General features: G+C 43.2%; 3 protein-coding genes across 5 annotated transcripts; 2 read left to right on the top strand and 1 right to left on the bottom strand.

Annotated features, from left to right (window-relative positions):
* Positions 1 to 1,979: 1,979 nt before the first annotated feature.
* LOC117376053 (myelin and lymphocyte protein-like) lies at positions 1,980 to 19,823 on the top strand. Its single transcript, XM_033972461.2, has 4 exons — positions 1,980 to 2,080; positions 17,962 to 18,129; positions 19,376 to 19,501; positions 19,620 to 19,823. Exons 1-4 carry the CDS (start codon positions 1,991 to 1,993, stop codon positions 19,692 to 19,694), a joined length of 459 nt encoding a protein of 152 aa, XP_033828352.1. The 5' UTR covers positions 1,980 to 1,990; the 3' UTR covers positions 19,695 to 19,823.
* Positions 19,824 to 27,265: 7,442 nt separating this feature from the next.
* On the bottom strand, positions 27,266 to 66,359 carry LOC117377684 (SH3 domain-containing protein 19-like). Of its 3 annotated transcripts, none has more exons than XM_055224528.1 (20): positions 66,277 to 66,345; positions 63,042 to 63,081; positions 61,284 to 61,500; positions 56,352 to 57,300; positions 54,481 to 54,513; positions 54,300 to 54,362; positions 54,164 to 54,217; positions 54,037 to 54,087; positions 49,011 to 49,115; positions 42,622 to 42,779; positions 35,280 to 35,320; positions 34,378 to 34,591; positions 34,237 to 34,305; positions 33,409 to 33,552; positions 33,255 to 33,318; positions 31,733 to 31,863; positions 31,597 to 31,652; positions 30,674 to 30,903; positions 27,706 to 27,743; positions 27,266 to 27,627 (listed from the first exon to the last, which is right to left on the bottom strand). In XM_055224528.1, the coding sequence occupies exons 4-20, from the start codon at positions 56,809 to 56,811 to the stop codon at positions 27,445 to 27,447; spliced, it is 2,094 nt and encodes a 697-aa protein (XP_055080503.1). In that variant the 5' UTR covers positions 56,812 to 57,300; positions 61,284 to 61,500; positions 63,042 to 63,081; positions 66,277 to 66,345; the 3' UTR covers positions 27,266 to 27,444. The 3 variants fall into 3 exon arrangements, with proteins under 3 accessions (XP_055080503.1, XP_033830053.1, XP_055080505.1); XM_033974162.2 differs by having other exon boundaries at positions 27,267 to 27,627; positions 54,451 to 54,513; positions 66,277 to 66,359; XM_055224530.1 differs by lacking the exons at positions 61,284 to 61,500; positions 63,042 to 63,081; positions 66,277 to 66,345 and having other exon boundaries at positions 27,267 to 27,627; positions 54,456 to 54,513; positions 56,352 to 56,432.
* A 3,857-nt stretch (positions 66,360 to 70,216) lies between these two features.
* Positions 70,217 to 110,252, top strand: fhip1aa (FHF complex subunit HOOK interacting protein 1Aa). Its single transcript, XM_033971767.2, has 13 exons — positions 70,217 to 70,413; positions 83,699 to 83,749; positions 87,602 to 87,800; positions 93,180 to 93,839; positions 97,529 to 97,687; positions 101,740 to 101,826; positions 102,118 to 102,285; positions 103,623 to 103,702; positions 105,933 to 106,117; positions 106,283 to 107,182; positions 107,838 to 108,016; positions 108,918 to 109,032; positions 109,685 to 110,252. The coding sequence occupies exons 2-13, from the start codon at positions 83,736 to 83,738 to the stop codon at positions 109,864 to 109,866; spliced, it is 2,928 nt and encodes a 975-aa protein (XP_033827658.2). The 5' UTR covers positions 70,217 to 70,413; positions 83,699 to 83,735; the 3' UTR covers positions 109,867 to 110,252.
* The last annotated feature ends 5,475 nt before the right edge of the window (positions 110,253 to 115,727 follow it).

The raw sequence follows: 115,727 nt of genomic DNA, 5'->3' as shown, positions 1-115,727 counted from the left end.
TGTCCTCCTGTATCTGTGTGTCAGGTGCCCTCCCGTCCACTTGTATATGTATGTCAGGTGCCCTCCCGTCCTCCTGTATCTGTGTGTCAGGTGCCCTCCCGTCCTCCTGTATATGTGTGTCAGGTGCCCTCCTGTCCTCCTGTATCTGTGTGTCAGGTGCCCTCCCGTCCTCCTTTATCTGTGTGTCAGGTGCCCTCCCGTCCTCCTGTATCTGTGTGTCAGGTGCCCTCCCGTCCACTTTCTTCAGCCATTTTGAGTAATGTCGGTGCACCTCAAGGTTGTGTTAGTTCTGCTCTGCTGTTCACAATATACACAGATGACTGCCGAGCAACTTCAAACAATCAATACGTTCTAAAATACTCAGACGACACTGTACTGTTAACCTTATTGCATGATTCGGATAGCCCTGACCTGCACCAACAGGGAGTTAACAGAATAGTCACATGGAGTAAAAACAACTCTCTGGAAATAAACACAAAGAAAACTGAAGAAATTGTGTTTAGTCCAAAACTGACAGTTGCAAATCCCACCATTATCAACAACGAAATTATCAAACGGGTAGAATCGTACAAATATCTTGGTGTTATGATTGATGCCACCTTATCATGGAAACATCATATAGACTACATCTGTAAAAAAACTAAACAAAGACTGTACTTTCTCCGTCGCCTCTGATCTTTTGGAGCCACTCGTCAGATCCTCCTACTGTTCTATACTGCTGTTATCCTCAGTGTGCTGCAGTACTGTAATGCTGTGTGGTACAGCTGCTTGTCCACATCAGTAAAGTCTGGACTTAAACACCTGATCAAGATCATCTGACCTGTTCCAAGACTGTGGGTCAGCCATTAGAAGGTCAGTATGAGGCTGACTATCACAATAACACAATACGACTGGCAAGAAACATCACTTCTGACTCTAACCGTGTTTTGAACTGTGAATATGCACTGCTTCCATCTGGGCGACGGTTCAGTGTTCCACGATTTAATAAGGTTAGGCTGAAGCATTCTTTTGTTTATCAGTCAATCCTTAAAATAAACAAGGAGCTTAATCCATAACTATCAAAGTCGCATGTGTGATGTTAATGTGAAGCAACGGAGCCACTGTTTTATGTGCAAGACAAATTTCAGATCTCTGATCTGACAATAAAGTATTATCTATCTATCTATCTATCTATCTATCTATCTATCTATCTATCTATCTATCCATCTGTGTGTCAGGTGCCCTCCCTTCCCCCCGTATCTGTGTGTCAGGTGCCCTCCCATCCCAGTACAGATATACTATACAAGTCCAGTGTGTGCTGTGTGCATTGAATTATAAAGTTCATTGTTGTACTATCACTTGTACTGTGCGACAATCAGGAAGTGCGCATTGGCATCCACTTTGGTGTCAGAGTTGTGAAAAGTGCTTATAAAGTCATCGTGGTGTGATTAAGATGCTCTGAAGGTCAGTGAGGAGTCGTTCTGTCTTCACACTTTTTAAAAACTTTATATTTGGACATTTTTTGAAAAAACAGAGAATGTTAGTGGCTCCGCTCTGTCTGGTCTCCTTGGTAACGAGACACTTCCACACCAAACAAGTGTAAACAGTAAACGGGGGATTCTGTGGAGCTGTTGTTTTGGTGTCACCTGCTCCTCTGGTGACAGGTGTCATAAGCCCCGCCCCCTTACATCCTCCTGCACATCCCCCTGGAGACTGGCCCTAGTCCTGGTTCAGTCCCGGTTCAGTCCTGGTTCAGTCCCGGTTCAGTCCTGGTTCAGTCCCGGTTCAGTCCTGGTTCAGTCCTGGTTCAGTCCTGGTTCAGTGAGGATCAAGAACGGTACTAGTCCTTGTTTAGAAATAATTTTTTACATTATAATTATTTTTGTGAATCTGTTTGTGGATGTCTGAACCTGGTCAGATTTTGTCTCGTGTTGAACCTGGGTTTAGTTTTGTTTTTGGACGCTCTTTTTATAGTCCTGGTTCAGTCCTGGTTTAGTCCCCCTTCAAGACCATGGCATCGAACACTGCAACTTTGGGAAACCTTCCGAGTGGACTTGGAATCTGCACAACTTTCCCCGACCTGCTGTACTTCCCTGAACTGGTGAGTACTATTACTACTACTACTACTCCTGCTACGAGTACTACTGCTACTACTGCTACTACAGGTGTGTTGTACTTGTGGTTGTGTTTTTATTGAAAATCTACAAAATGTAATATTTCAGATTAAAGATGTGTGAGGAGATGGAGCTGTTGAATACAAAACTACAAAAGAGGAGGTTTTCTGAGCTCTCTCTCATGTTCCAACACTGTTCCGTCATCAAAAACACTGTTTGAGTAATCTAGAGATCTCTCCCGGGCCCTATTCAAACCCTCCTTATGGTTAGCAGTACCAGTACATAGATATAAAGAGAAACATGATACAAAACTGTACACAGCAACTGGACAAACCTGATGTGATGTAGTAGTTTCATTAGTGGGATACAGCTGATTGTGTTATGATAGTGCTCTGAAGGGGAAGGGACTTAGTGCAGAGAGCAAAAGGAGGGGAGACTCAGAGTGTTAAAAACAAAATTGAAACTTATAAAACATGTTACTACTTTGTTTTGGGCAGATATAACATTTTCAAAACAATAAAAGGAAGCATGGAGATGTAAATATGATATGTGTTAGAGTTAATACCCCATAGAAGTAAATACCTCCTCTTTAATACCCCATAGAAGTAAATACCTCCTCTTTAATACCCCATAGAAGTAAATACCTCCTCTTTAATACCCCACAGAAGTAAATACCTCCTCTTTAATACCCCATAGAAGTAAATACCTCCTCTTTAATACTCCATAGAAGTAAATACCTCCTCTTTAATACCCCATAGAAGTAAATACCTCCTCTTTATTACCCCATAGAAGTAAATACCTCCTCTTTAATAATAATAATTTGACACTTTCAGTTTTAACTCTGTACTTAATAAATTAACAGTTTATTTTAAAAACTCGTCTCGGTGTTGATTGACCAAGTTGTTGTGCATGACGTGTATTTAGTTTAGTCCTGGTCCAGTCCTGGTTCAGTCCTGTTCAGTCCTGGTTCAGTCCTGGTTTAGTCCTGTTCAGTCCTGGTTCAGTCCTGGTTCAGTCCTGGTTCAGTCCTGGTTCAGTCCTGGTTCAGTCCTGGTTTAGTCCTGTTCAGTCCTGGTTCAGTCCTGGTTCAGTCCTGATTCAGTCCTGGTTCAGTCCTGGTTTAGTCCTGGTTTAGTCCTGGTTCAGTCCTGGTTCAGTCCTGGTTTAGTCCTGGTTTTCATATCATGTCATGTCATATCTTATTCGTTATCAGTGTTTTGTGCCTGTTTTCCATCTTCTCAACAATATAAAATTAAAATAAAGTGGTATGAGCCAGTGAGGTAAAAGTACTATGGACTACTACGAGTATTATGGAGTACGACAGAGTACTACGAGTACTACGGAGTACTAAGGAGTACTACAGTGTACTTCGAGTTTGGCCATCAGTACTGAAGTATGTATTTGGAACTTTGTATCAGATAAAATACAAAGCTGCCATTGTTGCCACAGCTGCCCGGGGGTCACAGAGATGTGGCCCCTCCAGCCTCAACACCACAAACATATATGAAGTGTCTTTGCCCAAGGACACAACCTCAGTGTGCAGTAGTTGGGGTTAAACTCACAACTTTGTGATTAGTTTTGAGCGTGTCCCAATGTTTTAGAGTTTCACTGTGTGACTTTTCATTCTGTCACCTGCTTGTATGCACCGGCATGTTATGTCACACAGTATGACAATAGAAACTGTATCTCCATGGAAACAGCACCAGGCCAAGTTATATGTAATGTAACATAGAGGTGTTACTACATGGAGTAACATCTCCATGGAGTAATATCTACATGTAGTAACATCTCTATGTAGTAACATTTCCATGAAGTAACATCTCTATGGTGTAACATCTTCAAAGAGTAACATCTCTATGGTGTAACATCTCTATGGTGTAACATCTCTATGGAGTAACATCTCTATGGAGTAACATCTCTATGGAGTAACATCTCCATGGAGTAACATCTTCAAAGAGTAACATCTGTCTATATAGATTGTCTCGGTCTCTATGGAGACTGAGAATCTAAACATACTGGAGAAAAAGTGTACAAAATAAACAACCTGAAGATGAAGAAGAACCTGATTTAACAAAGGCTGAATAAACACAAACCAGGATCAGACTCGGACTAAAACCTGTTTGAGTCCAAATATTAGTCCAAGATCTCAGCTCCAGTGGCACAAAAGAGACAGATGCTCTGTTCACACTGTAAAACTACAGCTGTATGCACAATATCAGTGTAAATGATAAAGATAAGAGCTGTCAGGATCAGATGAGCGTGATGAAGGACTATGGATTTTAAAAACACAGAGGACAGTGGACTTTGAAACCACAGAGGATACTGGATTTTAAAAACACAGAGGACACTGGACTTTAAAAACACAGAAGAGCTTCAGAGACTATAATAACATGATGTTTATCAGTGTGGAGATCTGGAGTGGGAAGAAACACTGCCCGCACCAGTCACAGTATTGTAGTATTTAGAGCCTGCAAACATACCAACAACTCATTTAAACAGGTACTAAACAAGTCCCACTGACAGAAATGAACCTTTCCTGAATATGTTTAGAATGATGTTGAGCTGAACACACACACGGACACACAATGAACCTACTGAACTAAACCAGGATCAAACAGGACCATGGACCACCATGAACCCATTAGACACTGAGGGATTACACAGATACAGGCTACATGGGAACAAAACACAAAGTACAACATTTAATGTGGAACATCGCAGTCTCTTCTTAAGAAAGAGTGTTTTTAACATTAATTTTATCATTGTACGAAACTGGAGACTTTATACCGGTGACCTTAATATGTCATGTTTGCACTGTTGTTCTGATGTTGTTGTATATATTTTTATTATAATACCTACATTTCTACTTTTTATGTTATTATTATTCAGTATTTTTATGTTGCACTTCAGTTTGTGAGTTGTGTTCACTGACATGATCATTGTAGTATCGGTATCGAGTATCGAGTCTGTTCTAGTTTTAATATCATGAAACTATGAAATATGTTAATTTCCTTTTTGGAGTACTTTCACTTGAGTGTCCTTGTACTCTGGGGTTCTATGAGGGAGGATGACTGACAGGTGGATGAGAGACAGCAGCGTTTACACAGGGGTCAGAGGTCACACAGGTAAAAAGGTGGAGCTAGAGGAGGGGGCGAGGCTAAAGGTGACAGGTGACACTCATAAATAAGGCAGGAGCTGTCAGTCATGTGAGGTGTGTGTTACACAGACAGGTTAATGCCTCATTATCCCTGAGCTCTGGTTCAGCAGCAAACACAGACACGAATAAACGCTTTAGCCCTGCTCTACAAACTCTTCAGATGTTCATCCATGTTCTAGTTGTTTCTTCTCATTGAGCCTCTGAAATTGTATTTGAAGTGATTCATGTTTGAGTAATGTTTAATCTCTTATTTTCAAGACGCCATTTTGTCGATCTGCCCCATTTTAACCTCCACTGGTACACGCCCACTGTGACACACCCACTGTGACGTATGGGCCCACTGGTACACGCCCACTGTGACACACCCACTGTGACGTATGGGCCCACTGTGACACACCCACTGTGACGTATGGGCCCACTGGTACACGCCCACTGTGACACACCCACTGTGACGTATGGGCCCACTGGTACACGCCCACTGTGACACACCCACTGTGACGTATGGGCCCACTGGTACACGCCCACTGTGACACACCCACTGTGACGTATGGGCCCACTGGTACACGCCCACTGTGACACACCCACTGTGACGTATGGGCCCACTGTGTACGCACTTCCTTCTCCAGTTTTATTTTCTTAATCAGTGACACTTTTTGGATTCAGCAGTGTCGTGTCGTCATTTTGGTACAAATGAAAAAAAACGTGCTGCTCTAGTGTGATGTGCAGCTGTCCATAGGGGGCGCTGACAGGGCGCTCTGTTGTGATGACATGTTTCTTTTATTAAAGTGTTGTAGATCAATATTGTGTTAAATATGGTTCTACTTGGTGCTGTTTTCTTCTTTCCATTGTTGGTGTGTTTCTCTGTTGTAATCTAAAAATGCCTCATGTTTCTATAGCAACCGCTTTGGGTTCTACAGTATCTTTGCTGTTCCTGTACTGCACTTTTCTGGACTGAGGTGTCTGATGTTTTTTTTCCTGGGATTGGCTGTAGCCACTCCTCCAGTTTGGGGGTCACTGCCCTCAGTGCTCCAATGACCACGGGCACCACTGATGCCTCCACCTTTCAGGCCTTCCCCAGCTCTTCCCCAGCTCTTCCCCAGCTCTTCCCCAGCTCTTCCCCAGCTCTTCCCCAGCTCTTCTCCAGCTCTTCCCCAGCTCTTCCCCAGCCCCTGGTATTTCTCTAGTTTCTCATGTTGCTTGACAGGGCTGGGAATACGTTTTCCCAAAAATAAATAAGAAAAATATGTGAAATGTGCATTAAGTGAACTGGATATGTGCTCATTAATCTGCTCGATAAATAAAAGTAAAATGAAATGATCCCGATACCACGATGATAAAAAAGACTCTTTTATAAAGACAATACACTGTGCTGTTCCACATTAAATGCTGTACTTTGTGTTCTATTCTCATGTGTCTTATATCTGTGTAAGCTCTCAGTAGAACAGGGAGGTTCCATAGTGGTCCATGAGTGTATACTTGTCTATGGCCGTGTCTCAACTCGACGGTTGCACACTTCTAAGTATCACTTGAAGGATCCAGCCGATGCTCCTCCGTGTCCCCTCAGTCGACTGTCGATACTTGTGAAAGATTCAGCTCAACATCATATTCAGGAAAGGTTCATTTCTATCAGTGTGACTTTTTTAGTATCGACGAGAAAAATGAGTATCTTCTTTCGATACTAGTCTGATTTGTATCAGAGTTTTGATACTTTTGACGGCCCTGCCGCCACACAGTTTTCAAAATTAGAAAAGTAGAAGTAAAAGTAACAGCTCGACCCCATTTCCTCTTGTTACACAGCTGTAACTGGCATTACACAGGAAGTTCAGATGTAGCAATCATAAACTTACACCAGAGGATGCTACCATGTGTTGCTACAGCGCCTCACAGCAAGAAGGTCCTGGGTTTGACTCCTGGGCCTTTCTGTGTGGAGTCTGCATGTTCTCTTTATGTCTGTGTGGAGTTTGCATGTTCTCTTTGTGTCTGTGTGGAGTTTGCATGTTCTCTTTGTGTCTGTGTGGAGTTTGCATGTTCTCTTTGTGTCTGTGTGGAGTTTGCATGTTCTCTCTTTGTCCACTTTCCTCCATCAAAACAAAACCTGCACAACACATTAAATTCTCCAGCTAAAGTCTTCACCAAGACTAGACCAAGATCTTGAGATGGATTCCTGTGAAGGACAGGTCAAATGCAGAGGACACATTTCATGGGAAAATAATGTTTACATACAGTCCTGGTCCAGTCCTGATTTAGCCATGGTCTAGTCCTGATTTAGCTATGGTCTAGTCCTGATTTAGCTATGGTCTAGTCCTGATTTAGCCATGGTCCAGTCCTGACTCACTCCTGGTTCAGTCCTGGTTCAGTCCTGGTTCAGTCCTGGTTCAGTCCTGGTTCAGTCCTGTGTATATATAAAAGGTTAAAAAAAAGGTAAAAAAGGGGGGGATTGTCCAAATTTTGGACTAGCAGTGTGTATCTGTGTATATATATGTGTGTGTATGTATATGTATGTGTGTGTATGAAAATGTGTACAGTATATGTAAATTAAATAAGTGAGTTTGATGTTCAGGTCAAATTTCCATCTACATTCAGATCGAGTTCTTACGATTCTAACATCCACCTGGCCTGTGGCATCGTGTAGTAACTAGTTACAACAAAAAATTGAGTAATTAGATTAGTTACTTGCCCTAGTAGTAACTTTTGATTACTTTTTTCCTGCTAAAAACGTGTTTACTGGAGTGTGTGAATGTTGTTGTTAATGCTGTCTCTGTTGTGTGGTCTCAGCTGTATGTAGTGTTGTTGTTGTTAATGCTGTTTCTGGTGTGTGTTCTCAGCTGTATGTAGTGTTGTTGTTAACGCTGTTTCTGGTGTGTGTTCTCAGCTGTATGTAGAGTTGTTGTTGTTAACGCTGTCTCTGGTGTGTGTTCTCAGCTGTATCTGTTGTTGTTGTTAATGCTGTCTCTGGTGTGTGTTCTCAGCTGTATAATACATTTTAAATACATTTTATTTATATAGCGCTTTTCAGGACACTCAAAGTCGCTTCACAGTGGATACAATAATAAAATATCACAAAAATTTACAACATAAAATCAAGCATTAAAAGCGATTTACAACGTATGTGTTGTTGTTGTTGTTAATGCAGTCTCTGGTGTGTGATCTCAGCTGTATGTAGTGTTGTTGTTGTTGTTAACGCTGTCTCTGGTGTGTGTTCTCAGCTGTATGTAGTGTTGTTGTTGTTGTTAATGCTGTCTCTGGTGTGTGTTGTCAGCTGTATGTAGTGTTGTTGTTGTTGTTGTTGTTGTTACTGCTGTCTCTGGTGTGTGTTCTCAGCTGTATGTAGTGTTGTTGTTAGCGCTGTTTCTGGTGTGTGTTCTCAGCTGTATGTAGTGTTATTGTTGTTGTTGTTAACGCTGTCTCTGGTGTGTGTTCTCAGCTGTATGTAGTGTTGTTGTTGTTGTTAATGCTGTCTCTGGTGTGTGTTCTCAGCTGTATGTAGTGTTGTTGTTGTTAACGCTGTCTCTGGCGTGTGTTCTCAGCTGTATGTAGTGTTGTTGTTCTTGTTAATGCTGTCTCTGGTGTGTGTTCTCAACTGTATGTAGTGTTGTTGTTGTTAATGCTGTCTCTGGTGTGTGTTCTCAGCTGTATGTAGTGTTGTTGTTGTTGTTGTTAACGCTGTCTCTGTTGTGTGTTCTCAGCTGTATGTAGTGTTGTTGTTGTTAATGCTGTCTCTGGTGTGTGTTCTCAGCTGTATGTAGTGTTGTTGTTGTTAACGCTGTACCTGGTGTGTGTTCTCAGCTGTATGTAGTGTTGTTGTTGTTAACGTTGTCTCTGGTGTGTGTTTTCAGCTGTATTTAGTGTTGTTGTTGTTGTTGTTAATGCTGTCTCTGGTGTGTGTTCATAGCTGTATGTAGTGTTGTTGTTGTTGTTACTGCTGTCTCTGGTGTGTGTTCTCAGCTGTATGTAGTGTTGTTGTTGTTGTAAATGCTGTCTCTGATGTGTGTTCTCAGCTGTATGTAGTGTTGTTGTTGTTAACGCTGTCTCTGGTGTATGTTCTCAGCTGTATGTAGTGTTGTTGTTGTTTTTAACGCTGTCTCTGGTGTATGTTCTCAGCTGTATGTAGTGTTGTTGTTGCTGTTTTTAACGCTGTCTCTGTTGTGTGTTTTCAGCTGTATGTAGTGTTGTTGTTGTTGTTGTTAACGCTGTCTCTGGTGTATGTTCTCAGCTGTATGTAGTGTTGTTGTTGTTTTTAACGCTGTCTCTGGTGTATGTTCTCAGCTGTATGTAGTGTTGTTGTTTTTAACGCTGTCTCTGGTGTATGTTCTCAGCTGTATGTAGTGTTGTTGTTGTTAACGCTGTCTCTGGTGTGTGTTTTCAGCTGTATGTAGTGTTGTTGTTGTTGTTAACGCTGTCTGTGGTGTGTGTTCTCAGCTGTATGTAGTGTTGTTGTTGTTATTGTTAATGCTGTCTGTGGTGTGTGTTCTCAGCTGAATGTAGTGTTGTTGTTGTTGTTGTTGTTAATGCTGTCTCTGGTGTGTGTTCTCAGCTGTATGTAGTGTTGTTGTTGTTGTTAATGCTGTCTCTGGTGTGTGTTCTCAGCTGTATGTAGTGTTGTTGTTGTTAACGCTGTCTCTGGCGTGTGTTCTCAGCTGTATGTAGTGTTGTTGTTCTTGTTAATGCTGTCTCTGGTGTGTGTTCTCAACTGTATGTAGTGTTGTTGTTGTTAATGCTGTCTCTGGTGTGTGTTCTCAGCTGTATGTAGTGTTGTTGTTGTTGTTGTTAACGCTGTCTCTGTTGTGTGTTCTCAGCTGTATGTAGTGTTGTTGTTGTTGTTAATGCTGTCTCTGGTGTGTGTTCTCAGCTGTATGTAGTGTTGTTGTTGTTAACGCTGTACCTGGTGTGTGTTCTCAGCTGTATGTAGTGTTGTTGTTGTTAACGTTGTCTCTGGTGTGTGTTTTCAGCTGTATTTAGTGTTGTTGTTGTTGTTGTTAATGCTGTCTCTGGTGTGTGTTCATAGCTGTATGTAGTGTTGTTGTTGTTGTTACTGCTGTCTCTGGTGTGTGTTCTCAGCTGTATGTAGTGTTGTTGTTGTTGTAAATGCTGTCTCTGATGTGTGTTCTCAGCTGTATGTAGTGTTGTTGTTGTTAACGCTGTCTCTGGTGTATGTTCTCAGCTGTATGTAGTGTTGTTGTTGTTTTTAACGCTGTCTCTGGTGTATGTTCTCAGCTGTATGTAGTGTTGTTGTTGCTGTTTTTAACGCTGTCTCTGTTGTGTGTTTTCAGCTGTATGTAGTGTTGTTGTTGTTGTTGTTAACGCTGTCTCTGGTGTATGTTCTCAGCTGTATGTAGTGTTGTTGTTGTTTTTAACGCTGTCTCTGGTGTATGTTCTCAGCTGTATGTAGTGTTGTTGTTTTTAACGCTGTCTCTGGTGTATGTTCTCAGCTGTATGTAGTGTTGTTGTTGTTAACGCTGTCTCTGGTGTGTGTTTTCAGCTGTATGTAGTGTTGTTGTTGTTGTTAACGCTGTCTGTGGTGTGTGTTCTCAGCTGTATGTAGTGTTGTTGTTGTTATTGTTAATGCTGTCTGTGGTGTGTGTTCTCAGCTGAATGTAGTGTTGTTGTTGTTGTTGTTGTTAATGCTGTCTCTGGTGTGTGTTCTCAGCTGTATGTAGTGTTGTTGTTGTTGTTAATGCTGTCTCTGGTGTGTGTTCTCAGCTGTATGTAGTGTTGTTGTTGTGGTTAATGCTGTCTCTGGTGTATGTTCTCAGCTGTATGTAGTGTTATTGTTGTTGTTGTTAACGCTGTCTCTGGTGTGTGTTCTCAGCTGTATGTAGTGTTGTTGTTGTTGTTAATGCTGTCTCTGGTGTGTGTTCTCAGCTGTATGTAGTGTTGTTGTTGTTAACGCTGTCTCTGGCGTGTGTTCTCAGCTGTATGTAGTGTTGTTGTTCTTGTTAATGCTGTCTCTGGTGTGTGTTCTCAACTGTATGTAGTGTTGTTGTTGTTAATGCTGTCTCTGGTGTGTGTTCTCAGCTGTATGTAGTGTTGTTGTTGTTGTTGTTGTTAACGCTGTCTCTGTTGTGTGTTCTCAGCTGTATGTAGTGTTGTTGTTGTTGTTGTTGTTGTTAATGCTGTCTCTGGTGTGTGTTCTCAGCTGTATGTAGTGTTGTTGTTGTTAACGCTGTACCTGGTGTGTGTTCTCAGCTGTATGTAGTGTTGTTGTTGTTAACGTTGTCTCTGGTGTGTGTTTTCAGCTGTATTTAGTGTTGTTGTTGTTGTTGTTAATGCTGTCTCTGGTGTGTGTTCATAGCTGTATGTAGTGTTGTTGTTGTTGTTACTGCTGTCTCTGGTGTGTGTTCTCAGCTGTATGTAGTGTTGTTGTTGTTGTAAATGCTGTCTCTGATGTGTGTTCTCAGCTGTATGTAGTGTTGTTGTTGTTAACGCTGTCTCTGGTGTATGTTCTCAGCTGTATGTAGTGTTGTTGTTGTTTTTAACGCTGTCTCTGGTGTATGTTCTCAGCTGTATGTAGTGTTGTTGTTGTTAACGCTGTCTCTGGTGTGTTCTCAGCTGTATGTAGTGTTGTTGTTGCTGTTTTTAACGCTGTCTCTGTTGTGTGTTTTCAGCTGTATGTAGTGTTGTTGTTGTTGTTGTTAACGCTGTCTCTGGTGTATGTTCTCAGCTGTATGTAGTGTTGTTGTTGTTTTTAACGCTGTCTCTGGTGTATGTTCTCAGCTGTATGTAGTGTTGTTGTTTTTAACGCTGTCTCTGGTGTGTGTTCTCAGCTGTATGTAGTGTTGTTGTTGTTGTTAATGCTGTCTCTGGTGTATGTTCTCAGCTGTATGTAGTGTTGTTGTTGTGAACGCTGTCTCTGGTGTGTGTTTTCAGCTGTATGTAGTGTTGTTGTTGTTGTTAACGCTGTCTGTGGTGTGTGTTCTCAGCTGAATGTAGTGTTGTTGTTGTTGTTAATGCTGTCTCTGGTGTGTGTTCTCAGCTGTATGTAGTGTTGTTGTTGTTGTTAATGCTGTCTCTGGTGTGTGTTCTCAGCTGTATGTAGTGTTGTTGTTGTTGTTGTTAACAACGCTGTTTCTGGTGTGTGTTCTCAGCTGTATGTAGTGTTGTTGTTGTGGTTAATGCTGTCTCTGGTGTATGTTCTCAGCTGTATGTAGTAGTGTTGTTGTTGTTAACGCTGTCTCTGGTGTGTGTTCTCAGCTGTATGTAGTGTTGTTGTTGTTGTTGTTAATGCTGTCTCTGGTGTGTGTTCTCAGCTGTATGTAGTGTTGTTGTTGTTGTTAATGCTGTCTCTGGTGTGTGTTCTCTGCTGTATGTAGTGTTGTTGTTGTTGTTGTTGTTAACAACGCTGTTTCTGGTGTGTGTTCTCAGCTGTATGTAGTGTTGTTGTTATTGTTAATGCTGTCTGTGGTGTGTGTTCTCAGCTGTATGTAGTGTTGTTGTTAACGCTGTCTCTGGTGTATGTTCTCAGCTGTATGTAGTGTTGTTGTTTTTAACGCTGTCTCTGGTGTATGTTCTCAGCTGTATGTAGTGTTGTTGTTGTTGTTGTTAATGCTGTCTCTGGTGTGTGTTCTCAGCTGTATGTAGTGTTGTTTTTGTTGTTGTTTTTAACGCTGTCTCTGGTGTGTGTTCTCAGCTGTATGTAGTGTTGTTGTTGTTGTTAATGCTGTCTCTGGTGTGTGTTCTCAGCTGTATGTAGTGTTGTTGTTGTTGTTAACGCTGTCTCTGGTGTGCGTTCTCAGCTGTATGTAGTGTTGTTGTTGTTGTTTTTAACGCTGTCTCTGGTGTATGTTCTCAGCTGTATGTAGTGTTGTTGTTACTATTGTTAATGCTGTCTGTGGTGTGTGTTCTCAGCTGTATGTAGTGTTGTTGTTGTTGTTGTTGTTGTTAATGCTGTCTCTGGTGTGTGTTTTCAGCTGTATGTAGTGTTGTTGTTGTTGTTAATGCTGTCTCTGGTGTGTGTTTTCAGCTGTATGTAGTGTTGTTGTTGTTGTTAGCGCTGTCTCTGGTGTGTGTTTTCAGCTGTATGTAGTGTTATTGTTGTTGTTGTTAACGCTGTCTCTGGTGTGTGTTCTCAGCTGTATGTAGTGTTGTTGTTACTATTGTTAATGCTGTCTGTGGTGTGTGTTCTCAGCTGTATGTAGTGTTGTTGTTGTTGTTGTTGTTGTTAATGCTGTCTCTGGTGTGTGTTCTCAGCTGTATGTAGTGTTGTTGTTGTTGTTGTTAACGCTGTCTGTGGTGTGTGTTCTCAGCTGTATGTAGTGTTGTTGTTGTTAATGCTGTCTGTGGTGTGTGTTCTCAGCTGTATGTAGTGTTGTTGTTGTTAATGCTGTCTCTGGTGTGTGTTCTCAGCTGTATGTAGTGTTGTTGTTGTTATTGTTAATGCTGTCTGTGGTGTGTGTTCTCAGCTATATGTAGTGTTGTTGTTGTTAATGCTGTCTCTGGTGTGTGTTCTCAGCTGTATGTAGTGTTATTGTTGTTGTTGTTAACGCTGTATCTGGTGTGCGTTCTCAGCTGTATGTAGTGTTGTTGTTGTTGTTAACGCTGTCTCTGGTGTGTGTTTTCAGCTGTATGTAGTGTTGTTGTTGTTAACGCTGTCTCTGGTGTATGTTCTCAGCTGTATGTAGTGTTGTTGTTGTTGTTGTTAATGCTGTCTCTGGTGTGTGTTCTCAGCTGTATGTAGTGTTGTTGTTGTTGTTGTTAATGCTGTCTCTGGTGTGTGTTCTCAGCTGTATGTAGTGTTATTGTTGTTGTTGTTAACGCTGTATCTGGTGTGCGTTCTCAGCTGTATGTAGTGTTGTTGTTGTTGTTAACGCTGTCTCTGGTGTGTGTTTTCAGCTGTATTTAGTGTTGCTGTTGTTGTTGTTGTTAATGCTGTCTCTGGTGTGTGTTCTCAGCTGTATGTAGTGTTGTTGTTGTTGTTGTTGTTGTTGTTAATGCTGTCTCTGGTGTGTGTTCTCAGCTGTATGTAGTGTTGTTGTTGTTAACGCTGTCTCTGGTGTATGTTCTCAGCTGTATGTAGTGTTGTTGTTGTTGTTTTTAACGCTGTCTCTGGTGTATGTTCTCAGCTGTATGTAGTGTTGTTGTTTTTAACGCTGTCTCTGGTGTATGTTCTCAGCTGTTTGTAGTGTTGTTGTTGTTAACGCTGTCTCTGGTGTGTGTTCTCAGCTGTATGTAGTGTTGTTGTTGTTAGCGCTGTCTCTGGTGTGTGTTTTCAGCTGTATGTAGTGTTGTTGTTGTTGTTGTTGTTAACGCTGTCTGTGGTGTGTGTTCTCAGCTGTATGTAGTGCTGTTGTTGTTGTTGTTAATGCTGTCTCTGGTGTGTGTTCTCAGCTGTATGTAGTGTTGTTGTTGTTGTTAATGCTGTCTCTGGTGTGTGTTCTCAGCTGTATGTAGTGTTGTTGTTGTTGTTGTTGTTAACAACGCTGTTTCTGGTGTGTGTTCTCAGCTGTATGTAGTGTTGTTGTTGTGGTTAATGCTGTCTCTGGTGTGTGTTCTCAGCTGTATGTAGTGTTGTTGTTGTTAACGCTGTCTCTGGTGTATGTTCTCAGCTGTATGTAGTAGTGTTGTTGTTGTTAACGCTGTCTCTGGTGTGTGTTCTCAGCTGTATGTAGTGTTGTTGTTTTTATCGCTGTCTCTTGTGTATGTTCTCAGCTGTATGTAGTGTTGTTGTTGTTGTTAATGCTGTCTCTGGTGTGTGTTCTCAGCTGTATGTAGTGTTGTTTTTGTTGTTGTTTTTAACGCTGTCTCTGGTGTGTGTTCTCAGCTGTATGTAGTGTTGTTGTTTTTGTTGTTGTTGTTGTTGTTGTTAATGCTGTCTCTGGTGTGTGTTCTCAGCTGTATGTAGTGTTGTTGTTGTTGTTGTTGTTGTTAACGCTGTCTCTGGTGTGTGTTCTCAGCTGTATGTAGTGTTGTTGTTGTTAATGCTGTCTCTGGTGTGTGTTCTCAGCTGTATGTAGTGTTGTTGTTGTTAACGCTGTCTCTGGTGTGTGTTCTCAGCTGTATGTAGTGTTGTTGTTGTTTTTAACGCTGTCTCTGGTGTATGTTCTCAGCTGTATGTAGTGTTGTTGTTGTTGTTTTTAACGCTGTCTCTGGTGTATGTTCTCAGCTGTATGTAGTGTTGTTGTTACCGCTGTCTCTGGTGTGTGTTCTCAGCTGTATGTAGTGTTGTTGTTGTTAATGCTGTCTCTGGTGTGTGTTCTCAGCTGTATGTAGTGTTGTTGTTGTTAATGCTGTCTCTGGTGTGTGTTCTCAGCTGTATGTAGTGTTGTTGTTGTTGTTAATGCTGTCTCTGGTGTATGTTCTCAGCTGTATGTAGTGTTGTTGTTACTATTGTTAATGCTGTCTGTGGTGTGTGTTCTCAGCTGTATGTAGTGTTGTTGTTGTTGTTGTTGTTAATGCTATCTCTGGTGTGTGTTCTCAGCTGTATGTAGTGTTGTTGTTGTTAATGCTGTCTCTGGTGTGTGTTCTCAGCTGTATGTAGTGTTGTTGTTGTTATTGTTAATGCTGTCTGTGGTGTGTGTTCTCAGCTGTATGTAGTGTTGTTGTTGTTAATGCTGTCTCTTGTGTGTGTTCTCAGCTGTATGTAGTGTTGTTGTTGTAAATGCTGTCTCTGGTGTGTGTTCTCAGCTGTATGTAGTGTTGTTGTTGTTGTTGTTAATGCTGTCTCTGGTGTGTGTTCTCAGCTGTATGTAGTGTTGTTGTTGTTGTTAATGCTGTCTCTGGTGTGTGTTCTCAGCTGTATGTAGTGTTATTATTGTAGTGTTGTTGTTGTTATTGTTAACGCTGTCTCTGGTGTGTGTTCTCAGCTGTATGTAGTGTTGTTGTTGTTGTTAACGCTGTCTCTGGTGTGTGTTCTCAGCTGTATGTAGTGTTATTATTGTAGTGTTGTTGTTGTTGTTGTTAACGCTGTCTCTGGTGTGTGTTCTCAGCTGTATGTAGTGTTATTGTTGTTGTTGTTAACGCTGTCTCTGGTGTGTGTTCTCAGCTGTATGTAGTGTTATTATTGTAGTGTTGTTGTTGTTGTTGTTGTTAACGCTGTCTCTGGTGTGTGTTCTCAGCTGTATGTAGTGTTGTTGTTGTTGTTAACGCTGTCTCTGGTGTGTGTTCTCAGCTGTATGTAGTGTTGTTGTTGTTAACGCTGTCTCTGGTGTGTGTTCTCAGCTGTATGTAGTGTTATTATTGTAGTGTTGTTGTTGTTAACGCTGTCTCTGGTGTGTGTTCTCAGCTGTATGTAGTGTTGTTGTTGTTGTTAACGCTGTCTCTGGTGTGTGTTCTCAGCTGTATGTAGTGTTGTTGTTAATGCTGTCTCTGGTGTGTGTTCTCAGCTGTATGTAGTGTTGTTGTTGTTAACGCTGTCTCTGGTGTGTTTTCTCAGCTGTATGTAGTTTTGTTGTTGTTGTTAATGCTGTCTCTGGTGTGTGTTCTCAGCTGTATGTAGTGTTGTTGTTGTTAATACTGTCTCTGGTGTGTGTTCTCAGCTGTATGTAGTGTTGTTGTTGTTGTTAATGCTGTCTCTGGTGTGTGTTCTCAGCTGTATGTAGTGTTGTTCTTGTTGTTGTTGTTGTTGTTAACGCTGTCTCTGGTGTGTGTTCTCAGCTGTATGTAGTGTTGTTGTTGTTAATACTGTCTCTGGTGTGTGTTCTCAGCTGTATGTAGTGTTGTTGTTGTTGTTGTTGTTGTTAATGCTGTCTCTGGTGTGTGTTCTCAGCTGTATGTAATGTTGTTGTTTTTGTTGTTGTTGTTGTTGTTGTTAATGCTGTCTCTGGTGTGTGTTCTCAGCTTTATGTAGTGTTGTTGTTTTTGTTGTTGTTGTTGTTGTTGTTGTTAATGCTGTCTCTGGTGTGTGTTCTCAGCTTTATGTAGTGTTGTTGTTTTTGTTGTTGTTGTTAATGCTGTCTCTGGTGTGTGTTCTCAGCTTTATGTAGTGTTGTTGTTTTTGTTGTTGTTGTTGTTGTTGTTGTTAATGCTGTCTCTGGTGTGTGTTCTCAGCTGTATGTAGTGATGTTGTTGTTAATGCTGTCTCTGGTGTGTGTTCTCAGCTGTATGTAGTGTTGTTGTTGTTGTTAATGCTGTCTCTGGTGTGTGTTCTCAGCTTTATGTAGTGTTGTTGTTTTTGTTGTTGTTGTTGTTGTTAATGCTGTCTCTGGTGTGTGTTCTCAGCTTTATGTAGTGTTGTTGTTTTTGTTTTTGTTGTTGTTGTTGTTGTTAATGCTGTCTCTGGTGTGTGTTCTCAGCTGTATGTAGTGATGTTGTTGTTAATGCTGTCTCTGGTGTGTGTTCTCAGCTGTATGTAGTGTTGTTGTTGTTGTTAATGCTGTCTCTAGTGTGTGTTCTCAGCTGTATGTAGTGTTGTTCTTGTTGTTGTTGTTGTTGTTGTTGTTGTTAACGCTGTCTCTGGTGTGTGTTCTCAGCTGTATGTAGTGTTGTTGTTAATACTGTCTCTGGTGTGTGTTCTCAGCTGTATGTAGTGTTGTTGTTGTTGTTGTTGTTAATGCTGTCTCTGGTGTGTGTTCTCAGCTGTATGTAATGTTGTTGTTTTTGTTGTTGTTGTTGTTAATGCTGTCTCTGGTGTGTGTTCTCAGCTTTATGTAGTGTTGTTGTTTTTGTTTTTGTTGTTGTTGTTGTTAATGCTGTCTCTGGTGTGTGTTCTCAGCTGTATGTAATGTTGTTGTTTTTGTTGTTGTTGTTGTTAATGCTGTCTCTGGTGTGTGTTCTCAGCTGTTCGGGGTCCTGGTGTGGATTCTGGTTGCTTGTACATACGTGGTCCCTCATAATCCTCAGGGCTGGGTTATGTTTGTGTCGGTCTTCTGTTTCGTCCTTACCTTCATCTGGATGTGTGTTTTCGCCTGTGGAGGTCACCGCAACAAGAGCAGCTGGGCTGCCGCCGTGAGTACTCCTAAGTACTACTACTACCACTACTACTATAAATACTCCTACTGTTGCTTCTACTGTATTGCTCAGGGACACAAGAGTCACAAATCAGTCTTCAGCTCACTAACACATACAATACAAGACCAGAGGTGGAGTGCAATGAATTACTAAAATACTGCACTTAAGTACAAATTTTAGGTAGCTGTACTTTACTTAAGTACATTTTACAGTGTGTACTTTTTACTTTTACTTGAGTACATTTGAGAGCAGTATCTATACTTTCTACTCCACTACATTTTTGAACTGCACTGAAAAGTAAAAGTATTTTTATTATTGTGTGAGACCTGCTGAAAAGACAGTTCAGAATTTGAACAAAACAAAAATATACAAATAAAAACAGACAGGAAAAAATAATTCAGTTGTTTCTGTTGAACACAATTCAGCTCAAATCTTTATCAAAATCACAACTGAAGCTTTATTAAATCTCAAAATTTGTGTGAAATCCTATTACTTTTTACTCTTTAAGTACATTTTTAAATGAGTACTTAAATTCTTTTACTTATGTAGATTGTTTCATGTGATACTTTTACATATTTTTTGCTCTTGTATTTATAGATAATTACGGTTATGTATATATACAACAGTGCAGTTATACATATTCAACACTCTTTCACTCCCCCTCACTCGTTCACCCCTTGTTCACTCCCCTTACTCACTCCCATCACTTGCTCACTCCTCTCACTCACTCATTCATTCCCCACACTTACTTACTCAGCCACTCCCCACACTTACTCATTCACTCCCCTCACTTACTCACTCTCTTCACTCCCCTCACTCATTCTCTCCTCAGTTGTTCACTCCCCTCACATACTCACTCTCTTCACCCTCCTTACCCGTTCTCTCGCCTCACCTCATTCTCTCCTCAGTTGTTCACTCCCCTCACTTACTCACTCATTCACTCCCCTTACTTGTTCTCCTGTCACTCATTCTCTCCTCAGTTGTTCACTCCCCTCACATCCTTTACTTTTTCACTCCCCTCACTCTCCCGGTCATTCACTCCCTTCATCATTGTGATGTCATCAGTGTGATGTCATCAGTGTGGGACTCTCTAAATGAGTCTCTCTACTTCTTTTCAACATATATTTATCAACTTTTCTTCACACATTTCTTTTGATTAAGTCAAGAGGAAAGAATCATCAGACCTTGTAACAGACACTTGAATAGTACTTTTGAACAGTACTTTTGTGTATACTTCCTGTAGGATTTCGTGTACCACTTCATTGCGACAGTCTTCTACTTGAGTGCATCTGTGGCTCTGGCCAAGGTCACTCTGGACGTGAAGACCAACGCCACCTTCCAAGTGTACCAGCTGGACATCTCTGCTGTGGTCAGTATTTAATATTTGACTAGTTTAGACCTAGTTTAGTCCTGGTTTATACCTGGTCTAGTCCTGCTTTACTCCTGCTTTAGTCCATGTCCTGTTCAGGGCTGTTCTTGTGTTCCAGGTCTTCTCCTATGTGACGACGCTGTTGTACTTCATCCACACCATCTTGTCGGCTTATCGCTGGAAATCCTTCTGACAAACACAAAATAGACATTTGAATATTTAAACATGAACAGGGCAGGGCTAACAGCTCCTCTGGACCAATCACAGCAGACCTCAGGATCAACGCACCGATCCCAGCACAGTCTGACCACCAGCTGACTGCACGCCGCGATCTGGTTGGTTACCATCACATCACACATTTTATATTTTATAATTTTCATTTCTAGATTTTTCTAAACTGGGTAAAAATGGATCTAACTTTGATGTTTTGTAAGGTTCAAAAATAAGAAAAATTGGACTTGAATTTGATTTTGAACAGAGAATGAAAGAAGATTTTGCAATTTTTGGAATGATTTGAAATGAATAAATTAAACAGTATTGTAATAGATGCTCGTGTGTTTCTTTCACTAACCCGGACTCGCCTAAAGACTCATATAAAGACTCACTTAAAGACTCGCCTAAAGACTCACATAAAGACTCATGTAAGGTCTCACGTAAAGACTTGCCTAAAGACTCATGTAAAGACTCATCTAAAGAGTCATCTAAAGACTCATCTAAAGACTCACATAAGCCTCATTTTCATAGGACCAGTAGGAGCCAGTACAGTGCAGACCCTGAGTGTTTCAACTGTATAAAGCGATCTGTCCCATCCCCTTTTAGATGTCCAAAGCGGGCTGCTGGAGGTACTAACTGCCAAAGGGGTCTGGAGCGCTTGGGACCTGGGGCCGGCTCGAGGGGGGTGGTGTTAGTCATGCCCCCGCTCACTCATTGGACCAGCAGAAACTCCAGTTGCTTTTCCATGCTCTGGGTACGGCTCCGGGGTCAGAGCTCTGCTACGTGAATAACTGACGTCACCTCAACATAACTAATATTAACTTAATAAAATCTAAATCATACCTGAATTATACTCTCATAAGGCTGATCTCAGCCAATCACAACAAGATGTTTGGGACGCTGTGACACAAGGCTACAGCTAAAACAAATTCCAGTTTATTGTCAGTTTTTTGTGTGTATTTCATGTATCTGCTCCTCTACGCCGCATTTTAACCCCTCTTTATTTAACACATTGGGGTTTGCTAGTTGCATTAAACGCAGCAAAGCTTTTTTTTATCTTGACGAGTGGAGCATCAATAAATAGGAAACAGCTGGATAGGTCAGTTTATATTATTATATATATCAGCTCAACATATAAATGACATCACTGGAAACACAGCGGTACGTCACAGGATCAAGTCAGCGTCTGGTGAGACACCATTATTTAATGTTTATATCTGTGTTTTGCAACTTAATGATGACCATTTATCTGAGAAATGTCATGCGCCGCTGCTGGTGTGCTGCTGGTCCAGTGACTGTGGAAGTGTGTCCATTCCAACCCGTGAGCTCATTGTTGTGCCTTCTAGATTCATTCTAGATTCTAACTGAAGGAGAGGTCAATGAGAGGACTGTTACATGAGCCCATTTAAGTCCACAAGGCAAGGCAAGTTTATTTGTACAGCACAATTCGCATACAAAGTAATTCAAAGTGCTTTACAGAATAAGAAAGACATTAAAATCACACAAATCAAAACATAAATAATCACAAATAATCATCATAAAATCAACATTAAAAGAGAAGAGTGCAGAATAAAAACCTGTCAGTCATATGCACAGCTAAACAGAACAGTTTTGAGTCTGGATTTAAACATTGTCAAAGTAGAGGCCTGTCTCACATCTTCAGGAAGATTGTTCTAGGTTTTAGCTGCATAAAACTGAAACACTGATTCCCCATGTTTAGTCCTGACTCTGGGACCAGCAGGAGGCCGGTCCCTAAAGTCCTCAGAGTGTGAGATGGTTCATGTGGCTCATGTGGGGGATGTTCTTTGGTTCTGGTCCATGGAGAGACTTGTACACAAGCAGAGCTGCTTTAGAGTCTATTCTCTGAGCCACAGGAGCCAGAGACCTGAGCACAGGACATATGTGCTCGTACTTCCTGGTTCTAGTCAGCAGTGTTCTGGATGTTCTGTTTTGTCTTAAGGCTCGTTTGGAGAGGCCAGTGAGCAGGCCGTTACAGTAGTCTAACCTACTGGAGACAAATGCATGGATAAGTCTCTCTAAGTCTGGCTTTAACAGTTTACCTTTGGTTTTTGCAATGTTTTTAGGTGGTAAAAAGCTGCAGATGTTATTGATTTGATGTGGCTGTCTCAGTCCATTATTACCCTTAGATTTCTAGCTTGATTTGATGGTTTTAGAGAGACTGGAGGTGACTGCTAACACTTTCTCTATGTTTCTGTGGGCCAAAGATGATGACTTCAGTCTTGTCAGCATGTAGAGACTGAACAACAGGGGTCCCAGGATTGACCCCTCCCTGGGGCAGTTATTTTATCCGAGACACATTTTCCAATTTCAACAAAGTACTCTCTGCTTTGTAGATAGGACTTGAACCAGTTTAGTGCAGTACCAGAGATGCCCTCCCAGTCCTCTAGTCTCTGTAAGAGGATCCCATGATCCACAGTGTCAAAGGAAACACTCAGATCTAACAGGATCAAGACTGAGACTTCGCATCAGTGCTCAGGCAGATGTCATTTGTCACCTTGATAAGAGCAGTCTCAGTGCTGTGGTGGGGTCTAAAACCTGATTGGAAAACATCAAAGGAGTTGTTCATTTGGAGAAAGTTAATAACTTGTAAGTAAACAACTTTTTCGAGGACTTTGCCTAGGAACGGCAGATTTGAGATCGGTCGGTAATTGTTCAATATCGTGGCATCAAGACTGCTCTTCTTTAGGAGAGGCTTCAAAAGTGCTTGGGAATGTTCCAGATTGAAGTGACATATTAACTATGAGAGTGAGTGGTGACAGCAAACTGTTGAGCACAGACTTTAGAAATTTAGTGGGTAACACATCGAGGCAGCATGTAGATGAACTCAGACTGGTGACAATCTCTTGGACAGTTTCGTCAGTTACAGGTGCAAAGTGAGTCAGCTCTAAGTGTCTAGGTGGGTGCTGGGTTGTTATTTGCGTTGTGGAATTTAAAACTCATTGCACTTAGATGTGGAAATTAGTTCTAACGGCAGTGGAGCTGGGGGGTTTGTTAATCTGTTTACTGTTGCAAACAGGACACAAGAGTTGTTACTACAACTTCCAACAATTTAAGAAAATACCTTTGCCTTGTTCTACATAAACTGTGGTTGTACATGTGCATCTTTTCTCTGTAAATTTCATAATGAACCTGGAGCTTTGACTTGCTCCATTCCCGCTCGGCCCTCCTCCCTTTTCTGTGCCCCGACCGAGTCATCATTCCTCCATGGCGCTTTCTGCTTATCTTTAACCATTTTAACCTTCATCGGGGCAATGGTGTCCAGAACATTCAAAACACTCGAAGTCACAGAGTTCAACAAATCATCAACATTAGAACATGAGGCATTTTCAAAGTGTATCATTTCCATGAACAGTGCACCTGTCCTATCATTTATGTGTCTCCTCTGAACAACTGCAGGACCAGCCGCTGGTTTGGGAATAACAGACAGGTCAAAGAAGACACAGAAATGATCAGACAGAGCAACATCCACCACATTGACATTTGAAATATTTACTCCTTTTGTAAAGAGCAGGTCCAGAGTGTGTCCTCTGTTGTGGGTGGGCTCGCTGACATGCTGAGTCAGACCAAAGGTTTCAAGGACAGAACTGAGCTCTTTAGCGTTCCTGTCAAACACATTATCCACATGTACATTAAAATCACCTGTAATGACTAAACCATCAAAGTCTGTGCATATGACTGAAAACATCTCAGTAAAATCATCAATAAAACTCAGACAGTGCTGGGGAGGTTTGTATATGACCAAAAGCTCTTTTCACATTTCAGTTCTAGAGCGGACAGTTTTTAGACAGAGACAATCGTGAGATCTGGGAGTGAATGTTCAAGTGAGATATTGAGTCAGTCTGTACATTCATAAATACATTTTATACACTGTTGTTCTTCGGACAGATGACGATGGCCAACCTTCTTTTCCATAGAGTGAACAGTGATGGGGTTAAAGTTGTTATGAAATGAAGGGCTGAGTGGGAGAGCCCAGAGGTTTAAAGTAGAGGCTGGAGTCTGAGTGTGGATTATACCTACAGAATCTAAGACAGGAACAAATGGACACATGTGGAACGTACCAAACTAAAATTGAACTTAAAACTTCACATTTTTTTAAATAGCTTCTTTGCTTTGGGTCACTTGACATTTCTTGACCCTGACACCGCACACGGCAACCGTTTGCACAACTGTCCACAAAGCAAAGGCTGGAATCATCTAAAATATCAGAAATATATTTAGTCATAATTCCACACATCTCATTTCATTTATTTGTTGTCTTCTGTGTGTGTATAAAAATAAAAATACTCTGAATGAGTCCAGACCTTCGAGTGGCAGTGTGATGTTCTAATTGGAGGTCTAATCCGGCCTTAGCCCACCTGTACCTGTGCGTCTTCATTACCTGAGCGTCGGACAGGTGAGTGTGTATCACCGTGGAGAGCAGCATGGGGGGCGGGGGTCATGAATGTTTAATGAGCTCAGGTTAAACGCTGACAGCTCAAACACACGGCACATTCACAGATGGATTAGACTGGGTTAGAGCTCAACTTAATCTGACTTCAATTATCCTGAACCTGACACTCCTGAAGAGAACGGCCCAGTTCACACTGCAGCTCCTCTACACGCTGTTCATCTCATACTTTTAGTCTCAAGGTTCATCATCTTTTAACTTTTTATCACACAACAATGTTCAAGTGTCTGTGGCAGGTTTGATTCTCTGATTGTGATGTAATGTAGTGAGATAAAACCATAGTCTGTGTAAAGAAGTGACTGAGTGAGTGTGATGGGACCCACAGCGTTCAGCTCCAAATGAAGCTCATCGAGGCTAATAGTTATAGCGGCTAATTTGGAGCCAAGTTCCACATTTGAAATTCTGACCACGAGTATCATAGCAACCAAAGAGCCAATCAAAGAGTGTGTTGGGCTGTGTGTACTACATGGTTGCTAGGGAACAAATATGGAATTCCCCAGTGTGATGTCATGAATTGCAAGCAAGAAGTAAATATTCCCAATTTGGCCATTTAAATATATAAATGGCCAAATTGGTAAAGAAATAGTAAAATGTTAAATCTAATGATTTTCAGTGTGAGGCTGAGGCAGGCTCTCTAACCCCCCAGGCCACGAGACAGTCTTGGTTTAGTCTTGGTATAGTCCCGGTCTTGTCCCAGCCTAGTCCCGGTTTCGTCCTGGTCTTGTCCCAGTCTAGTCCCGGTCTTGTATAGGTCTGAGGTGAAGACAGATTGTGAAGTGTTTTGAATTAAACATGAGGCGAGGTGTTGATCAGGACAAAGATCAGCATCAAGAAACATGAGACGCACCTAAACACAACACACACAGTACACACTGTACTACTGTACACACTGTACTACTGCACACACAGTACTACAGTAACAGTACAATACAAAGTTTAAAGTTACCACTTTTTGCCTGTTGGGAATGTACCATACATATTCAGAATAAGTGCTAATATGAATTCTCTTTCACGTTTTCAACAGAGTGAAAACTAAATGACAGCTAACGTGCCCAGCCCCGACATAAACACTTAATAATAACAACAACAACAACAACAACAACAACAACAACAACAACAACAACAACAACAACAACAACAATAATAATAATAATAATAATAATAATAATAATAATAATAATTAGTAGTACAGTATTTACTATGTTCAGAAACAGATGACAATAATTTTCGCCCTGACTCCTGAGGATTATGAAAACATTATATGACATTACCATCAGCTGCAGTCGCACAAAACACAGCTCCGTGTATGTTTTTGGAGCAACATTATAATTATGTTGTAAAATAGGACCTTAAATTCTAACAGTTTAGTTTCACCCCTGGGCTCCTTCAGAGACGCTCCTCCTCATCTTACGAAGAGCCAGTCTTTCGAACGACTTTTTGAAATGAACGGATCGAAAAAATTCAGATCCCATAAAAAAGCCCACAGTCCCATCTCTTACTTTGGCTCTCACACCTCTGCTCTCTACTGACCCCTACTGACGGCGGGCGGTGTTCTCCCTGCTTAAGGAATTAATTATTTATGAAGAAGCACTTGATCCATTCTATTCCTTAGTATTAAAATCAAGTTTGCAATTTTAGTATCGTGATAACACTAACTAGGGATCTGATACTGGTATTGGTATCGACAGCTGATCTGGGCATGTGCAGAGTATGGGATTAGAGTGGGTGAAGTGTCTTCGACATGTGCATCCTGCAGGTCATGCCCAGAGCGGCTTCAGCGACGACAAACCAGAGCTGAAAGTGTTAAAGTGTTTACATCTATCACAGGTCCAGACAACTCAACAGGTCCAGACGACTCGACTGTAAAGTGTTTACGTCAGTCACAGGTCCAGACGACTCGACTGTAAAGTGTTTACGTCAGTCACAGGTCCAGACGACTCGACTGTAAAGTGTTTACGTCAGTCACAGGTCCAGACGACTCGACTGTAAAGTGTTTACGTCAGTCACAGGTCCAGATGACTCGACTGTAAAGTGTTTACGTCAGTCACAGGTCCAGATGACTCGACTCTCTGATCTGTCTCGCCACAAACAGACCTGGAGTTGTGTTTTGTTTCATTCACACATGTTTAACACACAAACCCTGCATATTTAGGCTGAGTTCTCTCAAACTGAAAACACTCTGTTCCACCTTGTGATGTCATCATGTGGTGATACAGGAGGTGCTCCACTGTGTTTTTAAACTCCATACATCTTAACTAGAATCATTTGGATCATTTCAGACCTGGAATGGCCAATCTCTACTGAACTAAAGGTAAAAGGAGCTGTTAACTTGAAAACTACCACTTCATGACATCACAAGGTGGAACATAGCATTTTGAGCTTTGGAGATGTAGACAGACTAATAATAAGCTTGCAGCGTCAGTTTGTGTGATTCAGGAGCTTTTAGTCGCTGCTTGTCTTCTCTTTTACAGGCCTGAAACATAAACAGACTCACATGTCTGAAGCTGCTGTGGACCAGTTTATCACATCCTGAGGTGATCTTTACGTCGGCCTTTTTATATCTGGTATCTTTTATTCAACTGAGGCCAAATCAACGTGGAATACTACCTTATTATCAGTCGGTATTGGATCAGTATCAGGAATCGGGAATATAAAAAAAGCGATATCGGATCAGGCGAGCCAAAAACCTAAATCAGGACATTCTTAAGACCACTGGTGGAAGGCAACAAAGTACAAGTAGTAAAGTGATGTACTTCCTCAAAATTCCTACCTCAAAATTCTACTTAAGTATATTAAAAGTCTATACTTTTAACTTTTACTTGAGTACATTTGAGCACAGTATCTATACTTTCTACTCCACTACATTTTTTGAATAAGACTGAAAAATAAAAGTACTTTTCATATGATTTGTGGGGTTATTTTTTACCATGTTTGTGGAAACATCCTGACTAAAGTTTTTGAGTTCAAACTTCAGCTTTGAGCAAAACAAAAATAAAACACAAAACTCACACGAAAAATGAAGAAAAGTATTTGTTTTGTTTCTGTGACCAAAATATGTGTCATTTTAATCAATATCGCTACATTTACACTTTAACAAATGAACAACACTTGTGTGAAATACTTTTACTTTTTACTCTTAAAGTACATTTTTAAACAGGTACTTAAATACTTTTACTCAAGTAGATTTTTTCATGTGGTACTTTTCCCTCTGTACCTGTACTTTTACTAAAGTAACACAATGGCATAGTTCATCTAGCACTGCCTAATGCTGTGGGGCTGTGACAAAGGCTCGTGGGAAGATGCCCTCGCGGCCGTGGAGGCGCCCGCAGCTCCAGTCCGAGTCCAGGTGTTGTATAACGAGGATCTGGTCTCCCGTCTCAAAGCTCAAATCTCCCTCCGTGTTCCCAGAGAAGTCGTACAGTGCGACCACCCACTCCAAGCCACACTGTGGAGAAAGTGACATTTACAAGAAGTTCAAAGGTCACAGGTCAGGAGCGTAGAAGGACTTAAGACAGAAGGTTACCTCAGGGGTCACATGATCGTGTGCGGTTTTACACAGGCCTGAAACAGAGAAGCAGACACCACAATATGTTATAAAGGCAATGCAAACACAACAATACTTAAAATCGTCGTCACATTTTTTTATAAAGCATTTTTCCACCTTCACAGCACTGTGGACTTTACATGCATTACTCATTGAGAAAATAAAAGTGAGATTAATCCATATGAAAATAATGGTGAGCTGCAGCCCTACACTGCAGACGCTGAATGTGATTGGACTACAGGATGTGTGATGTCATCCGTGTTAAATATGATAGGCCTGTAGAATGTGGTAGACGCCTTCTAGACCCGGGATTGGCAAACCGCGGCTCATTTATCCTTATACTGTGGCTTTGAGTGGCTCTTTCATCCTAGTTCAAATTGGAAGTTTATTGTGATCTTAAAATATTAAAATACAATTTTTGGTATCTGTTGGTTAATGAAAGAAAATAACATAAATAACTTGAATCTGGCCAATAATAATAATATAATAAAAAATTATAATAAATAAAAATTCTATGAAATTTAACCAATGAAAGTCAGACATTGCTTTTCAACCATGCTTCAACAGAAATATTAAAAAAAAATAAACTCATGAAACAGGCCTGGGCAAAATTGATGGTACCCTTAACTTAATATTTTGTTGCACAACCTTTTGAGGCCATCACTGCAATCAAACGATTCCTGTAACTGTCAATGGGACTTCTGCACCTCTCAGCAGGTATTTTGTCCCACTCCTCATGAACAAACTGCTCCAGTTGTCTCAGGTTTGAAGGGTGCCTTTTCCAGACGGCGTGTTTCAGCTCCTTCCAAAGATGCTCAATAGGATTTAGCTCAGGGCTCATAGAGGCCACTTTAGAATAGTCCGGTGTTTTCCTCTTGTCCATTCTTGGGTGTTTTTAGCTGTGTGTTTTGGGTCATTGTCCTGTTGCAAGACCCATGACCTGTGACTGAGACAAAGCTTTCTGACACTGGTCAGCACATTTCTCTCTAGAATCCCTTGATAGTCTTTAGATTTCATTGTACCCTGCACAGAGTCAAGACACCCTGTGCCAGATGCAGCAAAGCAGCTCCAGAACATAACAGAGCCTCCTCCATGTTTCACAGTAGGGACAGTGTTCTTTTCTTGATATGCTTCATTTTTCTGTCTGTGAACATAGAGCTGATGTGTCTTGGCAAAAAGTTCCATTTTTGTCTCATCTGTCCATAGGACATTCTCCCAGAAGCTTTGTGGCTTGTCAACATGTAGTTTGGCAAATTCCAATCCGTTTTTTTTATGATTTGTTTTGAATGGAGTCCTCCTTGGTCGTCTCCATTAAGTCGACTTTGACTCAAACAACGACAGATGGTGTGATCTGACACTGATGTTCCTTGAGCTTGAAGTTCACCTTTAATCTCTTTAGAGGTTTTTCTGGGCTGTTTTGTTACCTGTCATATTATCCGTCTCTTTGATTTGTCATCAATGTTCCTCCTGTGGTCACGTCCAGGGAGGTTGACTACTGACCCATGGATCTTAAAATTCTGAATAATATGTGCAACTGTAGTCACATGAACATGAAGCTGATTGGAGATGGTCTTATAGCCTTTACCTTTAACATGCTTGTCTACAATTTTCTTTCTAATCTCCTGAGACAACTCTTTCCTTTGCTTCCTCTGGTCCATGTTGAGTGTGGTACACACCATGTCAAACAGCACAGTGACGACCTGTAGCTCCATATATAGGCCCACTGTCATGATCCGCACTGTCCGCTCCTGGTTTTACTCCTGTCCTGCTCTTTCCCTCCCTCACCTGCCAGATCTGGGCTGGGCTCCTGGCTCCTCCTGCGCGCACCTGCAGCCCATCAGTGCAATCAACACACCTGCTGTGCATAAAAGGAGCTGGGAGAAGAGACTCAGCGCGAGATCATTGTCGTGTCACTTCTTTCCTGCCTGCGTTCCTATCGTCCCTGTGTTCTTGTCGAGCTCCGGTCCTGGATGTCTCCTGCCCGCTCTGTCCTACGCCCGTCTGGTCTGCCCGTCGTCCTGGGGTCCCTTTATGCTCACCTGCTCACCTCCGGATCACCCGCTGTTTGTACTTGTCCTATTATTACAATAAATCCTGTAAACATTCCCCGAGTCTGCATCCTTTGGTCCGCTACACTCACCCGTTACGACACCCACTGACTGATTCAAAAAGATTGTAGACACAAGTGATGCTGATTAGTGGACACACCTTGGATGTCCCTTTGGTCACATTATTTTCAGTCTTTTCTAGGGGTATCATCATTTTTGTCCAGGTCTGTTTCATGAGTTTATTTTTTTTTAATAATTCTGTTGAAGCATGGTTGAAAAACAATGTCAGACTTTCATTGGTTAAATTTCATAGAATTTTTTTAATCTATTATTACTTTTGTCAGATTCACGTTATTTCTATAACCACTGTGAGTCTTTCTTTCAATAACTGAAGGGTACCAACAATTTTGTCTATGTGTGTATTTTATTATTTTTCATCGCTCAAAATAAGCGCCACACTCATGAAAGTGGTATACTCGCCAAAACACCGTGCATTCATCGAGATTTTCCCTGACACCAATATAAACATTAAGAAATCTGCATTTGGAGTCATGTCAATCTACAGATCTACATACATATGTGAGCAGTTATTCTTCACCATGAACTATGTTAAGAACAAACAGCGCTCACGCCTCACAGACGCCAGTGCACAGTCCTGCAGAAAGATCAAAGTGATTTGTACAGTTCCGAATGGCAGACGCTGTCGTTCAGAGCAGATCCCATTAACCAGGTCAAATCAATATTTATGCAGATATTTTGCAAATACTATAGTTGTCCATGCAAAGCGTAAGGATAAAAAAAACAAAAAAAACAATATATACAGCGTTGCTTTTCTGTGGAAACCAGGTCCAAATGGCTCTTTGTTAATGCCGACCCCTGATCTAGACACATTCTCTTACCAGGCAGTGCTATCTTGTTGGGTGTAGCTGGCTGTGGGGTTGGTGCTGGTGGTAGATCTTGGACGATCTCTACAAAGTTGAGGGGAAAGATCCCACTGAAGGTCCCAAGAGTTCCCCGAGCCCAGTCCTGTCCCACGTAGGCTTTGAGCTGGATTACATCTCCCTCAGAGAAACTCAGCTCGTCACTGCTCTCGGCCTCAAAGTCAAACCTGGCAACACACCTCGGCCCGCTGCAACGCCAACACAACGTCAACACAACACCCACACAACGCCAACACAACGTCAACACAACACCCACACAATGGCAACACGTAAAGACAGTGTGCTTCCTGATCTCTGTCCTAAGGTCGTTTCCTCGTCACACACAGACTGGAGTTGTGTTTTGTGTCATTCACACATGTTTAACACACAAACCTGCAGATTTAGGCCAAGTTCTTCTCTCATACTGAAAACACTCTGTTCCACCTTGTGATGTCATCAAGTGGTAATATAGGAAGTGCTCCACTGTGTTTTTAAGGCATACTAGAGATAGAGATTTTTAGCATATGGGATATTGGCCTTAAATCTCTAGCACAGGCCGATATTTAGTTTCAGTCGATCTGCTGCATAAAACATCCACACAAAGCTTTATATGAACACTTTAAAATCAATTTATGTGAACACTTTTATATGAATAGGGTGAGGAGCTCGGTCACATGGGAGGAGCTCAGAGTAAAGCCGCTGCTCCTACACGTCGAGAGGAACCACTTCATGACATCACAAGCTGGAACAGAGCGTTTTAAGCTTTAGAGATGTAGACAGATTAATAATAAAGTGTTACATGAGTGAATGAAACAAAACACAACTCCAGTGTGTTTTTGAGGAGGAACAGCGTTAGAACATGGATTCCAGTACGTGTATGTATGTGTCGGTAAAAGCAGTACCTGACTTTTGCTGAGGGCTTCTGGACGTTTCTATCCGACCATTGTGGTGAATTCTCCTAAACAGAGGACACCATTATTGCCATTTATTTGAATTAAAAATGTATTTTACACTATCGTTTGCCTGTGGAGGCCATACCAGGATTCTGACGTAGTTGATGGGGAAGAACCCGGTGGAGCCTGAGCATGTTCCTCGGTACCACTGTGAGTCCACCTGCTCCACCTGTGTCACCACATCGCCCGCCTTCAGACTCAGCTCATCTGGATTCTCTGAGGGAACAGAACTCACTCATCCAAACAGCAAACCATTCCCTGGGATTGTAATGCTAACTGAAGCACTGCTCTGTCTGAAGCTCTGTTACTCATGTTAGACTAAGCTGAGCTTTATTTTAACACATGAGGATACACAAGCGACTTACCTGAACTATAACAGGTGAGCTGATCTGTGCTGTTAAACAAGTCCCTCTCAAATAACATTACAGCCACAAGCTAGCATTAGCATTAGCCAACAGTTTTTCAGTCACTCTCAACTTTGTTTGCACTGTTGTTCTGATGCTGCTGTTCTATATATTTTTTCTACCTTTAAGTATTTGATTTGATTTTTAAGCATATCTCTTTTTAACTTCGTGCATGCCCTTATTTGTATTTGTATTTATTCAGTGTGTTTTATGTTTTATGTTGCACTTTATCACCAAAATAAGTTCCTAGTTTGTGAACTGTGTTCACAAACGATGGCAATAAAAAGATTCTGATTCTGATTATTTTTGTGTAAAATCAAACTCCTAAACAGGAGCATGAACGCTTGGATTGACCACAAGCTCCTGAACATGTGCTCTTTAAATCACTTTGGGATTTTTTCTTGAGTTTAAAGACGATCAAAAAAGTTATTAGACTGTGTCTGCTAACGTGTGGATTGTGTTGCCATGGTAACTGTTAAACATTCCTCTGTAGACAAAGGCCACAAGCACAACGCTTATTCAGTTGAATTAAGTCTGTGTTCATGTTATATTAAGGCTAATAAATGTATAGTTATTGTTAAGTAGTAGCTGCACAGCTATTAAAATAACACTTAGGGGCCTGCTGCTTAGAGCGTCTCGAGTTGGACTAGTGGCCACTCGTTGGTGCTACATCGAAAAAATCCCTTCTGCCCAGAAAGGATTTTTCTCATAGAGCGCAATGTAATCACAAACTGCTCATGTTTGACTGACAGGGACTGACAAGGACTGACAGGAGCTGACAGAGACAGGGCACCTACAGCTTTCACAAAGGTCGACTTTTATGGCAAGTTTTACCTATTTATTCTCAAGAGCTCAAGCTCTGATTGGTTAGAGCGGTCACATGGTACGACATGAATGAACATGTGAGTGATGCGAATGAGCCCAACTGTGAACAAGTCGTAGGTTGAGGTCCTGAAGTACAAACATTATCAGTTATAGATCATAATTTATTTATTATTCCCTTGCCTCCTTCGTGGCCGCTCTACTCGATCTCGTCAAAGTCTCATGGGGGGAATCTCAACTGCACATGGTCCATGGGCAGGACCGGATGCACCTAGCTGCTAAAGGCTAAGCTAGTGACATGTGCCACTGAGCGTGGCCCATTGACTTCAATAAAAGTCCATGTTTAGAACTCGAGGCTTGGTAGTGTCTCATTGTACATACCTGGGCTAAAATCAAACAGGGCCTCCACCGTTAGTCCACTGCCTGAGGCTGTTAGCTCACCGCCCTGGTAAAAACATAGCATTAGCATTAGCGTGTCATAGCTCACATAGCAGCACATGGTGGAGTAGACTCCATATTGATAATCCAGATGTACCTGTGCTGCGGAGGCATCTGAGGCTGTGGTCAGCGGAGTGATGACCTTCATACTGGACCTGTGGACCCTCCCTCTCCTGTCACCCACCTGACACTCGTACGTGCTGGAGTCTATCGGGTTCAGCAACACCAGGACTTCATTTTTCTGTAGCAAATACAAAATGTTACAAAAACATTTATTAAATATGTTAATGTATTTACAACGGATGAACCAATGCCGATACCAGTATCAGGTATTCGATATCAGGTGCCAGTACCCGTACTCAATGTGCTGCCGATACCAAGAGCCGATACCACTGTCACTGCACTGCATCTTATTTGATACGAAGTATGAAAATATTTAGGACTCTTAACAGTTAACAGTTCACAAAGGATATCATCGCAGTGCTTGTGTTTACATAGTAGCATGCTAACAGGCTAATGTGGCTAAGTGGTGCTGGTGATTCTTTGCTTTTGCATTGAGCCTTGTTTGTAACTGGTGGTCTAAGTGTGGCCATGGTAAAACATAACACTCACTCAAAAAGGTACAAAGCTATTAGAGGTACTTGTCTAAATTATATTGGAATTAAACCTAACGACAGGGATTTAGTAGAAATTTAAAACAGCTACTCAAAGTATTCCAGTGAGAAAGAAGGATATTCTTCAAAAAATCCTAAAAATAATGGTATAGTTGCTGCTGTACAAAGGTTTAGGGCTGGGCAGAGTTGTTCTTCCAGATAAAGACAATACACAAAAACAAGTGTCCAGACTATTGCTAATGCATATAGTAATGCGTAGTTTCTGTGTGCACTTAATTCAATGTAAACTAAAGGAAACGACTATAAATCACCTGGAATGAGAGCTCGCCAGTGCTGCTGCCATCGTAGTCTGTGGATGCAACGGCGTGAGGGACTTGAAGCTGAAAATCAAACATTGACAATCTGTAAAAATCTGTGAACATATTGTGTTACAACACTAAAACGTGTTTTACAGTGTATTTGTTGTAGAGGCGGTGTCCTGGATTGGGTCTAGGGGGCAGCACTGGGCCTCTCTTTGTGGGCGCCTGTGGCTGTGGTTTGGGCATCGAGTCCCAGGGGGCGGAGTTAGAGCGACCCGCCGCTTCCATCCACGAAGACGGAGGTCTGCCCGCATCAGACCGCACCAGGGGGGGGCGAGGGGGCAGAGTTTTACTGGCCGTGAGCCTCCTGTGGTAAATAAAAGATGTTCAATTCATACTTTGCAGCTGATGTCATCAATATTCCCTGGGTGTGTGATGCTAACTGTAGGTACTGCTCTGTCTGAGGCTTTGTTAGACTTTAATCTGTGCTTTGTTTTAACACGATCTGAACAAAAAGTACTGACTTATCTAAACTCCAATTAGAATTAGCCAACAGTTTTTCAGTGAGTCACTCTCACCTTTTGTGTAAAATCAAACTCCAAACAGGACCAGGAATGCTCGGACTGACCACAGGCTCCTCAAAATGTGATCTTTAAATCCATTTTGTGGGTGTTCTTGAGTTTTAAAACTTTTTGGACAGTGTTTGCTAATTGATGCTAAATGCTGAAAATTCCACCATTTCTTGGCTCAAGTAAGAGTGCTGTTACACTGTACTATAGATTACTTGAGTAAGAGTGCTGTTACACTGTACTATAGATTACTTGAGTAAGAGTGCTGTTACACTGTACTATAGATTACTTGAGTAAGAGTGCTGTTACACTGTACTATAGATTACTTGAGTAAGAGTGCTGTTACACTGTACTATAGATTACTTGAGTAAGAGTGCTGTTACACTGTACTATAGATTACTTGAGTAAGAGTGCTGTTACTTCAATACAGACATTATATCACCAGTGTAAGTTTTTACCTGTGTTTGTGTCATGAGCTGAACTTACCGCGGTGGAAGTGTTGGCTCTGGTCTGGGACTGTGGGTCACCTACAATGAGACAAAACACTTTCACAAACACATCCACAGTAATGACGTCTACTCTCCTCAAGAGTCACACCAATACAACCCCGAGCATAAAACACAAGCTCAGAGTCACACTAATACAACCCAGAGCATAAAACATGAGCTCAGAGTCACACTAATACAACCCCGAGCATAAAACATGAGCTCAGAGTCACACTAATACAACCCAGAGCATAAAACACGAGCTCAGAGTCACACTAATACAACCCATTATGCTCAATATACTAAAATAAATTTGCTTCACTGAAGAAAGATTGATCATTTAATGAACACAGAAAGGTCAGATTTTGGCGAGACAAAAGTCTTGTCGCCTTGTCATATGATGCACCCAATCCTAGATTACAGCCTCACCTGTGATCAGTTACTGATCAATCAATTAGTAGGTGTGTATAAAAGAACCCCAGCACACCAGACCTTCACATCAACTGCAACTTGACCTCTGACAACATGCCTAAGATCCACCCTGAGACCAAAGCGTTAATTATCAAGAGGCTGAAGACCAATAATAATAATAATAATAATAATACATTTGATTTATATAGCGCTTTTATAGACACTCAAAGTCGCTTCACAATACATACAAGAATAAAATATCACAAAATTTACAACATAAAATCAAACATTAAAAGCAATTTTGAACAGGTGAGTTTTGAGTTCTTTCTTGAAGGTGGGGAGGTCAGAGGTCATGGAGGGGTTTAGGTAGTGAGTTCCAGAGGGGGGGGGGGGGGGGGGGGGGGGGGCAGCGATGGAGAAGGCTCTGTCCCCCCAGGTTCGGAGCTTGGTCCTACAGGGCAGGGATAGGAGGTTGGAGCTGGAGGAGCAGAGGGAGGGAGATGGAGTGTGGAGGTGGAGCAGGTCTGTGAGGAGGGGCCAGGTTGTGGAGAGCTTTGAATGTGATAAGAAGGATTTTGAAGTGGATGCGCTGAGGGACGGGGAGCCAGTGGAGCTTGTGGAGGACAGGAGTGATGTGTCCATGTGAGCGAGTGTGGGTGAGGAGACGGGCAGCGGAGTTCTGAATGTACTGTAGTCTGTTGAGGGTTTTGGGTGGTGTACCGTAGAGGATGCTATTGCAGTAGTGGATTCTGGATGTAATGAATGCGTGGATGAGAGTTTCAGCGGCACAGAAGGTGAGTGATGGGCGGAGACGGGCTATGTTTTTGAGGTGAAAGAATGCAGTCCGGGTTATGTGCTTGACGTGGGGTTCAAATGAAAGAGTGGGGTCGAGGAGCACACCGAGGTTACGGATGAGTGAGGATGGAGAGAGTGTGGTGTTGTCAAAGTGGAGGGTGAAGTGTTGTGAGGATTTGGTGATGTTGTGTGGACCGATGATGATGAAGTCTGTTTTGTCGCTGTTTAGTTTGAGGAAGTTGTGATTCATCCAGTTTTTGATGTCTGTTAGGCAGTGGGTGAGAGTGGAGTGGATTGTGGGGTTGATGGATATTGTGGAGATGTAAAGTTGGATGTCGTCAGCGTAGCAGTGAAAACGGAGACTGTGATGACAAATGATGTTGCCGTGGGGGGAGGATGTAGGGAATGAAGAGGAGAGGACCAAGCACCGAACCTTGGGGGACTCCCTGCTGCAGGGGGGCTATGGAAGAGGGGCAATGGTTGAAGTGAATGAACTGTTGCCGGTTTGTGAGGTTGGACTGGAGCCAGAGGAGAGCAGAGCCGGTGATGCTGAGTGAGTTTTTGAGGCGGGACAGGAGGATGGAGTGGCTGATTGTGTCGAAGGCTGCAGTGAGGTCCAAGAGGATGAGGATGGAGAGGTGGCCAGAGTCGGAGGAGAGGAGGAGGTCATTTGTGACTTTGAGCAGAGCTGTTTCAGTGCTGTGTTTGGGACGGAAGCCGGACTGGAAGGGTTCATAAAGACTGTTGGAGGTGAGGTGGGTTTGGAGTTGGGCGGCGACGACACGTTCGAGGATTTTAGACAGAAAGGGGAGGTTGGATATGGGACGGAAATTTGCACAGTTATCAGGGTCAAGGTTGGGTTTTTTGAGGATGGGAGTGATAGCAGCCAGCTTGAGAGACTGTGGGACAGAACCGGAGGAGAGGGAGGAGTTTATGATTTGGATGATCAGTGGAGAAGACAGGCTTTGGTGAGAGGAGAGGGAATGGGATCCAGGGAGCATGGAGAAGTTTTAATGCCGGAAAAAAGTTTTGTCAGGTGAGCAGAGGAAATGGGTGTGAAGTGAGAGAGCTGTTGATGGGGCGGAGGAGGATCAGGTGGAGCAGTGTGGCAGGAGGAGAGGTCTATTGAACTGTAAATGGAATCTATTTTGGACTGAAAGAAGGTTTGAAATTGATTGCATTTGTCAGTGGTGACGGAAGATGAGGTGTTGTAGTTGGGTTTTAGGAGTGTGTTTATTGTGGAAAAGAGAGCTTTGGGGTTATTGGAGCCGGAGTGGATGAGGTTGGAGTAATATATTGCTGTATGTAGTCTGTGTAGATTTGGAGATGGACAGTTAAACCAGATTTCTTGTACAGTCTCTCAAGCTGGCGCTTACGGGACTTCATTTGATGGAGCTCAGGGGTGCACCAGGGGGCAGTATGGGTGAAGGAGACGGTTTTAGTTTTGGTGGGGGCCAGTTCGTCTAGACAGGTGGAGAGGGTGTTGTTGTAGTGAGAGACAAGTTCAGAAGGGTTTTCAGACAGAGGGGGAGGGGAGGTAGCCAGTTTGGAGGAGAGAAGAACAGAAAGAGCTGGAGGGTCAATGGATTTTAGATTTCTGAAAGTTATTGTGCGTTTTGCTTTATGGGCTGTGAGGGGAATTTGTATGTTGAAGGTTATGGCAAGGTGGTCAGATATGCAGAGGTTATGGCTGGAGAGATTGTTTATTGTTGGACCAGTGGAGCAAACCAGATCAAGAATGTGACCGTGAGTGTGAGTGGGGAAATTGACATATTGAGTGATGTTGAAGCATTGAAGAAGGACCATGAATTCAGCAGCGGGTTTGGAGTTGACATTGTCTATGTGGAAATTAAAGTCACCAAGCAGAAGGATGGAGGATGATATGGCACTTAACTGAGTCAGAAAGTCTGTGAGGTCTGGAAGGAATGAGGGGTTGGGCTTCGGGGGGTGGTAAATAACAGCAGTTACAAGTGGAGATGGACCGGACAGTTTTAAAGCAGTATATTCAAATGTGTGAAAGTTTCAGAGAGAGAGAGGGGTTAGTTTAATGTTTTTTTTTTTTTTAAATAACTGCTGTGCCGCCGCGCCCTTCAGAATTGGAGTTTTCAATGAACGAGAAACCGGGGGGTGTGGTCTGATTGAGGGAGAAATAGTCCATAGGTTTATGCCAGTCTTCAGTCAAACTGAGAAAATCCAGTTTATTGTCAGTGATGTGCTCATTTAAGATGAGTCCCTTGTTGCTGAGGGAGCGTGTGTTGAGGAGGGAGAAGTTCAGGTGATGTGAGTTTGCGGTGTGTTGTGATGCGTGTGGAACAGGGCGGAGGTTGGACCGACTCACGTGTAGGTTGTTGTGATGACACAATGTAGAGGTATCAGAGCGGTGGGACCAGATGTACGAGATGGTGTTTTCAGATGTGAATGTGATTGTGAATATAGCTTCTAGCCCTACTGTAAATAATCTTGGAGTCCTATTTGATCAAAATCTCTCATTCACAGCCCATATAAACCTAGCTTGTAAAACCGCATACTTTCACCTGCGAAATATAACTAAAATTAGAAATATTTTACCTAAAAACGATGCTGAAAAACTCATCCATGCATTTGTTACTTCTAGACTTGATTACTGTAATTCCCTGCTTGCCGCCTGCCCCAAAAGTACTATAAAGTACTATAAAGTACTATAAAGTACTATAAGGAGCCTCCAGTTGGTCCAAAATGCAGCGGCCAGAGTCCTAACAGGAACTAAAAGAAGAGACCACATCAGTCCTGTACTAAAATATCTGCACTGGCTTCCTGTCGAGCTTAGAATCAAATTCAAAGTCGTCCTCCTGACATACAAAGCCCTAAACGGTATGGCCCCATCCTATCTGCAAGATGCTATTGTCCCATACCAGCCAAACAGAGCACTCCGCTCTCAGAATGCAGGACTATTAGTGGTTCCTAGAGTGTCCAAAAGTACAGTGGGAGGGAGAGCATTCAGTTACCAAGCTCCTGTGCTATGGAATCAACTCCCTGCTGATGTTAAACAGGCCCCCACAGTCTCTGTATTTAAGACCAGGCTTAAAACCTTCCTCTTCGGTATAGCGTATGACCAGGTTACTTAGTGAGGGAGTTAGGGTTATTAAAACCTGGGATAAGATAAGCTGCAGTAGGAGTAACTAGCTGGGGGAAGTATGGCAACCTGAGCACTATCCTCTACTTTGCCCTATTTTCTCATCAGCAATGCTATTCACATGTTGTCCCCTGTCCCACTCCCCCTGTGGAGTGTATCTCTTTCAGATGCCCCGATGACAGCTGGACCTCCTCCTTGCCTGGCTCTCCTCCTCCTCGCCCGGCTCTCCTCCTCCTCGTCTGGTCTTCCTCCCCCTCGCCTGGCCGATTTCTTATGTTGTCTGATTTTCCTGTTGTGTCTGATTTTCCTGTTGTGTCTGATTTTTCCTGTTGTGTCTGATTCTTCCTGTTGTTTTGTTTTTTGTGTGTTGGCGGCACGGTGACTGAGTGCCATCACTCATGTCTCACAGCAAGAAGGTTGGTTCGATCCCCGGGTCACCAGGCCTTTCTGTGTGGAGTTTTTCATGTTTCTCCCCGTGTCTGGATGGGTTTCCTCCGGGTACTCCGGTTTCCCCCATCAACCAAAACATGAACGCCCTTCGAGACAACTGTTGTTGTGATTTTGGGCGTTACAAAAATAAATGAATTGAATAGATGAGCTGTGGTAGGAAAAAGCACGTCCCAATCCCCGATGTGGAGGATGGGAGCTGCGGAGGAGTCCAAGCTGTTGAAGAGAAGCAGCGCAGTCCAGAAGGCAGAGGTTGTTGAGCCGGCGGAGGGTAGAGGGGGAGTACTGCAGCAGCGGCAGCATCCTCAGACCAGTGAATGCTAGCAGGAAGCTAGCATCTCGGCGCTGAATACCGGCACGATGTGGCTGCAGTTGTAATCCAAGAAGGCAAATAAAGCTCCCGAGAGTCCACAGGATGTGTACCATCGCCAAGCGAAGAGTCCAGTGGGAGGCCGGAGCCTGGGATCCAGTCCGAGGACGTGCTGTCGGCATATGGGAGTGTGTATCACTGGAGGGCTACGGAGGCAGCCGGGCACTCGTCCCGCCGTATTGAACACACCGGGATCGCAGAATCCAGGGCAGACAATCAGCCGGACTAAGGCCAGAAAGATGACACAGTGAGGGACACTACTCCAGATTTATCTGTGCAGGACAGACACGTCGGAAAGGAGCCGTAGAGTGTAACATCTACAGGACAGGAGCTCTGTGCAGGCCCGGGAAAGGTGGACCAAGTTGGCAGGACAGAAGCTCCGAGTTGGCGGGACAGGGGCGTCTCAGCACAGGTAAGCAAAAATGTTCCAAAAGGTAGCCCTGATGATCAGGTCTTTACTGCTCTGAAGTATTTAAGGCGTATAGGGCAAGATCATAAGCAGGGTAGAGCAGGGTAGAGCAAATCTCACAGAATCATGGACAGAGCGGCAGCTAGTGTGTGCCATATGTGATATGTCTTTAGCATAATGCTAACCAGATCCACTGCTGAGGTGGCTGACACCTTCAATGTGTCTCAGTGTCTAGTACAAAGAATAAGAAAAAGATCTGAAAAGACTGGAGATGTTTTTGACAAGCCCAGGTTCGGCAGACCCCGCAAGACGACTGCTCGGGAGGACCAGCCCCTTTTCCACTGCAGCAGAGCTCCACCAGGCCTGGTCACCTCAAGTCCCTGTGTCAACCAGAACAGTTTGTAGAATTCTGTCTCGAAATGGCCTCCATGGTCGAATCAGTGCACAGAAACCAGCACTAAACAAAAGGCAATTAAAAAAACGTGTGGCATTTGCCAAGGCCCACAGCCTGCTAAATGGATGGACACTGGAAAAGTGGCAGGTGGAAAGGTGGATTTCTCAGATGAATCCGTGCTTGAATTACATCACAGCCACCACAAATATTGCAGGAGACCTACTGTAGCCCGCATGGATCCAAGATTCACCCAGAAAACAGTTAAGTTTGGTGGTGGAAAAATCATGGTCTAGGGTTACATCCAGAATGGGGGTGTGCGAGACATTTGCAGGGTGGAAGGCAATATCAATAGCCTAAAATATCAAGAAGTATTAGCTACCTCTTACATTCCCAACCATAAAAGGGGTCAAATTTTGCAGCAGGATGGTGCTCCATCGCATACTTCTATCTCTACATCAAAGTTCCTCAAGGCGAAGAAGATCAAGGTGCTCAAGGACTGGCCAGTCCAGTCACCAGACATGAACATCATTGAGCATGTCTGCGGTAGAATGAAAGAGGAAGCATGGAAGGCAAAACCAAAGAATCTTGATGAACTCTGGGAGGCATGTAAGACTGCTTTCTTTGCTATTCCTGATGACTTCATCAACAAATTGTATGAATCATTGTCGAACCGCATGGATGCAGTCCTTCAAGCTCATGGAAGTCATACAAGATATTAAATATGGATCTCACAGCACCACTACTTAATTCACTGATGTTATGCAACATATTTTTGTATTTGAAGTAAATTATTTGTTCAATTTTCTATAAGCGACAAAACTTTTGTCTCGCCAAAATCAGACCTTTCTGTGTTCATTAAATGATCAATCTTTCTTCAGTGAAGCAAATTTATTTTAGTATATTGAGCATAATTTGGGAGGGTTTTAGCTTCATATGAGACATTTCTAAGACCAATCGATTAATTTAAAGTCAGGTTATAAGCTTTTGTCTCTACAAAATGGATAAGCGACAAGACTTTTGTCAGGGACTATACAACCCAGAGCATAAAACACAAGCTCAGCCCCACTAATACAACCCAGAGCCTAATACACGAGCTCAGTCACACTAATACAACCCAGATTTGAGATATTTTGAGTTTATTTTTGTTTACCACATTCCACAGTGTCATTCACATTCATTTTGATGCTTCAGAGAGAATCTACAGACACACAGACACGTTAGTAAGAGTGTCCAAACGGTTGACTGGTTGGTGAGTGAACCTGATCTCACAGGAGGCACTGGCCCTTTCCAGTCCAGATAACGATGCTCGTTTACTGAATGAGATTTTTCTTATTACTTCAAAATGTGTCAAACTGTGATGAATTCGTGAACGTCTTTGAGCAAAACCATCTTACATAAGGATTACCTGAGTAGGGAAAGACGAGACTGAATGTCTGTTAGCTGGTGGTGCCTTGAGCACTTGCGCACGCATATGCACAGGCGTCTGCATAGGCGTCTGCACAGGCATCTGCACAGGCATCTGCATGGGGACGGGAGGAGGGCCATCCAGAACACCATCTGAAACTAACAACACAGATAGACACTGAACGACCTCCTCGTATCAAACCTTCAAATCAGGCTAGAAATATAGGGGTAATAATGGACTAGTCCTGGTTTAGTCCTGGTTTAGTCCCAGCCTCCTGCTGGTGCCCAGAGTCAGGACTGAACATAGGGAATCAGTGTTTTAGTTTTCTGCAGCTAAAACCTGGAACCGTCTTCCTGAAGATTTGAGACAGGCCTCTACTTTAAGGCAAGGCAAGGCAAGGCAAGTTTATTTGTATAGCACAATTCGTACACAAGGTAATTCAAAGTGCTTTACAGAATAAGAAAGACATTAAAATCACACAAATCAAACATAAATAATCACAAATAATCATCATAAAATCAACATTAAAAGAGAAGAGTGCAGAATAAAAACCTGTCAGTCATATGCACAGCTAAACAGAACTGTTTTGAGTCTGGATTTAAACATTGTCAAAGTAGAGGCCTGTCTCAAATCTTCAGGAAGACTGTTCCACGTTTTAGCTGCATAAAATTTAAACGCTGATTCCCCATGTTTAGTCCTGACTCTGGGCACCAGCAGGAGGCCGATCCCTGAAGTCCTCAAATTGCGAGATGGTTCATATGGCACTAACATGTCGGAGATATACTTTGGACTTAGGCCATGGAGAGACTTATACACAAGCAGAGCTGCTTTAAAGTCTATTCTTTGAGCTACAGGAAGCCAGTGCAGAGACCTGAGCACAGGACTTATGTGCTCATACTTCCTGGTTCTAGTCAGGACCCGAGCAGCAGTGTTCTGGATGTACTGCAGCTGTGTTAAGGCTCGTTTGGAGAGGCCAGTGAGCAGGCCGTTACAGTAGTCTAACCTACTGGAGACAAATGCATGGATAAGTCTCTCTAAGTCTGGCTTTGACAGTATACCTTTGATTTTTGCAATGTTTTTTAGGTGGTAAAAAGCTGCAGATGTTATTGATTTGATGTGGCTGTTAAAGTTCAAGTCTGAGTCCATTATTACCCCTAGATTTCTAGCCTGATTTGAAGGTTTTAGAGAGAGAGACTGGAGGTGACTGCTGACACTTTCTCTATGTTTCTGTGGGCCAAAGATGATAACTTCAGTCTTGTCTGAGTTTAGCTGGAGAAAGTTGTTTTGCATCCACACACTGTTTAACAATGTTTAAATCCAGCTGCAATAAATACATTAACAGCAGAATGAAACACCTCAGTCGTTAGAGTCTGTAATGAGCCATAGAATTTATTCATTCAAACTTTTACAGCTTAAATCTGATAATATGGTCAAAAAATAACCAAAAATGTCGCAGTAGTGCAAAGAAAAAGAATAGTGTAGTACAGTTTCATCTTTGATAAACCGAACGATGAGTGGACGCAGTGATGATGGTGACAGGGCCTCTGTGGTTAAGGCTCCAGGGCTGGATGAGGTCAGTCCTGTCTTCAGTCTCTGGATGTTGTGGGTCTGACACGTCTCTGCAACATCGTGTGGTGGTCAGAGACAGTACCTCTAGACTGGCAGACCAGGGTGGTCGTCCATCTGTTTAAGAAGGGGGACTGGAGGGTGTGTTTCAACTACAGGTGAATCACACTCCTCAACCTCTCCAGTGAGGTCTAGAGAGGAGAATCCAATCTGTAGTTGAACCTCAGATTCAGGAGGAGCAGTGTGGTTTTTGTCCCAGTCACAGAACACAGGAGCAGCTCCATCAGGTCCTCATGGGAGTATGCCCAACCAGTCCACATGTGTTTTGTGGATCTGGAAAAGGCATTCAACCGTGTCCCTCGTGGTGTCCTTTGTGGGGTGCTCTGGGAGTATGGGGTCCGGGGCTCTTTGCTAAGGGCTGTCTGGTTCCTGTATGACCGGAGCAGGAGCTGTGTTCTCTGCAGTGAGTCAGACCTGTTCAGAGCATGTTGGACCAGGGCTGTCCTTTGTCACCAGTTCTGTTCATTGTTTTTATGGACAGAATTTCTAGTACAGCCAGGGGCCGGAGGGGGTTGGGTTCAGGGGCCAGAGAGGGTCTGGTTCAGGGACTGGAGGGTGGTCCAGTTTGGGAACCACAGGATCTCATTTCTGCTGTTTGCAGATTATGTTGTCCTGATGGCTTCATCGAGCCAGGATCTTCAGAAGACTTCAGAAGACTTTTACTGCCATCGTCTATGAATACAGTTCACAAACTAGGAACTTACTGCCACGACCCATCTTCAATGCTCTAACTGAGGGAAGGAGGTTGTTCCCCAAAATCTCGCAATACATGGCCCCGGTCATCTTCTCCTTAATACAGTGCAGTCGTCCTGTCCCATGTGCAAAAAAACACCCCCAAAGCATGATGTTTCCACCCCCATGCTTCACAGTAGGGATGGTGTTCTTTGGATGGTACTCATCATTCTTCTTCCTCCAAACATGGAAAGTTGAATTAAATCAAAAACTTTTATTTTGGTTTCATCTGACCACATGACTTTCTCCCATGACTCCTCTGGATCATCCAAATGGTCATTGGTCAAACTTAAGACGGGCCTGGACATGTGCTGGTTTAATCAGGGGAACCTTCCGTGCCATGCATGATTTTAAACCATGACGTCTTAGTGTATTACTAACAGTAACCTTGGAAACGGTGGTCCCAGCTCTTTTCAGGTCATTGACCAGCTGCTCCAGTGTAGTTCCCGGTTGATTCCTCACCTTTCTTAGGATCATTGAGACCCCATGAGGTGAGATCTTGCACGGAGCCCCAATTCGAGGGAGATTGACAGTCATGTTTAGCTTCTTCCATTTTCTAATAATTGCTCCAACAGTGGATCTTTTTTCACCAAGCTACTTGGCAATTGCCCCGTAGCCCTTTCCAGCCTTGTGGAGGTCTACAATTTTGTCTCTTGTGCATTTTGACAGTTCGTTGGTCTTGTCCATGTTAGTAGTTGGAGTCTTACTGATTGTATGGGGTGGACAGGTGTCTTTATGCAGCTAACGACCTCAAACAGGAGCTTCTAGTTTAGGATAGTAAGTGGAGTGGAGGTGGACTTTTCAAAGGTGGACTAACAGGTTTTTGAGGGTCAGAATTCTAGCTGATAGACAGGTGTTCAAATACTTATTTGCAGCAGTAACATACAAATAAATAATTTTTAAAAAATCATACAATGTGATTTCCAGATTTTTTTTAGATTATCTTTCTCACAGTGGACATGCACCTAAAATGAAAATTTCATACCCCACCATGATTTGTGGGAGAACTTGCAAAATCACAGGGTGTTCAAATACTTATTTGCCTCACTGTACAACAGCAGCATCAGAACAACAGTGCAAAGTGGCTTATTAAAGTGACCGGTGTTATAAAGTGTCCAGTTTTGTGCAAATATTATAAAGTGTTCATAAGACAAACGGCAGAGGGGCAGAAACTGTTCTTATGACGAGAGGTTTTGGTCCCAATGGACCGTAGCCTCCTGCCAGAGGGAAGTGGCTCAAATAGTCCATGTCCGGGATGAGAAGTGTCAGCTGCTATACGGCCTGCTCGCCCCCGAGTCTTGGAGACGTACAGGTCCTGTATAGATGGAAGGCTGCAGCGCTCTGTCCCTGGCAGTGGCCCCAGTGAACCACACAATGATGGAGGAGGTGAGGATGGACTCAATGATGGCCGTGTAAAACTGCACCATCATCTGGACTGGTGGGGAGGGGTGTGAGACCTCAAACCTCGCATAAAGGCTATTTAACTTTTCTGCTAATTGTTTGTTGTCCACGGTGGGAGGGGCTTTGGGCCTGTAGTTGGTGATTTGCCTAAGCTCTCTCCAGACAGTCATTGGTGGAGAAATGCTACTCCAGACGTGTATTGTACTTTGCTTTAGTGTTCTCCACCTCTTTGCTAAACGCATACTTGCAACGCCCGTAGCCTTCACGATCTTCTGCCCTGTAAGCCATCTCCTTTTCCCTCCTCAGATGTCTCAGTCTGGGTGTGAACCTGTCACGATGTGTGTATTTCTGTTCCTGTTTTGTCTCCCTGGGTGCTCTTTCCCCTCCCTCACCTGTCTGAACACGGAGCTGGGCGGAGCTCTCTGCTCCTCCCACGCGCACCTGCCTTCCATTAGTGCAATCACCATCACCTGCTGCAGTGGATAAGAGGGACTTGCACCAGACACTCAGTGCGAGGTCGTTGTCGTGCCTGCGTTGCTTCACCCTGTTCCATACTGGATTATCTGCGTTTGGTGCCGGATCCTATGTGTGCCTTCAGCCCTGCTTTGACCCTGCTCCGACCCTGCTCCGACCCTGCTTCTACCCTGCTTCTCAGCCCTGGTACTGTCTTGGTTTTTCCCTGCACTCCACGTTCCTGGATCCTGGCCCGCACCTGGCTTCCTGCTCACCATCAGATCAACCCTCAGTTTTGTATGTTGTCTCAATCTGTACAATAAACACTGTAAATATTCCCCGGGTCTGCACTCTTTGGTCCGCTACACCCACCGTTATGACAGAACCAGGGTTTATTGATGTTAAAACTCACCCTGGTGCATGATGGCATGATGCTGTCCTCACAGAACTAAATGTATGACGTCACAGTGTCTGTGTACTCATCCAAACTGTCTGTGGCCTTGATCACATCCCAGTCTGTAGTGTCCAAACACGTGCGAAGCTCCTCCACAGCCTCACTGGTCCACTTCTTAGAAGTCCTCACAGCAGGTTTGGAGAGTTTCAGCCGTTGTTTGTAAGCAGTGATGAGGTGAACCATGAGGAGATCAGAGAATCCTAGAGCAGCACGGGGCACGGCTCTGTAGGTTCTGTAGGCTCCACTGACCATTGTGTAGTAATGATCCAGTCTTCTGCTCTCTTGTCGGGCATTTAATAAACTGTTTGTACTTGGGCAGTTCGTTGCTCAGTTTTCCCTTATTAAAATCCCCCACGATGATTAGTAAAGAGTACGGGAAGGTTCGCTCCACATCCAGAATCTGCTCTGCGAGCACGCGCTGGACCTCATGCGTGTCCGCGCACGGAGGGATGTGAACAGCAGCCAAAATGAATGAAGGGAACTCACGTGGAGAATAGAAAGGCCTACAGTTAATGAACAGATATTCCACGGCGGGAGAGCAGTGTTGGGAGATCACAGTCACATCCGTACACCAGGCGTTGTTGATGTAGAAACAGACACCTCCACCTTTCGTCTTTCCCCCGGAGAGTCCCCGTTGTCTGTCCGCGCGGAGGAGCTGGAATCCCTCCAGATGAAGCACGCAGTCCGATGCTCGTTGAGACATGTCTCCGTGAAGCACAAGATGCAAGAGGAGGAAACTTCCTTGTTTCTCTTCATCAGCAGCGTCAGTTCGTCTGTCTTGTTGCTGAGTGAGTGAACGTTGGAGAGGAAAATCCCAGGTAAGGGCGAGCGCCACGTCTACGAAGGTGCACCAAGGCCCCTGCTCGCTTTCCTCATCTTCGGTGTCTCACTGTTTTGGCCAAAGAGAACAAAATCTACTGCAGGCACTAAAAAAACTGGCAGTAGATCAGCAGGAGTCATTGTTCTGATGGTTAAGAGCTCTTCACGGGTGTAAGAGCACATTGACACAGTACAAACACACAAAAACAAAAAACACAGTGCACAAAATCACCAGGGCAACCGTATGTGACACCGTCTTGGATCTATCTATCTGCAGCAGGCACTGGGGCGGTTTGCAGCCGAGTGTGAAGCTGCTGGGATGAGAATCAGTTCTTCCAAATCCGAGGCCATGATTCTTGATCGGTGGCACCTTCTCCAGGTGGTGGAGAGTCCTTGCCTCCCTAGGGAGGTGTTCATGTCCCATTGGGAGGAGGCCCCAGGGAAGACCCAGGACACGCTGGAGGACATATCTCTCAGCTGGCTTGAGAACGCCTTGGGGTCCCACCAGAGGAGCTGGAGGATATGTCTGGGGTGAGGGAAGTCTGGGAGTCTCTACTTAGCCTGTGGCCCCAGATAAGCGAAAGAAAATGAATGGACTTTGATACTAAGGAATAGGCACGATACTCAATACTGATCCCAATACCACGATGATAAAAACTCTCTTTATTTAGAGAATAGAATAGGATTTTGAACATTAAACTGCACTTGACTAAATGTAAAACCCACCTCTGGGAACAAGAGAGTGAATGTCCCTGTATTATGTCACTTGTGTAACAGTTTACAGTGTCTGTATGATCCCCGTCCAGGTATGATCCATCCATTTTTCTTTTACTGTCATTGTTGTACATTGTGAAAACAATAAAACTTATTTATAATGAAGAAAAGTTAAAAACAGTGATCTCACATGAAGCACTTTTCTTGGGGACGCCAATGATGGTCGGTCTGCGGGTCATACTCTGCCTCGAGGGGGCAGTGCTGCCCACAGAAGGCCTCGGCTGGACAGGAAAACCTGAAATCCAAAGTTTTCACAAGAATTATGATGACTCGAGGTCAGCCGTGCACACAGCTCCAGAGGCTCTTTCCTTGTCTCAACCCGTCTCCAGTCAGTTTAAAGTAGATTTTTCAGTTCTGTTTTCACACATTACTGCCAGGGCAGTCAGTTTAACATTAAATGGCAAATGGTCAGATTTTTATGAAGAGCTTTTCCACCTTCAAGGCTCAAAGCACTTTACATTAAGGAACTACTCCCCCCATTCAAAAAAAGAAGTAGTACCTAGACTGGACACAACTAACCTGCTAGTTACCACACTCCATGTTTAATGTGCGTATTTCCGGCTCCATCAATTCTGGCTCCAATTCACTTTGAAAAACTGCGTCCTCTCTCTGTACCTGCTGCTGTCAGACTCTTCATTTTGATCTTACTATACTATATGGTCAATACCATCAAGACACTATACTACCATCAATACACTATACTACCATCAGGACAGTATACTACCATCAATACACTATACTACCATCAAAACAGTATACTACCAACAAGACACTATACTCTCAACAAGACACTATACTACCATCAATACACTATACTACCATCAATACACTATACTACCATCAAAACAGTATACTACCAAAAAGACACTATACTCTCAACAAGACACTATACTACCATCAAGACACTATGACACTATTCAATTCACTTTGAAAAACTGCGTCCTCTCTCTGTACCTGCTGCTGTCAGACTCTTCATTTTGATCTTACTATACTATATGGTCAATACCATCAAGACAGTATACTACCATCAAGACACTATACTACCATCAAGACACTATACTACCATCAAGACACTATACTACAATCAAGACAGTATACTACCAACAAGACCTATACTACCATCAAGACACTATACTACAATCAAGACAGTATACTACCAACAAGACACTATACTACCATCAAGACACTATACTACCATCAAGACACTATACTACAATCAAGACAGTATACTACCATCAAGACACTATACTACAATCAAGACAGTATACTACCAACAAGACACTATACTACCATCAAGACACTATACTACAATCAAGACAGTATACTACCAACAAGACACTATACTACCATCAAGACACTATACTACCATCAAAACAGTATACTACCGACAAGACACTATACTTTCAACAAGACACTTTACTACCATCAAGACATGTACTACCAATAAGACAGTATACTACCATTAAGACAGTATACTACCAACAAGACAGTATACTACCAACAAGACAGTATACTACCAACAAGACTCTATACTCTCAACAAGACACTATACTACCATCAAAACAGTATACTACCAACAAGACAGTATACTACCATCAAAACAGTATACTACCAACAAGACACTATACTCTCAACAAGACACTATACTACCATCAAGACAGTATACTACCATCAAAACAGTATACTACCAACAAGACACTATACTCTCAACAAGACACTTTACTACCATCAAGACATGGACTACCAACAAGACACTATACTCTCAACAAGACACTATACTACCATCAAGACACTATACTACCATCAAGACAGTATACTGCCATCAACAGTGTACTACCATCAAGACAGTATACTACCAACAAGACAGTATACTACCATCAAGACAGTATACTGCCATCAACAGTGCACTACCATCAAGACAGTATACTACCAACAAGACACTATACTACCATCAAGACACTATACTACCATCAAGATACTATACTACCATCAAGACAGTATACTACCATCAAGACAGTATACTACCATCAATACACTATACTACCATCAATACACTATACTACCATCAGGACAGTATACTACCATCAATACACTATACTACCATCAAAACAGTATACTACCAACAAGACACTATACTCTCAACAAGACACTATACTACCATCAATACACTATACTACCATCAATACACTATACTACCATCAAAACAGTATACTACCAACAAGACACTATACTCTCAACAAGACACTATACTACCATCAAGACACTATACTACAATCAAAACAGTATACTACCAACAAGACACTATACTCTCAACAAGACAGTATACTACCATCAATACACTATACTACCATCAAGACACTATACTACCATCAATACACTATACTACCATCAGGACAGTATACTCTCAACAAGACACTATACTACCATCAAGACACTATACTACAATCAAAACAGTATACTACCAACAAGACACTATACTCTCAACAAGACAGTATACTACCATCAATACACTATACTACCATCAAGACACTATACTACCATCAATACACTATACTACCATCAGGACAGTATACTACCATCAATACACTATACTACCATCAAGACACTATACTACCATCAAAACAGTATACTACCAACAAGACACTATACTCTCAACAAGACACTATACTACCATCAAGACATTACTACCAACAAGACAGTATACTACCAACAAGACTCTATACTCTCAACAAGACACTATACTACCATCAAAACAGTATACTACCAACAAGACAGTATACTACCAACAAGACTCTATACTCTCAACAAGACACTATACTACCATCAAAACAGTATACTACCAACAAGACAGTATACTACCATCAAAACAGTATACTACCAACAAGACAGTATACTACCATCAAAACAGTATACTACCAACAAGACACTATACTCTCAACAAGACACTTTACTACCATCAAGACATGTACTACCAACAAGACACTATACTCTCAACAAGACACTATACTACCATCAAGACACTATACTACCATCAAGACAGTATACTGCCATCAACAGTGTACTACCATCAAGACAGTATACTACCAACAAGACAGTATACTACCAACAAAACAGTATACTACCATCAAGACACTATACTACCATCAAGACAGTATACTGCCATCAACAGTGCACTACCATCAAGACAGTATACTACCAACAAGACACTATACTACCATCAAGACACTATACTACCATCAAGATACTATACTACCATCAAGACAGTATACTACCATCAAGACAGTATACTACCATCAATACACTATACTACCATCAGGACAGTATACTACCATCAATACACTATACTACCATCAAAACAGTATACTACCAACAAGACACTATACTCTCAACAAGACACTATACTACCATCAATACACTATACTACCATCAATACACTATACTACCATCAAAACAGTATACTACCAACAAGACACTATAGTCTCAACAAGACAGTATACTACCATCAATACACTATACTACCATCAAGACACTATACTACCATCAATACACTATACTACCATCAGGACAGTATACTACCATCAATACACTATACTACCATCAAGACACTATACTACCATCAAAACAGTATACTACCAACAAGACACTATACTCTCAACAAGACACTATACTACCATCAAGACATTACTACCAACAAGACAGTATACTACCAACAAGACTCTATACTCTCAACAAGACACTATACTACCATCAAAACAGTATACTACCAACAAGACAGTATACTACCAACAAGACTCTATACTCTCAACAAGACACTATACTACCATCAAAACAGTATACTACCAACAAGACAGTATACTACCATCAAAACAGTATACTACCAACAAGACAGTATACTACCATCAAAACAGTATACTACCAACAAGACACTATACTCTCAACAAGACACTTTACTACCATCAAGACATGTACTACCAACAAGACACTATACTCTCAACAAGACACTTTACTACCATCAAGACACTATACTACCATCAAGACAGTATACTGCCATCAACAGTGTACTACCATCAAGACAGTATACTACCAACAAGACAGTATACTACCATCAAGACAGTATACTACCATCAAGACAGTATACTACCAACAAGACACTATACTACCATCAAGACACTTTACTACCATCAAGACAATGTACTACCATCAAGACAGTATACTACCATCAAGACAGTATACTACCATCAAGACATATGCTAACAACAAAACTGGTTCATAACACATCAAACATGTGTGCATTAACATTACTAATGACTCCCTCCTGACTAACCAAACACTTGTGTTTTCTCTTGAGTTGGATGTTGAATGGCTGTGGACTGTCTGTATGATGAATGTGTTTTGTTTGTCCTTTCTGAACACTTTTGTTTACAGTGTTTGTTATATCTGTTTTTAATGTTTTTTTTCTATAGTATATTGTAATTTTCACTTTATAATATTTTACTCTTGTTTTTAGGGAGATAGGTTTGCCATCTGTCCAGGGACAACAGATGAAAAATAGCCTTTTGGCTAATTCTGGTGCATTTGCAGCAATGCTATTAATGTACACTGTCCCTGTCAAATAAACCAATAAATAAAATTTAAAAAAAGCCTGCATATTAGACCTTTAGAGGTGAACTTCTGTTGAAATGTTAATGCTCAGGCTGGAATATTCCACAGTATAGCATTAAACCCATCTGTGTTTCCCTTATTGATTTACAGTTGTTTTATTGCTAAAAATTATCTTGGAAAAACTGTCACTTCTCCACAGATCTGACCCAGAAGTAAACTTTCTCTGTGAACTTCACCTGCTTGTTTGGATGGGGATGTATATATTTGTTTTAATGTCGTATTATAGGATATTCAAGGCAAAGCAATAACATCTCCATGGAGACAAGCAGGTAGCGGACCCTCCTGTGGAAATGTGACAGAGTGAGTCTTTAGATCTGAGTTGTTTTGCCCCCATGCTCTCTCTTGTTTCTATGTTTATATGTGAACAGGACTCACCTGGCGCTTTGACCTCATATGTTTCTATGTTTATAGTTATTGACCTCATATGTTTCTATGTTTATAGTTATTGACCTCATATGTTTCTATGTTTATAGTTATATGTGAACAGGACTCACCTGGTGCTTTGGCCTCGTATGTTTTGGGCTCAGAATCATAGTCAGAATTTTCTGTGGTTATAACAAAACATCACCTTGTAAATATTGAGTTATATGAATAGAATTTGTAGTAGATATTCAAACTCACTACTTTGCGTATACTCCACATATTCATAATTGGAGCCTGCTGCTTCCCAACTCTCTGAGATCACAAAATATACACATTTGACAAACTGGTTTAAATTTGAGCTATTATAAAAATATAAAAACTATAGTGAACTCACGTGATGCGTCATCGTCCCACGAGTCCCACGTGTCCCCGATGTCATACGCACTTTCTGAAGCCACTACAAAGTTGAAAAAGTTTGGTTTTATAATGTATTTATTTCAACGTGATAATATTAATAACATTTTGCGTGTTTGAAGAGGACTCACGTGACCTTGTGTCCACATAGTCGTACTCACTGAATGCAGGCTCCTCACTGTCCACTGGGGGCACTGTAACATGCACAAGTGCGGTCAGCTTTAAATTCATTTGAACTAATAATGAATTATTTTTTTTAAACATATGCAACCAACAATTTGAACTGTGGGCTACACGATATGAGTCAAACAACAACAGTAAAAGGAGTAAAGCATAAATACCTCAAATTTGTACTTAAGTAAATTTGTCAGTGTGTACTTTTTACTTTTACTTGAGTCATTTTGAGAGCAGTATCTGTACTTTCTACTCCACTACATTTTTGAACAGGACTGAAAAGTAAATAAAGTATTTTTATTATTGTGTGAGACCTGCTGAAAAGGCTAAGGGTTTATTTTTAACACATTCAGAATATGAGCAAAATAAAAATATACAAATAAAATAAGAAAAAAGCTATTGATTCAATTGGCTCTGTTGAACAAAATTCAGCTCAAATCTTTCTCAAAATCACCACATTTGAAAAATGTGTGAAAAATACTTTTACTTTTTACTCCATAAGTACATTAATAAACAGGTACTGTAATACTTTTACCTTAAGTAGATTTTTTCCTGTGATACTTTAACTATTCTTTGCTCTGGTATCTGTACTTTTACTTAAGTAACAGATCTGAGCACTTGTTCCTTCACAGACTTTAATATTGTGATAAAATCTGTGTAGAGTGTCTTTTGGGATCGTGGGCCACTCCTGAATCAACGAGGATTTATTAAAGTGATAAATGAAGTTCTTTTGCAAAAACAGATCAGTTCCATTTGAAAAAGTCATCGGAGGCTTCCACGTTACTGTTTGTATGGAAATACTTTCAAAAGTGTCTGCAAAGTGTTATACTGCAGTCTGAGCATTACTCCTCCCTCCTCGTTAAAACTACTGCACATTATTGTCTTCTAACTGTAGACGATGGAGACATCTGTTTTTGGTGTTGACTGACTAAATGGCTTCTATAGTACTGTATTTTCTGGACTAGAAGTTGCACTTTTTTCATAGTTTGGCCTGGGTTACAACTTATATTTCACATATAAGTTGCATCTGAGTATATGTTCTTTTCTTCATTATCATGAATTTTTTGGCTGGTGCAACTTATACTCTGGAGCAACTTACAATCTGGAAAATACTGACAAAAAAAATCTAACTGTGCCGTGATTAATCCACAGAGTAAAGTGTAAAGTGTAAAGAGTTGAGAGTGAGTGTGGCGTCACCTACAGCAATCAGCTCCAAATGAAACTGATTGCAGTGGGTGACGCCACACTCACGTCATGAATTACGACCACGAGTATCATAGCAACCACAGAGCCAATCAGGAGCGAGGCTGTTTAAGGTAACGGCCCTTCCCGCCCACACCGCTGGTTTAGCAGGGACCGAATGCTATGCAACGCTGTCAATTAAACCTGTTGCTAACGCTAGCGGGTGACCTTGAGGAAAGAAGGCGCCTGATTTGTCTGTTATTAATGTTCATATCTTGATTTACAGACACAATAGTGAAATAAAAACCCCAGGATCATGTAGAGGGTTAATATGAACATTTAAGACCAGAATGAGTCTGACAGCAGCAGAGACAGAGAGAGGGGACATAGTTGATGGAGCTGTTTGGAACATGGCGGTAGCAGGTTAACTATGTCCATGCATATATACAGTCTGTGGTTGTACACTAGTCTATGTGTCTTATACTTATGATACAGCTCAAGATCATTCTAAACATATTCAAAAGGTTTATTTGTGTCCTGTGAATGGAACTTTTTTAGTGTCGATACCTGCTCAAATGAGTATCCAGTTTCGATACTAGTATTGGTATCAATCAATATGTGATTTTTGATTCTTTTGACAGCCGTAACACAAACGTGTAGGAATAAGCCCACTCACTGTGCACATTCTCCGTATGGTGGTACACTGTCTCTGCGGTGTAGTTGTTGTGATTGTTTATATTCCGATTGGGTCTGAGTGGTTCTCTGGCGGGTTTAAGCAGTGGCGTTGAGGGTTCTTTGGCGAAATCATCATCATAAATACTCTGCTCCCGGTTCAACATCGGCGGCTTGGACCTCTGCTGAGCCAATATCGCATTCAGTTCCTCCTTTACTGAATTTGTTTTCCCCAAAGGTTTCTTGGCAGGTTTGGGAGCCGGGGTCGGGGTTGGGGGCGAAGAGGACACATTTTCATAGAGCTCGCTGGCGTTGATTTGCGATTTGGCAGCTACAGGAGGTTTCGCCGCTACTGGAGGTCTTGTCTTCCTCGCCGCCGGCTGTGGTCTGACTGGCTCGGATGCCTCTTCAGCCTGGTTTTCAAAGGCCTGGATTCTAGCACGGAGACTGTTTGTAGTGCTCATCTCATTTGCATATTCAATTCCGACACTAGATTGGTTCAAAATGGCGAGGTTTTCTGCATTGAAGACTTCAGATGATTCTTCTAGGTTCTTGTTGGACGAGACAATGACCACTGTACCGTTTAAAGCGTCTGAACCGTTTAAAGTTTGAGATTCTGCTGGTAGAGTAGGCTGCCTTTTGGATTTGATGTGAGGAAAAGCGACAGGACACTGGATAGAATTAGAAGTAGTAGTACTACCAGTAGTAGTAGTAGTAGTAGTTGTAGTAGTATCAGTAGTAGTAGTTGTAGTAACAGTACCAGTATCAGGACTGGTCTCTGTGTTGGTTGTATTGTTCGAGTGCACTGTGACAGATCTGGAGGTATTGCCTGAATTGTGCTTGTTCTGGAACCATAAAAGCGTAAAATTCAAAATGGCTGCTCCATCCGCTGCAGTGGATACCTATCTGTTCTTTGGAGTGGAGCTGCGAGGTGGTTTGAGGGTTTTGTTTACCTGTAGGAAAAAATACATCTGTAAGAAAATATAAAAAGCAGAATACAAAAGACATATTATCACACTACTGAATCAAAATAACTACAGCGTGTCCATAAAATCTCTTTACGAGTTTAAAATGCAATTACAAAGTGATAACATACACTGCCTGGCCAAAAAAAAGTTGGTAATTTTTCGCCAAAATCTTGCATTGATGCTGGTGGAGTCCGACCGCTGCACACAGCCTTCTCCAGCACCTCCCAAAGACTCTCAATGGGGTTAAGGTCTGGACTCTGTGGTGGACAATCCATGTGTGAAAATGATGTCTCATGCTCCTGATCCACTCTGTCACAATTTGAGCCCGATGAATCCCGGCATTGTCATCTTGGAATATGCCCGTGTCATCAGGGAAGAACAAATCCATTGATGGACTAACCAGGTCATTCAGTATATTCAGGTGTCAGCTGACCTCATTCTTTGAGCACAGACTGTTTCTGCACATAGACCTGAGCAACTGCAGCAGCCCCAGACCATAACACTGTCTCCATGCAGGTGGCGACTTTTTTTTGGCCGGGCAGTGTATATTAATAACATTTGTTTTATTGTACTCAGTGGTTATAAAAGGCTTTAATCCCGTTGGGGTCTGCGTGCTTATGACTGACTCAAACATTTCCAGAGCGGTGGATTGAAGGGATGGACCAGATATCAGACGTCTGGATTTCTTTCCATGGGGCTGTGTTAAAGATATTGTGAATCATACAAAGATATGGGACTTTACTGAACTAAAGCAAAAGATACAGATGTGATTGAAGCATTGAGCTCTGCTGCAGTGAACGTGGCAAGGAATCCAGTCTCATCTTGTTGTGTTTCATGCTACTAATGGAGCCCATATAGAGGTGGACTAAATGAACTTTGGAAACCACTGAGTCCAACAGAACAAGTCTGAGTAAGATCTGATCAACTGCCTTTGTAATATTTTATTTTATTGTAAAGAGAATTTATGAACACCCTGTATTTCAGTGGATGAGTGCAGTTTTTATAGTACAATCATTTCATTCTGTGTGAGTATCCAACATAAAAACTGCCAAGTCTGGAGTTTCAATGTGTCCAAACTGACACACTAATGTGATTCTTGTCTTGTGTTAGCGTGTAGTTCATGTGTTAGCATGTAGTTATGTGTTAGCGTGTAGTTCATGTGTTAGTGTGTAGTTCATGTGTTAGTGTGTAGTTATGTGTTAGTGTGTAGTTATGTGTTAGTGTGTAGTTATGTGTTAGTGTGTAGTTATGTGTTAGCGTGTAGTTATGTGTTAGCGTGTAGTTCATGTGTTAGCGTGTAGTTATGTGTTAGCGTGTAGTTCATGTGTTAGCGTGTAGTTATGTGTTAGCGTGTAGTTCATGTGTTAGTGTGTAGTTATGTGTTAGTGTGTAGTTCATGTGTTAGTGTGTAGTTATGTGTTAGTGTGTAGTTATGTGTTAGTGTGTAGTTATGTGTTAGCGTGTAGTTCATGTGTTAGTGTGTAGTTATGTGTTAGCGTGTAGTTATGTGTTAGTGTGTAGTTCATGTGTTAGTGTGTAGTTATGTGTTAGTGTGTAGTTCATGTGTTAGTGTGTAGTTATGTGTTAGCGTGTAGTTATGTGTTAGTGTGTAGTTCATGTGTTAGTGTGTAGTTATGTGTTAGTGTGTAGTTATGTGTTAGTGTGTAGTTCATGTGTTAGCGTGTAGTTATGTGTTAGCGTGTAGTTCATGTGTTAGCGTGTAGTTATGTGTTAGCGTGTAGTTCATGTGTTAGTGTGTAGTTCATGTGTTAGTGTGTAGTTATGTGTTAGTGTGTAGTTATGTGTTAGTGTGTAGTTATGTGTTAGTGTGTAGTTATGTGTTAGTGTGTAGTTATGTGTTAGCGTGTAGTTCATGTGTTAGCGTGTAGTTATGTGTTAGCGTGTAGTTCATGTGTTAGCGTGTAGTTATGTGTTAGCGTGTAGTTCATGTGTTAGTGTGTAGTTATGTGTTAGTGTGTAGTTCATGTGTTAGTGTGTAGTTATGTGTTAGTGTGTAGTTATGTGTTAGTGTGTAGTTATGTGTTAGCGTGTAGTTCATGTGTTAGTGTGTAGTTATGTGTTAGCGTGTAGTTATGTGTTAGTGTGTAGTTCATGTGTTAGTGTGTAGTTCATGTGTTAGCGTGTAGTTCATGTGTTAGCGTGTAGTTCATGTGTTAGTGTGTAGTTATGTGTTAGTGTGTAGTTATGTGTTAGTGTGTAGTTCATGTGTTAGCGTGTAGTTATGTGTTAGCGTGTAGTTATGTGTTAGTGTGTAGTTATGTGTTAGTGTGTAGTTATGTGTTAGTGTGTAGTTATGTGTTAGCGTGTAGTTCATGTGTTAGCGTGTAGTTATGTGTTAGTGTGTAGTTCATGTGTTAGCGTGTAGTTCATGTGTTAGCGTGTAGTTCATGTGTTAGCGTGTAGTTCATGTGTTAGCGTGTAGTTATGTGTTAGTGTGTAGTTCATGTGTTAGCGTGTAGTTATGTGTTAGCGTGTAGTTATGTGTTAGCGTGTAGTTATGTGTTAGCGTGTAGTTCATATGTTAGCGTGTAGTTATGTGTTAGCGTGTAGTTCATATGTTAGCGTGTAGTTATGTGTTAGCGTGTAGTTCATATGTTAGCGTGTAGTTATGTGTTAGCATGTAGTTCATATGTTAGCGTGTAGTTATGTGTTAGCGTGTAGTTCATATGTTAGCGTGTAGTTATGTGTTAGCGTGTAGTTCATGTGTTAGCGTGTAGTTATGTGTTAGCGTGTAGTTCATATGTTAGTGTGTAGTTATGTGTTAGCGTGTAGTTCATATGTTAGCGTGTAGTTATGTGTTAGCGTGTAGTTCATATGTTAGCGTGTAGTTCATATGTTAGCGTGTAGTTCATATGTTAGCGTGTAGTTCATATGTTAGCGTGTAGTTCATGTGTTAGCGTGTAGTTCATATGTTAGCGTGTAGTTATGTGTTAGCGTGTAGTCATGTGTTAGCGTGTAGTTCATATGTTAGCGTGTAGTTATGTGTTAGAGCCACTTTCAGTCTTTTTGTTAAATCTGCTGGATGTGTTTACAATGTGAATTTTGAACAGAATTCTACGATTCACAATCCTCCTCAGAAAAATCAGTTTGATATTTAATCCATATTTAGGCTCAAAGGTAAAATCATTTATATTTTTTTCAATGATGATGGACCTATGAGGTTCTGGATCGATCAGACCGGTCAAAGGTTTGGACCATCTCATTCAAGGCCAGTCTCCATGTCCAGAGATCCGGTCGTCGAGGCCCCCGCCTTCGACTGCCGCCCAGATCTTCATGCACCACATGCATCATGCATCATTCAAGGCTCTTTTCTTTATTTTGACTTCTGTTTTGTGCTGGCGCTCCTTTGCTCCATTATTTTAGGTGTTTTATATTTATGTTTGAGCTCTCACTTTGCACCGCCTGAGACGCCCGAGATGCACTGCAGTGAGCTGCAGTGACGTCTCCCTAAACATCATCACAACAAAGTGCCGCATGCTGTTGGCGCCCTCTATGGATAGCTCCCCATCACACTAGAGCAGCACATTTTTATTTTATTTGTACCAACAGTGACGCGACGCTGCTGAATCCTATGAGCATCACCAATTAAACAAATAAAACTGGAGAAGGAATTGCGTATGTCTCAGTGGACATGTCACAGTGGACATGTCTCAGTGGACATGTCTCAGTGGACATGTCTCAGTGGACATGTCACAGTGGACATGTCACAGTGGACATGTCACAGTGGACATGTCACAGTGGACATGTACTGGTGGAAAAATGACGTCTTGAAGATAAGAGATTACTCAAACATGTGAATGAAATGAAACACAACTCCAGGTCAGTTTGTGGTGTGGAAACTACATTAAAGACAATAACAGACAATAGTGTGACATGGACTTTTAACAATGTAAGATTGTCCCATGATTAGCAACACACAGAACATCTGACAAGTGACACCAGCCTACCTGAGAGGGAGGAGTCTGAAGGGGAGGAGACTGAGAGGGAGGAGTCTGAAGGGGAGGAGCCGGAACAGGGAGGAGCCTGGAAATGAGGGACCTGAGAGGGAGGGGCCTGAGGGGGAGGAGCCTGAGGGGGAGAGACCCAAGAACCTGCTGGACTCTGCGATCCACAGGCTCTGCTGAGGTCCCTGAGGTCTTTGAGGTTCCTGAGGTCTCTAGATGCCTGAAGACACAAGTGCACATGTAGTGATATTTACATTACAAAACACAGGAGTATCATGATATATTATATATCATATTAAAGTTTCACACAGAAAACTTCATATTAAAGTTTCATATTACAGTTTCACAGACTTCAGACTTCTGCCTAAAGCTGAAGCGATGTGTCCGTACTGCACTGTGACTCTGAACAAAAGCCTCAAGAGAGGAGACTAGTTTGAATGTGACTCTGTGAACATCATACACACAGTACTACAGTACTTAAGTACTACAGTACAGTGTGTACTGTAGTACTGTGTACTCATGTTGCCCTAAACCACACCACCAGGTTCAGTGTGTTAGGGTCACACTTACAACATGTTAGCTACATATTAGCAACATGTGTGTGATACTAATACTTTAAGTCCTTTATTCAAAAGGAAAGTTGACAAAGGCAATGCTCAGAGTCTGTCTTTAAAGTTGATCACATAAACAGGAAGTAAACTCTGACAGCTGCATTTTCACATTGTTTCATTCAGGTCACATGACCTTAGTGCTTGGCTGCTGTTACACAGGTCTTTTAGGAGCAGCTTCGTTTGGCTTAATACCTCAGAATGTTTCATCAGTGGCCTTTTATCAGAGATCAATATAAACACAACATTATATATCTCTATATATATATACACACACCCCCACACACACACACACACACACACACACAGCTCAGGCCATCTTTCCCTTGAGAGTGTCAGTGTTTACACTCACCTCAGCTACAGCAGCTCTCTTGACACACACACGACTAATGAGACAAACACAAACTCATCTAAACACTGTTTTATTTATTTTTATATTTATTTTGGTCTAAAACCTAGTGTTGTCACAATACTAAGGAATATACTCGATACTCGATACCAATCCCGATACCGCGACGGTGATAAAAACACTCTCTTTAGACACTGTGCTGTTCCACATTAAATGTTGTACTTTGTGTTCTGTTCCCATGTGTCTTATATCTGTGTGGGGGGGGGGGGGTATAATCCTCAGTGTTCAGTAGGTTCATAATGGTCCGTGGTCCTGTTTGGTCCTGGTTTAGACCAGTAGGTTCATTGTGTGGGGGTGTGTGTGTGTGTGTGTGTGTGGGTGTGTGTGTGTGTGTGTGTGGGGGGGGGGGGGGGGGGGGGGGGTGTTTGTGTGGGTGTGTGTGGGTGTTTGTGTGGGTGGGGGGGGGGGGGGGGGGGGGGGTGTGTGGGGGTGGGGGTGTGTGTGTGTGTGTGGGGGGGGGGTGTTTGTGTGGGTGGGTGTGGGGGTGTGTGGGGGTGGGGGTGTGTGGGTGTGTGTGTACTAGTGTGTGTGTCTTACACTTGTTCAAATTCAGCTCAACTTCATTATAAACATATTCAGGAAAGGTTCATTTCTGTCAAAGGGACGTTTTTAGTATCGATACCTGAGAAACATGAATATCCAGTTTCATTTACTAGCTGCAGTATCGATTGGGATCTGATTTTCGATACTTTGGACACTTTACACACTAGTACATTCACAGATGTGTGTTTGACAGTTGCATACCTGGCTCGTGTGTGATGGGTCCTTAGTCGATCAGAGAGACCTGAAGAAAGAACAAATGATTATATAAAAACCCATTCACACACACTCACTGGGACCAGGGGGGTTAAGTGTCTTGCCCAAGGACACAATGACAGTATTCATCTGTGGGAGCTGGAATCGCATCGTCAACCTGTGGCTCAGAGGATGTGACCACTCAACCAATGATGTTTTATGTCGAGAGTGGGATTCGAACCATCAACCTTCTCTACACGTTCTACAGACTGGACCACGTCGCCCTGTCGCTAAAAGCTTTTGCATCCTGGGTCAAATGTGTACAGACGTATTTCATCCTACCAAACACAAGGCTCTGGGAACAAAAGTAAAAGTAAAAGTAGGTTTATTCTGTGTCTATGTGATCAGATTTGAGCTGTAAAAGTTTGAATTAATAACTTTCAGACTCAAACAGCAGCATGAAACACTTTAGTCGATAGTTTACTTCATGCAGCTCATGATTTTTAACAATATTGTAGATTTAGAATCGTTTTGTGGTTTAAATCTGCTCTTGGGTTTTGTGTTAGTAGCATTAAATGATAAAATCGGAGTTATAATGTGTTATTGTGACAGACCCATGGTGGACACTTATGTGTGAAGGAGGAGGAGCTGCACTGAAGCTCACACCTCCAGATACTGCTCAAGTAAATGTGGACGATAAACCAGAAGAGTCTCCATGATAAATATTGACCACGACTGAAGAAGCAATCTCCCTCTATCTCTCCCTCGCTCTCTCCTCTTTCTCTCTCCTCCTCCCTCCCTCAATCTTTCCCTCCCTCTCTCCTCCTCTCCTTTTTCTCTCTCCTCCTCCCTCCCTCCTCTCTCCCTCTCCTCCCCTCCCTCTATCTCTCCCTCCTCTCCTCTTTCTCTCTCCTCCTCTCCACTCCTCCCTCCCTCTCTCCCCTTTCTCTCTCCTCTCCTCCCTCCCTCCCTCCCTCCCTCCCTCCTCTCCTCTTTCTCTCTCCTCCCTCCCTCCTCTCCTCTTTCTCTCTCCTCCCTCCCTCCCTCCTCTCCTCATTCTCTCTCCTCTCCTCCCTCCCTTCTCTCCCTCCTCTCCTCTTTCTCTCTCCTCCCTCCCTCCCTCCCTCCTCTCCTCTTTCTCTCTCCTCCCTCCCTCCCTCCCTCCCTCCTCTCCTCTTTCTCTCTCCTCCCTCCCTCCCTCCCTCCTCTCCTCTTTCTCTCTCCTCTCCTCCCTCCCTCTCTCCCTCCTCTCCTCTTTCTCTCTCCTCCTCCCTCCCTCTCTCCTCCTCTCCTTTTTCTCTCTCCTCCCTCCCTCCCTCCCTCCCTCCTCTCCTCTTTCTCTCTCCTCTCCTCCCTCCCTCTCTCCCTCCTCTCCTCTTTCTCTCTCCTCCTCTCCACTCCTCCCTCCCTCTGTCATCTTTCCATCTCCTCCTGCCCCTTTTGTTGCTATGGCGACAGCATACTGTAAATAGAGTGATTATAAGTGTGAGTTTCATTTACTGTAACGATTATGAACAAGTTCTACGAGAGCCCAACCCTCGAATCCAGAGGAACGAGAGTCACAGCTTCAAACAACAATTACCCACATGTCAAATGAAACGGGTCAAATGCAGTGGAGCAAACATTTCACTGATCTCTGCTGCCCTTGAGTAGGATCAGCTGGAACAAGTACTTCTGTTACAGATACCAGAGCAAAAAATACTCAAGTAAAAGTATCACATGAAAAAATCTATTTAAGTAAAAGTATTACAGTACTGGTTTAAAATGTACTTGTGGAGTAAAACCTTTTATAAAGCTTCAAATGTGGTGATTTTGATAAAGATCGGAGCTGAAGTTGTTCAATAGAAACAACTGATCTTTTCTTCTGTTTTTATTTGTATGTTTTTGTTTATTGATATTCTGAACGTGTTAAAATAAACCCTCAGTCTTTTCAGCAGGTCTCACACAATAATAAACTTTTACTTTTCAGTCCAGTTCACAAATGTAGTGGAGTAGAGAGTATAGATACTGCTCTCACATGTACTCAAGTAAAAGTACACACTGTAAAATGTAAAGTAAAATACATATACCTAATATGTATACTTAAGTACTACAGTACTTTACTACTTTTACTTTATGTTCCATCACTGTATCAGTTCCATGTCAGTCTGAAGGTTTTCACACATAGGTCTGGTAAAATGCAGTATATATAAATAAATATAAAAGTACTCGTCATTTATAGAGTGGATCTAATAAACATGTCAAGAGCTTCTAAATGTGCTCAAAAAAACTGGGCCTTGCACACGGGTCGGCCTTGTTCACACGGCTCTGTTCACACAAGCAGACCCTGTTCACAGGCTCTCTACACATGGGGTTGCCCTGTTCACATGGGCCTCTTCACATGAAGAGGTCCTGTTCACACGGCTCTGTTCACACGGCTCTGTTCACACGGCTCTGTTCACACGGCTCTGTTCACACGGCTCTGTTCACACGGTTCTGTTCACACGGCTCTGTTCACACGGCTCTGTTCACACGGCTCTGTTCACACGGCTCTGTTCACACGGTTCTATTCACACGGCTCTATTCACACGGCTCTGTTCACACGGCTCTGTTCACACGGCTCTGTTCACACGGCTCTGTTCACACGGTTCTATTCACACGGCTCTATTCACACGGCTCTATTCACACGGCTCTGTTCACATGGGTGGTCCTGTTCACACGGCTCTGTTCACATGGGTGGTCCTGTTCACACATCATCACCAGTCGCAAATAAAATAGTGACATAACTCCACTGTTTTCACATTTCACGTGTCTGTGTGTTTTCTGCTTCTGTAGAAATAAAAAGTTGAATATTTATTGTGGAATTCATCTCTTTGTAAACTTTTAAGAGAGATGACGTCACCAGCCTCACACGGAGCCTGTTAGCACCTGTTAGCACCTGTTAGCACCTGTTAGCACCTGTTAGCACCTGTTAGCACCTGTTAGCACCTGTTAGCACCTGTTAACTGTTAGCTTCAGTTAGTGTTCGACAGAATCCAGCCTGCTCTCACTCTTTTTCACTCTCTCACACCTTTAGACTCTCTCTCTCTCTTTTTCTCTCTCTCACACCTTTACACTCTCTCTCACTCTTTTTCTCTCTCTCACACCTCTCTCTTTTTCTCTCTCTCACACCTTTACACTCTCACTCTGTCTCACTCTTGCACGTGCCGTTTACGCGCGCGGACTTTCTCCAGGTAAATGACTTAGAACAGAGACATTTTCCTACCTGTGACTGGAGACGTTACCAGGAGTTCGCGGCGCGTGCGTCATAGTCTCGGTGTTGTTTCTGCGTCGTGGCGCTGACTGAACACGTGACTGAACAGGCGCACAGCAGAGGAGAGTGGGTGGGGCTTAGGTATCGGCTCACCTGCATTTACCTGCATTTACCTGCGTTACCTGCGTGGCCGGTCTGCTCACCTGGAATGTGACCAGTCAGGACCAGGGCGGGCCACGGTTCTGTGACGTCACACGAGAGGCTTTGTCATGTGACTAGTGGCGGGGGTACAATTTCTTTACTTTTACTTTTCTAGCAAACGTTTACTCTTACTCGAGTAATATGTTGTACAGAGTAACAGTACTTTTACTCGAGTAATAGGTGAACTGCAGTATAATACTAGAGGTATACTACAGTATTATACTACAGGTATAGTACAATATTATACTACAGGTGTTCTACAGTATTATACTGCAGTATAATACTACAGGTGTTCTACAGTATTATACTGCAGTATAATACTACAGGTGTTCTACAGTATTATACTGCAGTATAATACTACAGGTGTTCTACAGTATTATACTGCAGTATAATACTACAGGTGTTCTACAGTATTATACTGCAGTATAATACTACAGGTGTTCTACAGTATTATACTAGGTTCTTAATCTTGCTGGAGGTACTGAACCCCACCAGTTCCATATGCACATTCACTGAACCCTTCTTTATTGAAAAATAAAATATGATTTTTTTTTTCAAATTCAAGACACATGTTTGTTTTACTGGTGCACAAAATGAACTGTGCATTAACATCACTGTGTTCAAAGAATAAAACCAACACAATGTATGAACTCACAACACATTACACACACACCTTTTCACAAAGACATGACCTTTTTTAACACTATCACACTGAAATTATTTTAATTTTCTATTGTATTATGTATTCCAATAATGAACTTATTGTATTTATGCTATTTATTATTTTTTAACATTTTAACACACACCCATCACCTCATTTCCATCAGGCCACAATAATAATGAATATTTACTGCAAATCAGTGACTTCTGCTGTTTCCTTTGAGAGACCAGGTCAGAAATGCAGGGCTTCCTCTTGGCCACTCTCATGTCATTTTCACAGCAAAGTCTGTTCCTTTTCTTCGTTTTTATGTCATTTTATGTTTTTATGCCGTTCAAACGCCTCATTTAAGTTGGGCGGGTACTTCGATAGACACATCAAAGGTGCATTTGTCGAATTGGGACATGACCAATGTCTGCAGACGCTCACAGTCACAGAAACCCTGACACTGACTCACCGAACCCCTAGGGTTCGATCGAACCCACATTAAGAACCACTGATCTAGTATAATACTACAGGTGTACTACAGTAAAATACTACAGATATATCCGTCCATTTTCCGTCCTCTTATCCGGGGCGGGGTCGTGAGGGCAGCAGTCTAAGCAGGGACTCCCAGACTTCCCTCACCCCAGACACGTCCTCCAGCTCCTCCACTGGGACCCCAAGGCGTTCCCAGGCCAGCTGAGATATGCTACAGTATAATTCTACAGGTGTACTACAGTATAAAACTACAGGTGTACTACAGTATAAAACTACAGGTGTACTACAGTATAAAACTACAGGTGTACTACAGTATAAAACTACAGGTGTACTACATTATAATACTACAAGTGTACTACAGTATTATACTACAGGTGTACTACATTATAATACTACAAGTGTACTACAGTATAAAACTACAGGTGTACTACAGTATTATACTACAGGTGTACTACAGTATTATCCTACAGTATAATACTACAAGCATAGTACAGTTGGAAAAAATATATACAACAGCAGCATACAATTTATAAAGATAAACCTTTGGCAATTATATCGAAAGTGAAAGAATGCTTAAACAAAAAAACATTGTTCTTTTTGTACAGTACAATACTACATAGTACAGCTGTAGTACATTGATACTTCCATCCATGATTTACAGAGTGGAAGTGTGGGGCAACACATATTGAACAAAAACATTCATATTACTACTTTAATAAGTCATGTTTGCACTGTTGTTCTGATGCTGCTGTTATATTTTCTACCGATACATATTTTATTTGATTTTTAAGCATATCTTTTTAACTTTGTGCATGCCCTTATTTATATTTGTATTTATTCAGTGTTTTATGTTTCACTTTATCACCAAAGTAAGTTCCTAGTTTGTGAACTGTGTTCACAGACGATGGCAATAAAAGTCTTCTGATTCTGATTCTGAAAAAGAGCAATGCGAGTCGTGAATAAAGCCCTTACAGGGCTCATATTCATGATTTTTTTATCCCAAAAAATACAATGAAATTGAAGGATTTGGTCGACTATAGAACCGCACAATTTATGTATAAAATTAAGAATAAACAATTACCACTTCACATTCAAGATCTGTTTAAAAATCAAGGGCATGAGGTATTTCAAAAACCAAGAGTTAGAACAAATGTAAAACAGCTCTGTATTTCAACCATTGGAGTAAATATTTGGAATAGATTAGATGAAAATATCAAAGATTGTAAAACATTGAGCCGTTTCAAAAGTTTGTATAAAAAGAAAACTATAAATTCATACAGTGGAACTGAATGCTGAATTGTGTTCTATTCTTCTATTTATTATATGTTTTCTCTTTTCTTTACTGTGTACATTGTAAACGCAGCAGCTCTTTATCTTTATGTTTAAAAGGAGCATCTTAAGCTTTGACTTCTGCCTGTTCCTTTTTCAGGCTGGTGCATTTTGATTGTTTCCATGATTTAAGACTGAAATGTCTGGAAAGAATCAAGTATCAAGTACAGTACTACAGTAAAATACTGCAGGTGTACTACAGTATTAAAATAGTACAAGAGGTTTTGTGAAGAGGACCAGTGTGACAGAGCACTGCTGCGACACCTACTGGAGAATCTGCGCACCTGCACATTTTAACTTTTTTTTTTACCGAAACTACACAGTGAGATAAAGAATAATTTGAAAATGTATTTAGTTACAAAATACTGAATACTTTTTGATGTACAGTATTTACTACACTACAGGACAGCAGTAATATCATAATTCATCCAGCAGATGGCGCCAAGGCGCAGTTCTTTACTCACAGACAGCGGTGGGAGGTAACGACTTAAAATTAATTAAGTACTTTATTTTAGTACAATTTTTAGGTAATGTACTTTACTTAAGTACTTTTTACAGTATGTACTTTTTATTTTTCCTACATCTGAGAGCAGTATCTGTACTTCCTACTCCACTATATTATTGAACACGGCTGAAAAGTAAAGGTACTTTTCATTCATGATTTGAGGGTTAATAATAATAATAATACATTTTATTTATATAGCGCTTTTCAAGATACTCAAAGACACTTTACATAGGTTATTTTTACCATGTTCGTGGAAACATCCTGACAAAAGTTTTCCAGTTCAAGCTTCGGCTTAGAGCAAAACAAAAATAAATACGTGCAATTCATGAGAAAAATGACGAAATCGATTTGTATTGTTCTTGTGACCAAAAGTGTCATTTTAATCTTTGTCACTACATTTACTCTTTAACAAATGAACACTTGTGTGAAATACTTTTAGTTTTTACTCTTCAAGTACATTTTCAACAGGTACTTTTAGATTCTTTCATGTGGTACTCTTACTTGAGTAACTTTTTGCCTCTGTAAAAAAGTTACTCAATTAAGAGCAGATGACTCCATCCTGAGTCACCCACCTCTGTTTACAGCACAACACATCTCTGGACAAATATTGAGCAGAGTCAAAGAAAAAAATGTTTGCGCTTTTTCCTCTTGCGCAGGCGCGGTGCGCTCTTTTGGCTGCTCGTGTTGGATCTTCCAAAAGAACCCCAAGGAAAATGAGAAGCGCGCGAGATCACTCCACCTCTGCACGCGGGCCCGCCCCTGCGCCGTGGGAGGAGCTTCCCTCTTGGACCCGTGTGCCTTTTCACCTCCGTGCGCCACAGCACAGGTTAAGTCGCCTGGTTACCCGCCTTTGCGCACCAAACAGGCTGCTCTCCAAACGCGCACACACCGCGGATTTAAGGAGGATTTCGGTGAAAACACTGGCACGAGGCGCTCAAACTGCAGCGCGCTTCTGGACCTGGCTGTAGGAGTCGAGGTAAGAACACACTCAAGAAAGAAAGAAAGTCAGAAAGAAAACCCCACGCAAGTCCTCCACGAGCGTACGTGTTTTTGTTTGGAAGTTTGTAACTCTAGGCCTCCGTGTTTTCTGTGTTACGCCTTGTTGTTATGACAGCTGCTGATTGACATGTGCGAGTGGAGGAGGAGGGGAGCCGAGGGGAGGGAGAGCCTGGAGGGGAGAGCCTGGAGGGAGAGCCTGGAGGGGAGAGCCTGGAGGGGAGAGCCTGGAGGGGAGAGGCTGGAGGGGAGAGGCTGGAGGGGAGAGCCTGGAGGGGAGAGGGGGAGAGCCTGGAGGGGAGAGGGGGAGAGCCTGGAGGGGAGAGGCTGGAGGGGAGAGGCTGGAGGGGAGAGCCTGGAGGGGAGAGGGGGAGAGCCTGGAGGGGAGAGCCTGGAGGGGAGAGGGGGAGAGCCTGCAGGGAGAGCCTGGAGGGAGAGCCTGGAGGGGAGAGCCTGGAGGGGAGAGGCTGGAGGGGAGAGGCTGGAGGGGAGAGCCTGGAGGGGAGAGGGGGAGAGCCTGGAGGGGAGAGCCTGGAGGGGAGAGGGGGAGAGCCTGGAGGGGAGAGCCTGGAGGGGAGAGCCTGGAGGGGAGAGTCGGACGGTCCCTGAGCTCCTGTCACGCGAGACGCACGTTTACTTTTTTATTGCGCACTCATGACCAAAACAGAGGCTATAAATGAACGCGCTGAAGCTAACACTGGGCTGTGACGTGTCCACTCCTGATGGACGTGTGCGCAGCAGAGAGCCTGGCTGCAGACCTCCACCTCATGCCACGTGCTTTTTCATGAGTTAACTGTGTATAAACACGTTAAGTACACTTTTTATCAGTAGTTGTCTTAATTCTAAATGTTATTACAGTTGATACATTTATATTATATCTGTGAAGTGAAAATATTACTATTATAAATGTGTCCTAATTTGAACATTGTGGCAAATATAAAGAACCTAGGCACATTATATAGTTTGCTCATGTGTGCTGCCATAGGTTGTCTGGTTCAGGTTAGGCACAAAACTGTAATGGTTAAGGTTAGAAAAAGGCTTTGGGCTTGTCTGTGTATAACTGTCAGGTTAGGGTTTAGGGGTTAGTGTTTACCGTAGTAACATTACTTTGAAAACAGCAGTCAGGAAGCAGTGGCTGTTGTTTGTTTACATTCAGGAACGTGTAGGTGGAGGTCACGTGGAGGTCACGTGAGGGTCTTCTGGGTCTGCAGACAGAGCCTTCTCACACACTGAGCTTCTTGACCCACCCTATAGTGAATCACACCCAAATGACTCCAGAACGAGTCCCACACGCTTCACACTCCAGTACGAACCTGCAGAGCCTCCAGCCTCGTTTGAGTTGGTATGATCCTTAATGCGTTTCTGTAGGTCTATATATATATGTATATATATGTACACACACACACACACGTACACACATACATATATATGACTTATATATGTCTGCTCTGGCCCAGTCAGCCTTTAAAACATGTTTCAGCATATAAAAAATACTTTACAAATTATAGGAGCTTGTCATGGCAGGACTTTAAATTAAACCAGTGATGTAATAAGTACTCAATCCTGTGACTTAAATAAAAGTACAGATACAGGACAAAAATGCTCAAGTAGATTTTTTCTTGTGATACTTTTACTTAAGTAAAAGTATTATAGTACCTGTTCTAAAAATGTACTTAAAGAGTAAAAGTAAAAGTATTTCTCACAGATTTTGAATCTTTGAATCTTTAAATGTGGTGATTTTGATAAAGATTTGAGCTGTTTTGTTCAACAGAAACAACTTTTTTTCTGTTTTTATTTGCATATTTTTGTTTGTTCAAATTATGAACATGTTAAAAATATTACAGAACACTCGATACTCGATACTGATCCCACGATGGTGTCTTCCTTTAGACACTGTGCTGTTCCACACTAAATTGTACTTTGTGATCTATTCCCATGTGTCTTATATCTGTGTAATCCTCAGTGAAACAGGGAAGTTCCATAGTGGTCCATGGTCCTGTTTGGTCCTGGTTCAGTCCTGCTTTAGGCCTGGTTTTAGTCCTAGTTCAGTCTTGGTTCAGTCCTGGTTTAGACCTGGTTTAGTCCTGTTTGGTCCTGGTTTCTGTCCTGGTTTAGTCCTGTAGGACTAAACTAGGACACCAGTCCTTTAGTCCAGTAGGTTCATAGTGGTCCGTGTGTGTGTGTGCATGTGGGTGTGTGTGCGGGTGTGTGTGTGTGTGTGTGTGGGGGGGGGGTGTGTGTGTATTCTAGTCTGTGTCTTATACTTGTTATATGTTCAGATTCAGCTCAATCATTATAAACATGTTCAGGAAGGGTTCATTTCTGTCAGTGGGACTTGTTTAGTATTGATACCTGAGAAACATGAATATCTAGTTTCGATACTAGTTTTAGTATTGATTAGGTAAAAGTCGATCTGTGTCTTTCTAAATAGTTTTCTGCTGAGCTGATTTGCAGGCTGTCGCTGGCTCTGATCAGAAGTGACCTCTCGTGACCTCTCGTGTCCCCCCAGAGGAGCAGGGCTACAGTTACACAAACAGCATCAAAGTTTCATGGTAGTTCCTCTGGTGTCGGTGCTGCTCTCACACTCGCCTAATGCTAGCACAATGGCTAGGCTTGGTTAGCATAGACAGACACGGATCACACCAGGTCATTGTTATGGAACCAGAGGAGTCAGTTTTTCTCCCAGGAGGCCTCACTACTGTTGTCGTTCGGAAATATGTTTTTGTATGATTTTAAGTGCTTACTTCCTTGATACTAAAACGTTTGTTACTGATGTCACAATACTATCATTTCTAACTCGATACTTAGGAATAGACTCGATACTGATCCTGATACTACGCTGATACTAAAACACTCTTTCTTTAAACAGTACACTGTGACAGGTTCATAGTGGTCCATGGGTGTATACTAGTCTATGTGTCTTATACTTGTTCAACTAGCTTTAGTATCGAGTTTGGATACTTTTGACAGACCTAGGTTCTTTACTGACAGCACTAAGCAGCCGTACTCAACTGACAAAAACAGATTTCAGCTGAGTATGGCTGAAATCTGGTTTTGTCAGCTGAAACCAGATTTCCATTTGGAGCTGTGTCTCATTCTGTGATGTGTCTGCTGTGGCCACCAGCCTCAAGCCCAGGCCTCAGAGGGGTGTACTTTCAACTTAACTTCTTTACCAGCAAAGGCAGAAGAGCAGCCAAAACTGTGCTCAAGTAAGAGTAATATTACTTCAAAATAATATTACTAGAAGAGTAGTAGAGGTCCAAGGGATTTTTTGCTTAATTTAGTACCACAGACTGTATAAAGAAGTGACTGAGTGAGTGTGACGTCACCCACAGCGTTCAGCTCCAAATGAACCTCATCAACAGTAGCAGTTATAGGGGCCAGTTTAGAGCCCAGTTCCATATTTGGAATTCTGACCGTGAGTATCATAGCAACCAAAGAGCCAATTTGGAGTGAAGCTGTTTTCCAAACCTGTTGCTAACGCTAGCGGGAGTGACCTCGGGGAAAGGAGGCACCTGATTTGCCTGTTATTAATGTTCATATCTTGATTTACCAATAAAATAAAAACCCAGCATCATGTAGAGCGGGTTAAAGTAAAAATATCGAGACTGACAGCAGCAGTTACAGAGAGAGGGGACACAGTTTTTCAATGTAAAGTGAATTGGAGCCAGAAGAGTGCCTATACTTACTTCCTGAATGCAGCAGCTAGCATGTTAGCTATGTCCATATATATAAACAGTTTATGTTTAGTCCCTTGTTGTTGTTGTTGTTGTTGCTGTTGTTGTTGCTATTGTTCCTGTTGTTCCTGTTGTGGTTGTTACTGTTGCTGCTGTTGTTGTGGTTGCTGTTAGTATTGCTGATATTGTAGTTGTGGTTGTTGCTGTTGTTATTATTGTTGTTGTTATTGCTGTTGTTGTTATTATTGCTGATATTGTAGTTGTGGTTGTTGCTGTTGTTATTATTGTTGTTGTTATTGCTGTTGTTGTTATTATTGCTGATATTGTAGTTGTGGTTGTTGCTGTTGTTATTATTGTTGTTGTTATTGCTGTTGTTGTTATTATTGCTGATATTGTAGTTGTGGTTGTTGCTGTTGTTATTATTGTTGTTGTTATTGCTGTTGCTGTTAGTATTGCTGATATTGTAGTTGTGGTTGTTGCTGTTGTTATTATTGTTGTTGTTATTGCTGTTGTTGTTATTATTGCTGATATTGTAGTTGTGGTTGTTGCTGTTGTTATTATTGTTGTTGTTATTGCTGTTGTTGTTATTATTGCTGATATTGTAGTTGTGGTTGTTGCTGTTGTTATTATTGTTGTTATTGCTGTTGTTGTTATTATTGCTGATATTGTAGTTGTGGTTGTTGCTGTTGTTATTATTGTTGTTGTTATTGCTGTTGTTGTTATTATTGCTGATATTGTAGTTGTGGTTGTTGCTGTTGTTATTATTGTTGTTGTTATTGCTGTTGCTGTTATTATTGCTGATATTGTAGTTGTGGTTGTTGCTGTTGTTATTATTGTTGTTGTTATTGCTGTTGTTGTTATTATTGCTGATATTGTAGTTGTGGTTGTTGCTGTTGTTATTATTGTTGTTGTTATTGCTGTTGCTGTTATTATTGCTGATATTGTAGTTGTGGTTGTTGCTGTTGTTATTATTGTTGTTGTTATTGCTGTTGTTGTTATTATTGCTGATATTGTAGTTGTGGTTGTTGCTGTTGTTATTATTGTTGTTGTTATTGCTGTTGTTGTTATTATTGCTGATATTGTAGTTGTGGTTGTTGCTGTTGTTATTATTGTTGTTGTTATTGCTGTTGTTGTTATTATTGCTGATATTGTAGTTGTGGTTGTTGCTGTTGTTATTATTGTTGTTGTTATTGCTGTTGCTGTTATTATTGCTGATATTGTAGTTGTGGTTGTTGCTGTTGTTATTATTGTTGTTGTTATTGCTGTTGCTGTTATTATTGCTGATATTGTAGTTGTGGTTGTTGCTGTTGTTATTATTGTTGTTATGATTGCTGTTGCTGTTATTGCTGATATTGTTGTTGTTATGATTGCTGTTGTTGTTTTTCCACCATGTTTACATCATTCGTTCAGTCTCTTCACATCATCATGGTTCTGCTGTGGGGCTGAAATATGTCTGAACATATAGAATAACGCCGCTGGGAGGGTTGCGCTCGGCTTTTCTCCTGGAATGAGAAGAATGTAAAGCTAATTGGTCGACGCTGAGGCTGGTGAACCTTGCACTTGATCATGTGACCCCGCTCCACACTGCCACTCTGTGGAAGTGCGTCCAAGTCACAAGCTCCTCATTTGTCGGGCTGGTGATGCGTGAGCAACCTGTGTTTGGGTCACAAAATGTAGTCTGCTCCTGGAAAAGTTTGTATTCACATTTGAATATGAAGAGACAACAGGACTAAACATCACTACATGGCTCTTACAAGTCTGTGGGGGAAAAGCTTGGGGGGAGTTTGTAGTGAATTTAAACGGTCACATTTTTATACAGCACTTTTCCACCTTCAAGACTCAAAGCGCTTTTCAAGGAACCACTCCCGCATTCACACACACATACACACACCATTGCACACAGACACTGGGGGAGAGGGGGGTGAAGTGTCTAGCCCAAGGACACAACAACAGCATTCATCTGTGGGAGCTGGAATCGCACTGTCAACCTGTGGGACAAACCAACAGTCTCCCAGAAAATGGGGAAAATAATCAAAATCAGCCCCAAAATATTGTCAGAGCTGATCGGCCATCAGTTCCTCTGGATTCTAAACGATCAACATCGGCATCAGCCATGAGAACCCCCACAACGATCTGAACAAAAACACTGCAAAAATCACAGACACATGAGACACAACGCTGCGATATTCACAGGGTCTAGGACTCTGTTTCCTCGTCACAAACACGCCTCAATGTGAGTTTGGTTTCATTCACACATGTTTAACACACTAACCTGCCCCTGAACCTCACAGTCACGTTTGTGTAATATACGACTTTTAAAACAGTTTAAAGTGTTTGCACCAGGACAGACTAGCATGCAAATCAACCTGTCAGCATACTGTGATAAAACACTGAACCATGCAACTTGCCAAAAATAAAACTTTAAAAATATGCAAATATTCTTACTGTGCACTGGGCTTCGTCTCCACAGATCTGACCTTTAACCCCAATTAATGGAGTCAGTGCTCATCTCCATGTTGACACAGTGCAGTAGACTGTAGGCCTTATCATAGTAATAATAATAATAATAAGACCCATCCAACAGGTGTGACTTTTAGAAGTGATTTGAAGAGCTGCCGTGAGTCCCAGGTCCTCGGCCTCTTTAAATAGATGTTTTTGCATGAACTCATCTGCGTCGTGCAGCTGTAGTCCTCTGGGTAACATTGTTGTCCTCTGAGTGCAGTTGTTGTCCTGTGAGTGCAGTCGTTGTCCTCTGAGTGCAGTCGTTGTCCTCTGAGTGCAGTCGTTGTCCTCTGAGTGCAGTTGTAGTGAATGAAACAAAACACAGTTGCAGGTCTGTTTCCGATGAGGAGACATTCTAATAACATTTCTGAGTCATGTGGACCTTTACACATGACTCAGAAATGAGTCCTCTTCTAGTCCAGTTTAAGTCCTGTCCTCTTACTTTTCATACTTCACTGTACACTGTACTCAGTTTTTGTTAATGGTGTAACTACATATGAAAGTCCCACTGCTCCCACGTCACAGGTGTGTGACTCTCAGCCTCGTGATGACGATTATCTCCTGGACACTGATGGAAGAACACTCTGGAAATGTATTTAGTTATAGAATACTGAAAACCGCTGTATATTATAAAAAAAACATGACATAAACTTATATAAACAGATTAATTTTTGTTGGTGTGTTTTGTATTACAGTTGTATCACGATTCACCTCTCATAGTCTTACTGTTTTGCAAATTTTTTAAGTGCATGAACATGAACATTATGTTCTGCATCCTGACTGTAAAGGACTGTAGACCATTGTGTCGTGCGTCCTGATTGGCTGTTGGACTGTAGACCATTGTGTCGTGCGTCCTGATTGGCTGTTGGACTGTAGACCATTGTGTCGTGCGTCCTTATTGGCTGTTGGACTGTAGACCATTGTGTCGTGCGTCCTTATTGGCTGTTGGACTGTAGACCATTGTGTCGTGCGTCCTGATTGGCTGTTGGACTGTAGACCATTGTGTCGTGCGTCCTGATTGGCTGTTGGACTGTAGACCATTGTGTCGTGCGTCCTGATTGGCTGTTGGACTGTAGACCATTGTGTCGTGCGTCCTGATTGGCTGTTGGACTGTAGACCATTGTGTCGTGCGTCCTGATTGGCTGTTGGACTGTAGACCATTGTGTCGTGCGTCCTGATTGGCTGTTGGACTGTAGACCATTGTGTCGTGCGTCCTGATTGGCTGTTGGACTGTAGACCATTGTGTCGTGCGTCCTGATTGGCTGTTGGACTGTAGACCATTGTGTCGTGCGTCCTGATTGGCTGTTGGACTGTAGACCATTGTGTCGTGCGTCCTGATTGGCTGTTGGACTGTAGACCATTGTGTCGTGCGTCCTGATTGGCTGTTGGACTGTAGACCATTGTGTCGTGCGTCCTGATTGGCTGTTGGACTGTAGACCATTGTCCATCAGTCTCCTCCGTGCCGTGTCTCCTGTACAGTACAGAATGTGTTCAGAAAAATGTACACAAACGTGTGACTCTGAAGTGCTGTGTGTTTGCAAGTTTTCTCCCCGACAAAACCCACAAACATTCTGCACCAACAGTATTTCTAAAAGCTATAATTTTTATTTACAGTATAGAAAAACATTTACATTTTTATTTCTCAAACAAATATTTGGGTCTGAAAACGGGTCTTGATCTTTGGTTTCATTCTATAATACTGTGCTTATTTTTTAAAGTCTACAAAAGTTTGAACTTTGACAGTGTTTAAATGTGAGAAAACATTAATGTCTGTGTGAGAAAAGTGTATAAAGTGTGTGGAGAGAGGGTTTACGGCCTTAAAACATGTATAATAATTGTAAAAAATAAAGATGGCTACTTTTCGCCTAATGCAGGTTATTTTTAGAACGTAACCAACATGATAAATTAGGGACCACTGTGTTTTATTTTCACTCTGCAGTTCAAAGTACATGGTGAAGTATCCCCATGTGTTCTTTTATTTTAGTAACTGTACTCTGATACCACCAAATGAAAGAGTAACTGTACAGAATACAGTTACTCTGAGTATTCTGAGTGTGCAGTTGCATCGCATCTCGAGACCAACACACAGAAATATCCCACAAGGCGACTACTAATCATGAAACCTTTATTTACCTCGCTATGGTGTTAGCTAGTATGGCGTCAGCTTGGCATTACTAACAGCTAACAGTAGGGGAGGCACCACATATTTTTGTTTGGAGGAGCTAAGGATCCGCTAAGTTTTTCAGTGCTGTCAGCGCCCCCTATGGATAGCTGCACATCACACTAGAGCAGCACGGTTTTGTTTCATTCGACTAGAACATAGGTTTTTTTTTTCACTTTTTGCATCTTCAGATCTCCTTTTAGAAACATGCAAACATTTCTGAGCTGATGGAACAAAATGCAAACAAGCCAAAGAGGAAGTGTGCACAGACTCACCTGCAGTAAACTCCATGACCATGTCACTGACCACACTGTGGCCTGAGGGCGACACGCTGAGCTAGCGCAGGACGCTAGCACAGGACGCTAGCACAGGACGCTAGCACAGGACGCTAGCACAGGTCACTAGCACAGGTCACTAGCACAGGTCACTAGCACAGGTCACTAGCACAGTACACTAGCACAGGTCACTAGCACAGGTCACTAGCACAGGTCACTAGCACAGAAGCCAAGGTCAAGTTGTCTGTGAAAGAACTTCAGGCCTAAAAAACATGAAGCTTTGGAAGAATCAGAGCAGATATTTGACACTTCAGTGATATTAGGCGTATTTTAATGGATGCCTGAATATCGGCGGCCATCTTGGGATATTTACTTTGTTTATGATGAGAGATTGTGGCACTGTCATAGTGATGTCAGGGACGCGTAATCCAGCTTTTGGTATCAAAGACTTTAAGTGTCTGCCGATACCCGTTATGAGCCGATACCTGATATGAACCAGTAAGAAACTGAAAGCTGCATTTATTATTCATACAGCAAAAATGAAAGTAAGACCAACCTGATCTAAATGTGCTCTGTGTTTATTTGAGGGGTAATAACAGCTTTAGTATGGTGTATTATATGGATCACTCGGTTGAGTGATACACGAGCCGATCCCTGATACCAGTGTGGGAACCGTGCGGCCCTCAAACGTGAGACTGCAAAAGTTGACTCGTTAAGTATAAAAGGGAAGAGCGGATTATGTCCCACATCACAGTGGGCCAGGCCGGTGCTGAATGTGGCCAGTCTCTCATGGAAAGGTTCACTGTGTTTTAGGGAAATAAGAGACATTTCCTGTCCCTGCACTGGTATCGGTTCATATCGGGTTTCAGCCAGTACTCAAGGTCAAAGTATCAATATGGGTATCTGAACTGAAAAACTGGATCCTGACTTTAAATAGTTTTGTGAGGTTTCGTACACCAGTGCCGTTCCAATCTCTCAGTTTCCGTGGCATTTCAAGCTTTCCAAAGATAATCCAGACTTTTACTGTAAACATGTTTTTTACATATTAATCAAAGTAGTTAAATTTTTGTTTGTATCTTAGCAGTGTGTGCCGTTTTCAACATTATGAAGGTTTACCACCATGAAGGGGCCCGCCTCCTGCTTGTCTCCATGGAGATGTCATTGCTTTGCCTGGAGTGTTCCACAGTATGGCATTGAACTTGTCTTATCTCCAAGCAGATGATACCACTATGAATAAATGTTAGACGCATAAGCAGAGCCTGAGCCAGTTTCATGACACATTCAGGACCCAGAATCCTCCTTTTCTCTTCTCTGTTGTTTAATAAACCCTTGTCGTGAGGAGGTCAAAGGTCAAAGATGCCATGATCTGAATGCCGCTCTGGATTCGTTTACGCACGCCCTCTACCTCCACAGCACCGAGAGCAAACATCTGTGACTCATTGTGTCGTCAGGAGCTGAGGGGACGCTCCCACACACACCCACAAGCTGCAGACATGCAAAGTACAGAAACATGAGCCGCTTACATCATCTGCTAGGCTAGTTAGCTCTGCTGTGGAGATGTCTGTAGTTGTCTGTTTATAGGTTTACATGACCACAGGGGGCAGTCAAGAGTCTACTAGAGTCTATTTTTTGTGTATTTTTTAAGTTTATTTTTAAGTTATTTAAGCTATTATCTATTATTTAGTTTTATTGCATGCACCATTTTCCTTCTGTTCTTTAACTGTGTGGTGCAATACTGGAATTTCCCCACTGTGGAACTAATAAAGGCATATCTTATCTTATTACTAACATGGACACAGAATTATGTTTTTGATTAGGTTAAAGGTACACTGTGTAACTTTTCCATAAGGCTATCGAAAGGGAATAAGATACTAACAATACTAAAACTAGTATCAAATCTAGACACTCATTTTTTGCAGTTATTGATACTGAAAAAGGCCCATTGACAGAAATGAGCCTTTCCTCAATATGTTTATAATGATGTTGAGCTGAATCTTTCACTGTCTAAAGAAAGACTGTTTTTAGTATCATCATGTTATTGGTATCAAGTATCGGGTCTTAGTATCAAAATCCAGTTTTAAATTTCAGTATGGTGACAGCACTAGTCTGGACTTGTGAATCGTTCAGTTTGTATTTGTTTGTGTTAAGCTGCAGGACTCAGACATGTATTTTAAATTGTACTCATTGCACATCACAGTATTGATTGATTGTGCCTGAATGGCCTCAGAGAAATGGATCCACTGACATCCTGTTTAAAACTATAGAACTGATTGACCTCTTTACATTTCACTGCACCACTATAACACTTCAGAGTCGATTTTACATAGGTCATCTTTAAGTTTCTGTATTTTCAGTCATGATTTTCAGATTTCTTTATTAAATCAGTTCTATTGTTCTTGTGTCTCTAAGCTTCTCATCTCTGTGGATCATTTTGTTATAATTTACACATTTTAAATCACAATATTCTAAAACCACTTCATAAAAGAGACACGTCCGCTGACTTCCACATTAGAAAACTGCAGTGCCCAATGGGAGCTGACGTCGTTGTAAACATCATCACAACAAAGTGCCCCCCTATTCTACAACAGCACAGTTTGTAGAATAGAGCTGAAAACAAACTGCTACAACTGATAGAAGTGATTATTTAGGATCATATCCATAGGCTGTATATATAAATGAACATAGCTAACCCTCTAGCCGCCGTGTACCAAACAAAAATCATGGGCGTGCCACCAGCTCCATCGGCTCTGGCTCCAATTCACTTTCTATGTAAAAACAGCCTCGCTCCAGATTGGCTCTTTGGTTGCTGTGATACTCTCGCTTGGAATTCCAAATGTGGAACTCAGCTCCAAATTGACGCCTATAACTGCTAGTCTCAATGAGCTTCATTTGACTGGAGCCGAACACTGTGGGTGACGTCGCACTCAGAGAACACTGAGACCAGGGCAAGTTTTTGATACCAAGAGACACAGCTTGCACAGTAAATAGGATTATTAGGATTACTTTTCAGTATTGTGGTATCTCATTATTCCCCTTTTGGATTCAAGGCTTGGCCCTTGTTCTTTTTGAAAGCCGATCTGTGTACATGGAGCTGTTTGTCCAGACCACACCTATGAACCTACAAGGACAAAATGGCAACAAAACTAGGAACTAGATCTAAGGCAACACCTGTGTGTTCCTATTGGCCGAGCACTTTCCCTGGAGTCTTCTGATCTCATTTTCTCTCCTCGTCACTACAGGAGGGATGGGACCGTGGACTTTTGGGATTATGCAGGAGGGATGGGACCGTGTACTGTTGGGATTACGCAGCAGTCCCTGAGAGAGGCACACTGAGGGCAAACTGTGTGGTTCGTTCTGTTTCAGAAGTGGATGGATTTTGGAATATGTCTAATTCCATTTTTCATGGCAGTTGTGAAGAGATTTGTGACAGTGGCTCAGTTTGTAGAGCGTTTGTGCACTGATCCAAACACTTAACCCCCTCTGTGTCTGTGTACACCGGTGTGTGAATGTGTGAGTGGTTCCTTCATGCAAAGCGCTGTGTTAACATGTGACTGTACCATTTCAAAATATAAATGTATTAGAGAAGCCAAACTACCTTAACTGAAACTTTCTCCATTTTACTTCCTTTCCAAATGAATCAAAAATCACTTCTTGATGATTATGGTTGAAAAAAAATTGAATCTAAGTTGTCATCATGTAGCCCCACCCCGCGCCCTCCTCCACACCATCTCCATCCTTAAATTCTCGGCATTTCATCTGGGGGCTGGGCTTAGCGTTTTGTCAGTCAAAGCTAACTGACTACTGTGCTTTTCTAAATGTGAGTACCTTTCATAATCAGTAAACCCCGATCCTGACCCTGGTCCTGACCCTGGTCCTGACCCTGGTCCTGACCCTGGTCCTGACCCTGGTCCTGACCCTGGTCCTGACCCTGGCCTTGACCCTGACCCTGGTCCTGACCCTGGTCCTGACCCTGGTCCTGACCCTGTTCGTGATCCTAGTCCTGACCCTGGTCCTGACCCTGGTCCTGACCCTGGCCCTGACCCTGGCCCTGACCCTGGCCCTGACCCTGGTCCTGACCCTGGTCCTGACCCTGGTCCTGACCCTGGTCCTGACCCTGGCCTTGACCCTGACCCTGGTCCTGACCCTGGTCCTGACCCTGGTCCTGACCCTGGCCTTGACCCTGACCCTGGTCCTGACCCTGGTCCTGACCCTGGTCCTGACCCTGTTCGTGATCCTAGTCCTGACCCTGGTCCTGACCCTGGTCCTGACCCTGGCCCTGACCCTGGTCCTGACCCTGGTCCTGACCCTGGTCCTGACCCTGGTCCTGACCCTGGTCGTGATCCTAGTCCTGACCCTGGTCCTGACCCTGGTCCTGACCCTGGTCCTGACCCTGGTCCTGACCCTTGTCCTGACCCTGGTCCTGACCTTGGTCCTGACCCTGGTTCTGGTCCTGATCTTTGCCTGGTCAGAACCTTGTGTATACGTGGGTTGCCATGGTTGCAGTAGAATGTTAAGTCCTGCCCCTGGATGAAATGCCATGTTTTTAGGGTGTCCCATCTGAGTTGGAAGTATCTAACTCATGTGGCTCTGCCTTGGCTCTTCATGTCCACTTCCTGCTCTGATCCTCGTTCATGTTTTTATTCTTTACAGGCCCAGTGTGACGCTCTCCTCGTGTGCTGTAGTGAACATGATCTCACTGAGGTACGGCACATTTCTCTCCTCTCACATTCCTGTGTAAGTGGATGCAGATGGTGAGGCTGGGGCAGGAGCTCAGGGGAAAGTGGCTCCATAAGAACGGCCTTGATGATTGGTTAATGGGGTAAATGTTGGAGAAGGAGCTGTTCATGTCGTGATGTGAGCCTGGACTTCCCGCAATAGTAGTCTTGAGATACAGGTAGGGATGGGACAATATACGATAATATCGTTAATTGTGATAAAAACAATTAATCGTTTGTCGCATTTTTTTATAATCGCGATCATTGTGCACGATTATAATCGCCTTTACGGCATCACACTGCCTCATGTTTCCAGTTCCAATACAATGTTTAGATGTTAGTTTGTGGTGTTTGCCCACTCTGTCATAGCAATGACACTTGTAGCTTCTGTGCTTATCTCTGTCTGAACTATATTCTGTCAGATATCAACAATAAACAAAGTCTGATCCGTAAAGCTCCACAGGAACGTACCAGAGCACACCTCACCCGTGCGCATAGATGAGATGTTAATGTGGCACATCTTATATTTTTACCTACAATAATGCAAACTGCAGAATAAAACAACACCTTTTAAACAATAGACAAATTAAGTCTAATTCATACAGCTGAACACAAATGTGCCAGAGCGCATGGTCCAAATGCACACTATGTGCACAGAAGCAAAGCTAACGATTATACACAGTATATTTTACCTACAATAAAGTCAATAGCAGAATAAACCACACTTACCAATCGGGAACAGCATCCAATCCATCAAAAAATAAGGTCCTTTACTCCTGAGTCCACTGTGGGATCTTTACTCTTTGCCATGAACCGCTCCAGGTCAGAGATGCCTCTAGTTTAACTTGTACAAACATCCACAGTGTCCTCGATCACGTCCTCCCTTTGTTTTGTCCATTTCGTCATGTTTAAAACGCAAAACAACAGTGCGTAAAATGCGCCATTATCCACACATTTCTGCATCCACTCGTTTCCCAGTTCACCAAAGTGCCTTAATTGCATCGTGCAAGTGTTCGTCGACGTGCACTTGTGTCACTTCCGGCGCAACAAGGACCGGTCCATTTCGGCAGCATGACATTGAGGAGTACACATTTTCTTCCGCGTACGTCTGTTTACGGACAACCATGGCCTGTCATACATCATCCTGTCCCGCTGCTCATTGGCTGTAAGGGCAAAACGTCACTAAATGTGTGTGATGTAATTGGTTGATTCTACAAGGGGAAGAGTGGGGTGTAAACTTTCAGTCATCTGTAGCACTGATTCGCTGTCTGCGGCCTCAGTAACCCACAACCCCCACCTTATTGGCCAACACTGGTGTCAATCACAAGCTAACACGTGTGTTTAGCACTGAGGAACAAAGTTGGCGCTGTCAGAAGTTTATTATGCCTGAAATCGACAAAAGAAATGCAAAGAAGTGACAGAGCAGATTTCATATTTGGAGTACTTTCCTGCAGCAGATTGGACATGGAGAATCTTATTTTGTGGACATAATTTCTTGACTAGATTATATTCTCTGGACCTTTACGGAACAAAAGAGACCAACTTTGTGTGAATATGTTGATGTTTGACAGAACCAGAGCGCTCAAAGGTAAGTGAAGTCCAGATTCACACTTTGTGACTTTTCTGTAAAAACGTCTCTCCTGTCAGTGCTGTGGTGATTGCAGGTGAAAATGGTTTACATATCCAGAAAGACGAGCGCCGCAGCTTTAATTAGATGTGTAGATTGTTTGTGTGGGTGACGCAGAAGTGTATGTACATTGCTGTAAAGTTGTAAAGTAGGCCCGGGCTGTCGGAACGTTAACAGGTTAATAATTAAATAATAATATCGTTAATCGCGATTATTTTGGCCACGAGCCTACAATTTAATATCGTCCCTAGATACAGGTCAAACGGCTTCTCACAGATGAAAATAGAATTACTATTAGGTGAATTTAAAGGTTCTTGTCTTCATAGAAATTTTATTACAGTGCCTAAAATGCTCCACTGTACGGCATTAAATGTATCTATCTTAAATGTTGTTATTATGGCCATATTAAAGAGGAAACAGGAGTCAAAACAGATACAAACCGTTATAGTTTTTATTTTGTGCAGTGAGAGCGAGTAAGAGCTCTCACTGCTGTGATTAAACCGGCCACGCCACAAACACACAGCTCCAATTCACTTTAGAAAACTCTGCACCTGCTGCTGTCAGACTCATTTTGGTCTTAAATGTTCGTATTAACCCTCTACATGATCCTGGGGTTTTTATTTCACTATTGTGTCTGTAAATCAAGATATGAACATTGATAACAGACAAATCAGACGCCTTCCCCGAGGTCGCTCCTGCTAGTGTTAGCAACAGGTTTGATTGACAGTGTTGCTAAGTGCCCGCTCTCTCCTAAACCAGCGGTGCGGACAGGAAGGGGCGTTAGCTCCAACAGCCTCGCTCTGGATCAGCTCTTTGGTTGGTATGATACTCGTGGTCAAAATTCCAAATATGAAACTCTGCTCCAGATTAGCTTATAACTGCTAGCCTAGAGTGAAGATGTTTTGCCGCTCATCCAAGAGCCTTCTTCAGGGGACCTAATTTTCCATGTGAAAAAACCTTAAATGTTCTTATAATATTTCCGTTTGTTTGATTTAAGATTGACAAATGAACATACTGTGTGTCCTTATGGTTAAACAGGATTCAGACTCTGGGCTTTTCTGGGAGAACATGAGTTTCTTTCAGTGAAAACAAACTGGCCATGTTCCAAATGTCTACACTGCATTTGCCAGTGCGGGAACTGATCTAAAAAAACAAAAAAACAAAAACATGATTCACATTCTCTTCCAAAAATGCAAAAACAAGTGACCGTAGTCACAGCTCCCGAAAAGGCTGAGAAGGGCACTGTTTCTGTTTTGGTGATGAAGAATCCGAGGAATGTGACAAAGGTATTTGACAGGACAAAGGTATTTGACAGGCCCGTCCCAAGTCCAGAGAACAGCAGGGCAGTCCCCAGCACAGGCCGCTCCCAAGTCCAGGGCACAGGCCAGTCCCAAGCACAGACCAGTCCCAAGTCCAGGCCAGTCCCAAGTTCAGAGCACAGCAGACCAGTCTCCAGTCCCCGGCACAGGCCAGTCTCCAGGACAGGCCAGTCCCCGGCACTGGCCAGTCTCCATGACAGGCCAGTCCCCGGCACAGGACAGTCTCCAGGACAGGCCAGTCCCCGGCACTGGCCAGTCTCCATGACAGGCCAGTCCCCGGCACAGGACAGTCTCCAGGACAGGCCAGTCCCCGGCACAGGCCATTCTCCAGGACAGGCCAGTCCCCGGCACTGGCCAGTCTCCATGACAGGCCAGTCCCCAGCACAGGCCAGTCTCCATGACAGGCCAGTCCCCAGCACAGTCCAGTCTCCAGCACATGCCAGTCCCCAGCACAGTCCAGTCTCCAGCACATGCCAGTCTCCAGCACAGGCCAGTCTCCAGCTATCTGGCACATTTTTTGCCAGATTTTCGTTTTACTGTAGACAGGAAACAGCTGAGTCCAGGCTCACAACTTTTAGCTTGGTGGTGTGCGGTCTCTTTGCTGCCATATCCCACTGCAGCTGATTCTCCTTGAGTCTGTGGTCTGCGCTGTGGTCCCGTTTAAGACTTTTACTATGGAGGAGGTGAACGCTTCAAAGACGAGCAAGGCAAGGCACAATCATTTGAATAGCACAATTGGTACACAAAGTAATTCAAAGTGCTTTACAGAATAAAAAAGACTTTAAAATCACAAATACAAACTTGAATAATCATAAATTAACTTTAAAATGACCTTTTCATAGACAGTCTATATTGCGGCTCATCTCATTTGAATTGTTTTGTGTTTTTCCAGAGTTCATGTATCCTGCAGTGATGGTCTGGTCGCAGTGAGAAGCAAGCGCCCCCTGCCTGTGTCATGGTGTGAGGCTGCGTGCCCGGGCACAAGCATGGCCTCCATGGTTGCCAGTGGAAACCAAGATGGGCCGTCCGTGGTCCTGAAGGGGGTGGATCCAGAGACGTGTATGATAGTGTTCAAGAACCACTGGGCCCAGGTACAGAGGACCACACAGGACCAAACAAAACCACACAGGACCACATGGAACCATACAGGAACACTCGGAACTACACAGGACCACACAGAACCATACAGGATCACACAGGACCACACGGGATCACACAGGACCACACAGAACCACACAGGACCACATGGAAATACACAGAACCACACAGGATCACTCAAAACCACACAGGACCACACAGAACCACACGGGATCACACAAAACCATACGGAACCACATAGGATCACACAAAACCACACAGGACTACACAGAACCACATAGAACCACACAGGACCACATGGAACTACACAGAACCACACAGGATCACACAGGACCACATAGAACCACACAGAACCACACAGGATCACACAAAACCACACAGGACTACACAGAACCACATAGAACCACACAGGACCACATGGAACTACACAGAACCACACAGGATCACACAGGACCACATAGAACCACACAGAACCACACAGGATCACACAAAACCACACAGGACTACACAGAACCACACAGGACCACATAGGATCACACAAAACCACACAGGACTACACAGAACCACACAGGACCACATAGGATCACACAAAACCACACAGGACTACACAGAACCACATAGAACCACACAGGACCACATGGAACTACACAGAACCACACAGGATCACACAGGACCACATAGAACCACACAGAACCACACAGGATCACACAAAACCACACAGGACTACACAGAACCACACAGGACCACATAGGATCACACAAAACCACACAGGACTACACAGAACCACACAGGACCACACAGGACCACACGGGATCACACAGGACCAGACAGAACCACACAGGACCACATGGAAATACACAGAACCACACGGGATCACTCAAAACCACACAGAACCACACGGGATCACACAAAACCACACAGGACCACACGGAACCACACAGGACCACATGGAACTACACAGAACCACACAGGACCACATAGAACCACACAGGACTACACAGAACCACACAGGACCACATAGAACCACACAGAACCACACAGGATCACACAGGACCATACAGAACCACATAGAACCACACAGGACCACATAGAACCACACAGGACTACACAGAACCACACAGGACCACATAGAACCACACAGAACCACACAGAACCACACAGGATCACACAGGACCATACAGAACCACATAGAACCACACAGGATCACACAGGACCATACAGAACCACATAGAACCACACAGGACCACATGGAACCACACAGGACCACACAAAACCAGACAGGACCACTGGGTATCCAGACTGAAGATCTGAGTTAATGTAGATTGTTAGACTGGAGCTAAATTAAATAATCTTTAGTTACAGCCCTGCTCAAGTCTCAGGCAGTAGATCTGGAGTCATTAAACACATTTCACTGAGAGAAAACCTGGCTGTGTTCTAATACTTTGAGCTCTGCCTCGTTCAGTGTGGTCAAACCCAGCGGTCAAACCAGTGGAATCTTGGCTCAGAGTAGCGGCTGTGTGGGACAGCCTGCTGGGCGTGTCCCACACAGACACGAGATGAGGGTACTTTGTTAAATGAAGCTTAACACCAACTGTGATGTCACTACGGAAACACAAGGGCAGGATTTTGGAGATTTGTGGAAACGTGTTGAATTTATTGTTCACAATCTCTGCCAAATTATGTTCAATTTTAAAGTAGAAAGGCGGAGACACAAGCACAATAAGATTCACTTTTTGGCATTTTTGAGCACAGGCCTGCTCGTGTGCATGTTCATTGGTTTTTATAAAAGGCCTCACTCTGCCCTGCTCTGGGTTCACAAGAGTCGTTGATCAGAGAGTTTCATTATCTCAGACGCCCCGTACGATATCAGTGGACTTGAGCTTGGTTTCAGGTCTGAAACTGGAGGATCCTGTTGCTGTTTGGTCCTTAGATCTCACTGCGCCTCATGTTTTATGGATTAGTTTTATATGTGTGTTCTGTGTCTTATCTGCTCATGTCATGGTTCACACATGCAGAGCATCCAGATGTTGTGGCTGCGATAAACAGAAAGTTTTTATTTTTTATTTTTACTGCTTTCTACGTTTTACATACACACAGAAGACATCAGATATATGGAAGATAGCAAAAGATGAAGTTTAAATCTGTCAACTGGACAAATCGTTGTAATGGTGAAGACGTTTCTCTGCTCATCCAAGCCGCTTCTTCAGTTCTGGTCAGAATGCTGGTGGCCACTGCCTTAAATCTATCTGAGGGGAGGGGCTAACCACACTGAAACTGTAAACATATATTGTTTACAGTTTCAGACTAAACTACCCTATTCAGGCCTTAACGACCCTGCTATTGTTCTCATTGTTCTGGGTCTGAGGATGGAGTTGTAGATAGGGGAGAGATTATGTCTCAGGCTCCATTCCTGTTTAAGGAAGGATTCTCTTTCCTAACAAAAATAGCTTCTTTAACTCCTCTCTCAAACCATTTCTTTTCTTTGGCTCAGATCTGAACTTCACTATCTTCACAGGAGTGGTTAGTGGCTTTGAGATGGAGATGTACAGCAGACTGGGTTAATCTCGATTATTAGACTGGTGAGCTGCTCTTGTGATGGTGTTGGTACATGCTCTTGCGGAGTAGCTGTTTAGTTTCTCCGATGTAACATTGCACTCTTCATTACACTGAATGGAGTAGATCATATTACTTTGTTTATAACTCAAGAAGGGAAGGTGTTACTATTCCTTACATGGTTGTGTCTGAAAAAACTTCAGAGAATCTTCAGACAGTATGAGATTCCTCTTTTTCAAACCCACAAACACTTTAAGACAAAAACTGGTTCACCCAAAGGACAAAACCCTGAGCCATAAACAAAGTAATGTGTCTACTCCATTCAGTGAAGAGTGCAGTGAGTGTTACACTGGAGAAATTAAACAGCCACTTCATAAGAGAATGAACCAACACTGTCACAAGAGCAACTCAGGGCCCCAGTCTGCTGTGCATCTCCATCTCAAAGCCACTAACCACTCCTGTGAAGATAGTGAGGTCCAGATTTTAGACAGAGAAAAGAAATGATTTGAGAGGAGAGTTAGGAAAGAGAATCCTTCCTTAAACAGAAATGGAGCCTGAGACATAATCTCTCCCCCATCTACAACTCCATCCTCAAACCCAGAACAATGAGAACAATAGCAGGGTCATTAAGGGCTGAATAGGGTAGTTTCAGCTGAAACTGGAGACAACAGATAGTTTCAGATAGATAGACAGTTTCAGTGTAGTTAGCTCCTCCCTTCAGACAGATATAAGGCAGTGTGCCACCAGTAATCTGACCAGAACTGAAGAAGCGGCTTAGCGGTTTAGCGGCTTGGATGAGCAGCGAAACATCTTTGCTCTTACAATGATTTGTCCAGTTTAGATTTAAACTTTGTCTTTTGCAATGGATCAGACCTGGACGACTGGGGGATTACACATTAGATATATGAAGTAAGATATATAGAATTATGTAGTAAAGAGAACATGTGAAATAACTCGACTAAATGTTTTTCAACAAGGCAAAGGGAGGAGGATTTGAATATAAAATGTTTAAAAATATATATTTAGTACAGTTTTTTTCGCTACATAATTCCATATATCTTACTTCATATTCATATATTCATTTTCTGTCTTATGTTTATAGATAAAATTAATAAAGTAGTAACAAAAAAAAATTGAAAGAGATGTGTCCAACAGATTTGACTGTCTGCTGTCTACGTGTGGCTCTGCCGTCTGCACACACATCTGCCATCTGCGCGCGCATCTGCCGTCTGCGCACGGCTCTGGTGTCTGTACACGGCTCTGCCGTCTGCACACGGCTCTGCTGTTTGCTCACGTGTCACTGCTGTGATCAATGAGGCTGCTGTCCAAACGTGTGCAGTGAGTAGAATGGTGGACAGGTCATCAAAGTGTCTTGTCTCCTCATTAGTGAGCACAGCTCCATCGGGACCGCTGTGTTTGTGTGGCGCATCGTCATGGCAGCAGGGGCGGCCCGGGGACAGTGGCACTATTATGCTAGCTTTAGTCTCCACACAACAGTGACCACTAGCACAAAGACTTGTTTGACTGCTGCTAGCATACTTTATGTGTCCAATGTCAATGCTTTTGTTTATACTGGCGCCGCGTGATCCTGTGGAAAAGTGGTTTTACCTGTTTGAGGTGTAGTCTTTGTTTTGTTTGTTTAGTTTAAGTAGAGAAGTATAGCACATTGAAAGATTAGGCAGAGGAAGAACAATTATTTTATCTTTTTAATACTTTTCTTTCTAATGTAATTCTGTAATGCACTGCTGCCTAATATGATGTGGTGTTGACATCCTGAGGGTTTTTGAACATCGTTCACTTGAATCTACCATAAATAAAATCATAACAGGCGAAGCAGGCTGGGATGGACGCTGGATTGAAGTCCACTGGGAATAGCAGGTGCCACAGGGGGCGCCACGGTCAGGTGACTGTGTTTGTACGAGGATAGAACTCCGCTGGGCATAGCGGGCGCCACGCTCAGGTGCATGTGCCTGTAGGATGATTTGTTTTGCAGTATTTTTCAGGTTTGGCATCAGTACACATTAAAAGAATGCAGTAGAGATAGATATCGGTGTTAACTCTCCTGACAGAGTTGATATTTAGTTTGGGCTCACCAGTCACTTTATAAGTCTTTATTTTAACACTTAAATACGATGATGGCATTCACAGAGTGAGATTACACTGCTCCATTTTGAGCCAGTAATAAAAACAGGGCTGTGGATTTCTAAAAAAATATTTATCTTGAGAAAATGTTTCCTTATTATAGTTAAAGTTTGTGTGTGTGATGGTGGTTGTGGGAGGGGCTGATGAAGCAAATTGGCAGCCTTGCTTATGTCAGTCTGCCCCGAGACAGCTGTGACTACAGTAGTATTTAACCACTTTAACCAATAACAGTTAAGTCTGTCAGGATAAAATGTTTTGAAGTTAGATATATCGCTGAAGTAAATACAGATGATAAACGATAATATTGAAACTGATTTCTGTCACTGACACAAAAACCCAAGAGCAGATTTAAACCACAAAACTTATAAATCTACAATATTGTTAAAAATCATGAGCTGCAAGAAATAAACAGCAGAATGAAACTCTTAAGTCAATAGTTTTAGTTTGTAATGATCTTAAATCATCATCTTAAATCATCATCTTAGTCATCTTAAATCTGATCATATTGCAAAAAAATAACCAGAATGTCCCAGTAGAGCAAAAAAAAAGTAACACTATAAATACTGATTCTAAAAAAATTTGTTCCATCTAAATTGAGCGATGAGCCGATGCAGGGATGATGGTGACAGGCCTAACACCAGTTTGACCACTCAGACTCTGACCTACTCTTTGTGCAGGTGGTGAAGATTCTGGAGAAACACGACCCACTCCGTCACACCTCTGTTCTGACCCTGGGCTCCTCCGGCCGTGCCTCTCGCTGTGGCGCCATCCCCGGAGACGAAGCCAGCGCTGTGCAGAACTATGTGGAGCACATCCTGTTTCTACTGATGGAGGAGGATTGTGGCCAAGCCGGCGCTATGGGACCCATCCTGGAGTTTGTTATCATGGAGAACATCATGGAACGCCTTTTCGTTTGGAGTTTACGCCGGGAATTCACAGACGATATGAAGTTAGAACAGTTAAAGATGTACGAAATGTTGGTGGGTCAAGCGCGTCAGCCTTTACTTCACCACAAGCCGATTTTGCGCCCGCTGATGATGCTGCTGTCATCATGTTCAGGGACCGCAGCGCCACAGGTGGAGGCGGAGCTGGTGCTTCTGCTGAACCAGCTATGTTGTGTTCTGGCTAAAGATCCGTCCGTTTTGGAATTGTTTTTCCACACCAGCGAAGATCAGGGGGCAACCAACTTCCTGATTTTCTCCCTGCTCATCCCATACATCCACAGGGAGGGAACGGTGGGACAACAGGCCCGAGATGCACTCCTCCTCATCATGTCCCTGTCTGCGGAGAACCAGAGAGTGGCCAAGCACATAGCAGAGAATACATTCTTCTGTCCGGTGAGTCAGATGACATCACATCATTGTACAGACCAATCACATTTAACACAGATGACATCACACATTCTACAACCACCGTGTCCCTCGTGGTGTCCTTTGGGGGGTGCTCTGGGAGTATGGGGTCTGGGGCCCTTTGCTAAGGGCTGTCCGGTCCCTGTATGACCGGAGCAGGAGCTGTGTTCATTGCCGGCAGTAAGTCAGACCTGTTCCCAGTGCATGTTGGACTCCGCCAGGGCTGCCCTTTGTCACCGGTTCTGTTCATTATATTTATGGACAGAATTTCTAGGCGCAGCCGGGGGCTTACAGGAGTCTGTGGATGATGTTGTCCTGATGGCCTCATCGACCCAGGACCTGCAGCAGGCACTGGGGTTTGCAGCCGAGTGTGAAGTGGCTGGGATGAGAATCAGCTCCTCCAAATCCGAGGCCATGGTTCTCGACCGGAAAAAGGTGGTTTGCTCTCTCCGGGTGGGTGGTGAGTCTCTGCCCCAAGTGGAGGAGTTCAAGTATCTCGGGGTCTTGTTCACGAGTGAGGGAAGGATGGAGCGTGAGATTGACAGGCGGATCGGTGCAGCGTCTGCAGTGATGCGGTCGCTGTATCGGTCCGTTGTGGTAAAGAAGGAGCTGAGCCCAAAGGCGAAGCTCTCAATTTACCGGTCAATCTACGTTCCTACCCTCACCTATGGTCATGAGCTTTGGGTAATGACCGAAAGGACAAGGTCGCGGATAAAAGCGGCTGAAATGGGCTTCCTCCGCAGAGTGGCCGGGCGCACCCTTAGGGATAGGGTGAGGAGCTCGGTCACACGGGAGGAGCTCGGAGTAGAGCCGCTGCTCCTACACGTCGAGAGGAGCCAGCTGAGGTGGCTCGGGCATCTGCTCAGGATGCCTCCTGGACGCCTCCCTAGGGAGGTGTTCTGGGCATGTCCCACCGGGAGGAGGCCCCGGGGAAGACCCAGGACACACTGGAGGGACTATGTCTCTCGGCTGGCCTGGGAACGCCTTGGGGTCCCACCGGAGGAGCTGGAGGACGTGTCTGGGGTGAGGGAAGTTTGGGAGTCCCTGCTTAGACTGCTGCCCCCGCGACCCGGCCCCGGATAAGCGGAAGAAAATGGATGGATGGATGGATAGACATCACACATTCTACAGACCAATCACATTTAACGCAGATGACATCACACATTCAACAACTGTTGTGATTGTTGTTGTGGCTGTTGTTATATTTACAGTCTACGCCTTTAACTAAAGAAAAAGAAAAAAATGATGTCTTGTGTCTTTTGTATCAGTCAGAACAGTGAGTAGTATCTGTCCACATGCTGACATCTGCTGGCTGTTTGTGTAACTACAGTGTGCTATAATGTTTTCAAATGAGCTCTTAGACCAGGGGTCGGTAACCCCCAGAGCCACATGCAGCTCTTTCATCCTTATACTGTCTCACAGACACAGACACAGCTCACAGTCCTGCGTAAAGAGCCCTGATTTTCAGACCCTGTGCGCACAGGGGTCAGGAGCAACTTTCGCCCGTCCCTAATGACACACTAATAAGCTCGTCCGTAGATGTATCATGAAAATCCTGCTGGAAATCGCCACAGAAATCTATTTTATGTAGTAGCAAGTATATTATCTGCTCTTGTCTCCGCGATGACGTTTCACGTATAACACATCAGACACATCGCTCAAAAGTAGAGCCACAAGCGAGTGAAAATGAGCCAAAACAAAAGTCTTTGGAGAGCTTTTAACAAAGGGGAAAAGGACAACTGAGGCTACGACCTTGAAGAAAAAGATTTTTTTATGCACTTAAGTTATTTTGGCCATATTTATCTGCCACGTGTAGAAGGCCGGTCCGTAAAAATAAAACCTAAATTATTCCATTACATTATTGTTATAATACACAGTGTTATCTTCAGTTTAGATGTCAAAAAGTATTTGCGGCTCCCAGTGTTTTATTTTACGTGGAAAGTTGCTCCAAATGGCTCTTTGCGTGTTAAAGGCCGACCCCTGTCTGACATTCAACTGATGGAGAAAATCTCTGTCATTCATCAGTGCCACACACACAGGCCCAGTTTCACACTCTGATCTCAGCACTACAGCTAACATCATTTAAGTCCAGATAAAACAGTGAGAGCACAGGTCAGACACGGGTCAGACACGGGTCAGACACAGGTCAGGCACAGGTCAGGCACAGGTCAAGCACAGATCAGACACGGGTCTGACACGGGTCTGACACGGGTCAGACACAGGTCAGACACAGGTCAGACACAGGTCAGGCACAGGTCAAGCACAGGTCAGGCACAGGTCAGGCACAGGTCAGGCACAGGTCAGGCACGGGTCGGGCACAGGTCAGACACAGGTCAGACACAGGTCAGACACAGGTCAGGCACGGGTCAGACACAGTTCAGGCACAGGTCAGGCACAGGTCAGACACAGGTCAGACACAGGTCAGACACAGGTCAGACACAGGTCAGACACAGGTCAGGCACAGGTCAGGCACGGGTCAGACACAGGTCAGACACAGGTCAGACACAGTTCAGGCACAGGTCAAGCACAGGTCTGACACGGGTCAGACACGGGTCATGCACGGGTTAGACACGGGTCAGGCACAGGTCAGGCACAGGTCAGACACAGGTCAGGCACAGGTCAGGCACAGGTCAAGCACAGATCAGACACGGGTCTGACACGGGTCTGACACGGGTCAGACACAGGTCAGGCACAGGTCAAGCACAGGTCAGGCACAGGTCAGGCACAGGTCAGGCACAGGTCAGGCACGGGTCGGGCACAGGTCAGACACAGGTCAGACACAGGTCAGACACAGGTCAGGCACGGGTCAGACACAGGTCAGACACAGTTCAGGCACAGGTCAGACACAGGTCAGACACAGGTCAGACACAGGTCAGACACAGGTCAGGCACAGGTCAGGCACGGGTCAGACACAGGTCAGACACAGGTCAGACACAGTTCAGGCACAGGTCAAGCACAGGTCTGACACGGGTCAGACACGGGTCATGCACGGGTTAGACACGGGTCAGGCACAGGTCAGGCACAGGTCAGACACAGGTCAGGCACAGGTGAAGCACAGGTCAGGCACAGGTCAGGCACAGGTCAGACACAGGTCAAGCACAGGTCAGACTCAGGTCAGGCACAGGTTTTCCCCCAAGGTTGTTCCTAACATTAGTAACAGGTTTGATTGACAGTGTTGCTACGCTCCCACTCCCTGCTAAACCAGTGGGGCGGGTAGAGGCGTTACCTTCAACAGCCTCCCTTTGGATTGGGTCTTTGGTTGCTATGATACTCGCGATAGGAATTTCAAAAATGGAACTCAGTTGTAAGTTAGCCGCTATAACTGCTAGCCTCGATGACCTTCACTTGAAGCTGAACGCTGTGGGTCACACTCACTCATACCACTTCTACAGTCTGTGGATTGGACCATGTATCAGAGCACTTTATGTTTTAATGCAGATTCTCCTGATGACTGTCGATAAACAGCAAAATAAAATAGAATTTTGTGACTGGACAAAAGTTTAGAGTGAAGACGTTTTGCCGCTCAACCAAGAGGCTTCTTCAGTTCTGTGACCACTGGACTGGATGGAGCTGAAGAAGCCTCTTGGATGAACCGCAAAATGTCTACACTCTAAAACTTAAGTCCAGTTATAGAATTAGAATTGAATTTTCTGTTGTTTTGGCTCATCCCCTCCCAGGTACTAGCCACAGGTTTGAGTGGTCTGTACTCGTCTCTGCCCACCAAACTGGACGTGCCCAATGAGGAGTGGCACTGTCTGCACAGGGAGGACTGGCTCCGGATTCCCGCTCTCGTCCAGTTCCTTAACTCTCTGGAATTCTGCAACGCTGTGATTCAGGTTGGACAGATGACTGCAGATATGTTTTCATGTCTTATAATTAACTTTACTGTTCTATGATACCACTGACTAAATATGCAGGTTGAAACTTTTGTACCAACTCAGAGTTTGATTGTATCGGCCAAGAGTCTCTTGAATATTTATATTTAAGTGTGAAATAAGTGTTCTGAGTGACACTGGCTGTTCTCTTGTCTCTGTGTGAGTGACTCTGGCTGTTCTCTCTTGTCTCTGTGTGACTCTGGCTGTTCTCTCTTGTCTCTGTGTGACTCTGGCTGTTCTCTTTTGTCTCTGTTTGAGTGACTCTGGCTGTTCTCTTTTGTCTCTGTTTGAGTGACTCTGGCTGTTCTCTTGTCTCTGTGTGTGTGACTCTGGCTGTTCTCTTGTCTCTGTGTGAGTGACTCTGGCTGTTCTCTCTTGTCTCTGTGTGACTCTGGCTGTTCTCTCTTGTCTCTGTGTGTGTGACTCTGGCTGTTCTCTTGTCTCTGTGTGAGTGACTCTGGCTGTTCTCTCTTGTCTCTGTGTGACTCTGGCTGTTCTCTCTTGTCTCTGTGTGACTCTGGCTGTTCTCTCTTGTCTCTGTGTGTGTGAGACTCTGGCGGTTCTCTCTTGTCTCTGTGTGACTCTGGCTGTTCTCTCTTGTCTCTGTTTGAGTGACTCTGGCTGTTCTCTCTTGTCTCTGTGTGAGTGACTCTGGCTGTTCTCTCTTGTCTCTGTGTGACTCTGGCTGTTCTCTCTTGTCTCTGTGTGACTCTGGCTGTTCTCTCTTGTCTCTGTGTGTGTGAGACTCTGGCTGTTCTCTTTTGTCTCTGTTTGAGTGACTCTGGCTGTTCTCTTTTGTCTCTGTTTGAGTGACTCTGGCTGTTCTCTTGTCTCTGTGTGTGTGACTCTGGCTGTTCTCTCTTGTCTCTGTGTGACTCTGGCTGTTCTCTCTTGTCTCTGTGTGACTCTGGCTGTTCTCTCTTGTCTCTGTGTGTGTGAGACTCTGGCGGTTCTCTCTTGTCTCTGTGTGACTCTGGCTGTTCTCTTGTCTCTGTGTGACTCTGGCTGTTCTCTCTTGTCTCTCTGTGTGTGAGACTCTGGCTGTTCTCTTTTGTCTCTGTTTGAGTGACTCTGGCTGTTCTCTTTTGTCTCTGTTTGAGTGACTCTGGCTGTTCTCTTGTCTCTGTGTGTGTGACTCTGGCTGTTCTCTTGTCTCTGTGTGACTCTGGCTGTTCTCTCTTGTCTCTGTGTGACTCTGGCTGTTCTCTCTTGTCTCTGTGTGACTCTGGCTGTTCTCTCTTGTCTCTGTGTGTGTGAGACTCTGGCGGTTCTCTCTTGTCTCTGTGTGACTCTGGCTATTCTCTTGTCTCTGTTTGAGTGACTCTGGCTGTTCTCTCTTGTCTCTGTGTGTGTGACACTAGCTGTTCTCTCTTGTCTCTGTGTGAGTGACTCTGGCTGTTCTCTTGTCTCTGTGTGAGTGACTCTGGCTGTTCTCTTGTCTCTGTGTGACACTAGCTGTTCTCTCTTGTCTCTGTGTGTGTGACTCTGGCTGTTCTCTTGTCTCTGTGTGACACTAGCTGTTCTCTCTTGTCTCTGTGTGACACTAGCTGTTCTCTCTTGTCTCTGTGTGACACTAGCTGTTCTCTCTTGTCTCTGTGTGAGTGACTCTGGCTGTTCTCTTGTCTCTGTGTGAGTGACTCTGGCTGTTCTCTTGTCTCTGTGTGACACTAGCTGTTCTCTCTTGTCTCTGTGTGTGTGACTCTGGCTGTTCTCTTGTCTCTGTGTGACACTAGCTGTTCTCTCTTGTCTCTGTGTGACACTAGCTGTTCTCTCTTGTCTCTGTGTGACACTAGCTGTTCTCTCTTGTCTCTGTGTGAGTGACTCTGGCTGTTCTCTTGTCTCTGTGTGACACTAGCTGTTCTCTCTTGTCTCTGTGTGAGTGACTCTGGCTGTTCTCTTTTGTCTCTGTTTGAGTGACTCTGGCTGTTCTCTTTTGTCTCTGTTTGAGTGACTCTGGCTGTTCTCTTGTCTCTGTGTGTGTGACTCTGGCTGTTCTCTCTTGTCTCTGTGTGACTCTGGCTGTTCTCTCTTGTCTCTGTGTGACTCTGGCTGTTCTCTCTTGTCTCTGTGTGACTCTGGCTGTTCTCTCTTGTCTCTGTGTGTGTGAGACTCTGGCGGTTCTCTCTTGTCTCTGTGTGACTCTGGCTATTCTCTTGTCTCTGTTTGAGTGACTCTGGCTGTTCTCTCTTGTCTCTGTGTGTGTGACACTAGCTGTTCTCTCTTGTCTCTGTGTGAGTGACTCTGGCTGTTCTCTTGTCTCTGTGTGAGTGACTCTGGCTGTTCTCTTGTCTCTGTGTGACACTAGCTGTTCTCTCTTGTCTCTGTGTGTGTGACTCTGGCTGTTCTCTTGTCTCTGTGTGACACTAGCTGTTCTCTCTTGTCTCTGTGTGACACTAGCTGTTCTCTCTTGTCTCTGTGTGACACTAGCTGTTCTCTCTTGTCTCTGTGTGAGTGACTCTGGCTGTTCTCTTGTCTCTGTGTGAGTGACTCTGGCTGTTCTCTTGTCTCTGTGTGACACTAGCTGTTCTCTCTTGTCTCTGTGTGTGTGACTCTGGCTGTTCTCTTGTCTCTGTGTGACACTAGCTGTTCTCTCTTGTCTCTGTGTGACACTAGCTGTTCTCTCTTGTCTCTGTGTGACACTAGCTGTTCTCTCTTGTCTCTGTGTGAGTGACTCTGGCTGTTCTCTTGTCTCTGTGTGACACTAGCTGTTCTCTCTTGTCTCTGTGTGAGTGACTCTGGCTGTTCTCTTTTGTCTCTGTTTGAGTGACTCTGGCTGTTCTCTTTTGTCTCTGTTTGAGTGACTCTGGCTGTTCTCTTGTCTCTGTGTGTGTGACTCTGGCTGTTCTCTCTTGTCTCTGTGTGACTCTGGCTGTTCTCTCTTGTCTCTGTGTGACTCTGGCTGTTCTCTCTTGTCTCTGTGTGTGTGAGACTCTGGCGGTTCTCTCTTGTCTCTGTGTGACTCTGGCTGTTCTCTTGTCTCTGTGTGACTCTGGCTGTTCTCTCTTGTCTCTGTGTGTGTGAGACTCTGGCTGTTCTCTTTTGTCTCTGTTTGAGTGACTCTGGCTGTTCTCTTTTGTCTCTGTTTGAGTGACTCTGGCTGTTCTCTTGTCTCTGTGTGTGTGACTCTGGCTGTTCTCTTGTCTCTGTGTGAGTGACTCTGGCTGTTCTCTCTTGTCTCTGTGTGACTCTGGCTGTTCTCTCTTGTCTCTGTGTGACTCTGGCTGTTCTCTCTTGTCTCTGTGTGACTCTGGCTGTTCTCTCTTGTCTCTGTGTGTGTGAGACTCTGGCGGTTCTCTCTTGTCTCTGTGTGACTCTGGCTATTCTCTTGTCTCTGTTTGAGTGACTCTGGCTGTTCTCTCTTGTCTCTGTGTGTGTGACACTAGCTGTTCTCTCTTGTCTCTGTGTGAGTGACTCTGGCTGTTCTCTTGTCTCTGTGTGAGTGACTCTGGCTGTTCTCTTGTCTCTGTGTGACACTAGCTGTTCTCTCTTGTCTCTGTGTGTGTGACTCTGGCTGTTCTCTTGTCTCTGTGTGACACTAGCTGTTCTCTCTTGTCTCTGTGTGACACTAGCTGTTCTCTCTTGTCTCTGTGTGACACTAGCTGTTCTCTCTTGTCTCTGTGTGAGTGACTCTGGCTGTTCTCTTGTCTCTGTGTGAGTGACTCTGGCTGTTCTCTTGTCTCTGTGTGACACTAGCTGTTCTCTTGTCTCTGTGTGTGTGACTCTGGCTGTTCTCTTGTCTCTGTGTGACACTAGCTGTTCTCTCTTGTCTCTGTGTGACACTAGCTGTTCTCTCTTGTCTCTGTGTGAGTGACTCTGGCTGTTCTCTTGTCTCTGTGTGACACTAGCTGTTCTCTCTTGTCTCTGTGTGAGTGACTCTGGCTGTTCTCTTGTCTCTGTGTGACACTAGCTGTTCTCTCTTGTCTCTGTGTGAGTGACTCTGGCTGTTCTCTTGTCTCTGTGTGACACTAGCTGTTCTCTCTTGTCTCTGTGTGAGTGACTCTGGCTGTTCTCAGGTGGCTCATGTTGATGTCAGAGACCAGCTCGTCAGCTACATCTATAATGGTTTCCTCGTGCCTGTCCTTGCACCAGCACTGCACAAGGTCAGGACTAATACTACACTACTACTACTACTACTACTACTACTACTACTACTACTACTACTACTACTACTACTACTACTACTACTACTACTGTACTACTACTGTATCACTACTTCTACTATTACTCATACTGCTACCTTTTGTGAACATCTTTAGAATGATCTTGAGTTGTATCAGAACAAGTATAAGACCACATTGGCTGGTATCAAAATGGAGTTAGTGTGACATCAGATAGACATGGATAGATATGAATGTGAAAATTCCATAACTGAGGTTTTGTTGCGTCCACAGACGACGGTGGAGGAGGTGATGACCACGACGGCTTATCTGGAGCTGTTCCTCAGGAGTGTGTCAGAACCTGCTCTGCTCCAGACCTTCCTCTCCTTCATCCTCCTGCACCGCTACGAGAACGTGCACATCTTAGACACGCTCGTCAGCCGCATCAACACACCATTCCAGGTACCAGACTGCAACACAACACCAACTGAGCATGGACCCTCAGATACCAACCGATACTAAAACTAATATCGAAACTAGACACGCTTTTGAACAGGTATCCATACTGTAAGGAAAACCCACATTTTAGATACGCTGGTCACTAAGTATAGAAAATCAGCACTAATCCATACTAAAAGTATTAGGCGTTATGCAGATGGCGTCACAGCTTCTGGAACAGTGTTAGTGAGTGGTAAAGTTATACAACAGTCATGACATTGTCATCTGTAAAAGCTCCAAACGCTAAATCTAAAGTGTGAAGAGCTGCTGCAATTTAGGAAACAAAGATAAAAGTGCACACCTCTGATCAGTGTTCAGTTTGTGCCATAGACTGTATAAAGAAGTGGACTTGAGTGGGACGTCACCACAACGTTCAGCTCCAAGTGAAGCTCATCGAGGCTAGAGCAGTTATAGTGGCCAATTTGAAGCTGAGTTCCATATTTGGAATTCCGATCCGTATCATAGCAACCAAAGAGCCAATTCAGAGCGAGGCTGTTGAAGGTAACGCCTCTTCCTGCCCACACTGCTGGTTTAGCAGGGAGCGAACGCTTAGCGATGCTGTCAATCAAACCTGTTGCTAGTGAAGTGACCTTGGGGAAAGAAGGTGCCTGATTTGTCTGTTATTAATGTTCATATCTTGATTTACAGACACAATAGTGAAATAAAAACCCCAGGATCATGTAGAGGGTTAATATGAACATTTAAGACCAAAATGACGAGTCTGACAGCAGCAGAGACAGAGAGAAGGGACAAAGTTTTTACACAGAAAGTGAATTGGAGCCAGAGTCGATGGAGCTGGAAGTGCGCCCATGATTACTTCCTGTTTGGAACGCAGTGGCTAGCGGGTTAGCCATGTTCATTTATACATACAGTCTATGGTCAAATCACCCACTGTGACATACGCACTTCCTTCTCCAGTTTTATTTTCTTAATCAATGATACTTGTAGGATTCGGCAGTGCGATTTAAAATGTGTAAATTATAACAAAATGATCCTCAGGGGTCACAAATTTGAACCATAGTGACTCAAGCACAATCAAGTTCATATGGCAATAATATAAAACAAAATGCTAACATCACCGTGTTAGATTTGCCTCTTTTGATAAAAGTTGCTAACCTCATTATACCTTCACTCCTGTAGTACACACCTCTTCTACATCACACTAGACTAAACTAGTAGAGTGTCTTGCTCATGAACTCAACACTTGCACGTTTGAGAGGAAGAATCCAACCTCTGACCTTCTGATTGAACCCTGTCACCACTGAGCCACTGAGGAGGTCACATGTTTGTTCTGTCCACAGCTGGGCACAGTATCCCTGGCTCTGTTCCGCACCCTCATTGGCCTGTACTGCGAAGACGTCATGCTGCAGCTCGTACTGAGGTGAGCTGCGTCGTTCACCATAGAAAACAGTGTGAACAGGGTAGCAGCAACAGTCTGCCCCCGTGTGACCTGGAGCGGTACTACCTGTGTAACTGAATACATGCGCCGAAAATACAATCAGAGTACAGTTACAGTATTTTCAGGACTATAAGTCACACTTTTTTCATAGTTTCTCCAGCGGTTTGACTTATACTCAAATGCGACTTATATGTGAAATTATTAAAATATATAATTTCACATCTTTGTTATTGTCACAGTGACAGCTGCAGGAGGGCACTGTAGGCTTGTGTACCAGACTGCCACGCAGAAGCTCTGCTTCATCTACTTTCAGAGCAGGCAGAGCTGTTGAGAAGCGAGGATGAAGAATTCAGTGGATTTAGTCATTTGGAGTGAGAGCCAGAGTAAACTTGTTGCTTGTTTTTTCTGCTTTATTTATCTGATTAACTGTTAATATCTTACGTTAACAAACCAGACACGTGTTCAGTTCTGTCTGTGCTTCATGGAGCTGAATAAATATAAATGTGTTACGTTAGCGTGATGTACTGATATTCAGCCGGTTCTTCTCTATTTTATTATTATTATAACTTGCCTTTAAAGATAAAATGTCTGTTCTTGGTCTTGGATTTTGTAAAATAAATTTCCCTCAAACATGCAATTTCAGTCCAGTGTGACTTATATATGTTTTTTATATATTATATATGTTTTTTCTTCATTATTATGCATTTTTTGCTGGTGCGACTGATACTCCAGAGTGACTTATAGTTCAGAAAATACAGTACTTTTTCATTTGGTGGAGGTCAGAATTAGGGTCCAAAGACGGAAAACAGCATTTATTTTATTAAAACGAAAGTAAAATAAAACAAAACGGATCCAACTGTATTTCTCAAGTAATGACAGTAACTTTTTGTAAATAAAAGTCTAAAATTTCTGAGACTTTCTGGGATGATGACGACCTGTAAAAAGTCTTAGTATCACTTTAGATGTCCAACCAGGATATCGACTGAAGCGATTTTTGGAGCCGATATCTGATCCAGCTCACGTTTCAGTATCAGTGTCGATATCTGATGTCAATATGATACTGGTGTGTCCCTGGTTAGAATAGTTACTTTCCTCATATCAAAGGAATGGAGTGTGGTACTTGATCACAAAATGTCGGCTTCAAACTGCACAGAAGCAATGAGGAAAAAAGAAAACACCGCTCTTATGGTGTTTCCTTCTCCTGTTAGCGATGGGAAAACAGAACTAACGCTGAAACTTATATGAAGCTGTTTTCAATTCATGTCAGACTGTTTCATGAGCCCTGTTCAAACAAACCATATACAGTAAGTCCACAAGTCCATTTAAAACATTAAAAACAGGAGCAGGTGTGAGTATAAATGTTTATCTCCACATTATTAAAGCGCTGCAGTGGCTCTGTCCAGTTTTTCATGTCAATTCAATTCAGTTAATTTATTTTTGTAACGCCCAAAATCACAACAACAGTTGTCTCGAAGGGCGTTCATGTTTTGGTTGATGGGGGAAACCGGAGTACCCGGAGGAAACCCATCCAGACACGAGGAGAAACATGAAAAACTCCACACAGAAAGGCCTGGGCGACCCGGGGATCCAACCAAACCCTCTGCTGTGAGGCATGAGTGTTGCCACTCAGCCACCGTGATATACACACAAAAATGTCCTTCAAATAGATTCCATTTATGGGAAGAAAAATAACCAAAAGCTTTTTCACATTTCAGTTCTAGAGTGGACAGTTTTTAATCCTATCTCATGCCTTTATACTATCATTTAAATGCATTTCGATGTAAAACTGTTCACAATGCAGTACTCTGGTTGAGCCTATCTTGGGAGGTATTGTGTACTCAGTAAAGTATGGAGCTCAACAGCGCCCGCCCCTGGTTCCAGAAGTAACTTTCTCATTCCTTTTTCCCCTAGAGTTTATGAAAAAGATCATATTAAAAGTTAAAAGCTCAGGTCTAACCAGCTGGTTAGCGCATGGCTGGTTAGCGCACGGCTGATTAGCGCGCAGCTGGTTAGCGCACGGCGGGTTAGCATGTGGCTGGTTAGCCTCTGTGACGTCTTTGGACTCTTAAGATTTGAATTTTACCAAAGGTCTATGGGAAAAAAACATGTAAAATGTATTTCCAGAAGTTGGAAGTGGGTGGGGCTGTGGCGTCTGCCCGTCACCCCCCCAGACTGTGTAGCTAACGTTATGTCCCGCCTCTTTTGTCTGCAGGTACTTGATCCCCTGTAATCACATGATGCTGAGTCAGAGGCGTGTGGTGAGGGAGAGAGACTGTTACTCTGTGTCTGCAGCTAAGATCTTAGCGCTTACGCCGTCGTGCTGCTCCCCCGACCGAAGCCCGCCACCTTTAAGACAGCTGGAGTCTATCCTGTTCTCCAAGGGCCCCGAGACACCAGGTAATGAATTCTTAAACCAGCTCTGATGTGCTTGTGTCTCTATAGTTATAATCTGTGACATTATATGCGTGTGTGTGATATTTCTATGATTTATAATTGACATAAAATGGCAAATCGACTAAACAGCTCTACAAATGTAATAATGTGATATTTTCTCCTCTTCAGATAAAACTGAAAGCTTCTCCAGTGACGACGGCCTGGGGAACTCCTGCACCATCGGCTCGGAGCTGTACCTGGACGTGAGCTACCTCCATTACCTCTATGACGCCCGCCTCAGCATCAGCAGCTGTCTGCGGGCGTGCCAGGTGTGGTCGGCCCCCTACGATGGCCTGGACCCACCCCCGGACCAGTACCAGGCCGGGGTGTTGGAAGAGCCGCTACTCAAAACCAAGCAAATAAATATCAGGAAAATAAAACAACCAATCGTGCTTAGGAGACCGGCACCTTCAGCTGACTCGACGGCTGCCATTTTGGAGCTAGAATGGGACGACAGCTACGACGCCTGTCCGGTGCAAAATCCAGAAGCTACGGTGGAAGAGAAAACGGTTCTACCAGAAGTGGAGCCACCAAAACACATTCAAGAAATGCGCAGGACGGCGATAATGCTAGTCAAAGATTCGTACATCGAGGAATCAGAGTTCCAAGATGATGTTTTGGTCTACAGTTTGGTCGCTAAAAAAGATAGCCACGATGTAGAAAGAACTCAACTCAGAATATCAGAGTCGGGAGCTTCAGCAGGGGTGGAATTTAAAAACGGGGTGAAGGGCAGCGACGCTAAAATGGATGGTAAATCAGGTCAAAAAAACTCCACGTCGGAAATGGCGGAAGATCTGCTGGCACAGTATGAGGACTTGATCCGGACTTTGGACCCAGAGGTGGGCGACAGGATGGGGGGAGTGGAGGCAGAGGGGGAGAAGAGGGAGGACGAGGGTGGAGAGGAGGAAGAGGAGATGGATTTCAGCGCATTCACAGGAGAGACGCTAGAGTCTGACACACTGCCGTTTCCATTTGGCCCTAAGCCGAGGAGTGGGAGTACGAGTAGAAGTCCTTCAGTACCTTTTACAGGTGAGTCAGGTTTATCTGTTTTGATACCGATGTCGATACTTTGGCTATAAGTATCTGCCGATCCCCGATACTGTGAGACTGGCATCAGAACTGAAACCAGTGTGCCAGGGAACAGTAGTGTGACTTGGAAATAGTTCCCATCCAAAATAGAAAGCCAAAAAAATCACCATCTCCAAATTTAAACAGTTTTAGTATTATTTTAACTTTTCAACCAAAAAAGTGCATCTTGACTCCAGGCCCGGGTCTACAGGTGTCCCAAAGGGTGCCGGTAAAATGCTGGAGTACTGTCTTTGCACCCTTTTGAAACTCAGTTTGGGACCTGCTTGAAGCAAAACAGTTTAAAACACTCTTGTGTGTCTTCCTCAGGACTGTTCATCAGCATCCTCCTGTTTTAAAACTCTGGTCTCTCGTGCGTCCTCGTGTTTTAAAACTCTGGTCTCTCGTGCGTCCTCGTGTTTTAAAACTCTGGTCTCTCGTGCGTCCTCGTGTTTTAAAACTCTGGTCTCTCGTGCGTCCTCGTGTTTTAAAACTCTGGTCTCTCGTGCGTCCTCGTGTTTTAAAACACTGGTCTCTCGTGCGTCCTCATGTTTTAAAAGACTGGTCTCTCGTGCGTCCTCATGTTTTAAAAGACTGGTCTCTCGTGCGTCTTCCTCAGGGCCGTTTATCAGTGTCCTCCTGTCCCGACTGGAGAACATGCTGACAAATCCTCTCCATGTGAACCTACTCCTCACGGGGATTGTGGCCCAGCTGGCAGCCTACCCTCAGCCTCTACTGCGCTCCTTCCTCCTCAACACAAACCTGGTGTTCCAGCCCACTGTGCGCTCGCTCTACCAGGTAAAACGCTCAGGTGTGCCACCAGGGAGGGGCCCATGTCCAAACAGGGGCTGCATATATTGATGGGACGATACCACAAGCTTTTAAACAAAACTTTGATTTCAGTGGATTTAAACCGCAATCTGCATATTCTCTGAGCTCTGTCCAATCAGGACCGACGATGCTGTTATGTGAGTTTATGGGTTTAGAAAGAAGCAGAGACAGAATACAGTCACTCCACTCATGTGGAGTACCTGTTTTCTGGTGCAGTTACTCTTTCATTTGGTGGTGGAAAAGAGTACATCAAAAATTTCCCAGAATGAAAAAGTAGTGAAAAGCCGTGGGCAGCACTGGTCACTAGAGCGGTCAATATAGACCACAGTGCATTGGGAGTCATAAAAACAGAGACAGGTGTTTAATGGGACACAACATGACTGAAGTTTTGTTTTATCTCACTGTGGATCTGATTATAAATAAAACACTCAACATGTTATGGTGTAAAGATTATAGTGTAAAGGTGCTAGTGTTAGCCTTTAGCTGGAGCTGCTAACAGAGCCATCATTTCCACATTTCAGACACAAAGCTGTGGGGCTGTGGAGTGAGCGAGGGGTCAAGGGCTGTGGAGTGAGCGAGGGGTCAGGGGCTGTGGAGTGAGCGAGGGGTCAGGGGCTGTGGAGTGAGCGAGGGGTCAGGGGCTGTGGAGTGAGCGAGGGGTCAGGGGCTGTGGAGTGACTTAGGGGTCAGGGGCTGTGGAGTGAGCGAGGGGTAAGGAGTATTCAGAATGCATTACTCTGACTGTGTCAAAATACTTTTAAAATACAGTTGAATGCAGTATTGAGTATTCTGTGTCTAAGTACATGTTGAGAGTATTCCTCCATGACTGTAGACAGTGCAAACAGAGGCTCTTGTGTTTGTCCTGCAGGTTTTGGCCATTGTGAAGACTCGGATCGAGGAGCTCACCGTGAGGAGGACGGACTTCACTGAGATGATCACCACAGCTCAGCACTGGCTCCTCGCCCGAGAGAGCAGAGCCACAGGTACCACACAGGGACCTCATTATGTTATGGCTTAAAATGAGGTCACAGCGCCCCCTTTTGCACCCCTGTAGACCCAGCCTCTACTCTACTTGTTTTAGGAATACATATTTTTGACTATTTGACTTTGATTAAACAAGCCATATTGAGCTTGTGTCTCTATAGTTCTCATCTCTGTGGATCATTTTGTTATAATTTACACATTTTAAATCACAATATTCATCTAAAACAACTTTGTCATAACAACAAAGCGCCGCATGCTGTCGGTGCCCCCTATGGACAGATGCACATCACACTAGAGCAGCACTTTTTTTCTCATTTGTGCCAAAATGATGCGACGCTGCTGAATCTTACGAGTCTCACCGATTAAGAAAATAAAACTGTAGAAGTGGGCGTGTGTGTCACAGTGGGCGTGTCACAGTGGGAGTAGTGGGGTAGATGGCAAAATGGTAAAATGTCATCTTGAAAATAGTTGATGAACGATTTACTCAAACATGAATCACTCCAAATACAACTTCAGAGGCTCAATGAGAAGAAAGGACTACAACATGGATAAACATCTGAACAGTTTGAAGAACAGAGCTGATTTAACATAATAATGACTAATGTAAGATGATAATAATAATAATAATAATAATAATGTAATATTTTCCAGAAAACACGAGGAGTGAAGAACCAGGCCTGCTCCTCCAGAACCCGCCTCCTCCCAAACCTAAGCCCATGTCCTTGGACCACACCGACGTCTTTGCTACCGTCCTCTTCTCCGAGTTCCTCAAAGAACTGGCAGCCATCGCTCAGGAACACTCCATTCTCTCCTACATTCCCATGGAGGAGTGAGTCATTCCTCAGTCTGAGCCCGAGCACCGTATCTGAATCCAAGCTCCGTATCTGAGTCTGACGCAAATCCAGCAAATGACTCAAACTGGGGAATGACGTCCACATCTGCTCATCACACCTGTAAAAAGACTTTGAAGAGACCTATTTTTAGATTACAGAGTATTTATTTTTTCCAGATTAGAGAATAGCTTTAATATTTTTAAATACTGTTTCACATTTTGGCCGTTTCTCGATCTCCTTTGCAGCTGGCAAAGACCATCTGGAAAATCCATGTATTTTGTCTGATCTTCAGGTTTGATTTGAAAACTCCAGCCTCAGTGGAATGGACGAACTGAGAGTCGTGCTCTGTTTGTAAACTGTTTTCAGGAAGAGGGAGGATGTGTTTGTTTTTACCTGCAATGTTCCACACTAAGACTTTAAAGTGTGTATGATGATTCTCTCTATATTAAATAATGTAAATACAAATTATGCTCAAAAGAGCCGGCTCGTTCAAAAGAGTAAAAGAGCCGGCTCGTTCAAAAGAGTAAAAGAGCCGGCTCGTTCAAAAGAGTAAAAGAGCCGGCTCGTTCAAAAGAGTAAAAGAGCCGGCTCGTTCAAAAGAGTAAAAGAGCCGGCTCGTTCAAAAGAGTAAAAGAGCCGGCTCGTTCAAAAGAGTAAAAGAGCCGGCTCTTTTGAGCATAATTTGTATTTACATTATTTAATATAGAGAGAATCATCATACACACTTTAAAGTCTTAGTGTGGAACATTGCAGGTAAAAACAAACACATCCTCCCTCTTCCTGAAAACAGTTTACAAACAGAGCACGACTCTCAGTTCTTTTACTCTTTTGAACGAACCACCTCTTTGAACGAGCCAGCTCTTTTGAAGGAACCGATTAAGGGTTCCTTAACGTGAACACTTGGAACCAAATCTCATTTTTTAAAAGAACTAAATCATTTTCTTTTTAATTTGAAAGGCTAAACTCACTCTCAGTCTGAACCATTTCAAACAGATCTGAGCCTCGGCCATTTCTCTGGAATTTGTTTGTATTAAATGAGTTTTCACTTTGGCGTCTCTCGACAAACACAAAAAAGAGGGCTGTTTGAAATGAACAGATCCAAAAGATTCGGATCCAACAAAAGAGCCGAAAGTCCTATCACTAGTTCTAGTCCGTGTCTCGTAGACGGACGTCAAGTCTCACAAAACCACAGATAAGGGTTAATTTATTGACTACTGCCCTCGTGGGATCTACTTTTCTCTAAATATCAGGCTGGCTGGTGTTTAATGGCGGATGGATATTGTCCCAGAGGTGTTCCAGTTTGTTTTGGTGATAATAATCATGAGGGATCGTGATGTTCCTTTGCACAATCCTTGTATATTTAATGAAATCAGCTCCACACAGTGTGCACCTCAGCCCTGTGCTCCGGCCTTATACTTGTGTACTTTTATAGAACATTATGCAAATCAGATGTGTTGGGTTTATTATTGTAGCTAAAATGTGTGTGCACCTTCAGGATGGGGGATGGGGTATTTAAGATTTCTGTTATGTGTCTTGAAACTAACCATGAAACTAGTGCCTTTAAATCCAGAATCATTCATAGGTTTCAAAGGAGGTAAATAATGGGGTTGGTGGAGGTTCAGGTGATGCTTTCTTGCTCGTGTGACGCACTTTGGGGATGGAGTTCACACGTTTTTGTTGGTGAAATGGGGTGAATCTCACATTTTGTTGAGTGTTTGGTTCTGTTTTGTCTGAGGAGAATAAACCTTTGGCTCGAAATGGCAGCATGACTCTGACATTCCTTTGGGCAGTACAAGCTTTGACTGCTCAAGTGTTTATGTTAGAACTTTATGTTGTGATTCTCAAAACCATTATCCAAGAATCCAGAATGAGACTCACATGACTCTCATTTGGGTTGCCAGGTTCAATGCTGAAATCCAGTTGTTTTAAACCTAAAATGCCTCTCTGATCTGATTGATCACTACCTAAACCCCAGCACCTGCAGCCAATCATGACTCAGTGCTAGTGCAGCCTCTGCAGCTCAGGAAGTGAATCTGGAGGTTCTGAACATGAGGCCTGTCCATAAACTGAGAATAAGACACACCTGTATGTGTCTCTATCTGCAGGTCAAGGCTCTGGACTCAGGTCTGTCCATAAACTGAGAAGCTGTATGAATTAGACTTAATTTGTCTATTGTTTAAAAGGTGTTGTTTTATTCTGCAGTTTGCATTATTGTAGGTAAAATATAAGATGTGCACACATTAGCATCTCATCTGTGCGCACGGGTGAGGCGCGCTCGTTGCTGTGGAAAGTTACGGATCAGACTTTGTTTATGGTTGATATCTGGCAGAATATAGTTCAGACAGAGATAACTGTGCTGCCCAATGATAAACCCAAATGTTATCTTCTGATTGACACCTAATTTGACAATCAACTTTGGTTTTGCAAATCACTGAAGCCCCAGATCACAGAATGTTTGCGCTCCCTCTCACCATTGTATCAACCAATTACTAGGCATTACGCATTACTGATGCTTTACACTGAGGTTTGGTTTGGTTTACACTTACCAATGAGCAGCTGAACAAGACGGTGTAGTCTGGCATGCTTTACTGTACACAGGTAGATTGCAGTGTAGAGATGCAGCTCTAGTCCGTGCGTAAATCCTGTGTCATTGTGCATTGTTTACAGTTTTTGTGTGATGACTATGGATATGTATATGATATATTACTTCACCCCCTCTTAATTTTGTACTTTCTTGTTACTAATGTGTTTGTGCTTTTCCTTAGGCACATGGGTGGCATTGATCAGATCAGATTTGCTCATTGGCTATTACAAGGTTTTGCACAAAACAAAGAAATGGTACAATTTTGGTACCATTTTGTGGACATGGCCATTGTGAATGCCTTCGTTCTCTATAAAGGACACTGTAGATCAAAGGATAAAATCCCTATATGCACCAAAAGGCCTTTAAAAAAAACTCTTGTCTTGGAGCTGGCAGAGGCAGGAGCCATTAGAACAGCAGGGAGAAGTATTATTGTCTTGTGTACATCAACCTGGGCAGTGACAAGACACAAGGCAGCACTGATCCATCTAAACTGCGCGCGTGCACAATTGCGCACTGCTGACATGGTCTCTGCGCACAGAAAATCTGTGCTGCGCACAAAAAAATTGAACCAGAGTTGAAAATAAAATAAACACACAACAATTCATTCTGCACTATTTTTCAATGTGAGTCAGTGAGTGTGACCGGGGACGAGCTGCTCCAGACAATTATGTGATTCACATACGTATTTGCGCAGCTTATCAACGTCATTGACAGGTGTCCTCATGTCCCGCTACCAGTGGCCGTGTCCCAATTCGCCAAACTGGCCTTAGGATCACGATTGGAAGTGTGCGTCGAAGGGCAGTTATGTAATTTCCGGCGCGACAAGGGCTGTCCCAATTCAATGCACCCTACTGAATGCGCCCGACAAACCTGCCCTTCCCTTTTCACTGTTTCCATGGAGATCGGACGTGGCCGAAGCGTGCATCCGTGCACACTTCACGCACTTCTATATCCCATCATGCACCGCAACTACGCAAAAAAGAGAAGAAAATGGAGTCCGCTGCGCAATACACATTCAAATGTTCGTACTGGTTTACCTCATCTACAACAGTGCGACATGAAACTGTTAAATCTGAATAAAGATAAGTACAGGCCGTGTGTTTGATGATTAAAAAGGAGGAGAGTTACATGGAATAAAGGAATGTGCAGTTATTGCTAGACAATAAGAGACATTATTATCATGAGAAATTATTACTGCAATAAGAATAATGTGAGAATGTTCGTTTCTATTGTAAGCATCAAAGACCAAGAGAAACATAAAGTCAGAAGGTTTAATGAGTTCCACACAGGTAATGTGAACAATGAAGCAACGGACTCTCCAGAAAGGACAGAAGAGAGTCCAGAGACGTGCACAAAATCTTCATGTGTTCCGGTACATTCCATACGTCATTTACCTTAGTGTTAGTAAATCAAGATTCTAGTTTGATGTAGCGCTGCACTGCTATAAAATACTTTACAATAATAATATGAAAAGAACTGGCACGGCATAGAAGGGAAACAGCGCCCTCTACTGTTATTAAAGTGGTGTAGCCACTGGCCAAAATACCGAATGTTAAACTGCAATATCCCACTATATGTACAACTAATCAGTGTTCTCTGGTTTACAGACTATGAATGTAAAAATGATACTGTTACCTCTGTCTCTGTTATTACGTTTTCACAAGATTTATTTTGGTAAAGTTATGAAGTAGCTACAATTGAGAAAAAAATCACCTTGAACGTTATATTTGCCTATTGATATTCAATCTAAACAGAAAGAAACGGCTGCGACGACGACATCTTGACTTTTCTTCTATTAAATAATAAATCATTAAAAATAATGTACGTAATGTACGTATCCTACGCTCAAAGACAGCGGTGGAAGTGCGGTCCCTGTCCCACTTCAGCAAGATGGCGGCCACACTGAGGAGGACACACTCTCGACCGGAAGCTTGAAGCCACACTTTGAGGAGTACTTCGAAGGGTCCCTTCAATAGGTGCATTTGTCAAATTGAGACACGGCCAGTGTTTTAGCCGATGTGGCCCATGTGGAGTGAAGACTCGCTAATGATTAAGTGTTTAACCCCTTAACGTTCCGACGGCCCGCCCTTGGGTGCACTGTTACGCACTGTTTTGTAGCAGTTTTGCATTTTAAACATGATGAAACGGACAAAACAAAAGGAAGTACGCGACCGAGGACACTGTGAATGTTTGTACAAGTTAAACTAGAGGCATCTCGGACCCAGAGTGAAGATCTCATGGCGGACTCAGGAGCAGAGGACCTTATTATTTGATGGACTGGATGCTGTTCCTGATCGGTAAACGTGGTTTATTCTGCTATTGACTTAATTGTGGGTCAAATGTGTATTATGTGTAATCATTAGCATTAGATAATGCCAATCTGCGCCCCCCCCCTCCGACCACCACCAATCATCATGCACACACCACTTGGGTGAAGTGTCTTGCCTAAGGACACAATGACAGAAGTTCAATTCATTTAATTTTTATAACTCCCAAAATCACAACAACAGTTGTCTCGAAGGGCGTTCATGTTTTGGTTGATGGGGGAAACCGGAGTACCCGGAGGAAACCCATCCAGACACGGGGAGAAACATGAAAAACTCCACACAGAAAGGCCTGGGCGACCCGGGGATCAACCAAACCTTCTGCTGTGAGACATGAGCCACTCAGCCACCGAGATATACACACAAAAACACAACAACACACAAAAACAAAACAACAGGAAAAATCAGACAAAACAAGAAAAATCGTCCAGGCGAGGAGGGGGGGGATGAGAGCCAGGCGGCGAGGAGGAGAGGGTCCAGCTGTCATCGGGGCATCTGAAAGAGATACACTCCACAGGGGGAGTGGGACAGGGGACAACATGTGAATAGCATTGCTGATGAGAAAATAGGACAAAGCAGAGGATAGTGCTCAGGTTGCCATACTTCCCCCAGCTAGTTACTCCTACTGCAGCCTGTCTTATCCCGGGTTTGTCCCTAACTCCCTCACTATGTAACCTGGTCATAAGCTATATTGAAGAGGAAGGTTTTAAGCCTGGTCTTAAATACAGAGACTGTGGGGGCCTGTTTAACATCAGCAGGGAGTTGATTCCATAGCACAGGAGCTTGGTAACTGAATGCTCTCCCTCCCACTGTACTTTTGGACACTCTAGGAACCACTAATAGTCCTGCATTCTGAGAGTGGAGTGCTCTGTTTGGCTGGTATGGGACAATAGCATCTTGCAGATAGGATGGGGCCATACCGTTTAGGGCTTTGTATGTCAGGAGGAGGACTT

This window comes from Periophthalmus magnuspinnatus, chromosome 1 (genome assembly GCF_009829125.3).
Source record: "Periophthalmus magnuspinnatus isolate fPerMag1 chromosome 1, fPerMag1.2.pri, whole genome shotgun sequence".
NCBI classification, from domain to species: Eukaryota; Metazoa; Chordata; class Actinopteri; order Gobiiformes; family Gobiidae; genus Periophthalmus; species Periophthalmus magnuspinnatus.
Note: the sequence above shows the minus strand (reverse complement) of the source record. Positions and strands in the feature narration are given on the sequence as shown.

Excerpts from the sequence above, each read along its gene's own strand:
- LOC117377684 (XM_033974162.2), bottom strand. The coding sequence starts at position 56,811 with ATGAGCACTACAAACAGTCTCCGTGCTAGAATCCAGGCCTTTGAAAAC. Across the intron at positions 42,780-49,010 it reads CCCCAAGAAAAGTGCTTCAT|TTTCAGATGGTGTTCTGGAT; the intron begins GTGAGATCACTG and ends CTGTGTTGTTAG. Across the intron at positions 34,592-35,279 it reads GAGCCAACACTTCCACCGCG|GAGGCTCACGGCCAGTAAAA; the intron begins GTAAGTTCAGCT and ends TATTTACCACAG.
- LOC117376053 (XM_033972461.2), top strand. The coding sequence starts at position 1,991 with ATGGCATCGAACACTGCAACTTTGGGAAACCTTCCGAGTGGACTTGGA. Across the intron at positions 2,081-17,961 it reads TGCTGTACTTCCCTGAACTG|CTGTTCGGGGTCCTGGTGTG; the intron begins GTGAGTACTATT and ends GTGTGTTCTCAG. Across the intron at positions 18,130-19,375 it reads AGAGCAGCTGGGCTGCCGCC|GATTTCGTGTACCACTTCAT; the intron begins GTGAGTACTCCT and ends TACTTCCTGTAG.
- fhip1aa (XM_033971767.2), top strand. Across the intron at positions 87,801-93,179 it reads TCAAGAACCACTGGGCCCAG|GTGGTGAAGATTCTGGAGAA; the intron begins GTACAGAGGACC and ends CTCTTTGTGCAG. Across the intron at positions 93,840-97,528 it reads AGAATACATTCTTCTGTCCG|GTACTAGCCACAGGTTTGAG; the intron begins GTGAGTCAGATG and ends ATCCCCTCCCAG.